We start from the raw sequence: 143,842 nt of genomic DNA on the forward strand, positions 1-143,842 counted from the left end.
CAGTGGGGGGAACTGGGGGAAACTTTGTGTTTGGATCATCAAAGATACACTTCCCCAGAAACTGTACATACTTCTCAGGGGAAAGCAGAAGTCATGCTTGTTTAAAAAAAAAAAAAAACAAAAACACGTACAACTCTCAACCACCACCAAGGGCAACAGTGCATCGCTAAAGTGGCAGGTAAGGAAAATACAGGTGCCAGCATCCATTTAAAGCTTTTATTAAAAAAGACCCAGAATTCACAAGTCTACAAGGAAAAATAAACCAACTTGCATCAACCATTCTCAGAGCTGAGTGTGTTTGGTTCTCAAAGGGAGCACAGAAAGCACCAATAAAAGTCATCACAGGTCAGCGTACTACTCCTCTTCAGCAGTAAGCTTGGCATAGTTCACAACTGGCTACTTTATCTTCCTAGATTGTTCTTGAGAATACAGAACTGTTAACCAAAATAGCCCTGGCTCAGTCTTTCAGAAAGATGATCTTAGTCTTTCAGGAAAATGAAAGAAATCTCCACTGAAAAGTATCTTTAAAATAAAACCTGAAGACCATGAGTTCCAGAAGGTCAGCTTCAATTAGCGTAGGCAAAAAATTATTGCAGGTTTAATGTAACATTTTTATTATAACAAATTACTTTCGCTGCAGTCAAGCAATTCATCAAAGGTTCTGAAGCATTTTGTGGCACACAAGGACTCCCTGAAGTCAGCCAAGGAAAGCTCACTCACCCCCGTGCACCTTATCCTCTACCTGTATAGCAGCTGTACCTAATGCTCCAGAAAGCCAGAGATGCTCTTGCCTTTTAAATTAAAATTAGCTCAGTTTAGGAATAGTTTGTCCAACTATGTAAGTGAGCCGTTATCATTAATACAAACAAGAAAAACGCACTCTGCAGGAGTTGCTAGTAACTAGCTATTCAAGCAACAAGCCCTCCACTGAAATTACAGGAAAGCTTTAGTTCCATTACGAAGCTGAGCAACATTTTTCCACTGAATGCCAAACTTGAGTTCTTGCATTTAACTCTTTTCATCACTTCCAGTCACAGCCTCTTAAAAACACATCAGTTTTCACATTAATCAGGACTTACATGAGGTTTATTGCTAAGCCTCTGACCTGGTGTTAAATTCCACGGCTAGCGCTTTTTGAACTGTAAGACTGAAACTGTACAGTTTGGTTTCCTCTGAAATATTTGCTTGGACCAAAATAAAAGGGTAGTCTTTCCTTACATTTTTCCATAAGAAAAACAAAACAGACCACTTCCAATGTGGTAACCAAGTTGTCCAACTTGGGAGGCTAAATAACCCATACCTACACCAAGGCTCATTTCACAGCAATTTGATTACTAAAAGCAAGCTTTCACATTTCAGACATCATTGTGTAGTGAGAAGAGATCAAGTCTTAGCTATTGACTCAAGCTACTCACTGAGTATTTTAGACAGGAATGTGTAGTACGTAGCTCATGGGTTCAAACAAACAGCCAGATGGTTCTTCATCACTATCTGTGTTATTTACCAACGGTGCGGAGGGGGAGCTTAAGCCAAGTATTTTAAAAAGACGAGCTATGCTTGCAGAAAAGCAAGGTGCATCATTCTGCTTTTGCGGTGGTAGTTGTCAGTATTGAAAACAAAGTTTTGTGTACCAGGAACTTCAATGTATTTCTGCTTTTGCAAGTGGGGCAAGATGCTATTTCAACATGCTTCTGTGTGCCATTGTCGATAAATAGGAAGAGTAATTATCTGGTAGCTGCAAAAAAAATAAAATTAAGAAATCATGCATCACAATAAGCCTGCTCCTCAACTTATTTGGTCCACCAGCCATTGATTCGTTTTCTTCATTAGATTTTTAATTACCGTTGGTGAGACTTCATTTCTGAGAACAAGCATACATTTAGCATTTTAATCAGAGGTTGATTTGCTTGCTATTTGAAACAATAAGCCAAGTTCTTCAAATAAACATCTAATTGTTCTACTCTTCATTATTAAAACCCCTACTTTGTTACTAATACCTGAGCGCCTAGTTTGGAGAGGTATTTATTCCTTAAACTAAAGTCATCGGCTTTTGGCCGTAATTTAGCCAAGTCATCTTCATTTTGACGTCTGAGTCTCTCTTGTTCTTCCGCTCTGGAAAAGAAAATTGGTTTAAGATATTCACACTGAGGAGTGCAAACCCAAGCAACTTTATCTTGTCTATGCAGTTCTATTTTCAATAACTAGAAAAAGCTTGTAGTGTTTATAGATGAATACTGGATATCGGATTAAAAAAGATTAAGAGATACATATGGATTACTCTGATTCAGTGTAAAGAAAGAGAGAGGCTGTTTTCTGCAGTTTCCTTTTATTTAGATTGCAAGGCTTCAGCAGAAAGAGAAACCTTTTTGGTTTTCACAGATTACAACACGCTCAGTGAGTTTTTGTAACAATTTTTACTACCTCTTTATTAAACAAGCTTTCACTCCTTAAAATAAAAGATTACAATACAAAAAGAATCAATTGTCAAAAATGCAAATAAAAGACTGCTCAGCAGTCTTCAGAATTAATAGCAGTCTCCTACAAAAGGTCCAATATTTGACCAGAGCATAGGTGCTCACTTTCCACATAAGTCTTAAGAGAAACAGGACGGAACAGAATTCTAAATACACTTAGCTTAAGACAGCGGTTTGCATTAAGACAGTGACAAAGGCAGTAACAGTGACCCGTTTCCACGCTCTGTAAGGCAATGAGCCTTATTACAGAACATAAAATGCCATTACATTAAGAAATCTCCACCCCCACCAAAGTGGTAGTGCTGCACATAGAAGACACTTCATACTAGTCTTAAGATAAAGATGAACATGTTTCCTTGGGTTGCAGAGTACCCTCTCCAATGACAGAGCTTAAACACAGTGTAAAACGCTGTAAACCCATTCTGTTCAAATTAAGAGGTGATTTGGCAGTAGTTAAAACTCGTTACAAAGCATAAAATTTGCCATTTACTGTAAAATCCCCAGCACATTAGTTTCTTTTCCAAAGAACTACTGTCCAGTGCTGACCACCAAACTAAACAACACTATAATTCTTCAAGTTGACATGATGCTGATCAAATGCTCCCCACTTCTGGATGATATTTGCTATTCAAATTTCTTTTCTGCAAAAAACATTGTAATAAAAATTACTGACAATATTGTTTTAAGTCACTATATCCCACAGCATACACTAATACAAAGCCATCTTTCACAGTAAGTATGGGAGTGTTACACACATCCCACATGGGCCAAGGAGATTGAAAAGCAGCTATGTTTGGACACAGAATTCCTTTGCTTCTGAGTACAAGGGGTGGGGGTTTTGTCATTGCATTTGTATTACAAACTGGCTGTGACCTTTTGGCTCAAGGATGATACTCATCACAACTAAGCTAGCATGCTCACCAGGTCTGGTGAGGTTTTCATTTCCTTGAGCTTTCCTCAAGACTGATGTGTAAAAAGCCCACAAATTAGGACAAGAATCAAAACCACGTTAAACCCCACAAGTCACCTGGCTAGACCTTGTTGACATGTGGTTTGGTATTTTTTTTCTAGACTAACTTAAGTATCATCATACGGACAGTTACACAGTCCAGTTTTAGAGAAGTCCACAAAGTCCATTTATAAGAGATGCCTTGTTAGCTAAGTATTTATCTGGAATTAACTTATATATAAGCTGGAGATGTATAATATCTGGAGGTGAAATGTAGTTACCTATTAAAAGTAAAGAATTCCAAAAACAATACAGTCAAATGAACGTCAAGGTCTGAAGAGACTCGCTGAGCTGAATTAGGTCAGAACAGAAAGCATTTCGAAAGAGAAATTCTGTGTTCTTCACATACAAGCAGCTTGAATTCTACAGATGTTGTCTTGAAAGCTGTGACATCGCTGCATATTGACTCTCTTCACAGGACAAATGTTAAACCACGACTAGAATCATGAAACGCATGTACCATGCACTCTCCAACAGTTCTCAGTCACAATCTCACCAAAACAAATTAAGATTGGAGGAGCAGAACCTCAGATTTCTTAGACTTGTTCTACCCTTAAGCAAATTAAACATTTGCTTTAAATATATTTTTAAAAAAAATCAACAAATTAACCATTCCCACTGACATTACATTCTCCAAGGCACATGTGTTTAATCCTCACAGCACTAATTAGAACTAGGAAAAGGTAACACAGTTTTTGGGTGCTGAGACACTACTAAAAGAAGCATCTTCAACAAGGTCATCAGGACAAACTAAGCTGCCCAAACTCAGTCTGATGGACAGACTTTACATTACGTCTACTTAAAAAAAAGCAATTTTTCTGGACAGTTAAGTAGATAATGGAGAAGCTGGAGTGGAAGGGTCTCTTGTTTTGCCCTTAAGGTGACATCTGTTAATGGACTTTGCCATATAATGCTTTTTCTCTCCTCTTCCCCCAATACAAGGCAATTATTTTGAAAGTTTTAAGACCAACCCAGTGCTTGCACAGCATTACATATCCATCCAGAGCTTTTCCCCTCACTTAGCATTCTCAGACAGCAAACAAAAAAGCGAGTAAACTTTCTACTGTGCAGAGGGGATAAATCCAGCGCCCTAGAACACAGGGGATATTCCAACAGCAGGTGACCGATTCCTTCATGTTTGCTCAAACAACACTTACAAAGCAAGAGTACCTGATTCCAGCTGTTAGGGCTATGCACAGCAACGGACCCTTAACATATCACCAATGTTTTCTCAAGACCAAGGAAGAGGATTTTTTTAAGTTACTATTCTGAAGAGTGCCACTGTCCTTATTTTCTGCACAGAGGAAAGCAGGACATTCAAGTCTCCCACAGAATTAAATTTGCTTAATTGGATGAACTGTCAAAAATTGCTTATTTCAACAATTTTTGCCCTAAGCCCACCTGAAGTGCTCCATTTCCTTTTAAAGGAAGTGGATTCCACTTTATTGAAATACCCCTGCCTCATTTTCTTTCTAAAAATGGAAACTTTTCACTGTAATCAGTAACATTTATGACACAGATCTGACCACAAACAGTTTGACATTAGAGCTGCAATTTAGACTCAAGCCACAGTTTTCAGAGACAAGTTGAATTAAGACTTCTCAATAAGGTAGCAAGAGGAGCAAGCAGAAACCAAAGGGGAAGTGACTGGAGTGTAGTTTCTTCTGAAGAGAGATCTAGCTTTTAATGACACTTAAAAGAAATTGGTCCATGCATTACCTGACATTAAACCCAGGTAATGTTTGCTGCTGACTGAGTCAGATATGCACCATATAAACAAAGCACATTTTTAAATAAGCGATATAACTTTTTTTTTTTTTAAACACACTTCAGTTCCACTCAGCTGGAAGGCCACTGAAATAAAGAAAAATAGCAGGGAACAGTGCCAGGAAAGGACACCTGGTTAATTGCTACTTCCTCTAATTATTCATTCACAGGAGGCAGGAATATGAAATCCTACTCCTAACTGGTAAGAAAAGAAAATAACATTCAATACAAATGGCAGACCTATAAAAGAGACTGACTTCAGACAGTAATCTACTTAATTACTTCAGGTTAAACATTCATAAGGACACTGTTCTTTATTGTTCTTTATACTTACTCAGTTGCCGCTACTTTTTGCAGTTTTTCCCTTTGCTTTGCAGACCAGTTGAGATCACCACCTGCAATGAAAGTAATATACACTGTGAAACTTTTAAAACTGGTCTTTTCGTATTATATCTTTGATATCACACCTCACTACAGAAGTTCTCAGAGCACTCGACGAAAGACATCTGTGGAGTAATTTTACAAATGTAGAAACTGAGGTAAAGAGAAAGAGCAACGTGTTCATATTCATCCAAGCAAGCAAAATCAGGACCCAAACTAAGCTCTCAAGCCTGACCCAGTTTGCTGCTGAAGTGTCTTTACAACTCACTATAATGCTCCATAAAACTGAAGTAAGTGGAAGCAACTTTGAAAGAAACAAATGAATATCCCTTCCAGATCTTTCAGTAGTTACTGTTTCGAAAAACAGTTGAGAGAAAGAACACCGCTATTTGAAGAAAAGTCTACAAAATTAATTTTTTATATTTGCAGATATACATAAAGTTTGATACGCAGTTCAGAAAAAGCTGCGGAATATCCTACACATTTGTTCAAGTCAGCTGAAGGGACAGGTGCCACTGCCCTGCTGATGAGATTTAACATCACAGCAAGGTTCAGGGAATTACACGCTACAGCATCTATGAAGATGTTACAAGGCCAGGCCTCATCAAGAGATGCTCCTGGTTCCAAAGCCAGGAGCTATAGCACCTGACACAGGACTGTACACCACCACCTGTAAACAGTTCCAGCTTGATAACTTCAAGAATTATGATAAAAACAAGTATCAAGAGAAGCTGGAAACACTTACTTACCTGTGAGATGATTCACAAAATACAGCATGACTACAGCTATTAGTGACACTAAAAAAAAAAAAACCAGTTTTACCTGACAATAAATTATTTACAACAATGACAGAAGAACAGCTTTAACATACAACCAAGCAACAACTAAGATTTTCCATGATAGTTGTAATGGATGAGGAGATTTTTGCCAGCAGCATCTCAATGACTTTTGAAAATTCCACTATGGTCCTAAGTAGCATCGTAACTCAGAAAAGGTTATTTTAGTTTTAGTTATGTTAATAACTGCCCTCAAACATAGAGTATCATTCACCTACCTTTCTACTTACTCTTGATTTTTTCCAAGCACTTAAGCTACTTACAGTAAATCACTTCAAGAAAACCACAAAACACTTCACTGGGTTTGAGCTACTTTTTACTTTGTCCCGATGGCATAGTAAGAAAGAAGTTATTACTGTTTTACAGGAAATATTAAAAAGCCTAATACAGCATCCTGAATGTACTGAATCCATTTTCAATGTTTTTACTACTTACAGCAAACACAAGCACTGAAGAAGACTTCGAGAAACAAGTATCCTCTTGTGTCCAGGATCATCCCAGCTGCTATAGCAATAACTGCCAGACCGAGATTCTGGATAGACTGCATACTAACACATAAACAAAGGATTACCACTGTGTAGAAACTTATTGTTAAAGAAAACATCATTAGTGGCACTGAACAAACAATGAGATTAACTTCTCCCCATCTGTTATGACATATGACAGTCACAACTCCACATTTTTGCAGAAATTTCTGTGCATCTACCACAACCGTGTGCTCTACCACACACACAGACATCCTGAAACTACACGAGACGTCCTGCTAGACTGAACTGGGAGGAATGAGTAACCATTAACATGTTAGAACTGCTTGATATTCAGTGGTTCAACAGCATCAGGACATGGTCACTGTAGAGCGGCACAGACAGATTTAAGTACTTACAAGCCATAAGCAGTTCCCAGCTGGTGTTCTGGAACAACAAAGGCCACCATGGGCCACAGGGCACAGGCAAGCAATGAGTAGGCCACTCCTAGCAAACACTGGCAAAATAAATAAGAACAAGTAAACAGATGTCAGGCGAGATGCATTTTTGCCATAAAGTTCTAATAAATGAACATATTGGTTTTCCTCCTCTCCCAAAAGAGAAAAAAAAGAGCTAAAGTAACACTTTTTTGCAATATCGTTCTAAATAAATATGCACATTTAGAAGGAGAGAGAACTTTTTCCAGGAGTGACCCACAAACTAAACCCTATCTAATCAGCATTACGTAAAGAGCCTGACTTGAACACCCAGAGGAAAAGATCAATGCTGCAGCTCACAGAAAAATATGTGAAAAACAAGGACCCTATTTTTAAACCCTGATACGCTGGTGAGAACCGTATTTAAGCCTGTAAACCTTAGTTCAAAAGCAATTTCTCAGGGCATCTGCCCTAGGAAGGGGAAATCAGTAATGAAGATTTTTTTTGAGGTTTACCACTATCCAATACAGCACATTAGAGACAGTTTAAGCAATAGTAATAAGCTTCAGAACTGAAACTGTTCGTTTTGCTTAAGTATTTATGCATTCTTTGCGTTTTCACCATCTTTAGTTTTAAACTCAGTTTCACATAGTATACCCTTCTTGAAGTCAGGGATATCAAAATACATTTTGAGGGCTACCTAAACAGTCAGAAGACAGTAGCAACTTATGCAGACTAATTCAGCATCAACTCCACTTCCCATTTCATCATATTTAGCTGTAAGTCTCAGAGAATTAGTTACCATTGCTATCCAGGGGTTCCAGAAGGTAAAAGCCAACATAATATGAGAAGCAAGTGTAGTTATTACAGCACATAAAACCCAGATGATATTCTTTCCAAGTTTATCCACCAGGAGTCCAAAGACTGGGGACATGGGTGCTGATATGATATACACAATACTACAAAAGAATAAAAATAAGAGAACTGAACACTATCTAGCCATGGACAGCTTTAGGTGTTACACAAGTGTCTCCACCACATTCCCTTGTTACCTGTGAGGCCATAAGAAAAAACACACAAAAGAAGCCCCAAACAACAGACTCCAGAACTCAAAATTCCAGAGGGCCTGAGGACATGAAAACACTCAACGTCCAAGGAAATAGTGACATACTCGGAGCTCCTGGAATCATACACCAACAAGTGTTGTGGTGGTGGTGGTTTTTATTTGTTTGCTTTTTTGCCACATCACAAACTCGTCTTCAAACTAGGAAAATTTAGTTCATTTAGTGCTGCTATTAAACTGTTTCTGTCACTCTGAAGGGAGTCACCAAACACCAAAATAATACCCTTCACAAAGAGCCTTTTCTTTCCAATTCCTCAACGTGGACATCCAAGACATTATTTAAACAAATACCCACACCTCCCAATTATTCCTTGGGCCATGTGAAATCTGTCTGTCCACTTAAATGCAAGTCACCACCTGCAACAGTAGATCTCCAACTTCCTCCCACATGGTGAGAGCCCAAAGATACATACACCCCCTAGAACACAGCAGTAGCACATTTACTTGTTAAATCAACCACAATATACCTGTTAATTGCACTTGCTTCTTGAGATGAGAATTTGAATTTCTCAATAAAGAAAACCCTAAAGAAAAAAAACAGATTGAGAAAAATGCACACTTGTATGACATGAAAGAAAAATTAAGCTAGACAAAGTAAAGACAACAACCTAGTTTACAGGAAACTTAAATAAAGCTATACAGCTTTGGCATAAACGCCCCATCACAGATCCTCATTTATAATACATTTAGGGGCTTATTATCAGACTCTACAAATTTTTGTCTAAGGAGTATTCAAATTACACTTTGGGGAAAACATCCAAAGTACATAACCAACACGTTAAGCCAATAATAGACATTAGCAATGAGCACACTGTAAGAAACCAAAGTGAGAATTTTTAGAATACATGCACGAGCAAAAAATAGGCATCTACACTGCTAGCTGTAAGGCCTCTCCAAGTCATCTCAGACTTTTCCATCTCACTCAACATAAAACATGCACTGAGCTCAAGAGATCTGTTTATAATTTCAAGAACATTCAAAACCCATTTGACTGAGCTATTAGATCTAGTCATGTGGTTCAAAAGGGAAACAGACATATGAATGCTTCAAGTTTCAACTTGATAGATATCAAAGTCAGCACAGTAAGAGAACTTCAGTCCGAAGTTGTAAGTACGTTTAAGCCCCCACCTCGCACTCAGTCAATAGCTTATGAACACGGGAGGAATTCTACGCGACAGCTGTCCACAGCTTTCCACACCAAAACTCATGCCATGCTTTAAACCTTCACCAAGTTTTAATCAGGAAATGGAGCATGCATTACGCTTTTGAGTTCTGACAACTCAGTCTACGCCAAGCACTGGTATTTCCCACAAAGCTCAGCAGATAAGGAAGCTGTAAGAGTTGTTTTTATTTGTATCACAAGTATAGCGAACAATGCCACAGAAGAAATGACAAACCACAGCACAGACTTGCTGGGAGACCAGTGCTTCTGTAGCCATCTGGGATTCTTAATTATTAGCCTGCACCTCTCCCTTTGTAAGCAGCTAGTTAAAACCCTAACCAAATTCAAGGGGAATAGCTACATAAGTGAGAGACACTTACTTTCCAAGACCAATGAAAGGAAAAACCGCTGCATAGTAACAGACACAGATTACAAATATAAGCCACAAGGACAAAGAGAAGTCCTTCACATCAGTCAGCTTAATCACTTCACCTGGAGTGGGGCAAGAGACAATATTGTTTCAGTCAGTATAAGTACATCTGAAATTCATCCACACTGAATAAACATGAAGGTGATCACAAGTCACTACCAAAGCACAAATTCCTGCCGCTGTCTACTCCTTGTTTAAAGTTTACACGCTGAGAGTCAGTTAAGAATATACAAGTGCTAAATCAACAGTGCCAAAGTCAAGAACAAATTGTCTCTCCCACATTAAGCTGGATGTACAAGTTCTCTAAAGCCTCTGAAAGTCTTATGCAGCAGAATTAAATACAAACCACGTTTTCAAGGAAATGTTTAATCAACTAGAAAAATTCACGTCTGAAGCCTCATATTATATGCTCTTACTCAGATGTCAAATTTAGTTTGTTTTTAATTGGTCTAAATTCTCCCACACAGAAAACTCAAAACACCACGGACTGATGGAGAAGAGCTGCATGTTTTTGCACACGAATTAAAGGAAATAAGACCAATTCCAACAAAACAAAGTACCAGTGGCAATGGCACAGATCAAATTGGTGTGAACTGGGAGGACCTCCACATGCTTTATAAATAAAGCATATGACAGCACATCTGCCTGTAAACCGGTGTTTAAAACTGTGAAACTTCCTGATACAGAAAATGAACTAAAAATTATGATTAAAGCTATAACTGTGAAAAAGATGTTAAGCAGCAGCCACTGAATTACCTAAAATGCAAGCCTGCACAGCGCACAGAGTAACTGGGAGGGTCTGCTCCAGAAGGAAAGAATGGAGGCCAAGGCAGGTTCAGCTGCACCCCCCACACCACTCACCCGTTTTCCCTTGCTCTTTACAAAGGAGCTTCTCTGCTCTCTTGTCCAGATAAGCAAGGATTAATGCGCAGGTCAGTGAAAAGAGACATGTTACGCCACCTGCGAGAAGGCAATGCGACATGTTTAGTTGTTGACTTAAGTAGTAATTTGGCTTTTAAGCACAACTAGTGTAGTGTACCTTTACAATCTAATAAAAACTACGTTTAACACCAGATTGTCTTATGTATAAGACTCAATAGCTGTACAGCTCAAAGAATAATATGTAAATACTGAAGCCTGCCACATGAGAGGCATCTGCCTTGAACTGGAGTACAAACATGTAGCTACATTTATTTTATTTAAAACATTATCACCACTCCCACTCAGAACAACCAAGCTCCTCATCTGTACCTTGTAAAACCAGAAACAAAGCCTGGGCCTTATTACCAACACCAGGGCCTTAATACCCATGGCCCTGAAGGAAAGGAACACAGATCCAAAGGTAGTTGAAATTTATCTTTTACACATCAGACAGCTACAGACAAGGTTTGTCATGATACCCTTCAGAAAATTTTTCAAGTCTGTCCTTCACTGAAAGCATGTTAAATGTTCCATCTCCATAAGATACAAACTTGAATTTGGCAACCAGAAAAATCATGCAGCATTTTATCAGATGCAGTAACTGTACACTCTGCATAAGAATATTAGCCATCGACACAAACAGGATTTGAATTGCTCTTCCTAGACTCAAATATATTTGTCCTACTTACAAGTGAGTAAGAAATCATTAACACGTATGCATGCTGTTCAAATTCAGAAGCCTAAAATAGCAGGCAACATCAATTCAAAATATTACTGACCTATCATGAGAGTTAACCCAAGAGTACTGGGACCAGTATACCCCAGAAGATCTCGAACTCTAGAGTATATCCATCCCATGATATTCATGTTCACTGTGCTCCCCTAGGCAGAACAGACTCATGTGAAGAATAACGTATTTCATAATTATATGAATTCAAAAGGAACATTAGGCAGACTGCTTATTGAACAGTGTTTAAAACAAACAGGCAAAATGCTACACAGGGAACATAAACCACCAGCAACAATGAGAAAATTATTCCCTGCTGGTTTGGTCAGTGTTTGTAACAAATTAATCATTGGAACAATAATACACCCTCACAAACTGAAATTTTATACAACTCTAACAGTGTTTCAGCGGAGACATTAGAAGTGCCATCAAATCCACATCATACACTGCGCTAGCTCATAAACTGAGTTGAATTTAATACGACATGTTAAAGCAAACAGGATTCCCACCTGACAGGCACCAGGAAGAAGTACATTTTTTCTTTCCCCTTCTGCCCCTAGAGAAGGGATCCATGGCTGCAATCCCAAGGCTACTGAACTACAGTTCAGCTGAGATGAGGCAACTGCTAATTAGCAACAGCCTCAACATCAACCCAGACCCAGCTGATTCTCTTTTACTGAGGTAAATACCTGCAGTGGTTTAAGATACCACAGGCTGCTGAAGAGGACCCCTAAAAGGAGAGGCATTTCTCTACTCTCTTCATTCACAGCCTGGTGTATTAGTGTAAACCCACCTCTAGCAGCAGTTTCAGTGATTGTATCAAACCGAAACAGCACAGCTGAGATGCAGTCACACAGTTCCTATCAGAACCAGGAACAGGGACAAAAACATCTTACAACAGCAGATAAAGATAGGAGTTCTTAAAGTAGCCATCCCAACTCATTTATCAGAGCCTGCACAAGCTACACTCAGTTAAGCCAACATTTTATGATATGCCAAGAATCAATTAGTCTGATGAAAGGCAGCACTGCGACTGTCCCACCCAGTAATCTACACTAATAACACCACCAGGCTTCTTTAGAAGTTTGACAGGTGATAAGAAATCTTATTAACCCATTTTCTTGTGTATCCTTTGTCTGCTTACCCCAAACTTCTAACATTTTAAATTTAAATTTTGTATCCATTTTTAACTAAAATTCCCTAGGGAGCATTAGAAATGTTGTTTTCCACCCGTCTCGCTGCCAAGACAACCTGCAGACCTTTAAGTGTATCAATTAAAGCTATACAGTTTTACACTTACAATTCTGGCCATGCTCAGTTGTAATCCAAACACAAGATTTAGCTCCTTGCCTTTAAACCAACTGACTGCATATGTGTTTTGTGCCACCGCTAAGGACTCTCCGCCTATTCTAAAAAAGAAGGCAGGCACAAAAGAAAACACGTTAATTGCAACACGCAAAGCAACAAGGAAGCAGTCCATCAGTTGCTGGCCATACCAAGATGACAGTGTTTCAGAGAAATTTATCTGTGTACAGGTAGACCTAACGCATATATGCAAGGCAACAGAAGTCTTAAAGACAATTCAAAAGAGAATTGCAGTGTCTTAACAATAATTAAGAGTACAAGGTGTTTTAAGTAGTGTAGGAACGATTATAATTGCCTTTCGTCATTTACAGAAATTAAATCAAGGGGCAGCAGCTTCCCATTTCTCTTCTGCATTAAAGAACCAAGTGGTACAGATCCTAACCTAAATGAAACCAAAAGCAGGCATCTCACCTGGAATCAGAATTTAATGGCGTCATCTGCCCACCCCCCAATACAGTTTGTCAGATTTTCTAACATTTTTATGCTGTGGCACATTCACACCTTGGAGATATTTCTTCTGACATTTGCTCTAATTTTTTGCCACTGTAGAAGCCCTGCTGTATTTATTGTTGCTAAGAATTCTTTTTACTCAGGAAAGCAAGAATTAAGAGAAAAAGAGAACTAACACAGTTCTATCAGCTTACTGCATGTCTTTATTTGGGTAGTTTCATAATTTCTGAATTCAATGACCTGCAAAGTCCTATTTTTTGTTTTCTAAGTTAGACTGGGAATGCAACTGAAGATCTTCCATGCCTCAACTTTACAGATGCTTCAAAATCCAACAATTTTGTCTCTGTGTGTAAATATGGTAGCAGTTGTCCAGGACACAGAAAGATGGTCCTTACCTCAGAGAGCACATAATATACTCTTATAGACCTACCCAAATATGAACCTGCCCATGTCCATCAGCCAGAAAGCATTAAGTAGCGCTCCCAAAGCAAAAATTACCTGCCAAATAAACATTTAAGGAAAAATTGTAATTTTATATTTAAAGTATGGAACAAACTAGAACTATCTCAAAACAGAAACAAAAATGCTCTTCCCAGACCTGCAGAAATAATTCACACCCACTTCCTACTCCTAGCTTTTTGCCTTTGCTCCCTCTGCCTTATTCATCATCCTGCTGGCTACACAATATCCAACCTGGCCCGCCCCAAAATCAGACTCAGAAACACCTCCAGAGGCTCAAGTCATGCTTCACCTTTATCATCATACCCTACCCAAATACACCTACACAGTAGTTTCACATCAAACAGATAAAACATTTGGTTCCTTCACATTCTTATTTCACTCATCCTTTCAGGTCCTCAGTTCCCAGTTACCCCACCTGTTCCCAATTACCCTAATAAAATTCATCGTTCTCCCATTTCAGTTCTCTTCACCTGTCTACTCCCATCTGAAATATACACTACTACATGAGAAGCTCTTTGGGCTTTTTTCCCCACCCCCAATAGAGAAGCTTCAGACACGTATCATCCTTCACCCTCTCATTTGCACTTACCTGCCCAACACAAACAAAGATACTAAATATTACAGTGCCCAACCTGTAAGACAAATAAAATCACTTAATGTGTAGCTAGCCTCTTTTTTTCCCTACAAAACACTGCGTTAGACCTACAGCAAGGAAACAAGGGGAGGTTGATATGCAATAAAAGATCTCAGTAATAAATGCTACAGTTTGACAACTTCCTTAAGAAAAAGGTAGTACAGACTGGCATTTGTGAAGCCACTTATTGAAGCCATAAAGGGAAGGAAGCCCATTTATACCAGTGGAAATTCCTAGATCATGTGGAAAAAAAAATTTGAAAAAGCTTATTATAATTTGGAAAAACTTTATACTATAAAGCCTATACTTCACAGGCTCTTTAGGTCTACCATCCGTCGGACACGAGTGATACTAACATCACACTTACCGTATTCCAAATACTCGGTCTATCAGAAAACCTCCAAAGAAGCAAAGAACCACATTGGGCCAGGAATACCAGGCATAGAGTGCCATGAACTGAGCTGTGTTCACCTTCATATCCTACATAAAGAAGGGGGGAATTACAAGAAGTAATTACTCCTAAGGTAATTAGGGAGACACAGAGGAAGCATCCAAGTAGAACTACTTGGAAGCAAGTGCCCTTCCTGACCCGGCCACCGCCCGCACCTCCCCAGCCTCCGTAACCCCCTTCCCGCCCCAGGCAGCTACTCACCCGCTGAACCTGCGTTTGGAGAGCCGCCGGGTTGTCGTAGCAGAAGTAGCTGCCTGCAAGGAGAAGGGGACGCCTCAGAGCACTGCGCCCGGCCCGGCCCGGCCCGGCCCCCCACCACTGCCGCCCAAGACCCCGCACCCCCGCTCGCCGCCGCCACCACCCACCGAAGCCCAGGAAGCACATGAGCGCGAGGACCAGGAGGCGGTGCGGCAAGCGCCGCGGATCGCAGACGGCGGGCAGGGCACGGGAGGGCCCCGGAGAACCGCCGCCGCCGCCATCATCGGCGCCGGCGGAGCCCAACAGCGCCCGCTCCTCCTCCGCCATCGCTACCGCCGTCACGTGAGCAATCGTCACGTGATCTCCCCGCGCGTCACGTGAGCGGGTGCGGGCCCGGCCCACAATGCGCCGCGGCTGGTTGCTATGGCAGCGGGGCGCGCGGGCTGCCCGGCTGCCATGGCTGTGGGCCCTGCACCCCCTCAAACCTGCCAGGTCTGTGAGCGACGAGGAGGTCACTGAAATGAGAGGTGTAAAATCCCGAGCGTCGGATCCTAATGATGATGCTGATACAATCAGCACCTAAGGAGGCTTCTGAGTTAAAACGGGAACGTAACAGTGGCAAAAAAGCCCCTTAAAATCCCTCTGAAACGTGACCCCTAAACTGACCGCAGGGTATGGGGAGGGCATTAGCTACATCAGGCGTGCCCAGCACCGCAGCAGTGACAAAACTGCGTGGTGGGCACACGGCTGGCAGGGCGTTGTTTCAGGGTTGAGCACCTGTAGCCTCCTTTTCTATTCCAAGGGATTTCAAAGGCAGGCCTGCCGTGGTCAAATGGAGAGCGAGCTCCAGGGAGGAAGGGTGTCTCTCTTGCCTCCGATTGATTTAAAACATAAAACCCGAGAGGTACATTTGTTTTTCCTGCAGCCGGGTTTGCCCAGTCCACGAGCTCTCTGCCTGGAGCTGGAGGTGCCAAGGAGCAACCGCAGCAAGCGCTTCGGCCCTGGCGGCTCCCTGCCTCCTCCACGGCTTCGCCAGCCTTTCTCCTCACGTGGCTAGGCTTCATTTTTTCAGTTTAGTATTTTGCTTGAGCCATTCAAGAAGAATAAACCTCTCGAAAGCAATAGCAAGCTAAAAAAAAGCTTGAAGTGTAGACTGCACTAAGCCCTACAGTAAGCGTGCAGGGAAATGCAAAAGCTTGTAAAATGCTCCATTATCCTCCTTTTGATATTAAAGTCATTTTGCTTGAGCTGTTTGGTCCAAAAAGGTCTTCCCATATGAGACAAACACTTGAAAAAGCTACTTATTCACTGTAAAAAGGTCCAGCCTTCCATCAGATTTCATCTTCTTACACCAATGATGACCTGAATCCTGTGTACACGTCATCAAGTGACAGATGGTGCTTTTTTATTAAAATATGTTCTTAATGAGAGCAGAAATACTTGTTATTTAAGCCAAAGGATTTATTTACCTTTTCAGGATGATAGAAAGACAAGCATTGAGTTTTACCTGACATGCTGTGAACAAAGAGGTCCACTTTGCAGCTACCCTGTCATCACTTTGGTCAGTAACCATTCAAGAAAATCACAATAAGTTTTCAAAACACGCTGGTATCACGTGCTTGTAGCGCATCTGCTGCAAACTACTAATGGGCATAAAATGATTGCTTTTTGCTCAATATGTGCCTTTTAACAGATCTGTCAAAAGAGAGCTATGTTATGAAATTATGGTGTCACATTTTCAACTGCCCTAAACTAGTCTAGATTCCTTGAAATCAGAGCAGCTCTTTCCCTTTACGATAGTTGCTCTTAAAAACATGGTCTTGAACTGCAAATCTTCGTTGCAAAAGCACCCGTGCAATAAACTGGAGGGTTTCCTTGCCGCTTGAGGGAGCTCAAAGGTAATGCGTGGCTATGCAGATCACCTTGAGTTTCATAGAGGGCATAATTAAAGGGATATAGTTTATATACATAGATAAAAGGGATAACTTTGGAGAGCAGAGTGAAAGCCTGTGTACGGGAAGAAATGTAGTCTTTTTCCTAGCTAACTAGTCCAATTATTCCAGAAGACCATTGTCATGCCACCCAGTACTTTTCTAGATCTCTCTGATCCACAGAAAATGGGTTTTGTTCATGCATACACTCTAGTTTCCTCCAGGACACAAATATGCCTGTTGCAAAAGGCCAGAGTCCTCAAACTACCCTCCCACCATCATTCTCAGAAAGGAAATGCTGAGAAACCTCAGGAGACAGCTGGATCCATCGTCGGTGAGGGCAAAGGGAGGCCCAGCCGCTCAGATCATGAAGTGCAGAGCCAGAGTCAAGAGAACTGACTTCTCAATGGGTCACAGCTGCTTCCCGAAGACCCTCCTGCTCCATTTCGAGCATAATCTTAACCACAGGAATTCCTGAGACATTATATTGTGGGTCAAGGAAAATAAACCTTACGAACAAGAAATGAACTGCACAGCCTACTCCATAAAATGATAGGTACCAGTCCCAGGCTGCTGTACCCAGCAAAGTTGAACTTAAGAAGTCTGTAGAGTGCCAGAATATTATCAACAAAAAGATATTGCCCTTTTCCCTGTAACTATTTTTAAATGTTGGTTCAGAAGGCACAGGTAAATATAGAGAAGTGGTAGTTGAAGCTGAAAGAGAGGTAACCGGCACACACTCAAAGGTGACATTTTAATGCTTTCATCATTGTCTTGAGCAGTAGTACTTGTATTTTGTCCCTTAAACTACAATACCCTCATATCAATTTCAAATCAAGCTAATGTGTAACACATATGGGCAGTGACACGATGCCAGCACTTTGACAAAGGGATCCCGTAGAAAGTGTCTCGTGTAACTTTTGATCAATTTTATCAGTGAGGATATTTAAAGAAAGACCTAGTAAAACAGATTTTATCTCCTAAGTCTCAGAAAGGCTTTCTAGCCCCATAATCAAAGTAACAGGCAAAACCACATAGCAAGTAAACATATTGAACGGCAATTTGTGATTTAGGATGATAATATTATGGCCAGATTCAGCTGCGTATGCCAATGGACAGGATGGAAGTGAACAGCTTTCAGAGGTTCTGGAGATAGTCTCACCAAAGTTCTTGTTTGGTTGACTTCAGTTAATCAATTAACTAGCACAAAAAATCCTGCAGTCTTTCAAGCTGACTTGTGGATCAGGATTTCATCCTGGCTACTTTTGCTGCAGTGCTTTGCATGCTAAAGATGAAAAAAATGCACTCTGCAAAAGTATTTTTGAGAGCTTCTGACAACTGTGGCAGATTGTCTCTGCCAAGTACGATGACAAAGGATTCCTGGAAAAATAAATACTCAGCAAAGAATATCATCTTGACTCTTTGCAAACTTAGCGGTAGGATTTTAAGCACTGGTTTCCCATCTTCTTGTCCCATTTTAGTTTATGTAAATCTCTGTAGCATTACAGTCCAAGTCTTCCTTACCGTAAGAAATTCAGTGTGCCACTGTTGCATCAATATGTAACAAACAGAAAAAGACCGCGTCTCCTTCCTCTTCCTGGAAAAACAGTGAGACAAGGCTAGGTCAGCACATATGACCTCAAAGGTTGAATACTGTTTAGTAATCTCTTTCTAATTTTATTATTTAAACTAAACAATCCCGGATTTGTCTTTTTATTTAAGTCATTACCCAAAATGAGCTGTGTTATCCTGAAAACTTCAAGTTCATGATTTCATAATGAGTCTTGCTTTTTCTTGTCTTCTCTTCTGCCTGCTCCTGGGAAACCAGAGATCTATCTGAATTAACTTAGTCTATGATTTCCTAAGAAATAACTGCATGAGTGTTAACGTCCCGCTCTGCCAGTGAAGCCTTGTCATTCATTCCTAAAAATATCAATTACGTTATTGCCACTCTCCCACACTCTATTACTATCATATGAAAATATGCAAAGATGGAAGGATTCAGCTATTTAAGCTATTTTAAAAGCTACCTAAATAATTTTAAAATTATTGCTTTATGTTACTCTTAAGCCTGTTCCAGTGGGCATAATTAATTCAATATCGAAATAGTAAATGTAATGGTGGGAGGATTCTTCGCGGTGGGAGGATTCTTCGTGTGGAGCATGGCCGTGGCAGGTTCCAGTACAACAAAGGGTTTCTGTGATTTCATTCATCCTTGAGGGTGTTTTCATAAACCTGAAACACATGCAATCTTACTATATTTATTTTCAAAGATGCCAGTGGGTTTTTCATGTTATTTTCATGGCTGTGTGTTTAAATATTTCGTATTAAACAAGACTGGATTTATACTTTATCTTGTTCTGTATAACATAGGACTCTTTATAGTAGAGTAAGAAATTGCAGTCATGGATCCAGAATATTTAACAGGAGAAAAAGAATATTTTGCCATTTGCTATTTCAAAATATTTGCCCTGCCACCCCTTTCTTCCCAGCGACTTCCGTCTTCACCTTGGATATGACCTTGCTGTGCCTGAAGCTTAATGGCTGTAATGTGCAGTGTGAGTTAAGTCTAAGATGATTCTTAAATGCCTTGCAGGTGAGTGTTTATGTCACAAATAAATACAGTAGATTGCTCTTAAACTCATACTTTAGAATGTTTATTACAGATGCAATTTCTGTCTTAACATAAATCAAAGTACTTAAAGTGCCATATGATACCAAATGTTTAGTTTAACAGCATAAAATTGAGCAAAAACTGTATACAGTACTTTATAGGTGCTATAAAATTCTTGTGCTTGTGGCCTTACCTTTTTGCATTGCCCAGATCAATCAAGTCCACTGAACACTCTGGGTAGTAAATACTCACGTGAAACAACGATTAGCTTTCAGAGTTTAGTTCTTCTAAGTTATTACTGTCTTCAGTGAAGATGCTTCAAAATATGACAAAATTGCAGAGAAGCAGAAACCGCATTTAACATGATTAAATTTACTTCACCGTCATTAGACTATTATCCGTTCTCTGAAAGAAAAATCTTGTGCTTTGCCTCCAACATGCATTAGCAACCTGTTAGGAAAGATCTGTCATACACAGGCATGCAAACATTTTTTTAATCACTTCATGTGGTAAGGAATGTGTTATTATAAAGCTGCCCGTGTCCTGTACTCTTCCTGTCTCACTCAAATACTACTGGACTTACATACAATCTCCTTAAGACATGTCTGATTTCTGTAAACAGCTGAAAAAGGCTGAGGAAGCATTTTTGCACCATAAATCTGTCTGAGTCCAAAGATCTTGGCCTAAGGAACCTCCTGAGGTTCGAAAGGACACTCTGCCAAAGCAAACACCTCCTCCCCTCTCAGCTGAGTCAGACAACAGGCCACAGCACTGAGCATTGCGGGTTTATTGCTCCTCTTCTAAGTACGCTCATCAAGAAAGATTCCTCTTTGTATTTCCCAAAATTACTTAAAGCCCCTCGCGATTCTCTAAGACAAGTGGTACCAGGCTGCATCTCTAACAGCCAAACCCGGTCAGGTAATGTGTAAAAAAAATACCTGCAGTGAGAGCGTAAGAGCATCATTAATGCTGTGTAGCTTCGCAGCCGAGCCAGTACTTTCAGGAGGCTTTTTTTTAGTATTGCTACCTGGGTACTTTGACCTAGCAGGATGTCTAAAAAAGAATCAGAGTGGACTGCTAAAATACCTGCTAATTAACTTTATTTAACTTCCTGTGAACAGGCTATCGTTTGAAATAATGTGACACAGGAGACCTCTAAATCTTCATGTGCCGTTTCCTTTTTGGACCGCTTTGCTTTAGCTGGCCGCTTTCGAGCCCTGGGGACCTGTTTGCTCATGTTGCTGACACCGGCCCTTCATAACGCGGTGGGTGCTCGGTGCCTGTGCTTCCACGGGCGTTAACGTACCAACGCAGACTGAAGCGAGGGGCACTGGCCGCGGGGCTGTCTCACTGCCTGAGCCCCAGGGGCAGGCAGAAACACAGGCAGATGCTGCTGCTCGGCTTCCAGGGAGGACACATGGGCCAAAGCCTTACGGAGTGGAGTAACTCTAAGTGTGGTGGCCACAGCGCACATATGTAATGACTTCTCCCTATAAAAGGCCTCTGGATTTATCACCTTTCCTCAGAAATCACCATTTCTGCCTAGTTTGTCTGCTGTTTTTCATGGGCTTATCTGCGCGGGGGTGATTTTGAAGCCGGCCCATTTCCCAGTTGCTGGGTCTGGTTGCTTTAGTGCGTTGCTCTCAGAGGTCACTTCCCGCTTTCTCTGTGCGTCCCGGCGGAGACAGGAGTGAGCAGAGCTGTGTCATTTCAAGCACGCTGCAGGAGAGCACTGCACGTGTACTCCGGAGCTTAACTCAGCTCTCTCATCTTGTTGATTTCCTAAGTGTAACCTAGGGAAGTTCAAAGTGTTTTTCACTTTGGAAACAGCTATTATGTCTAACAGGCCTTCTAAGGAAAAAAAAAGTTTAACAGAGGCTGCTTAGCGTACACGTATGAGTCTAGAGCCAAATCATAAAGTGTCCGAAATGACCAAAGCATTTACTGGATACTCCGTCAGTGAAAATATGCATTCTCATAACATTTAAACATTTTTAAAAGTCTACTGTTTCTTTCAGTGGGACGGACATGAAGTATTTTATAACTAAGCCCAGCAACTTCGGAAGGAAGCTTTGATTTTGAATAAAAAGCTCCAGCAGTTGGTGCGACATGCCACCACCGCTCGCGGGCCCGGCGGCCCTGGGAATGAAGGAAGTTCACACCCTTGACAAGGGCTTTGTTTCCCTCCGGCTGGCTGAAGACCAAGTGAAAGCGGTGCAAAGGCGCTCTTTGTCACCAGGGCTAGACTTTTCATTCTTCTGAAATGAAAGCATATAGAACCACAGAAACGGATGGGAGAAAGAAACTATTTCCCACTGACTCCATTGCAGGCCTCGCAGTATGCCCCTGATAGCCCTGTAAATATATACTGTGCATAGTTCACCGCACAGATATCATTCTGTTCTTAAATTAATGTACATTACTACCACCCAGTAATTTGGCTAGCAAGCTGTCATACATTCTCAGTATCCAACAAGAACCTCTCCTTTCTAACTGCAGCATAAAGCCTCATGGTGTCCCCACCTAGCTCTGTATTTATCTCCCTCAGTTTCTTGTATTCCAAAAGCAGATCTCCTGTCAAACTCCTTTTTCTCTCCCCCCCAAGGCTGAGTATTTTATGCCCATCGAGCAGTTCCTCATCAAGCATTTCCTCTGCCCTCAAGTTACTGAACTTTTCTGGAGAGATTCCAAGACAAGGGTAAGATGGGTTGTTTTTCTTTCCTCCTCTCTCTAGGCTGCAGCCCAGAGTTGAGCAGAACTTTCCAAGCAAACAGCTTTATTCAGCGGCACCGTCGTTCCCTGAACTTTGTGATTAATTCCTTTGCTGATACACCTGATCACTCCTTTCATTGCAATTGAATCCTCTCACCCTTGTGCAATTCGCTTCTCCGCATCTCTCCTAGGCCCCAGATCTGAGGAACTACTTTCCACTTTTGACCCGTAAGCGTGTTTGTTTGAAACGTCTCTTCCACTGTGCAACCTTCTACTTGAGGTCCTGTTTATCTAGGTACAACCTGCCGCAGAGTACGAGCTCTTTCCTGCCAACACCCTGATAACTATTGCCCCACGTTACACACACCCTTATCCAGCAGTTGTTATTCCAGGAGACACCCTGCCATCAATTTTTAGTTTCCTGATTTATGGTCACTTCCCCTTTGCTCCATTGCTCCAGCATTTACATGAATTCTTATTCTAGCTGCAACACTTCTAGCAGGTGGCACAGCATAAGTAGATATTTTATCCACTGCAGGAATTCTCAAAATTCACTGATCTTGCAAGCTTGTCCACAAGGAGCAGCAAATAATCAAGACAAGAGTGATGTAGTTTCAACTATTAGCTTCTTAAAAAAAAAAAAAAAAATATTCTATACCTGTAGTTGACACAGTTATGTTAAATATTCTTCCTGGATTGAGACCTTTCAAAGTAAAACCAAGAAATGTAAAATCAGTATCACTGCAATAATTCTGAGTGGTCTCCGCATATCCAGCTTTATCTCTGAGAGTGTGAGGCTTTGTGCTGTTTCATGACCCCAAGAATGTGATACCATGGGAAAAAAATCACAAAAAGCTCTCATTTAGAAGAAAAACAGAGGGGAAAAAAAAAGAAAAAAAAATGCATAATTCTTTCCTCATTGGCAAAGAATTGGAAACTAACAGTTTATCTACCTGGAGGGGGAGGAAAAAATTTCCTAAACTGATAATCAAAAATAAAATGAGGACAAGGTATTCTGCCTAAGCATTTGTTAAAGTAAGGGGCTGGAGAGGCAGGTGAAATGCACAGTTTTCTTTTTTACTTTCCTTCAAAGAGTGAATGAAAAATTATTCCACACAGCAAGCAAATAACTTGTAATATAATCCAGAAAATATATTGTTTCCTTTAGAAGCATCTTGCTCAAGACTTGATTTCACATTGTAATCACCTGAGATTACAATTCTTTGCATTTTTATATCTCGGAGTTCACCACCTTGTGGTTTGGAAGTACAAACAACTTCATAAATATTATTCACAGCATTAGAAAAAAAATCAAGTAGATTCATGTTCTTCCACATAAATGACAAGTGAATAAATACAAGTTATATGGGTGACTAACTGAAATATTACACTAACGTTTCCTGGCACTATAGGCCTATCACGATTGCTGTATACGGCGGTAATCAATACTGAGTAAATCCGTGTTGAAGTTAACGTTATCCGTAGGCCAGAGTTTCAGTGAAAGGTCATTCCAGCTTTGCTAGCGTGGAAAATTTTAACTTATGTTAAGACACTTTGTTTCTAATGAAACCTACAGGACTCACCTTCTTCCTACAACACAGGGACACGTGGAGAGGATGACTTAGTGGCATGCATCCTTTCATTGTACATACTCTATGCTTTGTATATATAGCATATGGTGTTAAGTGTATGTCTATAGCTTTTGTGTGAAATGTGTACATTGCATATATTTCTGTCTGACGTTTTTAAATACTCTTGTTCTATATTGGAGACATGAGTTCATTTGCGTGAGTGCCTGGAGAAGCAAATGCCGTAGCCCCAAGGGTCCTGTACACCAGCTGGTGGAAAGACGCAGTCCTTCCCTCCCTCCCGCATGGCCAGAGCTGGGGAACTGCCCAGGACCCAGAGCCAGGGAACTGCCCAGGCACCATCCAGGGTTGGGGCTGAGCAGAGAGGGCACGCGTTCCTGACCCCGCTGCCAAGCAAGGTGTCCTTCCTTGACTCATGCAGGTAGGAAAAATCATGGTCTGCATGTCACCAGTTTGCAACCTGAGTCAGACCTACCCACAGCACAGCACATTGGTTCCTGGGCTCTGGGTGGTTCCTTTCAGAAAGGAGAAAAAGAAAAAGTCTTCTTTGAAAATAACCTTATTTGAGCATAAGCAAATGGGTGAAGCAAAAGCTCCGAGATGGTTCTTAATGGAAATTATGCTTGGCTCATATAGCCTTTCACTTACAACTTATTTTATTTCTATATTAAATTCTTCCATTTAGGTAAATCCTAAATTACATACACTTCTTAACACCAGCGGTAGGGCAACACAACAAGAAACCGATCCCAGTGACATGGGAAGGCTGCAACCTTACCTTTCCCTGCTTCCGTCAGGAACAAAATTCCCAATAATGTTAATATTTAAATTACCATAACTGGACATATAAACCATGATCTCACTTGGGTGAGTAAGGCAAATCTCACTACACTGAACTGGCTTTGGACATCTCCTGTGGACTCTGGTTTGATTACACACCGTTCAGATGTGCAGATACCCCTCTGAGCTGTAACAAGCTGTTTGCTTTTTTTAAACAGAGCCCAAGACTCTGAAGAGAACGCTAACCTTCAGAGAAGAGCTCACACCATGCAGTCGCCTGTATGGGAAACTTCTGAGCACTCCTCTTTGTCTCTTGAACATCCCCGGTGTTCCCCATCCGCCTAGGAGGGATGGCTTGGAAAGAGCTTGTACTGGCTCTGTCTGTCCCCAGCTGCTGGAATTGCTTCCGTCTCAGGTGCTCCATGTGTAAATGACTGCATGCTCCATGAGTAACAGCTTCAGCTTCCTTTCCTGCCCTGCCCATGTACTCTGCACCCCACACAGAGCTTGGGTGAACGCCAGCTCTCTGTTCAGAGAGTTCCCTTGCACATCCAATGCTTTGCTCACACAGATCTAGCCCAGGGTCTGCATGTTTTAGAAGAAATTGAAGAGAAAAAAATATGAAGTTTTCTTGTTCTCTCTTATCTGGAAAGCAAATGCAAAATTTTTTCCAGAAACTTGAGCAGTCAGTTCATGTGACATATCTGCAATGAGATCTGCAACCACAAAGCATTCAAATAAAATACAACAAGGCAGTGAACTGCTGTGGCACTTTTATTTCAAATATCTAACATCTAACAACAAATGCCAAGCATACTGCTTTGTAAAATTATAGGGAATGTAAAATGGAAAGAGAAAACTGAACTCAGGAAAGGGAACAGATAAAAATCTTGCTTTTGAGAGTGACACCAAGTAATAACATCCCATCCTGGCCCCCGCACAAGATCTGGAGTGTTTGCTTCCCTTGGCAAACTGTATACTATCACACTTCTTCCAGCTTATAGTTACGCTCTGAACAATAAGTGCTTTGGGGCAGACTTAGGCTCCGAGATCTCCAATTAAATGCCCTGCTATCCAATTTACATAGAACCCGCTGGTGAACAAGAACTGGCTCTTAATTTCTTTGGGGAATGCGTCCCTCGGAGTCTTTCCAAGCACTGGTAATGACTGTGTTATTTTGGATGGCTTTTCTGTGCTGCATGGGAGTGTTTACATCACTACAAAAGGAGAAGAAACAAACGATTAGTGCTTTTATAACTTCTTAAAATCTGATTATTCCAGGGAATTAGTGAGTCAGTAGATTCACTAGAGGTGAGATGGGTGGAACAAGGCACTCTCACCTCTAAACCCTGCTCTGGTAGATGCTGTGGAGGGGGGGTGGCACCAGCAAGCACAAAGCATCCGTGCTTCCTTCTCCTCTTGCAGCCAAGCTGCAGACACAGGGCTATCCTCACAAAGGAGCCAGGGGTTTTTTAAAGCAGGAAAATTTTGCAGTGGCATTTTTAATGTCATTAAATGTCATAAAAAGTGGTGTTGTCTTTGGTCATTCCTCAGCCTACAGTAACGTGTATATAATTCCCAAAGGTTACATTTTGATCCAGTAATTTAGTCCTGGATCCTGAAAGGCACCTCAGTGTGACTGAGGATCTAGACCTGTATGTCTGAACAAGATTTAGATGTTGTAGTGTTTAGACTTATATGATGTAGTGAACAAATGTCACAACTATTCACACTGAGCAAACACATAGCTTTGATAATCAGGTGTTCAAAATCTGCACCACTTAGGAGTCAAAAATCTCATTTTCCAAAGTAAGTTCACATGTACCAAAGTCACACTGAAAACTGATCAGAATTCCTCATCCTTGTATAAATTTTTGCTTACAATCTACATTTTCAAGTTTTCTCTTCCTTTAAAGGCTGCCTGTCACTATGCCCAGCTCTGTTTTTCTTGCTGAGCATTGATTAAATTCTTCTCGGTATATTAGTATGCTTGAACAGATCTGTCATGGTTATTAAAGATATCACACCTACCAAAATATTTTGACTGACAAAGCAAAAAAACATTTCCAGCACCCCGAGAACCCTACCTGCTGTACACCTTGTGAAGAATTGGCCCAAAATAAAACTACGTTGGTGGTTATTACCACTACCAGATTGGTAATTTGGTAATTATTAGGAAGCGCATCAGCCCAGGCAGAGCTGTGGCATCAAAAATCCCCAGGGTGAGAGGTGGGATGGAACGCTGATCCCTGGGCAGTGGTGATGCTTAGACAAGATGTGCACGATACACAGCGCTTCTGTACAGCCTGGACACAGGTGAAGTGAGCGTTACTTACTTGCTGCTGAAAATTACTTTGCCCCACAGGAAAAGAAAGCAAAGACAGGAACCCTGCACCCGTTGTAACCATAACCCTACAAGGAGGAGTCTGCAAAAGAGGCTTTAAGTATACAGCTTAGCAGAAAGCACAGCCTCCTGGTTTAGGCTTCCATGCTCTCCAGACTTTGCTTTTTTCATGAATGCAAATAAGAGCAAAATGAAACACCTCAATATAAGCTTTCCCTCAAGCGCAACTCTTTATATGGATCTTCCATAAAGGCCCCTCTTGCCTCCATCCCTAGCTGTCCCAACATCATTTCAGCTTCTAGTCCAGTTTTTCCTGGTCCTGGCTCCCATTTTACTGCACTTTCTGCTCAACATGCAAGAACAAAGGTTTTTATAACTTTCTTATACTGACACCTGAAAGAGCAATGCAGTTCTCAGCACATTCCCAGCCTTTATTCCCTGGGAATATTTCCCACAGCCAGCCTCACATCCCGTGTCCTCCATAGGAAAAGTGATTTTCCTACAAAAGTGAAGGGCTGGGATTTTCAGGGAGATAATGTCACAGACGGTACGCCCAGGAGATAACATTTCAATAGCCAGCCCTGGCCCCGGCACGGCCATGGAAGGTGTCCAGCGCCGGCATGTAGCCCAGCAACCTGCCCCAAACAGCAAGTGCTTCCAGGAAATGGAAAAGAAACAGCGATTTTAAACAACCCTTTCACAGGTCCCACGGGACTGGGAAGAACTGGTGGATGAATCACTCCTCACAACATGTCTTCAAGGAAGTCAGAAAAATAAACAAGCTCCATATGTCATAATTGGCTCCCTGGGGGCCGAGGGAGACCCTTTGCTGAAGCCGACAACCATGTTTCAGCCCACACCCGTACCACCCCGATCTTGATGTAAGCAGCAACTGGCTGAGTCAGAGTGTGGGCCAGGGGGTCTGTAAGAAAAGAAACAGCGTCTGTCAGTAAACGGTCTTGCTGACGCAGCATGATGTGTTGAATCTGTAAGAATACCTTTGTGCTGTTGCAATGCTTTTCTCATTTCTGTGTGCACCAGGTACTCGGCAAATAGATTTAGCAACCAGGCATTGTTAAACTAAGATACGCTCCTCCTTCAAGATTTATTTTGTATGCTTACTATTAGTATCTGCCACAGCAGTCCTGCAGTTTCTTTGAGTTAGCAATAAATGTTGGCCCTGAAGTGACAATTTGCTGTTGATGCTGCTGTCTTAGGATATGCCTTAGAGCCCAACAATGACTCATCAAAAGTGCAGCTCCCAAACAGGAACTCGCTTCTAGGGCTTGTTCGATGCTCCTGTGCTCCTACCTGAGGGGCTGCTGGTTGTTCCCATCACCTCTCAGCTAAGGGATAAGCAAGAAAAAACAGAGGCAAAACTGAGAAGTTTATGTCTGCAATTCCTTCTCTGATCAACGACTGCAAAGCTGCTTCAGACCCCGGACGCACGCTGGCTTCATGAACAGGTCGTCTTTGTTGTGGTCTGAGAAAAGTCTACCGCAGCCTACTTCAGAAAAATGGAAAAATATCCAACATCTTTTTCAATTCTTTGTTTTTATTTAATTAGACAGATTGATCAGGGAAACTGGAATTGCTTAAAGTGTCAGCAAGACTGTCCAGAACAAGACTGTCCTAAACTCATGTTCCCTCTTCGCTGGCAGATGGAAACACAGCAAAAATAACTGAAGAGAAAAAAAAATCATTTTCCTAACACATCACAGAACTAGTGGAAAGTGCCATATGCTAATATTCAAGATGGAATATAAATATCTCAATAGGTTAAATCGTACCTTTGCTTTCATATCTAAAATTTTGTTCCCTTCTCAAGCTCGCTGATGACCCTGTGATTGAAAGCAAGCTTTTAGAAAAGGACATTGTCACACTAAATCCTCACAGTGCAAACCTCATGAACAAAACAGAGAGGAATTGTGTTGGCAGGTATAATTATACAGTGTCCAAAAAAGAATGTAAATAGATATAGCTACCTTCAGACTTGACGATTAATATCTGCAGTATCTGATATATACACATATATATGTCTATGAATGTGCACAAACACACATATGTGACCAAGATCAGGTGCTATATCATAAGGTTTCTATAACTTTTACCCTGACAAAACCATGGCTTTTCCTGTGATAAACAATAAACTTTATTCTTAGGAGAGTCAGTCAGTGAGAGGTGGCTACATGACTTCCCAATTCCATTCCCGTCCCACTGTCTGTGATTTTTAGTGTTGATCTTCCACCATCTCATATTTTGTTAATGTAACAGTAGATTTCTGTTACCTTCTCTAGCTCATTTAAAAATCCCTTTAATTTCAGTGATGTCATGTCATGATCCGGTCTCCTACTTTCAGGTACCTTCATTATTTGTATGAAAAAATGTTTTCTACCACACTTACCATGAGCAGTTAGGTAATTCCTGCCAAAAATCTGTTTGAGTTAAGAGCAGGTGCTTGTGACTCTTTCACTGGGATTGCCAGGCATTTCCTCTTTGGATCAATAGGCTGCCTTCATAAATGAAATATTAACATCAAAACCCCCTTCCATTGTAAGTGTCTTGTTAAGAAACAAGTTTTCATGCCTACAGCAAATTTACTCTGCTCCTTCTAAAATGCTGCATTCACTACAAATGTGCAAAGCTGCTTATTAGAAACCAGAAGGCTAGAAAAAATAATTCATTAAAAATAAATACCTAAATCATATCAGCTGCATAATCTCAGCAAAAACTAATCTATTCCTATAGATTTTGCTTCTCTTTATAATTGCAAGTTTGCATACAGAAAAATATTTTTGTCTTCACCAGAAGTTGGTGAGGGTGCCTAGTTTGTAACATCACTTGTGAAAACCAGCTAGAGGCATTTCCTTCTTCTACCTTTGTACACATCATGTTTCTTTGTGCCTTTTTATTCCTAATTCCTCAGCTACGGTAAAACACGTGCAGATTCGAGAATTCGCCCTGCCGCTACAACCAGCCCCCGGGGCAGTGCCGGTGTCCACAACGAGGCATTTGCGCAACTGAGACTTGACTTTTTTAACAAGGTCACGCTTCCCCAATTTAATACTACAAACCCATATAATTACACTGGGTTCCACCTAGAAGGCTGAATGAAAGCTCTGCACGAGTAACGTGCACGAGGTTAAATCTGTAGTCTTCGTCGGACAAATGTTCAGGGTGCAAAATGGGGACTGCATGTATGCCCATGAGGCAACGTGGGTTAAAGGTACCATCCTCCCTGTTTTACTCTCTCCAGTGACGTATTACTGGGCAAAATGACGTTGCTCTTCCAAGCACTTTATAAAATCCCCTGCCTTCTCCCCTCTGTCCATGAACGCATTTTGCCTTGCCTGTGCTTTATCTGTGCAAACTTGCAATTGCAGTCTGCGCCGGGCCAAGCACTGGCTGCTGAGAATCCTCAGCTACTACGGAAGTACTTTATTTTTCTCCATCTCTGTCTGCAGTTTGTGCATTATGGCAAAGTCATAACAGTTAAAAACACACATTTAACCTTCTAAAGAAACCCTCTAGAATATGGCATAGCAGAATATACGGAAACAAGAGCAGTAAAAGAACTTGTATTCAGCGTCTGGATTTAAATCATGGCTGTGCTACATCAAGTGACTTTGGAAAATACTGTCACTTTAACTCAGGTCAGTACAAAAGTCCAGTTATTAAAATTGATTTATTATTGTATAGAAGCCAATATATAGCAGACTTCTTGAACATAATCTCCTGTTTCCCAAAAATGTGAAGAGGAAAAATCCAAGGTGTATACAATCAGCAATGTTTTTATTCAAAGGGAGCATTAATAGTACTTAACCAAGCATTTATTAGAAATTAAACTGGAAGATACTCCTGAGAGAAATCTGCTGTTAAAAATTAGCGTGTCCCTGTCATAACCAGCAACTTAGGCATGCATTAAAAAAGTTTATCTTAGTCGTGGTGTGATGAGATTTCATTGTACCCTTAAAATGTTACCACTAGAATATATATGTTTTTAATATTGACAACAGTTACCTTATTGAAGAGACTCACGGAACCAGAGGCCAGTAGCGCAGTGGTGGGGTCAAGCCATAGGTTTTGCCAGGGAAAGGAAAAGGACTCAGTGGCAATGAGGGGTCATCAACATTTCCCATTATTGTGCTTTAAATACACTCAGCACTCGCTCCCCTGCTATTGTTTTTCACATTCACCTTTGGAAGCAAGGCCAGCCAGGACTGTTTCAAAAAAGTCAAACCAAAATGTCAATATAGGTTTGAGCGATCTGCATGGAAAACTGCAATAATCATCATGTCTTACACAGCAAAAAAGTAAAAGTTCTCCCCCTTTTTCTTTTACACAATAATTTCCCTTAAATCTTCTAGGTTTGTTTGGACAAGACCAAGGACGGAATACCACCCTCAATGAAAAATGCTTTCAAAAGGAAAGGGTGGATGCGATCAGGGATTCAGGAAGGAAATCTTAAACGCAATATTCAGAGCAATACTTCAGTGATGTGTGTTACACCTCTGTCTATATTTTTTTTCTTTTTTTTTTTGCTTTGTATACATGTGGCAATATGTTTTGTTCATGAATGTATTACAGATCTGAAGCCCAGTCCTACCTAATAGAAGATTATAGCATCAGGCTTTTAAACTGGCAGCAAATCATTTCAGCTGAGATGTTGATACAAATACCTCAGCACATTATAATAACAACACATAATAACAATGGTATCAGGAAGAATAAAATTCCACAATTGTGAATGCATTTTTTCTTTTAAAAAATGAACATACTTTTGCATTGTAACCCACACCCCACATCTCATGCTAACATTCATTCAGCACAGACACTCTGACATTAAAAAGCAACTCCCCCGTAAGAGGAAAATGGCATAGATTTTTGTTCGATGAATCGCACACAACTTCTGATCAGAACTTGCCCTATCGCAGGCTTTTGTTGTGAATGTATTAGTGTCAGCAGGAGAACCAGAGATCTGCCGGCAGAAAATGTCAAATTTGCATCTCTAACATATAAAATATTAATCTGGTTTCTGCCATAAACTGCATTTTCTTAAAGACTTGGGAGGGTATCAAACCCGAATCCCTGACATTTCAGTTTGATTTACTGAAACAGCAGAATAATTTCCCAGATGACATTGTATTCCCTGTCAGAAGAAGCTTAGCTAATGAGTTAGACGCGTTTTGCTGGTGATAACAAACACAGTGCTAGAAAAGCTGGTCACCAGGTGAAAAACAATGTGTTCTATGAATTGCAGGAGAAACCCGCTGGCTGCTCAATGCCGTTATGTCTAGATCTAGAGATGCAAAAAAACCCAAAAATCCCCAAAACCAGGTCTGTGGTTTGTGCTGGAGCCGGGCATAAACATCTCCTGATCTATACTAATATAGCAATCATTTCCAGGGAAACTGATTTGATATCACATTCCCCATCAGTAAAATATCAGTAACAATCCATAAAATGCTTAGGGCTTGACCTACCAATCTGCTGATGTGTAAAATTAGAGACCAGGGTGTACATTTAAAAAAAAAAAATCTGATAAAAAATTGTTTTCCCAGACCAGAACTACTGCTTAGACTATACATGCCATTAAACATTTCCCATTTTCCATTTGCTCTGTTTCTCATAGAAACTCGTAATATAAAGGAAAAACACTAAACATCAATGCCTATTTCAGCAGTTTTGACCAAACGCATAAAACCTGTTTTTACAACGGCACGTAGTGAGGGGTGACCGCACAAGTTCACTCCCTGTTCCAGCATGATGCAGTTGTGCAGCATTCTGCGCATGGCAGTTTGCCAGGTTACACAAGTTCACTTAAAATTAACGGCGATGAAGGTTGAAGAACTTTCTCCTTTTAGTCTCTCCCACTGGAATTAATGTCGCTGAAAATTACCGTTTAGTGCTCCTCTGCTATTCTTCACAAATTGTTTTTTTCCTTGAGCGTTAAGCGGCTGAAAGTCTTTTAGTTGGTCTTATTACAGGATCAAAGCCGCCACTGAGATCATAGCTTTCAGTTGTCACTTGGATTTTTTTCAGTATAAACAGTGTTTCAGTGACTATAACGCTCATGAAAAGTACCACATGTACCGCGCTGAAGTGTGCGCTTTGTAAACGGTGTTACTTCTCCATATTTTCTTTAATCCTTAAACCTAACAGAGAGGTTTTCATTTGACTCCATCATCATCCTGCTGATTGAGCCCAAGTACACAATGTGGAGAAATAAACACAATAGCTCTTATACGTATACGTGAGGAAACGAGTATGTATTTGTCAAAACAGTATGACTAATCAAGAAAAAAAGACAATTTTCTCAGACGTTCTGGGAACAAGATGCAGAAAAGAACAAAGGAGGAATTATTCCTAATCAGAACTGAGAAAATGAGATTATCGTGAGATGGAACAATGATAAGAAAACTGACATTGACAATGAGAGACATGCTGAGAAAGCAAACCATTCATTAGTACGTAAAGGAGATCATATATACATGAATTACTTAAAGAACTGGAGACGATTGCTCTAGTGATTTTATTCCATATTCATCTAATGCTCAGAGTAAAAATATAGTTCCAGTTTATTTTTTAAGTCACATAAGTATTATCTACAATAACCAAATATGAACCTCGCAATGAAAAAAAAAACATAATATGGATTTTGATTTGTTGTGTGAGATGGTTTTAGAAGCTCCTGAAGAGTAACCTGCCTTTATTGCTACCAAGGTGGCCAATCTGCTTCAGGACTGTATCTGGTGTTACAGAAGAGTAAAATTAGCCACCTGCAAATTGTCATCACACCATTTTATAGGTGTGAGTTGAAAATTGGGTAATATATCTACTAACATAAATACAGATTACAGTATTTAACTCTGAGCAAATCTTAAAAAAAGTAAGTACAAAATTCAGTATGTGAAGATAAAATTCCACACATAAATCAGTTCATCTCTGAAACATCTCCCTGCGACAAAACTTCTTCTTAGCAGAGAATTAACAATAAATTCTACCGATTTTCCAGCCTAAATAACATCCCTAGCTAATCAAGGGAACTCTTCAACGAGGAATATTTTTGTGTGTGTGTTTCGTCTTTTGTCTGAGAGATGTCAGAAACTATGAAAAAAAACCCAAAACTTAGGATCACCTGTTAGGTCTGTCTGCCCAGAACGGTCTGTTCAGGAGTGACAGCACAGGACTGTCCCCGGCTGTGCTTCTACCAGTATTCTGCCCGTTTTGGCTTTCGGTTGTACGAGCCAGGGACCTTACACCTTGGCACCCATGGCTCCTGGGGAGAGCAGGCCCCTGGAAATGGTGGCTGCAAAGGACGGAGAGAACAGCGGTCACAAAAGAGAGGACAAATGGGAGGATACAGTGAGCAAGATGTGGAAAATGTGTTTCCTCTCAATTGTTACTGCTGCTGGAGCTTTTCAAACACGTCACCTTGCAAGAAAGATGGTTTGGGATACAATGTTGTGGAATTCAGTGTAAGAATTCACTCATTTGTCCCCACCTTATTTAAAACACTAACTGAGCCGTCATTCTCTTATTGTGCAAATATTTAATGCCTTGTTTAAACATTGTGCAATTGAACACTTCAAAAATTATTGTTCTGTTGCAATAGTTATTTAACCATGACATACATTGAATCTTTATAAAACCAGTGTCAGAAAAAGCCAGTATTTCAAGGGGATTTTTATTGCTATCAGCTATAAGTAAATGTTAGCTTCAAACAAATTAAAATAGTTGGTGTGTGGGGCGAGGGGTCGTGACTTAGCATCCCTCTGGATCTGCTGGGAGGAATTTAATATGAACAGTGCATTAGAGGCTTCCTTTCAGACCCTATCTTTTGGAGACCTGGAGCACTGCCCAAACATCTCTGGAGAGGCAGTATGGCTGCAAGAGCTGTACAAAGGCTGGCAAGACCCTAACCAAACATCACAGCTCTGCCCAACCTTCCAGCTGAGCTCCTCTGTGACAGCCATCAGTAGTACAAAATACTCAAATAGGTGTGTATTCCTATCAGCATTTCATCTCTAAATGGCTGCTCTAATTTCTATTTATTTTTAAACGGGCCTGAGCATGTGTCCAGGATTACAGTTTTACAAGGCAGAATTGTGATTTCAGTTTATTAACAGGCATTATTTATTGCTTGTGTTTATTCTTGGCTCTGTATGATTGTATCGCACTGGGCATGTAAGGGACTTGTTTGCTGGGGCCAGTCTATAAACTAAGATTTCTCTGTTCCATACCTGTTCCGTAATCAAAAGAAAATTATCCAAATAGGTTAACAAAATGTTCTGTGTCTCCTTTTAATCTTAGAATAACAGTGATAAAAATCTGCAATGATTTACTCCCCCTGGTTGTAATACATGGCCTTTCGCTTTTCTTGGGTTTAGGTCATTTCATATATATTCCAATTTCCTAGCAAGATATCATTTCTGATTCCATTATTTATTTCTTAAATTTAGCCATCTGCTACGAGCCCATCTCTTTTCTCAAGCCCGCCAACCCCCAAACAAAGTCCATCCCAAGAAATACCCTCCAAACCTTTCACGCTGACCCATCGAGTGCTCACTTTTCTGCCAGACTCCAGAGGTGCTGGCACCGCAACATGTGTGGCGTCAGTATTGCACCCTTGATAAAGGTTAAGAAGCTAAAAAATAGCTGTAAATGCAGTAAATCTTAGCTTTGTGACTATTCCCCAAGGCAGATGACTTTAAATGTGGTCCTATTATGAAATACACCCTCGAGAAAACCCAAAAAAATCGGTGTAGTGTATTGCATTAGTCAGCTGAAACGGTTAAAGATGTGGTGGAGTGACACACAGTTTCAAGCTGAATTCCCCAGGTACATACGATACCACCATTAAAGAGAGTATCCAAACTGCACGTGCTTTGTGTTACCAGAATTGATGCTAGCACATTTACACTGCGACCGCTGTTCATATTTGGGGAAGTACAATAAAAGAGGATACTGTAAATGCTCATGTGCTTGAGAATTTCTGTGCTTCTCTGTTTCACTAGGTTCACAAAGGTTTTTCTGCACTTACATGTGTCACACTGTAAAAGGAATTGACTTGATACTCTAAAGCCACAGTAGATTGAAAGAAATGCCGCGTGGCTTCAAACACCTTAGGGAGAGAGAGTACAATGGGAGATTAAAGGTGATTTACACCATCAAACATCGCTTCTGAACTGGAGGAGCCTCCAAGCAACAAGACCAGAAGTCCTGATGGATAGTTCACTGGAAAGGTTTGCCAACAGCACAGGGGCGGTTAAAAGAGAACTCTGAAGCTTGCTCGCGACCGTTTCACTTTTATGGGATGTTGGCATGTGCTTTAAAAGCAATATAAAAATATACGAAATAATGGAAACAGATGGCATCAATCAATTTGCAGGTTTTTGGCCAGAAGGGCTTACTAGACCTTCTTGACTGACATAGGTGTCGCAGTCCCTTACACATCAAGTGGTATTCTTGTACTGACCCAAGTAACTTGCATTTAAATGATGGCTTTCAAGTCCTTTCACTGTTCTGCATTTCCTGGCTCTAACAATTCTGGTCAAAATCAATCCCATAAGTTTAACAGGAGACCAAGTCAAAGGCCTTGAAGGTAATTCATGTCACAGGGAGGTTTATTGGCTTCAACTGCTTTCTCTTTTCTTGTTTATTTTTCTATTAGTTCCCTACAGAACTACACAGCAAACTTCCCCATAGGCCAAATGACACGTATTATCCATAGGTTTTTAGAAAACTTGTCTGTTGTACACTCACTCAAAGTATAGGTGAATTCTTTTTGGCTTTAATGTAGCCTGCCCTTTTGTAAAAATGCAATGTATCATAGATTTTGAGCACTAACACCTGTGGGAAACACAGCCTGTGTTGAGTGACATATATAAAATCCATGAGGAAAATTCTGTGACCTGGGTGTGCAAGAATGGCATATGTTGCTGCTGCCACTGAACACATACGTTTGTCTTTTAAAAGAAAAATCTTATCCATAACCAGAAAGATTTAAAAATAGTCGGAAGCCTTCAGAAGCAAATTTCCCTGAAAAAAAATGAGCCATGCTAAAAACAACACGCATATTTTTATGCCTATGTGTAACCACAGGCAAGGTCAGCCCAGCAATGCATTAGAAGATCACTTATTCCAAGCTTGATTTATCCAGCAAAAAATTTGGAGACTAATTACACAGAAAATAAGCTCTTGTGATTAATAATTGGGAATAAAATCAAGCCATAATTATTGACGGAGGGGAAAAAAAAGCCATAAACAATTCACTTAAAATCAAGTAACAGAGCTTGTTTTTAACTACAGCAAGATGCTGAAGTTAGAACTGGAAAAGTTGCAAAACAAAATAAACTGAAGTTTGTCCAAATTCATTGTATTATATTACAGTCATCTGTTAGTGATTAGAAGCCAGTGAGGTCTGTTGTAAAATGGTTACAAAGGATATAGAAATAGTCTTCAAATATGAAACAAATTAGGAATAACTGGCCTCTAAACAAGCATTTGATGTATGAAAGAAGATGGTAAGAAAATGAAAACCTCAGAACGCTTTTTAGACCAGCTGCCTGAAACAACCCTCATTTCCATTTCTAAAGGGTCCAAGTCAGATGTGACCATAAGCATGATGCAAACCACCGCACAATGCTAATGTTGGGAAATTTGCCATAATGTACAGTTTGTTAAAGAAGAACAGAGAAAGGAAGCATAAGAGAGGCTTATTAACATGTAACTTACACCACCACCGTCATCTTTGAGTCTGGACCAAGTTAACTGGGATGAGAGGTAAATAGATATTACAGACGGACAAAACCTACATGCACCGCATTCTAGCTAACTAGAATATATATGTCACTTCAAGTTAGATCACTCACTCTGGTTCCTTTTGTTCAGATGTTATATGCTACAGAGCTTCGTTTTTACTGTCACCAAAAAGCCTGAAGCAAATAAGCAGAGCCTAGCTTGAGGCCTGGTTGTTAGATGATGCACTTTCAGCTTTTAAGGGCCGCATAAAATCCGGGCTTAAAACAAATAAGTTTTCTAAATGTTGTGGAAGGAGCAGATGCCTGGTTTTGTACATATTTAGGAACATCCCCCCAGCCCTGACCTGGACTCGTTCAGCAGCTGAACTTTTATTTTCCCACCTCAAAATGCTTTGTAAATTCAGAGTCATATTTGATCAACAGCAAATTATAGCAATATAATTTCTACAGCAATTTAGGAAATTGCCATGGAAATTCCTCCTGTCCCTGCTTTCTGATACAGGTAGTCTGTCCTTGTCATACTGACCCTCGGGTCTCGGTTACTCACAGCCTCTTTGTTGCACTCGGGAGGAAGGAAACAACCATATCACTGGCAGTGATGCTGACCGAGAAAGCAGGAAAAGGAGGAGAACCTAAGAGGGAAAAGGAAGTACATAGGAAGTCATGGATGGGTCAGACCCTCATGGCTCAGTACTGAGACATCAGGGTTTTGCAGGCTTTGCCAGCACGAGTGACAAAGAGCTAGATATACAAGCTCTCACCTCTCTGAACTCCCACAAAATCTAAGACATCAAACCCCTGAGCATGAAACCTCTGTGCAGGGTGGTTTTAACTTCTTCCCTTGACGAGGGACAGCTGCAGCACATGAGTGTGGTAATCTCGTGAGCTGGAGAAGCTATTGCCCCTCGCATCCTCGCCTTCTCCCTCCCCACCCTCTGCCACGCGTCCTGCACCAAAGCTTTTCTCACCAGATCCCTGCTTCACCTCGCTGCTTGCCCTTCCATGGCCTGTGCTTCCTCCGCTCCCACGATGTCCCCAGCTGCTCGTCCTACCTCCAGAGCGCTGCTGTCAGAAACGAAGTGCATGAAGCGAACTGGTAGCATCAGGAAACAATTGGCGCTGCTCCAACCCCTCCAGTGTTAGCTAAGGAGAATCACGCTTTGTATTTCATTTTAAAAGTAACATCGGAGCTGTCGTCGCCGTGAGGATGAATGAGAAAAGACTGGATCTTGGTTTCTTCCAGCTAAACAGAAAATATTGGAGACAAACATGGCAAGTGTCCCAATAAGGAAAAAATTAGCCTGATCCCTCTGCAAAATTTTATAAACACTTGCCCCAAAAAATATATGAAAAATGCCATTACCCTCTAATAAGCAGCTGTGTGAGTCCAGATACGATGTTAAGTAAAGAAGTGCATTGTAAAACTGGGAGAGATGTCAATTAATCAAAAACTAACCTTTCTATATGCGATATAACTCAGACGCAGAGAAGTTTGGCCCCTAAACCAGATAAAAGAAACTTAATTTGCTGCGTAAGTTATTGACAGTGTCAATTAAGACTGAAGGCAAAAACTCCAAACTGCATAGCTGCAGACTTTCTCTTGGATGCTGAACTTACTGAAATTGCCTGAATTTACTAAAACTTTACCGTCTTCTAGTACAATTGGTATCAGAGAACAAACTTTTTTTTTTCCTAATACAAGTCCTGGAGGAAACTGCCACACACGTTACGCAGACTCTCGGGGGATGAAAAGAGAAAGCTAAATAATGACAAAGAAGGAGATGGGAAAAGAAGGCGTTTGTACTTCTGTCTGGAACTTATCGTAGCGTATTACAGAAAAAAAACCATCAGGCTAGGGTAGGACTACAGGCGCTGTCAAAGGATACTGAGCTAGATGAGCTCTTGGCCCGACCCGATACAGCTGTCTTTGTCTAACATTTTCACCCAAAACACAGCCCATTTCTCTTGAGGTACTTGAGAACTTGTTACAAAGAACTTGTAACAACGGATTTGTTAACAAGACACAAAAAGGAATCAAGAAAGCTGCAGAAGGGACAAAACAGAAATGGCACAGGGTTTCTGGGAAGGTAAGAAGAAAGGAAGGAACCACGTTTGCATCTGCTACCCCAGCAGAAGGAAAGAAAAGAGCATGCGAGAGAATGTGAAGATACAAACTATTATTTATTGAAAGTATTTCAGGAAGGAAAATCATAATCACCAACAAAGTCAGGGCAATTAAATGAGTTGGGTGGCACAGAAAATGGTGTAATAAAGAATGTTATTATGCCTTTACTGTAATAATTCTCTCCCTCAATTAGGAAAGCCTCAAAAATACTGGATTTCAAGTTCTATGAAAAAGTGTTACAGTAATAAAGGCAACTTAATGCTCCATGAGAGGCAGTCTGAGTCTTTAACCAGTCCAGATTCACTTCCTTGGTGTCCCAGCCCAGAAGCATGCCCCAATACACATGCAAAAGCATAAAAAATAGATTCCCAGCTGTGCATACTAATACCCATCTGCTCGAATGGTAATGGAGTAGGTCATTAAAAAAACAGCATTTTTAACCCAGGAAGTATTGCAGTCTTTTACGTTATACCACATTCAGTCTCTCCGAACGTGACGCTTCCAGGAGTAGCCAGGCAGCAAGCCCACTTGCGTCCGAAAAACCATCTGAAGGGAATCTGGCTGCCGGGCTGCTGTCTCAGTTCATTTTCCTCACGCTACAAGAGATAGGACCATACCAGTTCCAGAAAATTCACTTGGTGAGATTTATTGCAGGGAGGAATGCTTCCTTCTGCTTCTTGGGCATAATTTTTGGAATATTTCAGCTGTGTCTCAGGGAAAGTTTGTCTCTCTCTAAGCGAGCCTGTTTAGTTCTGGGAAGCGTTGAGTTGCCGTGACGCTGAGAGGGAGATAAATGGTTTTTTCCACATAATTACCTGTATTTGTTCTGATACACCTTACTATGATGGCACATCTGTCTCAGAGCGGCGGTCTCCCACCTCACACAGGCACCCCTCATGGCTGAGGGGGCCGGGGCTGTCTGAGGGGGGCCGGGGGGCCTGAGGCTCCCCTCAGACAACCCCCGTTCCCCCTCAAGCCCCCCGGCCGGGCTGAAGCAGGTGGGAGGGATGAGGGGAAGGGGAGTAGCCGAAGAGACCGGAGTTTCCCCGAGCGCTTCCCGGCACTGACAGCGGGCGGAGGGAGGGCGGGAGGCAGCGGGCCGGGCCCCCCGCTATTAGTACCGGCCCTCGGCGGAGCCCGCCTCAGTGCGGAGCCGCCCCGGTCACCCGCCGTCCCTCAGCAGCATGCAGGGGCTCAGCGCCGCGCCGTCCGCCGCCTTCCTCCTCCTCCTCCTCCTCCGCCTCAGCGCGCCGCTGCTGCCGGCGGCCGCGGCGCGGGGCGCCGAGCGGGAGCTGGACCCCAGCAGCCGCCTGGCCGCGGGGGCGGCGCGGGTGGCACTGCACTACCTCAACTTCCAGGCGGCGTCCCCCGGCGCGCTGCAGGCGCTGGGGCAGGTCCGCAAGGCCACCGTGAAGGTAGGGGGAAGCCGGCGGGGCAGGGCGCGGCGGGAATCGGGGTGGCTGCGGCTCCGGAGGAGCGCGGGGCGGGCGGGGGGGCTCCCCGGGCGGGCAGGCGCCGTCTTTAAAGTGACGCTGGGGAAAGCACAATTAGCAATAATTATTATAATGAAAGAGTGGGGCAGTGGCGCGGAGCCGAGCCGGCCTGAGGTAGCGCGGCCCCGCGCTGGGCAGCGGGCGCCTTCCCGCCTCCCTCAGGGCGCCGCTGTCCCGCCGCCCCTTCCCTCAGGGCGCTCGGGGCAGCCGGGTCCCCTCAGAGGGGAGTGAGGGTCCACCTCGAAAGGTCACTAACTTATTCATGACTTAAAGAGCCCCCAAATCGAAGCCCATTGTGCCCCATATGGTGGTTGAGGTTGCTCCCAGTGCCCTGTCCTGGAATCAGAAGCAGCATAGCACAGATGAGGGAAAGAGGAAACCGAGGCACGCGGCGGGCGCATGATGGAAAGAAAACAGCTTGGTAAGGAAACATCTTCAGCAGACCCGCTTCTGGAGCGACCATCTACTTTGTGTGAGCAGGGACAGAAAGGACTTGGCTTTCTATCTCTGGAGACCAAGAGCTTCAACTAAAGGCAATGCAGTTCTCATCAGAAAACATGCCTTTTTCTTCCAAAAAACATGTCAAACCGAGGTGACAGAAAGGGGTGGGCATCCTAGATAGGAGCAGCTACAGGGACAGAGCTTTCACTTAACGGAGAGCTTGTCAGGGATGCTCAAGGCGGTGCCCAGGACACGCCTGGTGTACCCACACCCTGCCTGCCTAGGTTCCACAGCCCGCCCCGACTGCCAGGGCCCCCGCCGCTGCCCGCAAGCACCTGCCACTCAGCCTTCTCTTCCTTTGGCCACAGGTTTGGCTGTTTTCTGGGTTTTGGGTTTGGTTTTTTTTACAGCTTACTCTGTTTCTGAAAGTAAGAGAACGGGCAAAAACTTCCGGGGAACATTTGTCCAAGGCGGTGGATCCTGGAAGGAAACCACTACCTTCCTGGAGAGCTGAGGAGGGTCTAAGCTATTGCAGTGGATGGGATTTAAAACCAGCCCTCTCATCTAGTCTTTCTCTCCAGGCTAGTGCTGGGCAGCTCCTTAAAGTTGGTTGTTTTGGATTCCCAGTCTGAAGTGCCAAATGCAGCACTGGATTCCACTGGATCCTTTTCATGGCCCCGGTATCTGAAAAGGAGATCTTACAACATTTGTCCTTCAGCATCTGCACGGCTTGTTCAACTCAGGCCATCGCTCCTAAAACTGAGAATAAGATGGTGTAGTGTAAAAATCTTCCCTTTCAAGAAAGAAGTTCCAAGCCGGCCTAAAGCACTTAGGACGTACTATTGCGGTCCTTACGACATTGAACTTGAGCTTCAATCTTTCACATAAATCCCAGTTGACAGTGGTTCCAAAACTATTTGAAGCCTGAGTTGCACACAATATTTAACAGACCAGAATAATTTCCAATTAAATTTGACAAAACACAAATTACTGCATAACAATTCAGAATTTGTGTATTACTTCGTATAACGCAAGGCTGAAAGACAGCATTAGTTGTGCTACCTGTCCGGGAATGCAAACACAATGTCCTGCTATAGATTTATCTGAGACCATACCCTTTAGGTAACTGTTATCATCATTCGCAAACATGTCATTAAACATAGAGCTTAATAGGTGCTGAGCCTGGACATGCTAGTGTGACATTTCATTCTTCTTATGAAGTTGCTGCAGACACCTATGACAGGAATTTACTGATGTTTGATACTTCTCTTGAAATGTACAAGTGCTCCTTCTATATTTACTGGGCACTTTACTGAGTAGTGTGCATATGTATATATTTACATATACAAATGCTTGTGCCCCTTTTAAGCACACCAGCATGGCCTCTGGGAGCAGCATGTGCTGCTGGAAGCAGTGCACTTCTCTAGTAGAGATGTATCAGAAGTAAGGGGTTGGTGCAGATCCTGTTTCCAACCCCAGCATAACTGAATACTTGCAAGGTAGTTTTGGTTGTGGGGAGGGCAAGGGACTTTTTCCACCCACTGTCAGCCACCTACCTTTTAATATAGGAAAGAAAAAAATGGGTTCATTATAGAGAAGTGAAATGCCTCATTATTTCCTCACAGTACTGATGCTGTAGGAGTTTGCTGTAACCCCTTTCTGCAGTTTATTTCCCTTTTTCTTTGCACACTCTGTGAAAACAAGAGTAGAAATGTACTAGACATGGTCACTTCCTTCTTTCCTGTCCTCCACTGTAAAAAAATGAAAAGAATTTCCTGGAAGGAATGTGCTATATTATGTGAATGCAAGAGACAGAAATGTTGGGGTTTGGGGGGTTTTGTTTGGTTGGTTGGGTTTTGTTCTTTTAATTTTTTTTATGAAGGCTAGTTGCCTATTGGTTAGTGTATTACTGGATCTATTAAAAATAGGATACTTTTATCAGGGAATTTAATCATGAGCACTGTATTTTAAAACTAACATCACTAGCCAGTGAAATTGTGGTAATTAGAAACAGGACTGGAGACAGTCACCAGTATGGTAACTCTGTTAGATGTGAAGGATTTTTCAAGTTCAGGTAAAATGAGACTTCAGTGCTTTTCTCTCCTAGCAACAAATAGTAGAGATATGCCAAACATACAATAATTCCTTCCTTACCATTGGCTGCACTTTTCTTTTTGTTGTCCCTTCTCATTGATGTGGGGTTTTCTTAAGTATCTCCTAGGAAACAGCAGCATGCATCTCATGGAATTGTTGACAGCTGCACTTTAAAATGCATTTTTGAGAAGAGAAGCATTAGTGTGTGGCAGCTGAAGAGCCTAGAATTCAAGAGAGAAACTTTCAAAACACTGAAGTAGCAGTCTTCCATACTGAGCTGTCCTGGGAATCATAACTGAGCAGTAGGAAGGTGAACCAGGAGGTGAAGTCTAAAGGTAAAGCTAGGTAATCTCTTGGCTAAACGGCAACATTTGCTTCAATTGGACTACAAAATACAATTTTACAGATGGAGATTTCTCTTCACAAGCTCATCATGACACAGAACAGAGCAATATCAGGACTATGGTCCTAATATTAGAAGTCAGTTAAAAGATTTCTACTTATTTCCAACAGTCAGGACCCAGTGTTAGGGTGAGAAAGGTAGATTCAGTGGCAGGGTAGGTAAATTGTCTAGGGCAAGCTAGCTGCAGAGAGGTAGAGAAAATAGCCACCTCTGCTGGCTTTTCCCTCCTGCCTGGGGCAGCCTGAGCACGTACCTGGCTGCTTGTGGATCAGACATCTCCAGAAGCCACGGGCCACCCAAGCTGGCTTGCAGGGACCGTGGCAGGGCTTCGAGGTGGGAATCCCCCGAGGCAAGACCCCAAAGGACACGTCTCTCGCTCCTCTCTCAGCAGTGCTGGCTTCTCCATGCTTAGTGATCAGGTCAGCCCTCTGATCCAGCGACCCAAAACTGGTGCCAGGGAAGAAATGCTGGTGGGGAAACACGCAGGAGAAGAGATAGAAACCTGCGGCAAGGGGCGAGAGAGGGATGACCCTTTTCCGTGCCAGTGGGGAGACAGAGCAGTGTGAACCAACTGCAAAACCGCCTCCTTTGGGACCTGGAATGAAACCGCTCTTAAATTGCCATTCTGGCCTTTACAGTACTAAAAATCTGTCATAACGGTTGCAATAATTTTGAGCCCAGAAGTAAAACAATCCCGTGACCCAGATATTCAGTGGAAAAATGAATTACTCACTTGTTTTCTTCTCTTTTGGACACTTTTATCTTTGGCTGCTTTCAGCCAGCCATCATTGTGTGATGTCAAATATTCCTGAGCTCTGATTTAACTCGTATTATGTGATGGTTTACACTGATGCATTTTGGGATAATAGTGGAAAATAATAGTGGAAATAGAAGTGATGGTTTTCTTCAAGACTAGAAATACTTTTGTAAAAGTTAAAATTATTTCATGCCACATGTACCTTCTCCCTCTCCCTGGTAAGATCAAAGAAGCTCTCTGGTATGCATACCCAGATTGAATATGTATTTTAGCTGTGTAGCGCCCCTTGAAAGCTTTCTAGGTGAGTAGTGCTGCTATGGTAGAGTTGTTGCAAATGAAAAGAGAATCTCTTTTTAAAAACCATATAAGCACAGAATTACGTATTCTTTTTAAAGACAATATTTACCAGGTCATTAGTCATGAAGCTTCTTTATATCCTTCTATTGAGAAGAATCAGAGGCTGAATAATTAGTTAATAAAAAGTTTCAATTGATTTTGTTTTCTTCATTAGTGCTTGATATCAAGCAAATGCGATGAAACTGCTGAGATATTTTGTCAGAATCTGATTACTATTCTCAAAGTTATCACAGCTGTAAAAACAATTTTTTCTTTAGCAGACAGAACAGGTGACACCAATGCAAGAACAAATAATATTGGAAGAATAGTTGAACGTATTTTAAGTGACCAAATACGCTGGACAGAAAAGATCCGGCTTAACTATAAAAGAGCTTCTGTTACAGACTTTGAGACCCTGATGTTGTAACTGGGAGTGCACAGCAGGCTGCTGTACTGTGCCCCTTGAGGAAAATGTTGAGCAGGAAACACCATCCGCTATCATCCGTTACATCAGAGCTAAGCTTCTCCTGCTTCAGAAGTGTTGTAGTCCCACCGACTCTATTTCAGATTCTCTCATCTGTGGTAGTGATGACAAGAAAAGGAATAAGCCTAGGTCACTGTGCTTAAAAAACACCCATACTTGATCAAATGAAGAATGTTAGAAACAACAGCGGTAACACCTCTTGGGTAGCTTTACAATAATTAGAAACTTAGACTTAACTGCAGTGATTATCGTGAGAGATTAGACCTTTCAGTGCCACAAATTACTGATTCTTTTGTAAACCTGCATTTCAGAAAGCTAGTTTTTACCATTTTGCTATGCCAAGAGTGTCTGCTCATGTCAGTCTACGTCATTTTGAGGACACTGTAGCCAATGCACAAAACGGGGGCAGGAGAGAAGGGGAAAACGAGGAGGCAGAGAAGAGATTATAAAAGTCTGAGCTCATCCTCTCTCCATTCCCTTCATGGTGTCAGCTGGGTCCAGCTCCAGACGTGCCTCGTTGATGAAATCCCCTCTTGAAGCTCTACAAAGTAGAGCAAGTGACTAAACCAACTGCCCTCTTTATCTGCAGTGTGTAAATCCGTGTATGTACTAAAGGCAGGTGCTGGGCTGATGGCCTTGCCCTGGGAATGGAACTTTGCTAACACCATGCTATTAACGGCTTCCTGGAAGAAAGTATGAGGGGAACACAAAGGCCCAAGTTTAGATAAATAAAACACGTGCACATTTGCTTTGGGTTCTAATCTTCACAATTGTGCAAACAGGCAAAATTCCCCTCCTGTTTATTTGGTTTTTAAAATACAATACTCTTCAGATAAGACTAGCAAATCAGTGCTGTTGCTGGAATACAGCAATTTGACTTAAATGTACACTTTAAAATGCAGCTTGCATGCTCCAGTAAAATGCATTTTCTTCACGCTACTTCACACATGCCGCACAAAGGAAAACCTATGTAACAATATATCCTACGCCAGCAGCAAATGGAAGCAAGAAAAGGTTTGTAAGAAGGGAGAATGCCTCTTACTAAACCAGGTAATATACACAAAAGAAACAAACTTTCAGACACAGAAGTGACTTGGCTTGTATTTCGGAAAGCTCCTCTAATAAATCACAGTATAGCATACAAAAAGACTTATTTTCTTTCATTTATTTCTGGCTGATTTAATCAAAGGAAAGGCTTGGAAATGTAGCAAACAGTTGAACAACACTTAATGTCATTTTACAAAGAATTACATTTACAAAGAATAAATAGAAAGTTTTCCACACTATTTGTTACTCAGACTCCCCACTCAAAAATAAATATAGAAATTTCAAAAGTGAATATATAAGCGGGAGGAAAATATGAGACTGACTAATGAAGTAAAGAGCAGATAATGCAAACACTTTTTATTAGGCTCTGCTCTTATGCTATTAAATGAGACATTGATCCTCCTTCAGGGTAATTAATATTTTTCATGGCCAACATTAAAAGCTAGTTTCTGTTTCAGCATGCTTGGGGCCAGGCTGTGATATCCCACACCAAAAATAAAATTTCTTAACTGAACCATTTCCATCAGCAACAGGAAAAAGAACCATCAAAACAAACCGAAGAAACCCCAAATCCAAGGAAATGACGTATTTCAAAGGTGTACATTTCTAAGGCTTTTCTGATGTTTTGTGCTACAAGAGGTGCTACTGGCTGCTTCCCATCAGCAAGGAGTATGCTTTTATTTTTCCTTAACAAGTGGAATCTTGGATAGTTGATTGGGTAACTTAATGACTGGTATTTTCAGGGCAAAAGAGAGCAGACAGATCAGAATCCTGCTCTGACATGCTGTGTAGCGAAATTTGTCTCTTTCCAGTCACAATAGAAAAAAAAACTAGAAAATTTAGCATCCCTAAGATTAAATTAGCCTGTGTAATTCCTGTTCAGCTGTGAATCAGTCAGCAAGATTTGATTCATTTATATATATTCAAGGGCACTCTGATAGCCGGTGAAAAAATACCTCCTTGGAAGCTGAACACTGATTTGTAATTTTATTATTTTTAAAGTTACTTAGTATCAATCTGTCCTGTGAAGGACTTCGAGCTGCATTTTTCTTCTTGCCTATCTCTGTGAGGAAAGGCTTTAAAACATCCCTTAACATAAAGGTTATTTATTGTTGTTGTAGTTAAGACCCTTTGTGTTTGCTGCTAGGATCATCTCAATGTTCCATCATCAGGATTGATTTCCTGATGCAACAAGGCCATGAGGTAGCCATGGTGCCCTCGTTTTCCCTCCTCAGCGCTGACAGCCACACCTCAGCCAGTTACAGGACGTAAGGCTATAGTTACACTGATGGCTGAATCCTTCTCTCTTCCAGAGCATCCCAGACTCTGGTCACAAGTATTATCTGCAGTTCACTACCGAAGACTACAAAAGCAGGGTGAGTTTATGGTTCTCCATGTTTCCGCTGTCAGCATTGGTTAAATGAACATCAACATCTCCAAAACAGGGTACATTTAATTGCTGTCATAAATGGATCTTTCAAAATGGCAAGACTTACCTTTATGCTTCTATCTGCCTGTCCCGCACGGGGCACGGTTTACTCTTAGCATCGCCCAAGTATCTCATCTAACCAGTTCTCTGCCTCCACCAGGGTCCACGTGGTCAGAGCACCGTAGCTACCCACTTTGCTCAGTGCCTGAAGAGATTGTCTCGTTTGAGTCACATCAGGCAACCAATCGCCTCAGTGAAACTTTGGTCCAAACTCAGTGTCACAGTACGGTCCTCATTATCTGACTGTGGCTCCTGCTGTGTCCACACACCAAAATGAGAATCAAGAGTTGACAGTTGTGTGTTCTTTTTAACTATAACACCCTCTCTCCATTCATTCTGTCAGACAGTTGTCATTAGCAATTTTACTGTAAGCATCTGCTTTTCCATTACGCACACATTTTACGAAATTCAAATTATTTTCAGAATTTAATATGAAGCATGAGATTATTTTGGTTTCAAGGCTGAAGTATCATACAATGAAAGTCCCTGTTATCAATTAATGTTATTTCTTGAGAACTCTCAAACATATTTCCAGGACGATTTAGTGCATTTCTGCCACACTTTAATTAAAAAATTCTGTTAAATCACTTTACCCTTGTGGTTTTAACCTATTTACTTCTCTGGAAAAAAATTTATATCCTTCTAAAGCCTTTTTTGACTGCTGTACAGCTTCATACAAAGCATCTCATGAAGCCATATATGTACTCCACATGTATACCTCACATGTTAATACCAAGAGCTTTTTTTGAAGAATGTGTTGCTGGTAAATAAAATCTTCATTAAAGATAACACTTTTAAATTCTACTTTTACAGGAAAATGCCGGGAGCTGCCTTGCTACAGTGTTGTATCCAAAGACAAAGTCTCCGCCCGTTGTCAATATCAAGTGCATTCATACCAAAGACCAGAAGCAAATCCAAGAAGAGGACAACAGACTTTACCAAAAAATTAGGCATCAAACCAAACCAATAATTGGAAACAATATTCCAGGTATACTCCTCCAAGTAATCAATTGTATTTCATTTTCTCTCAAAGAGTCTGGGCACTTTTAAGAACATAAGCAAATGTACCTGCATTTTAAAAAGCAGACACATATATTTACAGTAGCACCCTAAAACCATAGAGCTAACTATCAAAACAATTCCACCTTGCCAGCAGTTCTTGGGGAGAAAAAAACCCTGCTGCATTTTAGCAATAACAGTAGTCAACACAGGTGTTGAAGGTGTTTTGGATTTTAAAACAAGCCTATGCAATTTTATATTCAAGTAAACACAAAACGTCCTGAAGTAATAACAACTGCCTCAACCCACACACCTTCCCAGCTGCGGGTGGATGTTCACAAGGGATGACTAACAGAATTTTTCCATCCTGGAAACAGGGTGCCCTGGTCCCTCTTTTCCTCCCGGCTAGGTAAGGACCTCCATTGTCGTGGATATTGGGTTTCTCACCTCCCTGTGAGGACCCTGCGAATAGCGTCTCCTGGCAATTTCAGTTCCATCACGCTTTCACACTTTTATTGTGACTGCAGGTTTAGTATCGTTCTCCTCCCTGTTCAAGACTGTAACACGTCTGAGGGAAGAGTCACTTCCCAGGAATAGTGCTACACCAGGCAAAAGTGTTCTGCTGTTTACCCTTTTTCTGCTGAACAGCCAGAATTAATTATTTTTACATTGCTCTCTTTCTCCCTTGCAGACAGCTATGGCAATATTGAACCTGCCCTGGAGCCAGTGTGGGCTCTGGCTGTTGCTGGCAGCAGTTACATCATGTGGGAAAAGTCAACGGAGAGCTTGGGTTACTTCATGGCACAAGTCAAGTCTGTGAAGCAGTGGGTAAGTGAAGTGGAAATTACACGTCTGCGTTACAGGAGCTAACAGAGTCTACCAAGCAGCAGAGAATAAAACAACCATCAACAGCTCACGCTCTCTGTAACGGGTGTGATTCTCCCGAAATCCCCGTGTCTTCTCCATACAAGTATCTCTACCTCTCGACAAGTATTTTGTCCAGGTTTTGGTCAAAAAATTTTACTAATTTGGACAAAGTTTGTTTTTCCTTGTTTGCACGAGTGGATCTGTTGGCTTCTGCAGGTTTAATCAAGAGATTTGAACATATGGTCCTGCAGTTCATCAGCCCCATTCTAAGTCGCTCCTAGTACTCTTTGCCCTCCTAGCCAAGCTCAAAGGTAGCATCAGTCTAGTACCTGACATACACTCTCTGGGGAACCAATCTTATACCTGCAGCATATAGAATAGGAGTTCCCAAAGCTTTGTTTCCCTCAGTCATCTGTGATCGGTTTTTACTCCCCATTTACTCAGAATGAGATTTCTCTGAAGGAGAAATTAATAGTCGGGTAAGATTCTCAAATTTATTTGAGGGTTAAACTCAATTAATGAGTGTCTGAGTCAGCCTAGTTTCATGTCAGAGAACAGTCAGACTGCAGAGCCATGCTGCAGTTAGCGCCTTCGAAGCTTTTATGCAGGCAGTGCTCCTAATTCCCCATCTTTCCACATACAAAACCTGTCTTGCTCCAGCCAAAGACCCACAGCCATCTCGAGCCCTGTTCATCTCGCTCCCTAAGTAAGCTAAATGCAGCCAAGTAAATCAGAGTAGACTCTAAACTTCAACAATATAACTTGGGTTCTTGATCATTTTTTTTCTCTTTGATACATGCCCAGGTAAGGAAAGATGACTTTATTGAGTTTGACTACACTGTCCTACTCCATGAAATTCCAACACAGGTAAGAAAGCATATGCATGTAATACCTCCTTTCATCAACAGAGGAACAGTATAAAGATCATAAAAGAAGTGTATTTTTAAAATTTTTAAATCTGTTCTCCAGGAAATTATTTCCTGTCACATGCGCCTCACTTGGCTTCCTGGTCACCCTCTGAAAGTGAAATACTTCTGTGCTTCAGAGAATCAGGGGCTCGAAGATGGATCTGGAATGGAATCAGGATCAGCTGCTGGGATTTTACATGAAAGGGGAGCAAATTTTTAAAAAAGATCATCAGCTTTATGTATGTGTATTAAATGAGAAAATCCTTGGGTTAAGAGACCTGGAGTTGTGACAATTTGTCTATACAAGTCGAACAGTGAATTTGAATGCTTTCACTAGTCTGTTTTGTTCTGGAATTAATTCCTATAGTTTCTTAAGCTGCAAGACTCATGTTCTAGTTCTACCTAAAAACTTTGCTACTACATATATACACACACAAGCTGATTTTATGTCACAAACTTACTGTTACTTAGAGTAACACAGTTTGTAAACAAAGTTAATATATTTGGATGAAAATCTTGAGAAAAGTGTTAATCTGTCACTAAGAAATATTTGTCTACTAATTTTTTTTTCCTTTTTTTTGGGATAGACACATGCTGATTTTTAACTTACATCTCCAATAAAACAAATACCGTTACGCAGGGTCAAGGTTGGGTTTTCTTTCACGATGCTGCTGTTGGACCCCAGCTTTCCATCTTCTCCCAGCGTCTGGCCTTTTTTAAAAGGATGCAGATGAGCGTAGGCAGCGAAATGTCTCCCTGCAAGGCCCTACGGATGCCGGTAACCAGAATCTGCACGGCCCTAGTCCCGCTGACGCACTGCCGTTCCCTGCAGTGTGAGATTACATAAAAATAAGTTTCTTCTCTCGTATTTGCCAAGGCAACTCAGAAAATATTGATGTAAGGAAAACATGTTTTGTCGTCTCCCCGCATCTGTCACCAGTCCAGAACACTGCAAGGCAGCGTCTGTCAGCCGGAAATGGAGGACGTTGTCTATTTACAGTACAACACAGTTGTTGCTATTTTACCTTGAACGAAACCAGACAGAACTGCAAAGACAGGAAGGCTCTGTACAGATGAGTTTCCACATTTGGGTTTGGTGGGGAACAGCCTGCTGCCAGAATTCCCCGTCAAACAGCTCTTATATTAATGACTGCCATGTCTTGTACCCGTCCTAAACACAACAAAGTCCTACTGCAAGAACATGGTTTTGTCCTTTCACACCCAATTCTCCATTTCGGTTTGCAGCAGACCCATTGTCCCGCCCTTGTTCTCCGAGATTGTGCCACACTGTCTCAAGTTTGGCATTTTTTCCTCACCATTAGCAAGATTCCTGCCAGCTTAAATGAACTCCTTATCAATAAGTACACCTTCCTTAGGAAAACAGGCGATGGGCTCTGCCCTCTGGGGTGGCTATGTTCTTTGTAACTTGTGGTATATCGCGCTATCATTGATCTATAATCGGTAATGATGATTAAGGTATTCAACATGAAAGCCCCCACTGGGGGATATTTAGGCTGGGTGATCTGTTATCCCCCCAAATTCAGGCATTTCACACAAGTGTATTCGAGTCTGATATACTTTTACTGACTGAAGCTTTTTATATCAGCACGTAATAGGCATTACAATAAATTCAGTGAAGCAGCATTTCACATACTCTTGGTGTTTTCTTTTGGGCTGGAAAAACATTTCTCATCATCAGAAGCATGAAATCAGAGCTTATAATGGCAACACTTCTTAAAGAAATTGGTGATGAAAATATTTTTTAGAATTCAAACAAGAAAATAGCATGGATTTTGCATTTTGGAGCTCTACTCGAGCAGTGCACTTAACCACAAGCTTAGTTTCCTCACCTTGTTTTTGCCACTGCTCTCCAGACCTAGACAGAGGATCAGGCACTTCCAACTGGCCAGATCAGTGGGACTTTGACTACTAATAAGCAGCACAAACTTACATTGGTTAAGAAACTGCACAACAGTAACTTCTGGACAAGTAGCAAACCTGTTGGAATTCAAAGGCAGAATTTCCACCAGCTTCTTCAGGGCCAAGATTTCAGTCAGCGGATCAGAACCTAAAATCACGCAGTTTTTACTCAGGCAAAACTCTTGGTTACATTAACATAGGCATTATCCGAGTCAAGGCTCAGACGGGTTCACAGTGAATTCTTTACGCTAAAAAAACCACGTGCAGAGCCTATCTGTGAGAGGTTGTATGTACAAGAGAAGAGGAATAGTTCTCTTCCACCTTTGCTGCTAGGAAGAGGTCAACTAAGTCAGATATACCACGAGCACTATCTAAAATCTGATGAAAGAAGAAAAAACCCACCACGCACAAGGACACAAAAAGCAGGGCGCCCCAAAATTAGGCTCTTGCTAGTGCTTCTGTCCTTCTGCTGTCCCCCACTATCCACGAGCCTTCCCCCAGCCACAGATCTTCTCCCTCGCACTGAAGTTCGGCAGACGCGGCTGTGCCCCAGCTCTCCCCGCCCGAGGTCGTGCCCTCGTCGGCTGCCCTAGATTGGTGGAGAACCAGCACACACCTGGCAGAACCTATTAGCCAGGGACTCACATCACCTCTGGCCTCTAATAAGCATAATACAAAAGCTGTAAATAGAAATAAAATAATAACCACCCCATTTATTTCTTGCATTCAGACAGCTTTTATAAGACATCTTTGAATTTTGGTAAATGTGCTCTATTTGCTTGTTTAAGAAAACCTCCAAATGTCAGAGAACCTGCAGGGCTTTTCTTGAAACAAGTTCCAGCTGAGCATTTTCACAAAAATAAAGCTCCAAATGTAAGGGAACCAAGAAGGGTTTGGCCCAAAGCAACACCACGCTCACATACAACATTATGCCTGTGTTCAGTTAGCATTTGCATGCCCCTGACAAACTTTTGACACTGTACTTTTTTCAAGGTTAAAATAAGTAATTTTCACAGTCTTTCTGTGAAGGCTGAGGAGAAGCCCGGCCATTGCAGTTCTGTCTGCGTCTGGTAAACATCAGCCACAGTCCTGTGCCAGGAATGTAGCTGGTTTCGAACTGGAACTTCACTCTCTGTTTACTGGAAGTCTGCAAAAATGCTGTTAAGCTGAGTAGGTCAGGAAGAGAGAGCACGCAAAGAAAATCCAGCATGGATCTTCTGGTAGTAATTAAAAGAAAGTATCAATGATAATACCTTCTCTTTCTCACCTAACTGTAACATCCTTGTTTTAGCTCTCCTCCATGAGTGAGCAAGATCTATTCAACTGATTCCCAAGCTGAGCATCATCAGCAACATGCCCTCTTGATTGTAAGATTCTGGGAAAAGGAATCTTTTGTTTGGTTTTCTAACAAAGAGCCAAGAAAGCAAGCCCATAAAACAAATCCATGTTGTTCATAGTTTTGGAGAGAGTTAACTTCGACGTATATTCTTAGCAACTCTTTTCAAATGCCTTGTACCATCAGCGATAAGCAGACATGTTGATAAGCAAGTTGCACTGAGGGACAACTTTGCCCAGTTCGTTAGGACTTTGGAGGCTCCTTGCGTTGTTTCTGAAGGACAAGGAGGGAACACTGGCGTTCGTTCTCTGGACTGTACACTTGCAATGCGCCGCAGGAGCTAAAGGATCTGCGCGTGGGGCACCTGTGTCAAAACTGCTCAGCGCTGGATGACGATTCACCCCCGCGCCTGTCCAGCGGTTAATAGATTAGTCTCCTAAACTGAAGTTTTTAAACTTTCAAAATCAGAGAAGCAGTAACCAGCCTAATTACAAAATTATGATGTATCAAGTAAAAAAATAAAATTATTTTAATACAAATGGATTAAGACAAATTTCAAGACAAATTATCACCAGTGTTATAACATTTATGTATTTTGTTAATGAGTAGCATTTACATGTGAACAATTCTGTTGTAATCTCCTCGTGGCTTCCGAGAATACCAAAAGGAAGGGTATTATGATGAAATCACAAGCCCAAGTCCCACTGCAGCCTACGCTTATCCAGTCAGCCTTCGTCGCTTCTATCACTTGGGCAACCGAGCTTTTAGAGACGACCGAAAAACCGTCCAATGTACTCAAGAGGAAAAAAGTCAGCTCTTGGCTTTGCCCTTTTTTGCAGGAAGTCGCCCTGTTGCTTCAAGGTATTTGTTAATGATTTCTTCTTGCGTGCTGGGCGAACACGGTTGATATTTACAGTATTCCATTGTATATTCACCCTTTCCCTGTAGAGTTAGAAAAAGAACAGTCCAAGTGAGGATGCTAAGTGTGTAATCCTATTTAGCAGTAGGCCACACCCTAATCTGTGCAATAACATGCAATAATCATTTACGATGAAGTGCACCAACACTGTGTACTGAGGCACACAGACATCAGATGCAAAGACATACAAACAGTATCTGAACATTGTGTCTTCGACACAAGACTGCCGGTGGTTCCCATCTCCGGTATCAGCGTGACAGCCGCGCTTCGAAACTGGAAGTGATGGCGGTATTAACAAACAACCCATTCAAGCGCTCACACAATGCCGGCACTCGCACATCACGGGATGCGGAACAGCACATTTTATGTAACGCACAACACCTACAGGCATGTACTACCCGTTCAGTAACTACAGGCATATATATTATTAAAAAAGGGCATCTTAATAACGTGAGCACTGCCGTCAAAAATCTCTTCTACTTGCAGATGTTTGTAACTTAAGCAGTATGCCTCAACTCTTCCAAGCCTGTGAATTTAATACCATCAGTGATACCTATCACTTCGTGTTATTTGCAAATTTGAACCTCTTCCCTCCTCAAAGTATGAAAGAACGTTTTGGCCAGAAATGACACAGCTAATGATAGCTATATTAATTAAAAAGCAGTTAGAGTAACAGTAAAAACTCTAAGGTTATTCTCCTATTCTGCACTTGTTTTGATTTTTATCGCTTTTACTGCTGCATATACTGTGTACGTGATGATGCAAATCAGCACACTTGATTTACAGAAATAAGCATGTTCTAGCAAGAAGTACCAAGAGTGCTTACCTCTGTGCAAGACCTCAGCTCAGTGGCATATCCAAACATATCATTCAGTGGCACCTAAAATCCAAGCATACTATTTTTGTAAAAACAAGATACTTTTCCATCAACTTTGGGTTATCATTCAATTGATCTCAATTACGATAAAAAGAGTCAGTAAAATCTGGTGCTCTTTGTAAACAGTACTGATCTAATTATCTACCTTTGTCAAGTACCTCTTATTTCAACTGATTTATATTCACGTGTTTTCAGCAGGGAACTCCCAAAATCTCAGAGTTTGAATGCACCAGATTATCCCAAATCCAGTGATCTGCATCACCAGGCAAGAGATCATAACGTTTGAAATATCTCAAGACTGCAGCTCTAGCCTCAACTTACGAAGCAGAAGTGACACAGCATGTGGTTTGTCACTAGCTAAGGCTTTGCTGAGACGATTTGCCCGACCAGCACTGTTAGATGTACACTTCTATATGACCCGACATGAGAACACATATGTTTTTAGAAGGGACATAAAAGAAGGGATGTTGAAGACAAGTCGTTTGCATTTATCTGCAATTCCTACAGTTAACGCAGGTAACAGCTGAAGGAAGACAGCTGACAAAAAGATCTTCCCCCTGAGCTCCGTGCACCTGTGTTGCTGCACAGGTTCCTTTCGCTCTGAGGTAGCGCCGCCAGCCCGTCTCGAGAAACCCAAGTTCTCTTCCTTTCTCTGCCACCGTGTGATTTTAGGTTAGTAAGTCGGCTTCTCTGGAGCAAGGCAGATTTATAAAAGTTCACCAGTTCGGCGCAATACGAGTTGGAAATTAATGTTATGCTTAGCCACTGAAAAACTAACGTTATGCTTAGCCACCGAAAAACCTGGCTACAAGTTTACACGTATTAGTCAGTAAGTAAACCAGTAATGGAGTCAAAAGGCAAGGCAGGAAAAGGTCAGGAACCAGGGAACAACACAAACCTCAGCATAGAGAGTGAAGTAGCCCTCGGTGCCGTCTTGTCCTGTGATCACTCCGTGACGGCGATTAATTCCAGCTATCACGGCTCCTTGGAATTCGGTGGGTGCCATCACCTCCACTGCCATAATGGGTTCAAGTATACGCACAGCGGCGTTTTCCATAGCTGGAGAAAAACACTTAACTAAATAATCAAACATCAAAGAACCAGCCCGCTATAATTCAAATACCCCTATGCATAGCAAAGAAGTGTTTTATGGTTAATGCTAAGTGTTTCTTAGATCAGTGGGGGAAAACAATAATCAAGTATGTGGAATTCCAGCTCCCCTGCCTCTTATTCCCGACACCAGGAAGCACACAGTTCGATAAAATGTTCTCTTCATACCTGTGTAAGGATGAAGGTGCTTCTTTACTCTAGGAAAAAGAGATTTCTTTCCTACAACTGAAAGAATTATTGTGCCTCCCTCAAAATTTCTATAAACTCTTGCATATATTCTGCTCGACACAACCAGCCCAACTTTGAATGTATACATGGAAACACCAGGCAACAAACGAACCTATAGAAAGGAGGTCGTTAAATTTAGCTCCAACAGTAAAGAAGCCAGCAGGCCTATGCATTCAAACGACTACCTTTATACCTTGCTTTAGGGCTCCTTCTCCTGCTCTGATGAAAGCGAATTCATTAGAGTCCACCATGTGATGTGCACCATCATCCAGGACGAACCGGACTCCGGATATCCTGTGCCCTGACGCTAGACCTTTTTCACATGCTTCCCGGAATCCCTGTCAAATAACACCTCAAAGTTAGTAGTTGGTAGACCAAAATGAAGCTTAAAAAAAGAGGAGCATTAACATCAGCCTATCAAAGACAGTAAACTTCAAAACCAAACCAACAAAAAAAAAAACCTCACCCTAAAACCTTTCAGAGTTTTTAACAGCAGTCCCCTATCTACCCAAGGGACCTCCTCGCTTCATAAGATGATGGAAGAACGTAACAGTGGGGAAAACTCATTCCCAAGCATTTGAAAACTGTACTGTCATTCTTTGGCATCTCAGTTTGATACTGATAGTTTTTAAAAACAGAAATCATGTAACAAGCTAAGGACAAGGAAAAGAAATGTACTCAGGATTTTGCTTTGTTAAGGGACCGTATGATCAAAAACCGAAAGAATGCTCCATGTGGAAAGAACCACTCTAACCACTTGACTGACGAACAAGATTCTTTTAAGACTGCATGCTTTTTCCAGGATTTGGCAAAAATCTTTTACGTCTTGCATCATGGAATAACAAAGGACTTATTTTAGGTTGATCCATTATTATAGGAATTCAACAATCATGGTAGGTACTACTTAAAGTACTACAGTTAGAGAGACACAGACAGAGAGGAAGCCCACAGAAGAGATGAAAAAGAAAGAATATTTGGTAATTCATGCAGGAAATCTAGCTTAATTACAGTTTCCTACATAACTGACCTCACAGAAGTCACAAAAAAAGTTCCATATTTCGGGGTTAGAGATGAGAATTCTGTGGCCACAATCAAACGCAGAAGAGGGCCATTAAAAGCAGATTCAACAGAAGGAGGCTTGTTTGACTGTGAGAAAGGGGAGCCTGCCTTCTGCACTGCCGCACTGCTTGGAAATAGAGCAAGCACACGCCACCAAAGAAAACACACAGCAGCTTCTAAATTAAGTGGAAAACCTGGGAACGTAAGACATGAAGCAAAGCCACACAAATTTTATTCTGCTTCCACTGAAGTAATGGGAAAAGCTTCCTTGCCGGTGGCAAGGCAGTCACAGTGAACGTGGACAGCATAGGAGGAAAACAAGAATCAGTATTTCTTGTATCACACACATACAAAACGCTTCGTACCTTTTCAACAGCTGGCACGTATTGTTTTGGAATATTTGTGCCAACAGTTCTGTCTTCAAACTCTAATTTTGTGTAGTCCTCTGGATCCAGGGGCTCAAGAACGCCTATAACTTTGCCATACTGGCCTGCTCCGCCCGTCTGTTTCTTGTGTGTATATTCAAACCTAAGAACACACAAATCCCCCCACAATACCAGGTTACTCATTACACAAACCATGCTCTAACCACAGTTTTCTGCATTGTGCTTTATTCCATTTGGCTACGTGTAACCAAAATGGCTAAATGCCACGACAGCGGCTGAAACAACAGCTGAGCATATTTAATGCCCGAAGAGGGAGCGCCACGGTTCTTCATCTTGCAGGCGGGAAGCCGAGAGACTGTGACGAGTTAAATCTCTCCAAAAAAGACTGCAAAACCAAGCTGCTTCTACGTGTGGCAAGCAACGCTAATAAAGCCTGCTTACCTTTAGGCTTGTGCTTTTTGATGACGGAATAACAAGATTTTTTTGTTGTTTCTGCACGTACCTATGTTTTCCACCCACAAAGTGCTTCGATGCTAAGTGCAGACACTGAACAAGGGATAATCAGCGGGAAAACTTGGGAGTACGAACCGTTAAATACTTTTTAAGTGGAACTGGAGGGATCCGAGCTCTCTCCGAAACATCCGCCCCCCATCCCACCCGGCTGGGGGGGATACCCGGAGCCCCGGCGGTGGGACACCCCCCGCATGTCGCAGCTCGTCCCCGCTGCCCCCTCGCCCGGGCCGCTCCGGGCGGGACGGGACGGGACGGGACGGGACGGGGCCGCCCCGCTCCGCCCCGGCCGCTTCCTGCGGGAGGAGGAAGCGGCTCCCCGCCGCCATGGAGCTGCCGCCGAGCCACTACCCCGCCGCCCGGGCGGCGGCGCTGGCCGCCGGCTACGCCTGCTACCGCCGGGGGGGCCCCGGGCGCGGGCTGGCGCTGCGGGCCGTCCGCCGCGCCGGCGGGCAGGTGAGGGCCGGGGGGGCCGGGGGGCCGCGGCCGCCGGGCAGGAGCACGAGTAGGGCTGCTCCCCGGTTCTCTGCTTCCTGAACGGCGGGCGGGGGCTTGGCTCCGCTCCGTGGGGGACAAAACGGGCCGGCTGCCGGGAGGGCAAGGCCGCCTCCAACGGGCAGCGGAGCGGCACGGCCGAGGAACCGGCCTTTTCCCGGTCCGCCTCTTTGCCGGGATCTGCCGTCTCACGGCTCAAACACCGGCTCCGCTGGCCCATCAACACCGGCGAGGCGCGCCGGCACGGCCTCGCTGGGGAAGTGCCCGCTGGACTTAACGTAAGGAACCCATGACGACTCTTACCTCGGTATTTAACCAAGCAGCACGTTATTGCTCATTATCGTCCCGGGAGCCCAAATACGGCCTTAAGTAGTATACAAGACTGGGAAGGGACGAGGAGGTACTAATCAGACGCTGCACCAGGTGCATATTAAATGAGCGACCTTAAGACAGCAGGAAGAAATAAAAGAATATCCTAGCTCGGCATGGGCCCTGCAGAGAACAGCACTGCTGCAGCGTGTGTCACCAGCACTAGAATCTTTTCCACAAAGCAAAGTACTTCAGCATTTTACAAAATAAATGTTCTTAATGTTTTCCTTATTTAGGATATCGACGGTGTTGGGCGCAAGTACCATCTGGAACTGGTGTTAGAAGAAGTCCGTGACAAAGTGAGTTCAGATTTATTTAATAAATACATTCTGTGGGCAGAAGTTGGCACTACTGACATGTAATAAAATGCCATTGCTTTATGCTGCTGATCCTAGCTGAGGCCAGCGGACACACCAGTTAATAAAACTTGGCACTGGGTTTCAGATTTTTCTATATTGCAAATCGGGGCGGGGGGGGGAAGGCTTAACTTTATCAAAAGGGAACCCCTGTTTTCTACACCATAAAAGCCCCAAACATCTGGTACCTACCACTATGACACAAGAAAATGCTTGAGGGATGAGAAGGACATTTCAGTGTCATTCAGATTGAAGCGATTCAAACCCATTACTCCACCTGAACAGCACAAGTGACATTCCGCACCACAAACATTGCCCTTTCTATCACTGCAGAAAGAAAACTGCCCTTATGGTATAGTCACAGAAACACTATGAATTTAACCTTGTCTTAAATAATCTCAAATCTCTATGGGCCAGACCCAGAGAAAATGGCAACTACATAAAGAAAAAAACCCATTTTATAAGTTCAAATTACCAATATTATACATGTATTTAATCAAATATTAATCCACCTAATTAACTCTGTAACAGGACAGTACTGTTAACTGCACTGCTGAGGTTCTTTATCATCTGGGCAACAAAAACATTGCTCCAGATGTGCAATTCACAATTGAAGGAGAACTTAAGAACACAGACGAAGCAGATAACATATTCTACAATCGAATCAAGAGCCTGGAAAAAGAGCTCGTGGCAGAAAACATACCAGGTACAAAGAAGGGGTCTGGGCGAGAAGGAAGTTTTTGAGACAGTGTCCTCCTCCATGGCCAGAAGCAAACCTGGACTCAACTGGTGGTGGTCCGCAATCCATACGGGAGCCCCTACTATAGCAGCCAAGACCGAGGGGGATCAGGCCGTTAGCCCAACTCTGAACAAAGGCTGCTTTGCTTTCTCCTACGCGGGGTGGTGCGTCAGTCACGACACGACTAAATTTATTCATCACTTCTGAAATCCAGAACCAAGAGGTGATTTGCATGCGACTGTTCTTGAAAACCACCTGCTACCGTCACCTCTCCCTTTACCAGCGGCCTGCTCGCTGTTTGTGGCTGTCCTTGGCATAGTACATCAGACACCCCGACTGCAGTACTAGGGTCTGCGCTTACTTTAGAGCAACCCCTGCCTTGAAGACCTTATAGAATATACATTAAAGAAGTGGGAGGAAAACACAGTGGTGATCTAACAGCTCTTCCAATATTATATGGAAGGTCTGTGACACAGCAAGAAACTGTGACAAGCAAGTGACTTCAGCACCAAACCCTACTATTAGGTGATAAGGTTCTGTTAATGGCTGCAACTGCGTGTATCTTGCTTAATGTGTATTATTTATTTTGCTTGCCAGACAGCCACGGCAACGTGTCCCCAGAAATGGAGCCCATCCGCCTGCTAGCGTGGGCTGCCTCTGGCTACGTGATATGGCAGAACTCAACTGAAAACACTAAGTTCCAACTTGCCCAAATTAAACATGTGAAGCAAGTGGTAAGTTACCATCAATGCCCTGCAAGAAAAAATAGCATTTAAGAGCTAAGCAGTGTGGCATGTACTAGGGTGCAGCTGAAGCAAAGTTCTTAAGCAAGAAACCTCAATTGTGTCTGAACAACTTGGCCCGGTTCGTTTTTAAGCTAGTGTTTGGTTTTTGTTCCACCTACACCTTTCCTCTAGCAAATCATGAGTGCTTGAGTGTTTATTTAGATCACTCCTTCTCTTCATAAATTTTGCTTATAGGAGCTGCTTGGCAAGAGCAGCATTCCACACTTACTTAGTTAAGAAAATTGACTCTTCCACTTGGAGGTCATCACGTTGATTACGGTTTTATATTACGTTCCTGCCTTTCATCTGTAGTGTAAGCCCAGTTGACGGTATGCTTGAATCTGCATAACATGCATTGGAATATTGTCCTTTATCTCGTGATCTACACCACGATCTAGCAATCAGTCACAGTAAAACCGCTTGACATCTCTGCAACAGCCACGCCAAGACAAACGGCAATGGGCTGCACCTCAAATTCAATAAAACACAATCTACGTTGCTTTTGTTTGCGGTATTGCGGTCTCCAGCCATTTGCTAGTTCACCTCAAAATGCTAATCAAGAAAGAAAATATTGATCTAATTCCACTCTCATTATTAGCTTTTTTACTTTGTCCTTCCCAAACTTACTTTACTAATTTTTAATTGGGGGGGGGGGGGGGGAAGGGGGGGCGGGGAGAAAACCTAACATTAATTTTTAGTTGATCTCTTAGACTTACCTTAGCATGATGAGCATCAATTAAGTTTACAATAAGAAAATTGAATTCGGGAAGATTTGTCACAAGACAGAAAGGGAACAGAATACTTCAGGACAAAATATTTTCTATTTTTGCTTTTTTCTGAGTGGATACAAGTGATGTGCTTATCTCAAGCAGAGCTGGATCTGCCTAAGCTAAGGAATAAAAATGACTGGCAAATCTCATATAGCTATTCAAATTAATTAATTGAGTCATTAGCTGCCACTGTCGACAGGCCTTGCAGACTTCTTGCCTGGAACAGGCTTAACTGATAAAGCAACTTGCTTTCAGAAAAGTTATTATTAGGGCAAAGTTTTTTGTTTTGTTTTTAAATTAACAGAATTCTATAGATTCTCCCAGTTCTTCTCTGCTCTATTTGGAGAATAAGTGAATTTGTGAGTTAAGAATAACTCCTAAAGGGATGGTCAACTTTAAATTCAAGGAAATTTAGTACAGAAGCTAGGATAAAGAAGCAGGACTTCGTATTTAGAAACCCCAATATAACAGGAGTCTTCAGAACAGACCTTCAGAGCCCAAATGCTTTGCTGCTCAGGACAGCCAGTGGATTCCCATGAAGTTCTGGGCATGAAGGAAAGGCAGAAACTCATTCTGGGAGCACGATTTGTTAACGTTTTGCTCCCTCTGATGGCTATCTTAAAGCAATTCACAGATGCTGCAGGGCTTTGCACAAGCAAGGTTTTAAAACCTTCCTTAACAAACCAGATGGATTTAAGGATAAGGCAGACAGAAACTAAACCAGACGTCATTTCTCTTTAGTAATTTTGTTTCTTTTCTTTTCCCTGAAGAACATATACATAAAGGGCATGTTCCAAAGGCCAGTGTATATTCTGTCGCTCACACAATCACTGATAACTTTTTATCCACTGTAAGGCCCCTGGGGTGTGTTTCAAGTCTTATCCTATTGACAATTTTATTTAGGATCATTTGGGTTAAACTAACACCTTGTAGAATCAGGTGTTTCCTTCCCAAATGAGTTCCTGAAGTTAAGATATATCTAGCTTCTTTAAGGGAGGAATTAGCACAGTTTTAAGTTACACATTCAGTCTGTCAAATGCAATTTTGGAGTTCACAGAAATACAAAACAGTATCTCTTTGTTTTGTTATAGTGACTGAGCTCTGTCTGCTTTATTTGTTGACACAAGCTGCCAGTTTCATCTGAAATACATCAGAGAGTTTTTATGCTAACCAGAGAGAACTGACTCGCTACTTTTAAGGTGGGGGGAAGCCCCAAATTCAGCCCTTTTCACCTTGTCTTTCCAGAAAAGAAGTGACGAATATCTTGAATTTGACTACAGGGTTCTACTTCACGAAATGGTGTCCCAGGTAAAGTCTTTATTTCTAAAAAGCCTTTGTTTGTTTGTTTGTTTTAAGACTCCCAACTGTGTAACCTCCAACTCAGACATGCAGATGGTGAGGCGGTCACAGATCTGATGCCTGCAGGTCAGTTAGCAAACAGGGTGAGGTTTGAAGAACCATCACTAACTGTCTCGGTGTTACCAGCTTCTGCCCCTATACAGGCAGGAGACAACAGGTCTCCAACTTGTGTCAGCAGACTAATTTTCAGCTGTTTCTAGGCCTTCTTGGGAACGGCAGAGGTTCAATATACTGGTCATTCACAGCTCTCTCCTCTTGGGAGATACTGTTGCCAAACTGGCCAGGGATAAAGGGAAGAAGCAGCTGCCAGCATCCTGGACTGCGTAAGTGCATTCCAGCTGGAGCTGCAGAGTGCTTCTATGCTAGAGGACAGCAGTGGTGGACCAATACACAGAGGCATCGTCTACTCCCATAGCTCTCAGAAGAAAGCAGCAGAAACTTTGGTTCCCAGAACAGTATTTACATTGTGTGCTATTCTCCGTCCTAATTTTGCAATCTGAGCAAGTGTTTTCCTAAGAAAAACGCAGGAAACTTGAAAGAGTTCTCAATTGTGCAACATCCTGTAATAAATCATCCACTGATTAACAATCGGAGATCTCACTCCCACTTCTAGCTCCACTGCTTTCGACCCCACTGCACTCTCAGTTAAGTTGGGGCATCTATAGTGGGTTTAGTTCCTAAGTTTTCTCTGAAGAAAAATTCCTGAGAAGTAGTAGCTAACTAATTACAGCACAAGTTCGTCATTGTGCTCTGTTTGGTGAAGGGCACATGTCCCAAAATACCAACAGCACTAACAGTAAGAGGGGTAATCCAACACAGACACGCTTGAGCTGCAAAGCTTGCCTATATGAGAGGTAAATGCAGTTGCAGCAGCATGGAGCACAACGCAGGCTGGAAAAAGCTTGCAGCAGAGCTTCAAATACTCGGACAGCTCAGCAGGACTGCGTGTTACAGTGCTCACCCCGCACTGTTACTGGTGCTTGATCAACCTACCTGCCATCAGCCCAGGTATGGCTGTATTACAGCAGGCAATCCCCGTTCAGTATTGTTCAAAGAAAACACCTTCTCACTTTCTACAGTTTTATTTTCTACCCACAGGAGATCATTCCCTGGCAAATGACGGTTCTCTGGCACCCACAGCACGGTGTTCAAGTAACACAGGACAGCCGTCAGCCAAAACATGCACTGGAGTAACGGACCACCTGATACTGCAATGGAAGAAGCTCAAATGCTACAATAAGCGTTTGAAGGGAGGGCGGATGAGTTGATGAGCATGGATATGCAGTCAAAGTACAAAGAAAAAAGTCCCTCCTCAATTAAACTTTCCCTGTACATTGTGCATTTGATCTGATAATCCAAAAGGCACCTTCTCTGCTATGTAATCAAATTCTGCATCAAAATAAATTTAAAAACCCTCTGTTGCCAGAAAGAATACTTACGGCACAGGTGCAGAGATGTTCTCCCTAAAGGCAACTTTTGGCTTTCCCATGGTGCAAGGGCAGCCATATTCTCTTTCCATTCGCTGCAGAAAAGAAAAAAGCAGAACGAAATACAGAGTTGTTCCATTGGAACAATACATTGAAAATTATTTTATTTACAGGTCTTTCTGAAATGAGAAACTTAATCAGGGTTAACCAGTTTTTTGGTTTGGGGTTGGATTGATTTTGGGGGTCTTGGGGGGGGGGGTTTGTTGTTTTTTTAAGTGTTACAAATTATCCACTGTCATTCTGCAGTCATTCTTGTTTAGGGACTATGGCTTTAGATACAGGAAAAGGGAACAGCATTAATTATTTTACGGAAGTTTAAGTTTTCCAAGACAAAACTACCTTTCCTTCATTCTGTCAACATTTCAGATCCATCTATTGTGTTAGACTGAAATAAAGTATAGAAGGCATCTTGAAAGAAACAAATAAATCACTGTAAGTAACTATTTCCTCCTGCTTGCATCATTTCTTGTTATGGAATGATACATTTAAAAAACACAGAAACAGAGTATTTCTCGCTCCTGTAGGAAATGGCTAACGGTAAAATTCATTATAAGCAAAGGCTGCTAAAGCAAAGTGTAGTGCTTAATACAACATTTTTATGGATTTGAACCAAAAACTAAAAGTGTTCCACGCAGAAGTTTCATTTAAATAGATTACAAGCCTTCAAGATAGAACCACTGGACAGAAAGAATCTTCAGAAGTTGACTAAGAAGTTAAGCTCTTCCCTAAGCAGCTAGTACTGTTCACGGTAACGACACCGTGCTTTCTGCTAGGAAGATCTCGAAATAGTTGTCACATGATAACCCTGGTTTACACTAAAGCAAGTGGAGTTGCACACCTTCAAACATCCTGTAGGCACCCAATTACAAAACCAGGCCTAAAGGCTGGCATCAGTTAGCCTGTCTGCAGATCGATTTTGGTCTCGGCCAGAAAGGAAGGAGAATTCTTGGTTGGGAAAACAGTCAAAAGCAGAGTCCATGGAATCTGCTTTCCACATTACCTGGGCATAGATTTCCAAGTGCAGTTCCCCCATTCCAGAAACAATGGTCTCTTTGCTCTCATCATCAAAATGGATTCTAAAAGTGGGATCTTCCCTTGTGAAGCGATTCAGGCCTTTTGAAAATTTATCAAAGTCATTCTGAAAAACAATTACACACACAAGAAAACATTAACTCAACATCCAGAAGTCACACAACAAAAGGGCCTCAAATTTTCCTATCAACTGCTTAGCCCTTCTACTCTCATGAGGTTATTCTCTGAAACACAGCCGTACATTTATAACTGTATTTATCCCTCCAGTTACTTCAAGTCTACGTTTACCCAGGTCAAAGACATGCATCTTTCCTTATGGCTAAGTGATACTATCTAACGCAGTCACATGCTGAGTTATCTGAATGGTATCTTCTCAAGTACTCTGGATAGAACATTTTAAAACACTGCTCATTTTAGTCTGTGGTTCCATATTTAACTGCTAACCTGCATGAAATTATAAAAGCAGCAGAGGAACAGTAACTCAGTCAGAAAAAGGTTGATTCATAGGCTCCTACCTTGTTGGAAGGCTTCATAGCTACTGAAATGACAGGATCCGGGATGTGAATTGATTCCTGCAATGGCCATAAAGGAAGAGACCATACAATCGAGTTCCACTACACCTGGTGATTTCATTTCTCCATAACAGTTTGGTCACAAGAACTCAGGTTTACAACCAGGGATGACTGTTTTACTTATCTAGCTTGCATCTAATATCATAGCGTAACAAAATTATTAACTCTCCTGCGGATTACTCCAAGGCTGTAACGTAATGCACGCCGTACTGCCAGCCACAGTATTTCCTAGATGCGAGTTGATCTCTGGATTTCACACTAGTTAGAAGACTCTGGTTCCTATCAGGTTTTGTACATGTATATATAAATAAAACTGATGTATTCAAATACATATACAAATACATAGCTTAATACTTTTGGGTAACAGCATCCACTTCGAACAGCCCAGAACAGTTTGCTAACACTGAAGTAATATATTTGATGCCAAGCGTAGTAAACAAGTGCGTATCTCTCTTGCACATACCATACTTCTATATATTCAGGCTCCTTGAGGTATAACAAATAATCACAAAAAATATTTGCGGTTGCATACATATCAAAAAATACTTAAACTGAACAGATTATTAAAAACTTTTACAACAAAATCCTGGTGAATTCCAATGCATGAGGCATACAGGTGAAAAGGTGTACTCACCATGGAAATGTCAGTACTAGTTTTATCAGTGAACGTATCCCCACTGGCACAATCAATTCCAAACAACGCACATATGTCTCCTGCATAAACTTCATTTACATCCTTAGGAAAGGAAAGTTTACTATTTAGATAACACTGAAAGATACATTACAAACTACATCAAGTTTTAAACAGAGATATAAATACTGCGTTTAGAAGCTTGAGGTTAAGCACCTTTGAAAAGTGCGGCTTTGATAAAATGCTCTGTAAATCTTCTATCTTTTTATTCAAACCACAAAAAGGAGACCTCAGCTTGGATGCTAACTTATTCTAGTTTAAGGATGTGAAGCAAGCAACATACTATCTTTTAGGCAATCCTGACCCAGCTATAGAGTTCAGGAATTTTGAACAGGAAAGGGTAGGATTTGCAGCAGTTTGAGAATCAATTTTTAGTTTAAGAACTGTATTCAGTGATCACATGGAAGAAAACTTTTTTGTCTGGTTTACCAATCCTATTTCCTCTCTCCCAGAAGTATGGAATATGGAGATAATACCACAGCTGGCTTTCTTTAACTATGACCTCAAAGTCATTTTATAGTGCTTCTTGGGCAAAGATTCTTCCACTTCAGTGAAAATAACATACTAGAGATCGTTCCAGTTTCTTGTAGAGCTCTAAGTGCTACAGGGATGTATGAATTAACAACAAAAGCAGAAATCTGACATATCACATTGTTCAGAGATAGTTGAAAAGCGAGAAGTTTATTGAGTAAGAGTGGCTCAAAAAGCAATCTCTGTGGATTGTACCTCTCACACTCACCTCCATGTTGTCTGAATGCATACGGACAAGTCTTTGTACGCGCACTCTCTTCCCAGTCCTGGTGTTATAGATATAATCAGATTTTTTCAGCATCCCCTGATAAACTCGAATATAAGTTAACTGCCCAAAACGGCCAGCCTGGAATCAAAATTCATTAAAAATCAGATATAAACCTTCTGGGAGTCAAGACCACTACTACTCAAAGTATGATCTGCACTGACTGACTAAATGTTTCTGGTTTGAATTTAAACACTAGACATGTAAATGAAACTTTTTTTAAGGTAATCTCAGCTTTCACTTGGCTCTGGAATGGAACTTGGCATCTCCTGGCAATTTTCTTTACTTCTATTTTACCAGTCCTAAACCTTCCCAACAGAGGCATACGTTAACTAGCCATTTGGCCAACCACTTTCCAGATGAAAATCTGAACTGCTACTCTCTAGGTAGCAAACAACTTGTAAAAAAAGTACAAGTTTTTGTACTTGTACAAAAAGTACACAGTACTTTTTCCTCTCCAACTCTCTCGTGTTCCATTGTTTTCAACTTCAAACAAACCCCAGGATTTTTCTCTGAAAGTATTTGATACAAGCAAATAAACCCCCCAGGTTTTAACTAAGAAAATCATGAAGAATTTGAGGCACATAGCCCATTTTAAAGCTTCCAAATTTGGCAATGTTTGATACATTTGTGGATTTTATGGTTGAAACCAGTTTTTTTAAAATAAGTTAAATTTAATTTAAACAAACTGATTTTAGAATTTGTTCCACGTAAGTTTTGGTAGTATCATCTGTTTGGACTCACTCTGTTTTCTACTCAAATCACAATGAATCTGTACACCTTCTTTCCTCCTTCAGGGTTAACACAATGTGAGTACAACTTTTGAAGTCCCTCTGCAGCAGTCAGATATTGGTAGCATGGGAAACTTGCAAGCAATTCAATAAAGTCAGCTAGGTAATGTTCTGGGTACCTATTCTCCAGCAACTTTTAGTTTAGCTTTACCATATACACAGTGACCAAGCAAAAAAGCCATCACATGCACAAACAGATACACTGAAAATAATAAGCTTTAAATATGTGCTTTTCCCCAAAAACGAAAGGCACTTCCCAGGCATCAGTGATGAGCCCCCAATAGCTCAGTGCAAGTAGGACTTGCCTACACCAACGATGCTTGCAGGAAACGCCCTGCTTCTCTACTGGTTTTGCAGCATTAGAAAGGAAAACAGTAACAGCTTACCTCCAGTTTAAAAGCGAGGCCTATAAAAGGTTGGGAATCGTCTCGAGCAGAGTTCAATAGGAACTTGGTTTTGTCCTCAGAATCCCTTAAGAACAAGGATGGAGAGGGAGTTTACGTTATGAATCAAACATGACAGGCTCCTCTACGCATGAGCCCAACCTTAGAAAGTCCCAAGGGCCTTCTGCTGCACAGGTTTATAACTGAGACTTAAAGATGCTCACATATGTAGCTCCCATATGCTCAGAAACTATCTCAGAGAAACTGCAGCAGATCCCAAAAGGAAGTCGAAACTATGACAAGTACCACTAGTCCTTCATCTCATCCAACTATTTTGCCATGAAAGCAATTAGTCGTACACTCAGACACAACTCAGGAGCAAATCCAGTTTTAAAGTGAAGAAAGAGACGCTGCAGTAACTATTCTGACAATCCTCATGAGCCACATGAGAAGTTCTAGTCTATCCTAGTAGGCAGACCTTAGAGGCAGCGAGAGGCACAGCAGCAGCGAGGACTCAAAGGAGTCAGGTAACCGCTGGGAGAAAAAGTCATAAACTGTATTTATTAGCGTCATTTCTGTTTAGTTATGATTATATTTTCTGAACAACTCAAACACATTAAAAAGACCTGATGGCCGCCCCAAGCCATGACTGGAACGTTAAGGGCTATTTACTGGCTCTAATGTTGGGTTTCATGCTTCTTAATTGTGAAGGCAGATCTACTTCAACAAACATGTCCAAAGGATAAAACATTTTTAAAACATTTCAGATGTGCTCCCTCCTCTACTGTAGGCATGATTTTAAGGGCTGCCATTATTTGCTAAAGAACTATCTCATCAGATAATAATTATTGAAATTTAACATTTAACGTGTGTTAAAAATACCGGTATAACCGGTAACTCTCAAATGAGAGGTGAGCTTTCTTTGTTTTGGAAGTCTGTGCAAAATTATGATGGCATTATTTAATACAAATGGTAAATGAGCGTGTATTTTGTTAGTAATGTTTCCTGCTACATATTATACTGCTTTGAAACCTGATTCCAAGACCACTGTGTATGCTCGTGAATATACTTACCCCTGGTTAAGAATAGCATAGTTCTCAACCTCTGAAGGATTGGGGAGGTATTCCAGGACGGCATCCAGCAATGGCTGCACTCCTTTGTTCTTTAAAGCGCTTCCCACAAGTACTGGGGTAAAGGACTTCTTCAGCGTTGCTCTTCTGATTGCAAGCTGAAAAATATCCGTGCGTTACTCTCCTCCTGTGACAACGTCAGGAGTCTGATGCAGTACTAACCAAGTAGCAGTCTAGATTCTCTTGCTCTCTTTGCTAGTATTCTCTACTCCTGGAGTAAAGCAGCCGCTCCCACACAGTCTCTTGTACAACCCCCTACACAAGAGCTTCCCATAAAACTTGCTCACCAGAATTCTAGACAAGTGCGAGATTTTTTTTCCCCTCATCTTAAATTCAACTTAAAAAAGAAAACGCCTAAGATAAATATAATGATAACCCCAAAATACTCAGAAACAAAGCTTCTTGATTCTCTGCTGGTAAAGGCTGGATTCTTCATTTCTGTTTTGGATGCCTCATTCCCCCTATTTAGTTACATTGGGAAACAATACACATTTACATTTGTGAAAGTAAGACGAGATGTTTCAATATATTTCAACTATGGAAAACTCTTCTGAAAGAGGAAGTTAGGTAGGGAAGGGATATTTGGGTAAGCACCATGCTCAATGAATCATCATTTTTTGATGAAGAATGTTTTAAAAGCCCAACAGAAGAACCTATTCGCATTCATCTACAGACCTGCTGAAGTTGCACCGTCTTGGGAATTTTTCCAGGACGTCCTTGCAAACTGAGCAAGATAAACTGTACAGTAACCTCATGCTTATTCAGTGCCTTTCACCCAAGCATCACACAACGTTGCAAAATATAACTGAGCACCAACAGCTTCCACAACAGCGATTGTAGCCATCTCCCATAAAGGTGGACAGAAGCTATTTGCCCCACTCCCCGCCCTGCAATTAATTACTGAAGGCAAGATTACCGCCTTGGTCTCGCCTCTCCCTGCCACCAGAGGATGCCATCTCCCTACGCTTACTGAGGCCCTCACTCCAACCCAAAGCAGCTCCTGTCTGCTTTGATAAGCTAAAAGAAATTAATTCTCCTTGATAGAGCCGGATAGTTAACCGCATCATCTAATCTGGGAGTTATTTAGAGTAGCCAAAACAGACAGTTAAGCTGTCTTCATAATTAACAGCGAGAACAGTGGTTCCTTAAATTTGTTGATGTAATGACTTTGCAAAAATAATACAAGGGAAGAAAATCCTACATCAGCAATCCTGCTCACCTAGCCCGTGTCTGTTCCCATATACTAGAGTGCTGGAAATGCAGCCGTGCTGATGCCCAGTGTTTTTACTCAGCCACGTGTTTTCAAATGAAGCAACATGACTGCAATTCATCCTCATCAACAATTACCTTGGGAAAAAAAGTAATTTTATTTTCACATAAAGATTATTGTCACTGATTGCCCCACTGAGTACCTGGGGCACATCAGTTCCTTGAGTGTAGCATTATGGAGAGCAGCAAATTACGTGATGTTTAAGCAGCTGATCTTCAGCAAACATCATATGCTATGACTGTGGCATCCAGGAGTGATACTTAGCATCATTTCCACAAAAAGATATTTTCAGTGGAAACTTGGCTGCTGGCCACTGAAAGAAAATCCATCTTCAGGGACATATTAGTACAAATTAACCTGCATCTGCAATACTATAGCCATTAGAGCTGTAATTAATTGGCTTTCAGAAGTGGGAAGCAGAGACATGCTGAATAGACAAATTTATCTTGGTAACAGATTTCCCTACCAGCAGGAGCTATCAAAACCAGCTTCCTGCTAAAAAAATCTCTCACCTCTTACAGCTATGCAGTATATTCACATCAGTACCACTCCCTCTGCCAGGTGACGGACAGATCCTTACAGGTCTCCAAAACTGCTATTACGTTTCTGTTTTTATCAAACCAAGAAGGGCTGCTTTGCAACAGGAATAGCTCAGGCTTCATAAAATAATAGTTAATTACTTGAATAATTAAATGCCTGGTTATCAATAAGAGATACATTTGTTTGGTACTTTCAAAAAAAACCTTTGTGCTTTTGTCTCAAGCCAAGTTGGGATATTCAGATTCCTGTATATTCTTCCTAGAGATATTAATCACCAGTAAATCACCCATACAGCCAAAGCAATTTTAAAAAAAACACCTCTAAACCCAAGGTCTGTAGCAAAGTTAAAAGCAATCAAAATTCAGGGGTCAGCAAGACTCAAATAAATAAACCTTAAGGGGCCTTGCAACATGCATCAGCTTTGAGGGACTGCCAGTCCTCTATATCGCAACAGATAGAGTGGGCAACTTCCAGGAAATCAAGCACTGCAAACCCTAACAGGGAAAGGACCACTGCACAGAGGCAACCAGGCACTGCTAGCAAGCCAAATACTTAGAAGAGGACTTAAATATCAAAGCTCTGTTTAAAGCAGCAACCTCAGCCATCATGTCTGACTTGAACTCATCTGGCCTAGCAGGCTGCACTGGCAGAAAGAGCTCCTGCTTGTAACAGTTACGTTTCACTTCAGCCTCTCTTCTTCAGCGACCAACTGAAGCACCCAGCTGCCTGCAAAGTAAAGCAAAAGGAGGTGGTAGCAAGTGCCATGTCAGGCAGGCTCCAGGCCAATGCCGTAAAACACCACTGCTCAAAGACAAGCTGTTCTAGCTCCAACAGCAGCTCTCTTCGAAACAGCAGACTGCCTGCAAGGCTTCTCCCACTGCAACAGGCGCTTCAGACTGCACTTTTTTATTTAACTGCATTAAGCAATTGGTTTCCTGTAGCAGCTTCAATGTTTGACTAATTAATAGCTATTAACAGCAAGCACTAGAAGATGACTGCTCAAGTTAACCTCCAACACTAGCAAGAGGTGGTGGCAAACAGCAAGCTGCATCACACAAATCCTTGCACCGAGCGTGCATTAAGGGCAAAAACCAACCGTGTTGAGATCAGGCCTGCAAACCATACAGCCCTCCGTGTGGTTCCCTTACAAAACACAAAAGCCCAGCTGACTGCTGCATGTCATCAGCTATGCGTTGTCATCTTGAGTTACGCACTTACCCCGTGGGGCTGTGTGGTAAACGCAAACGAGCTTAGCCCTTCTTCTCTATGGGTAAGATCACCTTTACGCTCACGGCACAGCAGAAGCAGGTCCACGTGCGGCACAGGCTCTATTATGCTCACGCCAGGATAGCCAAGCTTTTGCACCTGCCCTGACTAAAGCCAGTACAACAGTGACTAAAGCTAATACCACAGTAACTCAGGAGGCATCATTAGTCAACTACGATCCTTAAAGAAGGGACTGCCATCCCACGTAACAATCCACTATGGTATGCGTAGCTTGCTAAGTCTAATATAAAACAGCCTAAAAGAAGGAATACAGGTTAGTCTGCTGTCCAGCCTCCACGGAGGTGCACAAGCGGATCTCATCCTGGAGTGAACAGTGGCAGGACTTGCATAAAGACTGTACAACCGCAGCTGATCTTCCTAGGCCTCCCTACCACCTTTTATTATGTGGACATGAGCTTGAAGAAACAGTGATGCTGAACTGTCACGAGAACAAATAATTTTCAGTCTACGGCCATCTGATTACTTCTGTGAGCATCCCTTTATGTTGCCATGTTTGCCATTTATTTTATTAAATACTTCAGATATCAAGTCATGTATCAATTTTCTCCCTTTTTCAAGAAATGCAATTCTCTCTTTTTTTTTTTTTTTTTAAAAACTGTATTTTGACCTGGATTCTTTTCCTCTGGAGTCTTCAAGTAAAGTCATTGCAATTCCCTTCTAGTGTACTGCTCTTTTCACTTCGGATGTAATAGGTGCAAACACAAAACAAGGCAGGACTTCCTAGGCACAAAGACGACTTACAGTGTCTCAACAACTGACTTGCTGTGGGACATGAAGCAAGTCATAGGCATCAAGCTGTAACACGGCAAGGCAACAAAATGACAAAAATGACTAGATATACTTTTGAGCCATTTGCTGGTCCCTAAAGGGCACACACAGGCTCAGAATTTCCAATGCAAATGAAAAAACAAATTTGGAACAGGCCCTCAACAGGGAGTGAAGTGGGAGTCCACCTGTGGGAGGTGACACATACCAGAGAAGTCAAGCAAACAACGTTTCTTCAAGACTTCAAGAAATTTTTTACTGGGGGAGAGGAGGATAGGGACACAAAAGACTGAGATAACAGCGCTACAGGAAGAACCACCACAATAAAGTTACCTTTAACTCAGCAGCTGTAGGAATCTTTTCTTCCAAAAACAGCTCCCCAAGTTGATCATCCGAGTTAGCCACACATTCAATCAACTCCCGACGTCTCTCCGCAGCCTCAGCTCTAAACTCAGCTGGAATTTCATCATACCGAAGAGTCTGGCTACACATACATAAATAACGTAACCACTCTGAAGGAATACCACATGAATCAACCTTTCAATCGCTAATCATTGTGATGACCGGCCTGACCAAGAAGAATTCACTGTTGACATGGATACTGAAAGAAAAATCACCTAAGAATATCAACATGTTATCTTTAACGCTTTAGTGGAGGAGAGTTTCCTCCCACTCATGGCAGAAGTTTGCAAGGATGCAGGATAACCTGTTCAACAACCTCAACCCGCATCTTACCTTCATCCTAGTAAGCTCATGCCAAACATACGCTATCAGTTCCCGTTATGAAGCAAGTCTCCTATTTCTCAGGGTGGCAAGTGTGGCTACCACCCCTTCACACTCCTGCAGTTAGCAAACAATTCATGCTGCAGCTACCCATTGCCAAACCTGACCTGGCAGAATCATTTTGCTGTAACTTGGAGAGCCGAAGGGTGATACCTCAGCCCTCGCACAAGCCACATGCCTAACTTTCCAAATAGCAGGCTTTTTCATCTCTGAAGAGAAACTATAAGTAGTTTCTCATACAAAGACTAGCTCCAGCTAAGAAATATGTAAGTTTCAAAACTTACCCAAGCGCACCATCAAAATATATAGCTCTTTCTTCAATAAGATCTATAATTCCTTTAAAGTTTCCCTCCAGCCCAATTGGAATCTGAACAAAAGCTGCATTGTGTTTTAACTTGGATCTGAAAAAGTGAGCAAATACAAATTAGTTCAAGAAAAATGTCATTTCTGTGTGTGCTCCAGATGGTCTTTGAACATCCCATTCCTACAAAACCACTATCTTCTGTTGTTTGGACAGTCCCAAAAATCTACCAGTGCTGATGAAAAATCAGTTGCATTTTAACCGGAGTGACTGCCAGCCCTCCATATCCCAACAGATACAGCGAGCAACTCCCATCGGAAAGAAGGCAGTGCAAACTGGTTTCAGATTAATTACTTGATTATGGGAGTTGCTTCTCCCGTAATGCATATTAATGCATGTATCTCACAGATGAAATTAGGCACAGAGAGCCTGCAGGTAGGGAGCAAGCAGGACTTCTGGTATCCGAACTAGAAACCGTCCAATCCTACATCATTGCCCTGCTGTAAGCTGCAGCACGTTTGCTACCAGGATCTAGGAAAAATGAAAAGGCTGTTTTCAAAGTGGCTCCAAATATAGTTCCATCAATAAAATAAATATCAAAACCCCAGCTCTCGGTCACTGCAAGCCTGGGCTGACACAAACACTTGTTTTTCTTGAGAAAATGGAGACTTCTTACAGGTCAGATTAAGATACTTGTTATAGGTACAGACCCCACAAGAGAACCCTTTCCAATATTCTTAGTATTAACCTGCTACGTGAATAGATCAGAATTATTTCACAAATAATTTTAGATGGTAAATACCTCAATTGTTGTACTGCTCTGGCTGGACTAGAGCCCAATCGGTCCAGTTTATTGATGAATGTTAAAAATGGCACGCTGTAACGTTTCATTTGCCTGTTCACAGTTATTGTCTGGCACTGAACTCCTCCAACAGCACAGAGAACCAGAATAGCTCCATCAAGAACTCTCAAAGATCTCTCCACTTCAATTGTGAAGTCCACGTGTCCTGAGTAACAAAAAAACCTCCATTATTCCTACGTGATAAAAGGTAATGAGAAATTGCTTTCTCATACATGCAGAAAAGAGCAACAGCCAACAGAATCAGTCTCCAGCTATACAGAAAGAGTCACAATAGCTCAACCTGAGCGACTAACGAACACCCCATGCTCTTCGTATACACGAAGCAACAGCGATCTTAACGTGTTCAGAACTGTTGTTACCTGGTGTGTCTATGATGTTGATGTTGGTGTCTTTCCACATGGTGTATGTTGCTGCAGATTGAATTGTGATTCCACGCTGTCGCTCTAGCTCCATTGAATCCATGACAGCTCCAACTCCATCCTTACCTTTCACCTTAGGAAAAAGAAAAAAAAGGAAAAAAAAAAAAAAGAAAATTAAAACATTTAGTCCAAGGGAGTTTACTAAGAATTTTGCATGTGCAGGACTGATGCTTTATATACTGAGCATCATCCTTCACGCACTGAAGAAAAGCAGATGTGGAAGAACTGCTTAGAATTCTTAAACTACAAACAAGTTTGATTTTTGTTGCAGCTGCATCTGCAGCTTTAATGTATTTTGCTCTCCTGAGGATCATTCCTGAAAACGGCTATCAGAAATCTGTGGGAAAATATACTTCACTGTGAATTTAACAAGCTAACATACCTGAAGCTAAAAATTACATCCCTATGTTCTCTGTTTCTCACTGTCATCTTTGACTACATCAAAGGAAACATTTATCTTCCACTGTATGTTTACCAAGGAGATGGTAAGGGAGAAGTAAGTCTTGAAATAAGATCTGAAGCGTTCTGAAAGAGGGAGAATGCTGCGGCAAAGGAGGGATTACTTTCTATCCCTTGGCCCTCCACTTATTTTTAAAGGGGTGTCGGGGAAACCAGATTTTTAGGACTCCTCCAGCTTGGCCAGAAGAGCCTGACTGGGCCCACCAAGTGTAGCTCCCTCACCCCATGCACTACACCGTGAGGACAAACAAGTCACAGCAATGTCGCAATGGCACCCAGCACGCTCAGCCCACGCAGAGCGGCTCTGCTCTGGAGTCCGCTGAAAACTGACCTCGTGCATTTGCGCTATCCTGCCCGTATAGAAGAGGATTCGCTCCGTTAACGTCGTCTTCCCCGAGTCGATGTGGGCCGAGATCCCAATGTTGCGGATCCTCTCATTGGGAAGGACTCCTGAAGAACAGTGCCTGCAGGAGTTCAGGAGATACTGAAAGGCAAGAGAGGACGGCCGATTCAGTTAGCAGCAGGTTGAACGCAGCTCACTGCGCCGACAAATAAACTTCCAGTCAAACTTATTTTCTATGGCAAACGGGTCATTTAAAGCAAAACACTCTTTCCAGGCACCCGCAGGGTCACCTCAAAGCTCCACGCTGCACTCGGAGGAAGCAGGCAACCCCTCCGCGCTGAGTCCGGCTTTGCCAGTCCCGCCCTTCAAACCCCGCCGTCATGTTCCCGCTCTGCCTCCCCTTCATCTGACCGAGCCGCTGCACGCTCTCCTGGGCTGATGCGGTGCTTCCGGGCGGGCCTGTCCCCTCCCTGCCACCGCCCCCTTCTCCCCAGCTCCCCCGCCTCCCGCACGGCTTTACCTCCCTCCTCTGCCGCCGCCTCGGTAACGGGGGAGGCCGACACGGCCCCGGGGCGGGCAGGTCCGCACCGCCCGCCTGGGCACCCTACGGGAAACCGACATCTTGCGTCCGGCCTCCCCGCGGTCACTTCGTCCCCACGCCCGCGGGCGGGCTCGGCCCTCGCAGGCTTCGCCGGGCCCCGAGCGGCCGCGCCCCCGGGTCTCCTTCACAGGGCGCCCGGGCTGGCCCGCCCTGCGGAAGCCACCACCCCTCACGAAATGGCCGCGGCCGGTACCTGCTGCTGCTGCTGCTGCTGCTGCAGGCGGCTCGGCACCAGGCCGGCGCGCAGCACCCGCAGCATGGCGCCCTCCTGCTGCCGCCGCCGAGGTCAGCCCGCCGCCGCTTCCGGGGCGCCGCGCATGCGGAGAGGGGGCGCCCCGCCCGCGGTCAGCGCGTCGTGCCGGAGCGCTCCCGGGCGGCTGAAACACCGCCTTCTGTGGGGGGCTTTGGCATCTGAGGGCGAGACCCTCAAAGAAATACCGGACCATGTTAGAGAAAATAGGGCGGGGAGGAGTTCTTGGGACTGAGCTTAGTTAGTGACCTTACACAGCGATGAGGATTTGTGCTGCTGAAGCTGACCCGTGACAACGGCATCCTGGCCTGTGTCAGAAGTGGTGTGGGCAGCAGGAGTAGGGAGGGGATCGTGCCCCTGTACTCGGCGCTGGTGAGGCCGCACCTCGAACGCTGTGTTCAGTGTTGGGCCCCTCACTACAAGAAGGACATTGAGGTGCTGGAGCGTGTCCAGAGAAGGGCGACGGAGCTGGTGAGGGGTCTGGAGCACAAGTCTGCTGAGGAGCGGCTGAGGGAGCTGGGGGTGTTCAGTCTGGAGAGGAGGAGGCTGAGGGGAGACCTCATCGCTCTCTACAACTGCCTGAAAGGGGGTTGTGGGGAGGGGGGTGTTGGTCTCTTCTCCCAAGTGACAAGTGACAGGACAAGAGGAAATGGCCTCAAGTTGCGCCAGGGGAGGTTCAGGCTGGATATTGGGAAAAATGTCTTTCCTGAGAGAGCGGTGAAGCACTGGCAGAGGCTGCCCAGGGAGGTGGTGGAGTCACCATCGCTGGAGGTGTTCAAGGACCGTGTGGACGTGGCACTGCGGGACATGGTTTAGTGGGTATGGGGGTGTTAGTTGATGGTTGGACTTGATGATCTTACAGGACTTTTCCAACCTTAGTGATTCTGTGATTGAATCACCAGAGCAATACTGTAACCGCAGAGTAGGATTAGCCAATTGTATAGAAAAAAAAAGCAACACAGAGGCAGGCTGCAGTGTCAAGTACAGAGCTGGGCTCCACGTGGAAAGAGCCTGACACAGGGAAATACCATCTGACGTTACATAAGAGGATGCTGCGTGGAGCACAGGACCGATCTGTAACAGCAAGAAAGCTTCAGTTAAGTCAGCATTACAGCTATGCAAAGAGGAGGTGAATGGGATGTGGGTACTCTGTGCGACATCCCTCAGTACACACCACAATAAAAGATGAAATAAAGTCTCGCATTTGCTATCAAGAGCACACACAGGATAACTGTTAGAATAGATGGCAGGCTAAGGTTCAGGCCATGGCTCAAGGAAGCTCGAGCGTGTACCTATATCCTCAAATATTTAAAAAAAAAAAAAAAAAAAAGAAATGCCACGTTCTTAGGATGAGCCCAGGAACAGTTTGTCTGTCAGACCAGAGAAGACTCCCAGAGCAGTTCTGAAGCAGGGGAAGGGCCTGGCTGTCGCCATACTCGAGTCCCACCCCCATCCGCTTCCTTCCAGCCCACTTTTTTTTGTTAAATGGCACATTTTCCTTCTGGAAAGCAAGGCGCATACTTTCCCTCATTGCTATTGGTGTAACACATAAGAATGGTTCAAAGCAGCCTAAAATAAATAATGCACAAGTCATGTTGTGGTCTAGAGTAAACCAAATGATAACCATAAATAATAAATAACTTTATTAAAGAATTACAGTTTCAGATGTTTCTACGTAGAATAATTTCTTTAGAACATTGTTTTGCATAAAGCAATGTGTAACAAATATTAGCCTCTTTATTTTCCACTTTAATTTTAAACCCAAGTATGTACTTGTTTTATTGATTACATGTGTATCATAGTTTTTTTATCTCAGTAAAGCATGGACAAAAATGTAAGTTGCCAGATGAATACTATTTTCTGTTAAATAGCAGTGGCTCTCAAATCAAAGATGTATTCTGAAGTTACAACACGAAAAACTCTTTTGCTGTTTATTACTGGGAAATTTAAGTGATATACCTGGAAAATGCCTCCACAGCCTTATAAGCTCAATGACATTAACTCAAAATCAATGTTGCTTTCAGTGTATGGAGGATCAGCCCCTAGAGTTGTACTCCTACTTTTTAAAGGAGAGCGAAAGCATCTGTTCGATTCAGGGTTCTGGCAGACATCCTCTGGCAAGCGCGACTGCAGTACCACACCGTTTCAGCCTGTCCTTCTGTCAGGGGTTGCCGCCCCCTTACCACCCACTTACCTTGGCTGCTCGCAGAATGGTTCCAGAGCATAAATTTATTGCCACTAGTATTTGCTCTAGTAATAGGAAGACACCATTGCATTAAACAAGCAAATAAACAATTGTCTTTCCCTTCTCCGAGTTCAACAAAAGTACTTTTGATTATTTTTGCACATTAATAAACATAGAATTAAATAATCTGGAGAATCTGCAGAAAGATATGATTTAAAGGCCATTTCCGTTTTGGCCAAACAAATACTAAATCTTAACTTACTAAACCTATTTTCTTTTATCATATAAACAGTGCTTTTTTTAAGGCTACACTATAATGTTTTAGCCTTGAAATATATGCTATAGTGCTAATGCTGTAACATTATAGTCTACAGATATCATTTACGCTACAACACGGGGATCAATTCTGCGTAACAAAACAGCATACAAACTTAACACTTTAATACCGAGACCTTTCCGGTTCTCAGTCACGCAGCTGGCTTTCCTCTAGAACATCAGACTCTTTAACCAAACAGTAACAACAATGTCAAGGCAGATCAAGCATTAGATTTAGGATCATTCTATATCCACTAAAACAGGACACACAAGAACACAAAGACATCTCATCTCAGCTGAGGGAGGAAATGGTTTCCTGTACACAGGGCTCTCAGCTTTTTAGAACAGAAGTGGTGTAATCACTCATTATCCAGTTAAATGACTGCCTACTCAACCAATTTCTCCCACATATTTTTCTGATTAATAACTAATAGTTACAGCTGAGTTTCTTAGAACACAGTGGTATTATTACAGAATAATTAAAGCTACTACTACAGAGAATCTTCAAGAATGAAAAATAATGGGCCACCTCCAAAGGAAACATGCCAAGGATGAGAAATACGGAACTGACAATCTAGGCACAGAAAATAAGAGATGCAAGCACAGCTTATGAATGTAAGAATGCTGACAAACTAAAATTTACTTGAAGTATTTGTCATTTCAGTGTTCCTCACTTTTCTTCATGTTAAATCAAGGTGAATCTGGGCATTCTATACCAATTTACAATATGATTTTAAAGATTATCTATAGAGATCTATGTATTGTCTGTAGTGTATTCAAATTGCTGTATCACCTAGAAGATCAATATTATTTCAGCCACACAAAATAAAAAGAGAATTTACTTTCTGTGCAAGTTAGAGTGTGGGAAAAAGTAGTTTCGTTACGAGGTTTAACAAAAAGTCTGCAACTGGTGCAGTTGTAGCAGAAAAATCTTGCTAATCGAAGCTTTTTTGTTTTTTTAAACAGAATTAGTGATAATCATTAAAGTGCTTTTAAGTGGAAAGTTGTTGGGTTTTTAATTTACTGAGACTAGATGGTTTAACCAAGGATCTGAAGTTTTAAAGAACATTCAGTTGTCAGAAGATTGGCGTAGCAAGGCACGCTAATACTTAGTAAAACAAAAAATAGAAATTGGTCATATATACGTGTATACTTATATAAGCAATGCAGCACCATTATCTTCTCTGAAGAAACTCCATTCAAATGGAGAATGGAAGCAATTTATTTTTTGCTGCTTTTGATGGGGACATGTGTTCCTTTCACATTGAGATTCTCCAAAGAAACTCTGGGCTCCCTGGAACCCGCAACTGCAAGTCGTTTCTCTCTGAAACAAACAACAACAAAAATCACAACCACCATATGATGTGGGGGAATATACATTTTGTTAATTGCTTATGTGGAAGAAGAGTTATTTTAGTTGTAAAACAGGTTTGACTCTCCCTCCAAAACTACTTCCACTGAAACTATGCCAGTAGGAGGGGAAAAAAAAAATCCCCGAAGCATAGATAGCAGTCTGTGCAGGGGGAGCTCCTGCGTTTACAGATAAACGTCCTCATTCCTACACAGACCTCCTGATTTTAGGATTAGAAGAGGTCTCACTTGAAATCTAACCCTGAAGAGAGAGGGGTATGTCTGTCTCCAACTATATAGAAGTTGCCTTTACTTTCACCCAAGAGAACAGATCAACCTAGCCCTCAATGAGGATTATACCTTAATGCAACTAATCCAGTTTAATGACTGCAGGGGCAGCTACAACATTGTATATAGTTGAACTAAGAGCACGGGCATACTTCCCTGGAAAAAACACTCACCATTTTAGCCTATCAATTAAGTAATTTTCAAAGTCAAAAATACTAAATTTCTTCAAAATTTAGTCAACAAAAATACTGCCTTAAGCTGTTTATTGGGGCATCATGAGAAAAGGAGGAAAAAGCCATGCTCTTTCTCCTCAGATTGCCAGTAAGCATTGTTTGTTCATGACCAGATTGCTTCACAATTGAATTTTCATTCTGCTGCTAGTATTTTCTTATTCTGGTAGGAAACTATTTTTACCTTCTTAATCCATCTTCCTTGGGTATGTGATGAATACTTTTGTATTTTGGAGCTTCTAAATTGCATCTAGTTCTAGATGGCTTGAACTTCATAATCTCTTTCTGCCACTCTTCATCAAAGGTCTGGGCCTCAGCTGAAAAACAGTTGAAGTTTACTTTTATTTTTTAATAAATGCAAGCAAGAGAGGAAAAGACATGTCATGAATATCAGGTTTTTTGAACAGAGTTTTTTTAAACTTGTGGTCCATGACTCTCTACATGGCCTGCAAACTACTTCTAGGGGATCTGTAAAAAACAGCTGAAAGCTTACTGCCCATAGGCTTATGTTTGGAAGATAAAAAAACCTGAAAGTCACTGTGTTGTAAAAGTATATGCACATTTTAACCATAAAATATCATTACAAGTACTTTCAAATATGAGCAGCTATTTACAAGCAAACAGTACCGACTGCATTATAACACAATATTTTCAAGTCTAACTGGTTACTTTAGCTTAGCTTGTCCAAATTTGTATTGACTAAGGAAACTTGATTTGCAGACTTAGCACTTTCTGAAAAACAGTCCCTTTTAAGATGTCTCAAGCTGGAACTTCAAAATTGGTATGTGAAACAACAGTGTAAAGCCCATTAGAGAGCTGCATAAAAAGACATACCCTCATCCAGGTTGATGAATTCTTGATTCATTTCTTCATCACCAGTCTTGCTGTTCTTTGATTTTTTAATGACATGGGCACGATCATGAATATGATGACCAATAGCCATTTTTTCCAGTCCACTTTCAGAATCCTTAAGTGCTTTTCTTGTCTCCTTAACCTGCACAAAAAAGGGAAATAAGTGCCCTTCCAATCAAAAACAGAAGTTAAAATAATTTTTTTTCAAAAAATCAATTTTTCTTCCCCAAAGTTTTTATATCTTTCTTTTGAAAAAGTTAGGTTTTACAGGCTTTTCCAATTGTCTCATTTACTGTGTTGGCTGACAAAGCACAGATCAAGTTTATTTTCTTTCTGCCAACAGACAGGAAGATTAAACAAGAACACCTAAAGCTTCTTAAGTAACATACATACTGGTTATTAATTGTTGGGGGAAAAAAAAGCCGAGTCTAAATATACTACACACAGACAAGTCTTCAACATTCTCCTTGGCAACAGAACGAGTAACAGCCGATGCCAATATTCTCAGCATGAAAGGACAACTAATTACTAGGTTGTCATGTTGACCGGCTTGAAACCCAGGCAACCGCTTATCACTGTGTTCATAGGTATATTATTAGAACCTTTTTGATAACTGAGTGTCTGCTTGAGCTTGAACATATCCCACAGCCAATCATGCTCAACGGCCTCAACTGCTCACATATAGTCTTTCATGAACCTTGCTTCAGGGTTCAAATTCAAATTCAAATTTCTTAGCAGAATTAGACGCAACAGCTGCAAGGAAGTCAATGAAAGGGCATCTTCATCCGAAGCGTTACATAAGCATTTAAAAGCGCTTGAGTAAAGGGGATGATCTGAAGCCACAGTTTGTGTAAATAGACTGCCTCTTCCTACCTTATATTTTAGACAGAATTTTATATGTACAAGAAGAGAATTAATTATAGCAAAGAGAACGACATTGGAGACTGCCTTGAAGAATCAGCTGTTCTGGCACTCAATTTTTGCAGTCTTTGTTAGGCTTACAGAGTTTATTTAGATGTATACTTAGAAGCATACAGATTAGAAGGAAGAAAACATCACTTTAGCTTAAGAAGCCTTTAATATAGAGCAATATTTAAACATATATTTTTCTAAATTATAAGAGAAACTGTCTCCAGTAAAAAGAACCTGAAGGAAACTGTGGTTTGGTATAGATGAACTTAGATTCCCATAATTACATACCACCTTTTTGCTGCATCTCAGGACTACTTACACCTCCTGGAGCTGTGCGTGTCTGAGCTGAAGCTTGGAAAACTTTTGGTGGTTCATCCCCTATTCTGGAGTAGGTCATCACAGAGGAAGAGCTGAATGTGTGCGCATCTGGATGGATGGACAGGTCATCCTACAAGCAACATAGACTTCTTTATTAATAAAAGTTAAAACTTGTGGGTGATAGGGATGTCTTACATTCTGAGACTATCTTATCATTATGAAAAAGAACACCCCTCTGAAAAATTAACCCTCAGTGCTGACACCATATATACAGCCTGTTGCAAAGAGATCCTGGCATTTGATATGCCCTCACTCTTGTCCTAGCCTTGTCTGGCCACAGGTCTCCCCATGCCAGGAAACACAACAACAAATAAAAAGCATGCGCAGAACTAAGCAACTGCTCGAACGTTTACCCTGGCATAGTTTAGTTTAGTAGTGAAGATACAACCTGTGACATCGGTCTTGCCACGTACAGTATATAATAAGGTGTGTAAAGAGTTCAGGTGAAATCAGACTTCAGCAACAATGGTTACAAGCCAGTTTACAAGGTCAGTAAAACACAGTAAATAGCAACACTTAATAGATAACAGTGTTATCATCAAAGACTGAAGAAAGATGCAGCACTGAAAATAAAATCAGAGGAAAGTCTATATGCGTGGTGGCATTTAAGTGTTTGCAGTTTTGTTGTTTTTAAGTGTCCGGTAACACTTCAAACTGCTCCTTCACTTAAGGTGTCAGCTCTGGCAACAGCCAGAGACCAGACAACTTACAGCAGTTCTAACACCTAGAGAATCAAGCATGTATTTGAAGTACTGTTGTTCGCAAATAATCAGTGACAGCATAGACAACTATAAACACTGGGGAAAAATAAAAAAATTCTTACTCTCTGCTTGAGACTAGTAACCTTTCTCTTGGCAGGACTTTCTGAGTAATATTTTAAACAACAGTCATTCTCCAATACAGTTACTTTTAGAACAAATCTTTAAGAACTTACAAATTTTCTTTGCATTTCCAGCATACTATTTCTCATATTTGACATCATCCTGTCCATTGCAAAGAAAGGTTCCCCAAAATCTGCATCCTGCTAAAAGAAAAGACATGAAAATTAAAACAAAGTCTTCTGACTCTTCAAGTTCTGAGGCTGGTTTTTTTACATGCATTTTTTCATGCAAATCAGACCATAAAAAAATGTTTTCACAGACTGCAATTCATAGACATAGACAAGCCAAAATGCATCTTTTCAAATGATAAAATTGAAAGCTAGCATGGGGAGCTTGATTGTTAAGCTGGGGATACTGGAAAGACAGAAGTGAAACATTTGACACTCAAATGTCAAAGTAAGCTCATACTGTGGCCAATTTACAAGAACTATTTTCATATACCTTCTAACCTAACGAGCTTCTGCTGTAAGTACCACCATATGACCCTCCATGCCTTATAATCTATTAAAGATCAAATTACCTCTATTATGCAAATCCCTTAATGCATATGGAATCACACTGAAAATGCATCCCAGCAGACATAGCTGTTCCTTTGCAGAAGGAGGGTACATTACTCACAAAAGGGCAGTATGGAAAAATATGAGAACCATAACTTGGTATTTTAATGGCAGCGTAATTACTTGATGCTATAGATGTATTCAACAAAACATTCATTCGTTATTTTTACATGAAAGCAGAAGATCCAGTTTTGCACAAAGGATAGATACCAAGACAGGTTTACAGGCACAGAATTTTATTAATAGGATCTGCAGCTGATACCATATACTGACCATATTGATGGAAGCTACCTTTGCAAGAAAACAAAGCAAAAAATAGAGCGACAGGGAGACAGAAAGCAGGGAAAGGGTGAACTCTCCTAAGTGACCACCTAGGAAGACAGCACTGCTGTCCCCAATGAGCATCCTCCCCTGAGCACCTCTCCAGTGCAGCAAGTGGTGATGATAAAGATGATTTTTGACATGCCTTCCCTCTCCTACTATGAACTTTTCCTTAGGAGCTGTTCAAACTGCCTACTGGGCTGCCTGGTTTCCGACATGAGCTGCTCTTAACTAGCGTAGTCCAACCAGAGCTAACACCAAACACTGGTGGTTGGGGAGCTTCTAGATACAGGCACGCCTAGCTGCTTCCCAGGCCAGCCGCTGTGCCACCACCACGCTCCGGTCCACGGGCACAAGGCCATGAGAAAAGGCAGGGAAAACAGCTCCCAGGGGCTCTGCTAAATCCAGCAGCTTTGGCAAGAGGCAGGCTGACGGGTTGCACTTAGCAGCCCCTTGCACTACTATGGTGCTACGAAACACCAGGATGTAGTTACAATAGCAAACACCCCATGTTCCTCCAACTACTGGAAACATATAGAATTACATTTAAATAAATTCACTTAAATAGCTATGTATGTAAAAGTTTAAAAATAAAATCTGCAGTTTAAGCACAAAACTAAGTAAAATTCACATATAGAAAATCTTCAGTTTGTTTCTTGAGTAGCAAGAAATCGGAATCCTTAGGGGCTATCAAAACCTCTGGGCAATAATTATAGACAATTTAGGGCATCAAAAAATTGCAAGTGCCAGTAACTCCAGAAAAATGCCTTCTACTGTTAGAAATCTGGACATTGATCGATGACATTACATAGTAAACAGCTGTACCTATGGAATTACATGCCATAGATTGGGGCAGGGGGAGTAAAACCATAGCCCATGCAGTTAATAGCAAAAGAACTTTGCTTAGCTAATATACTTTTTGCATACAGCAAGTTGCCCATTTGTGCCTCTGGAAGATATAATTAAACAACTAATACCTTTAGATCTGAAAATTCAAAGACCCATGATTATTTTTACCTGCTCTGCAAGTGAGAGCAACTCTCTAAGCTCCTGGTTTTCAATCTGAGGACTCTTTAAAGCCTTCCAAAGGAAGGCAAAAGCTCCATGAGGGTTGTAACAATAAACTTGTTTTTCCTCAGGTACTTTTACAAATCTTTTACAAGATATTCCAGACGCCCAACAAACTGCAGCTGAAAACCATTCCAAGCCCAGTTCCAGAGGAAATTCTGTCTCCAGTTGCTGGCCCATCTTAGCTGTGACCAGTGCCACAGGTCTTGTCGGTATCACAGACACAAACACACTCCAAGCCACTAGTGTCCGTCTACAGGCAGCACTCAAAAGTTTGGAGTCTCTCTCCAGGGATTATTTCATTCATATCCATCAGAGATCAAGCACCAACAGATACATCACCAAGTAGAAAAGCCAGCTGCTAAGCAGTAACTTTCCCAATCTCGATATCAGCATATTTAGTCTACCGCAGCATTTTTGTTTAACAAGGGGGAAAAAAAAAATAATGTATTTCTTGAATTATATCATCCCATATATCTAAACACCAACAAAAGCCGTTTGCAAGCACACTGAGACTAGCCTTTGTCCATGCTTTAGTTATGCAGACAGTATGCACATACTAGCAAGAGCTACAAGGATTATTACTCCTGGGATACTAACCACTCTACCAAAGCCTGCAAAGGGCATGAGAGAGCAGCTCGTTGCCTGGAAGAAAAAGGACCAGCGTCTTTTAGTTGTTGTACCTATTATCAGACACAGCAGAAGTAACTTTCATATACAGCACTTTCATAATGCACTTTTATATACAGCAGGTGATATTAAACATTTCCGATCAAATAAAAACAGTCACTCAACAGGACGTTGGTAGTTTATAGTGTGCTACAACAATATAATATGAAGTAGTTGCTGCATATACAGAAGTAATATATTTATACTAATGATATTGGAAAGCGATAGCTGTCACCACATTTAATAAGTCATATTCATATGTATGTACTAGCTTTAAGTGCTTCTACAAGTTGAGAAACATTTGTATACCATAGCAACCTTTGTACTACAATTATTTAAAACGTGGCACAGTGCTTCAGACATCACCCACTTCTCTGAAAACACTTCATTCTACTCATGCAACAGAACCCCATCACTGGAAGTTGATTAAGATCAGCAAATCAATAGTCCCTTTAATGTAAATTTATGTAATTAAATTTCAGAAGGCTGGCATACAATTTTAGAGCTTAAAAAATTAAGTGATGCAGCTGACCTGTTCACAAGCACTCTTTATGTATTACAAGAGATTAACGTAAATATAAGAGACATTTCTCTAGAATATCTGTACACCCCTTGTGATAAACAAAATAAAGTCTAACTTGTCAGCAGTTTCAAAGGTCATTGCCAAGAAGTTTAGGTAAATCTATCATCATATACAGAACCACAAGACGACAAATCCCCCATGAGCAAATTATATTCTTCTGCAGTTGTATAAATAGATGTAGCTATAAACACTGGCAAGTACAGTTCCTGTTTGACCAACTGATATTGAATATCCCTATATGACAGAGCAATGAGATGCTGGAAAACACATTGATGTTTCCAGGAAAGTAAGGCTGAAGAGTTATATAAAAGCCTACCTAAAGAAAGACTGGTTAGACAGAAGCACCAAAACACTTTATAATAACTCTTAAGTACAAAAGGAAGGAGTCATCCAATTCTTGAATACCTTTATGAACTCTTTCAGGTTGCAGTTCTGTCTAATATGTAGTGACAGAAAAGAATATATCAAGTTGCTAGTCATAAAAACTTCATAAATTCTTTATTTTAGAATACATACTGAAAGCTGTTAAATAGTTGCCTAATATACATGGCAATCAGACACCAAACAAAACCGAATGACAGTATCTCTTAAGACGTTTTACCCCTTTCCTCCTCCTTCCAAAAGACTAAAAAAACTGAAACTGCAAACCTGCCTGAGGAAGGAAAAGCATTTTCACATTTGAATGCTATATTGATGCACATTGAGGTGTTGCAACAAATTCCATCCCTTGTAACGCTGTTTTAGGCATGCTATAGTTTACTTAAACATAGAATTACAGTATTAGTAATCAGTATGGGTAACTTTAACAAAGTGTATTTTACATGGCAGTACAGATATCTTCTCCTACATAAAAATCTAATTATTTTAAGTGTTTGAATCATTTCTGGAGTGAAACCAGTAAAAGCAGTTTGCGACTACAACGGGCCTCAAATAATCAGTGGTGAGTCGTCTGTAACATCTGACAAATCTTAGGTGAAACACAAGGAACATTAAAAAGATACTGGAAAGATTTTAGCAGGTGTGGAATTCCTTTGTGCTTATCAAAATAGCATAGCGCTCTTGCACCTCTAACTCCTTTCGGTAACCACAAATAAAGGCTTTCTACACCTCACATTTATCCCTCACTGCCAAGAACAAGGGACACAAACCCCTAAGCTATTAGGGCAAGGTTTGAGATATTCTTTTTCTAAAGGAAAAAGAAGTCTGATCTGTTTTTATGCATCTACTGAACCAAGGCCTAAGAATCTGCTTCAGTAGAGAAAAGATCATGCCCTAATTAGATACAGCAACATCTATATTTGAAACTAAATGGCAATGTATGAGCACAGAGGAAAGAATCTGACAGTTACCCTTTTGACTTGTAGGTGACAGTCGTGTTTCAGTTATGTTTATTAAGCTCTAACTATCTAGGTTTGAACAACCACCACCAAAAATCTGGCTGAGTTCCACAAGCCCTTGTAATCCATTTTGTCTTCCAACTTTTTTTTTTTAAAACCAAGTGTGATTCATTAAAGTAAAAGATCATCCAGCTGCAAAAATATTTAGCCTGGTGGAGGGAAAGGAACGAACTTCAAACGTACATATGGCTATTAGATAAGGTTTAGCTACAGAAGCATAAGATACTATTGTCCTGCACGCCCAGAGGGTTGAAAAGATACTTTATATAAAACATAGATCATTGCCAACTTCTCAGTTTCAGGTGGTAATTTACAGACATACTAGGTTTCTTACCAATTTCCCTGATCATTAATTCTTTCAGTCTTATATCTAGAGGAAACATTAAGAATTAGACCAAATACAGAATGTGAAGCCTTTATTCACAGTTGCAAAGTTGAAACAGGGTTTAAAATATCTGTGTAGATACTATTTAGGTGACTGAAACACAGGTTTGGCTTAAATCAAACTAACATAAATAGCTAGACACAAGATAACTAAAGTGCAGAGTGAAGGCATAAACATATCGAGGCACCTTTTTAAGTCAAGTTAGTATAAAAAAGAAATAAGTGTTCAGAGAAGGCTCTGTCATTGGACATTTTTAATGCCTTTTGTAACAGAAACAAACATATAATACATAATATTTATTAAACCAAACATTTGACAAATGTTTAGTTTGTTTCCTTAAATTTTGCATATTCGATGTTCAGTAACATACAAATTCGTTATCAGTCCTAACAGAAACAAGTTTGTCCATGTTAAGTAATAAACGCTTAAACAGTAGGCCATTAAGGAACCAAGAGAGATATTATTCACATTTTACTCAGCGATGAAACAATCTGACCAAGGTTGCAATAGCTGAACCAGGCCTCTGTTTCCACTGGACCAAATTTAACAGAAATGGAAATGTGAAGCCAACTACATTACCAGTAAATGTAAATTCCATGTTGCAATCCTTAGAGATTAAGAAAATACTTACTCTGCGATTTCCTCTTAGAGCAACCTGAGAGTCCTGGCGCGCTCTTCGATCTACTGTTCTCTCCCCACCATCTGTTATACTGAGAAATGGATCCTGTCCAAAAGGATCAGAAAAGCTTCTCATCATCTGCCGCATATATTCATGGTGTGCAGCAAAAGGATCGCTGAAAAAGAGATATTTTGCATAGAAAGTCATCGGGTTTTATGCCAAGCTACATAAAATGGCTCTGAAATTTTTAAAACTCAATTTTTTAAATAATTCCACATGGTTCTTTATTCAAATTCTTTATTTTAATAGGACCCAACTGGGCAATCTCCTGTTCCTCACAAACTCTCACTTCTTTCACTTTTCTTCCCATCTTGCAGGTTGGTTGGGTGTTTCATTGCTCTCCTGTGCTCTTGGGTGTTTGTATTGCTTTCTCTTTCCTCATCTTTTCCAAAAATATTCCACCCTTTGCAGCCATCTTTCACTCCAGCCTATGTTTACTCTCTGCCAGGAACTATAAAACTGACCTATATTTTATTTATCACTACTTCTACCTCCAACCCCTGATATTAAAAGAAATTTTTTTTCCCCCTCTTTTTTTTTTCCTCACTTCCATCTTCCAAAGCTTAACACAGTACTACTCATGGAACTCATCGTGTCCCACTAGATTTCCACCACCACCACCCCCCCTCAAATTTAATTTGCTGGCAGCTCCCATTCTACTTTTCATCCTCCTTGACCCACATGCTCAAAGATGTATACCATCCTCTAAATTCAAGCCAGCTCCATGTCCTTTACTTTAGTCACCCACTATTGCATCTCTGCCTTCCCTTTCCTCCCCTGCCACAAATCGTGTTCTCACATCCCTTTTCTCTGCTTAGGAAGAAAGATTCTCACTGGCTTTTTGCTTTCCTGATAGTTTTCCCCTTCTTCTCTCCTCTTGCTAGACACTCGACTTCTGATTCCAAAAACCTACAGAACCCCACCAGTAATTCCGAAGCTTGGCTTGCAGGTAAAACACTGCTGAAGTAGCTCTCCATCATTACTCAATTCTTTGCATTCTCTGATTTGGCCAAGAACTAAAGATTTCAAACTGAGGCTGAAAGAAGAGCAAAATAAATTGTGCTTCTGACAAAATCATATGATCAGTACTGTTGCCTGTGGTCCAAGGGTACAAATTATTACTTCATACAAAAAACGTGCTTCTTTTCTTCTCTTCATCTCCAGTCTAATTTTCCCCTTCGTTATTCCGCCGAAAGCCACTTTATTAATGTTAACAGTCATTTCTCAGGTATGTTTATGTAGAATTAATAGCGTCTCATCTTCCTTCCTATCAATTTCCTGGCACTCCCCAGACACCTCACGCCCTCATTCTCTCCAGAACACTGCAACCTTTCCCGTCACATCTTGTGCCTCCATGAGGAAAAGCTTCAGTTTGTTCCTCCAACTTCAACACCCAGTCATCTCTTGAAAGTCTCCTAAACAGCTTTTCTATTCTCCCCACCCCTTATCTCCAGTCCCATGAAAACTAGTTTCCACATCATGTGGCCACTTTGATCTCATTGCTTTGTACTGTCTCTTCTCCTGCTAAAGTTGCATTTATTTTTTTTCTTTTTAAGGTTACAAACATAACACTGGATTAATTTTCAGACAAGATTTTTTAAACACAACATACTTAACTCACTCCAGTGCAAATGGACCTTTACAGTTCAGGAGCAGTTTTACCGTTGTCATTAAGCAGACCCTAATCTACCCCACTCACGTGACTGCCAGCTTTAACTTCAGTCCTAACGCGATAAGCAGCTCGCACACAGCAAGTGTCCCCTCACTTTTCACAGGATGAAGAACAGATGGAAAAAGTCACTGCACAAGCCAAGATGAGGAAGCACACAAGCACTACCACATGCCTCCATCAAATCTATTTTGACACCACAAACTTCAGATAGGTTTGGTTATCAAAACACAAATAAATATGAACTGTATTCCAACAGTAACTTACACACAAGATTTCTTCCCATTCCCTTCCAGTTCAAAAGAAGTAGGACATGCACAAAGTAAGTTACCTACAACACATCATAAGCAAAGAAAGGCTCCAAAGATTTAATGTAGATAAGAAAAATTGGTTTAATTCAGTGTGCATAACATGCTGTAATACATCTCACAGGACATAAAATAATGCTTCATACCTTGTGAAATTGTCCTTTTTACCTTATCTCAATTTCTCTGGCAACTTCTCTTGGCCATTCACACTCTACTACATCTATTTGATACACTCATACCTGCATCTGAAACTGTGGGGTTTTGTTGTTTTTTTAAAAGAAATGAAAGGTGTATGAAACAATTTAGAAATACAGCTTCTTACTATCAGAGACAGGGAAGTAAGAGCTATACTGTGGAGTGACAGATTTAGGAACAAAAGTGAAGTCTCCCAATTCCCTAAGGACATTTTAGGGAGCCATTCATAAAAAGATCTAGTGTTGTCAAACCTTGAAAGAAATGCTACAATTGTGTTGTCAAGCCTTGAAAGAAACGCTACAATTTCGGCAGGGCAAAAATGGTGGAAAGTCAACAGGAATTAAACCTACCACCTTGATGGCTGAAACTCAAACCGTAACTACAAAAGGAGTGTGTCACCCTTACAAAAAGAATAAAAAAAAATATATATATTTGACAAGTCAAAGTCTCTCCAGTAGAGGATGCAAGTTCTTAAGTTCTTTGCTCAAATCACAGATTTTGTAGGATGACAACAGGTGGCAAGCACCCTAGTTTAATTACCATTGATCACATCTGACTCAAAATCTGACCTTTTTTAGGCAGGGGGGAAAGATACTTTTGATGAGACAGACATGATTTCTGCACACTTTGCACTATTATACCATAAAAGCGATAGGGAAGAAGAACAGGGGTTCTGTAAGGGTTTTGCACACAGAATTTGTGCCCTTCTCATGTTAAGCACCGTAAGTTATTTTCAAAATTAAGTCCTGAATGTAGACAAACGATTTGTACATTTCTTGTTCCACTATTCTGCAGTAACAAATTTTTGTCTAATAAGTAGTTAATCTGACCACCTGACATTCAGGTGTTTGCAGGGATCAGTAAAGGGAACAAAAACATTCAGTCTCTGAGGCTGTTGCAGTCTCAAACAAGTATGTCTACCGTATGGAGAAAGAGACATGAAAAAGGCTGACGCTGCTAACACATATGCAAGGGAGGGTTTTCACTAAGATGCATCTCACTTGGGAAGTTCTTGTATGATTCAGGCTTAAGCTCCAAAGTTTAAGGCTCTGTGTTGCAGCTGAAACCTTTTACAGTGTTACAGTAAAAGTGCAATGTTACTCCTTACTTCAGTGTATGTTTCTGGTCAGTTGAAAAATCAGTGTCCTGGAACAATAAATGCAGTTTATTATTTTTGAAAACTGTACTTCATATCAGAGACACTTTTTTTAATTAAGAAGTTATGTAAGCCTGAAGTTGCGAAACCACACTGGAGATAACACCTGGAACAATAAAACAAAAGCTGAGCATTGGTAAGTTAAAAACCGAGGCCAAATGCAGTTGGCCTCGAGGAGACACAGCTTCTGCGCCTGTCCAAGCCATTAGGGATGAAACTCAGCTGGGCCAGGGCAGCACCCTGGCTGACAGAGTGGTGCTTCCCCAGGACAGCTGCTCACAGATGGAGACATTGCTTTTAACCCAGGCACTATTTCCAGTTCAGCAGTCAAAATCCCTCCTTGTGAGGCAACAGAAGCTTATTATTACACTATTTTGGAAGTTAATCTTATCTTAAGTAATAAGCTCATTTCCTTAACTATATGCAAAACAGATTTACAAGGACAGCGCCAAGAAAATGAATCTCAATATTAATCTCTCTCTCATCTCTTTCACACACCCTCCCTTCCTCTATCTTCTGTGATCTTTTTTTCCTCCAATTTTAAATTGCATCAGTGGCTATAATAAAAAATGGATAAATAAAATTAATAACTAAGAGAAGAGCAACTGATATTTCAAAAGCACGCTACAAATTACTACAAACAAGAATTTCCATGATTATTTAAATTTCATGCAGAGGATTTGCATCATGAAGTTTTCTGCCCAGTGTATCCTGCATATACCTCTGAGTTGTTATACTTGTGCGCACGTTCCGAGAAACCAAGCGTACTAATCCATCTCGCACAGCTTCAGAAGCTGTCCCACGGCTAGGAACACGCTTTTGCAGCTAAGCAGTAGGTTCTCCTTTAAGAGGTACAAACTCAACCTCAGCTAGAATATCCTGTAACTAAGAGATACAGTCAACAAACCCACATCACAAGGCCTGATTTGTTACCCTTCCTCGTCGACTCACCAGCATTACCCCTTATCTTTGCCTGTAATTAAGCTCCGTGTAGTAAGTACCACATGTTTAGAAAAACTAAAATCATTCGGGGTCCTCTGAGTTCTCTGATCCCATTCTCACCTGCTACAGATTTCTGACAAAAGACACAAATTGGGGCCAGAGTAGATACTTCAGCTGTTTTAGCCATCCCAGCACTCCAGAGGAGCGTTTCCACGACACGCTAGTGGATTTAGGTTCCAGGGGCAAAGATTCCCACGAGAAATAAACTGATTTCAGAGTGGAGTACATAGACATGCTCTACCCCAAGCACTACCATTGTGCTCAGGGTATAGAAACCTAAAAAACCGCATTTGCTGAGCTAAAGCATCAACATCCACTCAGGAAATCAGTACAAGGCAACAGAAGGTTTGCCTTTACTGATCTCAACACGCACACCTTTGCAAAGTTTTAATGGAAGAACACCTGGTGTTTAGCGTGTGCAGTGACAACTGGGACTCGGAAACAGTCTGCAGCAAAAAAAAAAAAAAAAAAAAAATCCAGAAAAGCTAGAACATCCAGCACCTGCCCACTTTTAAAGAAACTGAAGGAAAAACAAAATCGAGAAACTCAAACCAATGGAAGTGAAGATTTCTCCTCAGCAGATGTCACTATGAAATTACGATTAAGCTCCTCACTGCGCTATGAGCCAGTGGAAACTACAAGCACTACAGAAGAGGGGAGTAAGAGACAATCACTGGCAACAACTTAACCCCTACAGAGTTTCAAAGGACACTCCGCCCGTTCGGTTCGGGTAACCAGAGCAGCGCGGCCGCCGACCACAGCGGCGGTTCACCCCGCACAGCCACGCGTCCTCCAGGGCGACAAGAAGCTCGAGGCGCTCCTTCAAGCGGCGGCCGGGGAGCGCGGCGGCCTCCCCGCCACCTCAGACCCGCCACCTCAGACCCGCCCCGGCCGACCCCTCGTAGCCCCCTCCCCAGCGCTGCGGCCCCAGGGGCCGCCGCCCGCCAGCCCGACCCGGCGCCCCGGGGCACAGGAGGGCCCCGGCCGGGCCCCTCACCGGAAGAAGGGGTCCTCCTCGAAGCAGCGCCCCAGGCCCCCGAACATGGCTGCGGCTCCCCGCCGGTGTGAGCGCCGACGGCCCCGCCGGCCCCTCACGGCGGCGCCCGCTGCCCCACGTGACACCTCCCGACGCCGCCACTGGCCGCCGCGGCCGTGACGAGCCGAGCGGGGCGGGGCTCGGCGGGGACGGCCGTTGCCGCGGCAACCGGCGCCGCCGCGCGGCCCCGCTCCAGAAGGTTCGGGCCGGGGCCCAGCGCAGGGCCCGCGGGGAGCGGGGAGCAGCCCCACGCGTGGAGCCCCACGCTGCCTCTCGGGCTGCCTCTCCCGAAGCCCCGTTTTGCCCGGTGAGGCCGCGGTTTTGCCCGGCCCGGCTGGGGGGGGTGCGGGCCCCGGCGGGGAGCAGGCCCGGCCTGCAGCCCAGCTCCTGTCAGGCGTCTGCGGGTGGGTGCTGTCGGCGCGGCTCAGGCCGCTGCCCCGTCCTTGGCCATTTTAAAAACAATTGTGTTTTTTCCAGTAGATGGCAGTAAAATAAAGGCACCGTTGGTGCCAGGCGGGCTGCGGCCCCTTCCCCCGCGGCTGAAACCAGGCGGTTGCCTGAGCGGGAGCCTTTGGAGGAGCAGCGGCACCTCGGTGGAAAGGCTCGGCGGCCTGCGCTGGGAGCAGCCACAAGGAGCTGTTCCAGCAAAATACAGCAATGGAGGAAAACTGAGGCGGGGGTGGAGGAAGGATATTTGACCGCAGTTGCTGCTCTGGCTGCGGGTGGCCATCGCAGCCGCTTGTGGATCAGGATTGCCTTTCACTCCGCGCCGGCTAAGCGCTCGCAAGGCATATCCGATTTCTGAGGCTTCACGGTAGTTGCCTTCTGGCCAGCAGTTCATTCTGTATTGCTTAACTGTACCGGCTTTGGGAGTGAGACTGGTTAGGATCACCGGTTAGACAGAAAGGGAAAAAGAGCTCTTTGTCTTCTTGGCAGGAAGAAGCTGTCCCACGGCCGGCTGTAAAGGAGAAACCCCTCAGCAAACCCTGTCGCTGGGCATGGTCATCAAAGGAAGGTTTCAGTAAAAGAATGGAGCAAATACATGGGGAGTATTATCTAGGTTTCCTGAAGAGCGGAGTGGTTGTGAACACGTAGGGGGTCATATAAGAACTGTGGTTATATATGAACTTAATTCTGAAGGAGGACAGTTTGAAAGAGCCAGAGGTATAGGAATCTCACCTTCATTCTTCATACAATGGGAAATTGTGGAGAAAAACGTTTGTGTGTTTGGAAAAATTCTCCTGGTCTAGGTGGCAAAGTTTCTCGGAGCTGTGAGCCTGGGGATTGTTTCCTCTCTTGCATCTCCTGTTGCGAGGCAGGTGAAGGCTCTTCCCTCCTCTCCTCACATGTCTTTCCAAATCCCAGTTTTTAGGGGAAAGATAGAAAATGTGCCCTGGATAACCAGGTGGGAAAAGAGAGCATCGGAGTATTTATATGGCAGTCATGAAAGCAGATCCTTCGTTCCACTAAGATCCATCACGCTAGAGAAGCAGCTCTGCTGGAATTTGGCCCAAAGTGGAAAACCGACATAAAAGATGAATGAACTGAGCCTGCAATATTTTTGAAAAATATCTGTAATCGGGTGAGCATTGATTTTGCTGTCTACTGATGTAGACTTCTCTTTAGATCCTAGCAAGTGGTGATATTGCAGCCTTTTAAGATGCACTCCAAGTTTGAGCAGTTGTTACCGTGAAAATGTTTATAGTGACTGACTGGTGGGCAGGGAAGTGTGACAGAAAAAGGGTTACCCATTGATTGTCCAGGTGAAGTCTGTGAACTGTTTGTACATTTCTGATGAAAGATTAGCAAATAAAACAAATCAGGCGGTAGTCATGGAAGTGAACTCTGCCGCTTTGGGGCTTTTTATAACGAAATCTTGTGCCTGTTATGATGTTATCAAAGAACTTTTTTACTGCTCAGCGACAGAATTCAAGCTTTGTCTCAAACCACACACAGAAATATTACAAACGTTATAGTAATATCATCCTTTGCACTCTAGTTAGTCTTTCAATCCAGAGATTTTAAAGATCTCTAAAACTCCTCTGAAGCTAGAGTGTATTCATACTAGAAATGTAATATGCAGTAGCTTTACCATAGTGATTAGGTCATATACAGTGCTCATTTACTAATTACTTGTCATTATATTTTGATTAATAGACATGCCCTGGATCAGTTTGGTTTTTGCTATTGTAGCAGTTCATTAATAGCCATGACATGGTGTGCTAGAATGTTCACTTATTGCTTGCTACAAACCGACAAGGTGAGTTTTCTTTAACATAATTAGCGCGCTGAATACAAAATCCTGCAACTTCTTATCCTCCTGCGTCTTTATCTTCTCAAAACGTTTGTTTCGGTCTGGTTAACTTGTTTGCGGTCTTCTACCAAAACCTAACTAGATATTTTTTTTGTACAGTATTTATTTACAGTTTCCAAATACAGATACAAAACACACTACGTGTGCGGTTAGTGCAGCGGAGCCTTTGTATGAATTCAGCCTCGTAAAAAGAAACCCATTACCTCTTCTGTACAACGATGAAACAGAAATGTGGAGCCTTCCACCAGCTGTTCAGAGTCCATCAGATCAGCTACAGTCTGCTATTTAATTTTATGCAGACTCTGACTCCAAAAGATGAAATTTCTTTCCAAGTCAGAGCAGATCCAGAGCTGGCTTACTGTGCAGATAACTAAGCAATATGAGTTCTAGTTACTGTGAATTTTTCGGCTGCTAGTGGGAAGATGGGCCCCGTTAGAAGTGAGCTCATTATGAGAGGCTCACTAACACGATAAAGTCAGTACTCTATTTGCACAGAGTGATATCTCTAATTGCTCAGGCCTTCTTATGGTTTGTGTCTGCTTGAGTTAGGTTTCTTTTGTGTAGATAAAAAGACTTCTGTAAGAAGTCACCTCGGTGCTACAGCACTGTCAGTCTGGAGGGCATCTCCAATGAGATTAATGATGTCTGCCTTAATATAAGAAAACTTTGCATAAATGAGATTATGGTTTCTGCTGAAACCTGCCAACTCTTATTCATTTGCAGTAAATATTATCTTTAATTAAAAGTTTTAAGGTATCTTGTTCCTGAACTAATGAGATCTACAGTGATTTCCCTTAGGAATTAATTTACCTTCTTAATTCTTATTCATTTTGGTGATACGACTATTTAAATCTGATTCAGACTTCAGAGCTTTGTTGAACATATTCGTCTAGAACAAAAGGTCATTTTGCCATATTGACGTTTTGTTGGTATTTATAATTCTCTGTTCTCTCTCGATTCCAAAGATATATGTTTAGGTTCCTGCCCAAACATTTTCTACTAAAACTTCTGTTCATCTTAACTCTTCATGCTGAGTGGCTCTTTTCCACAGCTATTTCACTTTGGCTTTTGTTTTCTGTTCCACCCAGAGTACAAATCAATTATAGCGAGGCTGAAAAAAGATCCTGATTGTGATCAACTTATTTAGAATAGCAGAGCTATGTAAAATACACCAAAAGATGTAGAAAATGTGGTGCAATTGCTGAGAAATACAGGAATATTTCTGACTTTATATCTGGGTAGTCATCAGCTATGATTTCTCTACAAGGATTATTTTTAATCATTAGGGATGCTTAACACTTGGAGGTGAAAATTGCATTCCTGCATATATGTTTAAATAGGCAAAGCGCCAGCTAGCAACTGGTTTGTGAGAATGAGAGCCAGAACCCATTTTAAGATTGTACACCAAAGGACAATATTGGTGGCTAGATTTTAAAATACGCAATTATTATAACTCAATTTCAAGGTTCCCTTGTTTTAAAAATAAATACATATAAAAAATTAAAAGTAACATTAAAAAGAGCTATCCTGTTTGCATACACAAAGAAGACACCAAGGAAAAAATAAAGAATAAGTACTCCTTAGTTCGTTATCAGGAGACTTTTTTGTTGAAATCTAATCTCGATCATGAGATATCCTCTCAGTCTCTTCACTGGTGCTCGAAGATGCCGGGTCTGACATTGATGAAATGTCAGATGGTTTAAAAGTGGGGTAATTACCCTAATGAAGTAAATGGAGGAAGACAGAAGTAAAACTATCTCTCAGTGTTGACCAGAGGTTTTTCTGTTCTTGTCTCTGATGAAATATAGAATACCTCTTCAGAAGTATATTGTCAGCGTTAAGAAGATAAGTTGAACCATATTTTATGTGAGGTGCAAACCGGGGAGGTTAATTCCTGCTTTTTATAGGAAGAGAATTTTGTCTTGTTACTGTTACTCCAAAATTTTCTGGTTTCCCACCCAAGAATTTGAGATGGAAAACATTTCTGTGTTCACTCCAAGACTCTTTATGTTCTGTATATAGTGAGGAAGTATCCTTTAAGGTCCTGTTCTGTCTTTGAAATTGATTTTTAAAAAATTGACTACTGTACATAAACTGCAGTAGAAGCTCACGGCTGCAGGAGACTCCTAGCCCTGTACTTGCCCCACCGGTGGATAAGAAACATGTTTTGTGGCATAAGCAGAGCGTGCGCTGGGACTAGCTATATATAGAATTGTCACCCACTCCCACAAGTTGTTGATAACCTTCCATTTATAACTTACTTGCAGACCAACTTCCTCCCATCACACACAAATTAGAGGGCTATCAATAATGTATGAACTAATAAATAATGCTTGCGTGCCGTTGTCAGGGCAACTAATATCATTTAGACTGCAAGAGAGATCCTCATGTTGTGTCGAGTGTATTTGAAGTCCTCCGTATCTGTAAGGCTTCAGCGCAGGATGAGATTTTTTTGCGTGTTTCTTTGAGGCAGCTGAAAGAACTGGTAAAGTATATTCTGTTAGATTCACAGAAACGTGAGAGATCTGCTCCCTTTTAAAAAGCAGTATTTTATTTCATTTACTTTTTTAATAACTGTTTACAAAATACCAATATAAGCAATGTAGAAATTGCCAGACTGGATTACCTGTAAGTCCGTGCGGTGTCCAGTGTCTTATTTACAAGTCACACAGGCTAGATGTTTCGTAAGAAACTACTAGAAAGTGCGCAAGAGCTGCGTGCGACACAGCCCTTGGCCTGTCGCATCATTGTAATACAAACTCGTTTCCAAGACCTGCAGGATAAGCTTTGGTTTCTTTTTAAAAGTATTTGGATGTTACTTTTCAAATCATCTATACAAGCAATAAATCCATCTGAGAGTTTCTAAGTTTTTGGCTTTAATTACATCTTGTAGCAATGAATTCCTGAGTTTATCTTTCCATCAAGTGAAACAGCATTTCTTTTTTAATCAGCCCTAATTTTGTGACCTTTCCCTCTATCTGCTGTTCTTGTTTTTGTTTAGCAGAGTGAAAACTGAGAAATAGAAGGATTCTCATTCTTAAAAAAACCATAACAAAAGCGCCCCCCAAAAAACCAGTCAAGACCTGGCCCCAGTGGGAGCATTTATCATTGATTCCAGGATTTGATCCAATAATAATATTTGTTTAAATGGGCTCCGTTGCCATCATGTACAGTAGCTATTGATTTATAAAAACTTTGGCAGCACATATTAAAGTATTAGGGAGCAGAGGGAGTTTTGTTCCTGACTCTCTTCAGTGATTCGCAGCTATCTCATTTTGCCATTCCCAATGGCCAAACGACCAAAAAATGCATGTTGAAGATGCTGAACTTGAACAGTCTTCCGTGAGATGACGTATTTATTTCTTAAATCCTAGCAACTCCTCTTCTCTTTGGCACTGGCAGGGAGAGAAAGAATTCGTACTCTAGTCTCAGCACCATGGCAGTTTTCTGATGATGGGGGCAAAGCCACCTGGCACTCGCTTTGATGCTTCCTTCAGCAGTGCAGCTGGCTAAAGCAATACGTGCGGGAGATGGCAGACTCCTCTACACACCCGTGCACCAAGAGAGGAGACCCTCTTCTACCGGGCTGCGTGTTGGGGGCATTTCTCTTACAACCAGAGATGGTAACAAACTGCTGGCACAGGGAGTAAATGCAGCAAATGTATTCCCGGGGCAAAATCTTTTATCAGGTTAACGGTGAAGATTGCCAAAATCGAGCTCAGAATTTGGCCACAGCCTCAAGCTGTAAAATCAGACAAAGAAAAATGCAAAATGTGTAGCAACACACGCCCAGGGCTATAAATCAGCTAGGCAGCAAGAGCTGCTTGATTTACCCGCTGCTGGCAAGAGCCAATTTCCACAGGAAACTAAGAAACAAAGCTTTCCTGCTTCAGGTGGTTTGCACCAGGTGAAGCAAAACTTCTTCACTGTTTTTGTGACCACAGTTCGGACAGTAATTGGACTAATTCGAAAGGTCTTGCCTGCCTTAGGCTGTTTGTCTCTAGAACTAAAAATGAATCCTGCTAGTTGAGCAGACATTAAATTAGTCCTGTAGAAAACAAGTATATTAAATGCACAAGTTACCACAACATCAGGTTTATACAGCTCAGAATATGACCAGTTTCACAGGTAAGGCAAGAATTAATTGTCAGTTTTAATTATCAAGAATTGTTTTCACTGTTCACCTAAAGAAAAAAATCTCAGCTCTTGTTACACAATTACTTTTTAATTACATTTGTTGCAGCCCCTAACTTCCAAAAGCGTAGGAAAATGTTTAGCTCTGTTACCTAACTATTGAGAACCAGCAGAGTATATTAAAAACAGGTCCTTTTCCTGAACTAGTTTGGAAAAAAAATGGTAACAGAGCACTCGGGGGCTCTGACCAGTTCTGCGCTGCGCATTTCCATGTACTGCCGAGCAATGTCAGAAGCAAGGTTGAAGGTAATTTGAGAGGACTCAGACAATCAGTGCTCAATCCCCAGTCAGTTCTGTAAGGATCAGCAGTTACTATTTAAATTTAAAATGTATTGGCATAAATGAGGTATCCTTACTTCTTACAGTTAAGTTCTTTTACAGCTAGGCTTAAAGATGCAGTGCAATTTCCAGAGGCTTAAGCGTGGTTTTAGTGGAAGTGGCCTTTTGACAGTGTTGTTACAAAGCTGATTACATTCCATCCGTCGGCCCAGTGCCGAGTCTTTTGCAAAGGCAGTTTGTTATAAATTGTTCGTAAATGTCAGATAAAAGCATCGTTCTACTGCAAGCAACTGGAGGTAGATGTGTAATAACATTTACATTAATATTTTATTTAAATAGATATTCAATACACATAGTTGCTCAGCTCTGTAACTTGTACGAATGCTAAAATAAGATGACAATAACTTACCAACAAAAAAGTCTGCAATTCACTGAAAAGGTATCCAAAAACGCAATTTGACATTTTTACAAATGTTAGCTGTATTTGGTTTCCATTAATAACAATTCATGAGATTTGTTTATGCCTTCCTTTCAGAACTGTAACATGGAAATCCAGCCGCGGCCCCCAGCAGATGTGGAGACCTGCAGCGTCCCGAGGAAGGTGCCCGTCCCTCCCGCCGGCCCCGGCCGGCCAGCTCCAGAAGCCGGCTGTGCTGGTGAGCGAGGGGCAGCATGGCCCTAGGCAGCTGCTTTTGCTGACGAGGGAGGGGAAGAGTCCACCTTTCCTTCCTATAAACTCCCCCAGGGACTGCACCGTGTGGGCAGTAAATATTTGGAGCTTACCTTTTCCAAGCGGTATTTTTTATTTGAAAAGATGTGGATTGTAAGGCAACAGAAAACGACGAGACAAACTGCTCTGTCTTGTTACCCTAACTCCAGCTCTGTTTAGGAAGTAAAAAGGCGAATTCAGACCACGTGCATCTCGTTTCTATGGCCTTTCCAGACAGCCACTGATGTTCGGTGTGACAACTGCTCTGGGACGGCAGAGACATCTAGTGGGAACGAGATTTTTACCGTGGCAGCTCAGCGGAGACGACACCTTTTAAACTACAGCCTTTTCGAAATAGTGCGTTCAAAAATGATGCCCAAGGGCCAAAAGGCTTCTCATATCATTACTATCCCTGCAACCATGCAGCCCCAGTCTATATTATATTTCTGAAGAAGGAAAACGGTAGCCAAGTAGCAATTTTCATTTTCACCTGGATTTAAATCATGCCATAACCAGTTCCAGCTCACGAGGCGCACACCTCGATACGGGGGAGCCCAGCTGGAAGCGAAGCACAGCTCAGCGCTGGTGTTAGCACTGAGCTCCCTCCTCCCCTCTCCGGGCTGAGCTTCAACTCCTGCTTCCTTCCAGAAAGAGTAGACGTGTCGTGTCACATCTCACCCCAGAGTGGCAATTCCAGAGTGACTCAGTGTCTAAGTCTTGCTCCCCAGCGTCACATAATCCAACCCAGCCACTGCTACTCTTTTTCCCTAGGTCTTGGCAAAAGCGGGAGACAAGGAGGGGCGGGAACAGTCAGGAAAAAAGAAATTAGGCAATGCTGCACTAAGGCAAAATTACAAATGGTGAAGAATTTAAATTCTGGAGTAATAATACTTCTAGCATTACTTTTTATTACTGCTGCAAGCTGAAGAGTCGCTGCAGCCCTGTGCCATATGTGGATTAAGTCATGGGTTCAAGCTGCTCTCTCCTGAAACAGGTTTCTAGAGTTCAAGGATCTCCACTAAAAATAACTTGCTTCTTGTAACTTGACAAATGGAAAACTGTAATCATCGAGAAGGTTGGTTTTGGGTTACTGATGGAAAAATCGTCTTTGGGATCATCCAGTCCTGCTCGTATCAGAGCAACTGAAGCAGAAGTAGCAACATTTGATTTCCTGGCTGGCAGCGTTTTCTTAGATACCAGTATTTTAGTAGCAAAAATCTTTCTAAAACGTTGTAACAATAATCATAATTTAAAAACTAAACACAGCTCCTTTTCAAGCAATTATCATAATAAAAAATAGTTGTGGAGATGCTGGATGACTCAAGAAATCAGAAAGGGCTAGTGAACATTTTACCTAAAAGTTATCAAATCAAAATCAGCCTGGTTTGATTTTAATTGATGGTGGCTGTTCAGCAGGCTAAGTGAAATGAGTTTGCTAATGTAATTTCTAGGGGTAGAGGTCTTTGCTGACTACCAGAACTCTGAATGGCTCAAGTTACAGCATTATCTTTTCACTCCTACACACCATTCCTCTGAGTCGGATTTAAGGTAGTTTGGCATTAGGAGGAACTTTGTGTTAGACCTGATTCTATCAGAGACACCCCGTCATGAGTCTTGAATGACAAAACCAAGTCTCTACAGACTGCAAAACACAGCTAAAAGTCCTGTGGTTTAGTTGGATAACTAACAAACAGCTGTTTCTTTCCCTTTCTTCATCAGGAATCCATTCCCTTTCACCAGGAGCATGGAGCAAAGTGGAAAATGTAACAAAAAAATAAACTTTCCATAGGCAAGAGTCCTACATGCTAAATGTGAGAACATCAGAAGGCCTTAGAAGCAAAGGAACTAAGAAAGTAGGATTGCTGTCAAAAGGTGTCACTCTTTTCTGGATCAGGAGCAGCGTGGGTTGAGAGTCAGCAGTGCATTTTCCCAGGTTAATGGTGATTGCTTTGTACACATTGATAAGGGTTTCATGTCTGTGTTATGACACAGTTAATTAAATTTCTATCATCTGGCTGATTAGGTAACACATGCTATCTTTTCCTCAAGCAAAAAGGCCCCACACATGGAACTGGCAGCGTGCATAGATATTTGGCTACCACCCATTTATAACGTGTCCAAATCTCGTAAAATAATTTTAAGCAGTAAGTTCGTCAAAATTCTCTTTAGTCGTGCAAAGCTGGTTACAGAGTGAAGTTTATTTGTGATGTTGCTGCCGCCTTCTGTATTTCGTTTCTGATACTCAAATATCTGCCTACCTTTGACAGGAAAATGAGTAATTTATCACAGGATGTTATTGAAGTAAAAGAAAAATAAGGAAATAGTTTACACAATTTGAATCAGGAGAGCTGCAGTCTAAACATTTACACTTACAATCCTACGGACTGGCCTTATACAACCTTTATTTTACTCTACAGGAGCAAACGCAGTGGAACAGCATCTATTTTTGCTGAAGGTTTAAGCTGTGGAGCCGGCGACGGCAGGTTCTCAGCGAGGCAGGGCACTGATCCAGCACCCCTTCGACAGGGCTGGCCTTCGGAAAGCACTGAGCCTCCCTGCAAAGGGATCTTGCAGAAGGCCACTCGCATCTCGCTGATCAGCGTTTTGAATATTCAGCTTAGCCGTACCCAACGAGGGATCCACGGTGAGATTAAAACTCACTTGCAAGACACAACATCTGGCATTGCTAAGGTCGCTCCACGTGAGCTCTCGCCTCCAGGACACACCCTTGAGCATCACTGACTCGCTTTAGGCATCTTTAGAAATCTGTCTTGCATGAACTTGCAGGTTTGTAACAACAAGGATAGTAAGTTTTCTAATTTGTAACAGATGGGATCTAGGTAGAAACTCCATCCTGACAATTTCTTCATCTCCCAACACCAGTAACTTCATAAACTTCAAGTATGCATAATGAAAAGTAGGAATTGAGACAGGGTGACAGAATACAGGGCCTAAACCAGAAAAAACCCTCTTAAATGAACTGTCTCCACACAGACAGACACCGGGGCAAGAAACAAGTTATGTATTTCATGAAAACTACAGCGTTCTGAGTAATTATTTATTGGTTATTCTGATCACTAATCTGCGACTGGAACTATAAAAATCAATTTATAATGATTTACTCTGTGTTTCAAATTATGTTTGGCATATTTCAGTACATATTTCTATTCAGTTCAGATATTATCTAAACGCTCTTTTCGTTTTCTTCCCACATCTTGCTCACAATTCTCCTCCAGCGTGGACTTGCTGGAAAAATGTAGTTATTGATTGATAAGTGATAGTAGGTACACCCCACTATTACCACTAAGTCTTATTTACTTATAACAGACCCATTTGGAGAATTTTTTAATATCCTATAGGGTTGCAAATTACATAAAAGGAATCATTTTGCATCCAATAAAAATACCAAAATAATCCAACATAATGTGTGAAAAAGAGGAATTTACACCTGTACCTTACATGGAGATCAAATAGTTTTTATTTACTATGAAAGAAACACAGAAGGAGATTAGAAGATAGAACAATGACAAATATTTACCATTTGAAACTGCTGAAACAAAACAAGGGAAACAATTTTTTTCTCCGCTTTCTGTTGCAGACAAGGTAGTCTTGAAACACAGAGAGCCATTTTAATGCAGGGCCAAGTAAAACCAACACTGCTCATAAAGAAAAAGTACAAATGTGTTAGAAAGCAAATTTAATACATGTTCCTTTTACATCAGTAATCTAAAAAAAACAAGACAACCAACATTTCCAGAGTCGTCCTCCTTTTTTTTTCCACCACAGATCTGAGAACAAGGAAAAGTAACACTACATGAATTTCTTCATTCACAGGGGAAAGCTGATGCAGGTAATTTCCAACGAGGTATGTCCAGAGGCAGGGGGCTTATTTTAGTCTTCTACTTCTTTAATAGCTTTCTCACGGCTTTGCTAGATACCTCAGAAGAAATGCTTTTGTATTTTATTTGGTTCACCTCTCTGGCATTTAGTCGGATGATGGACAGACCTTTTTTTGTAAGTATACTTTTGTAAGTATGTCTGAAGGGGACTAATCTTTCATTATTTTAAAGTCACACCTGGACAAACGGAAGCTTCAGAGACTGAAAATAGTCATTCTATACAGAAATAGGTATGCCATTAGTCTTGTTCGACAAAGGTCTGTACCATTACACACAGTAATATTTATATTATTTCCCATTTAGAGTTCACAGAAAGCTGTCTTTTCCAGATTATCGAACATTTTAATGTGCTTAAAATTGCTCAGAAAATAATATTTATTGAAACCTGCTGAAAACTTGACAGATTTGTTTAAAAGGATAACATAACTTTTCCCTGACATCTACTCCCAGATGCTAACAGTAGTGGGTAGATGTTCAAGGAAATGTAAAACATTTCTTTCCTCTCGAGCCCGCCAGAAGTGAGGAACCGGGCTAAGGCTGGAGCAGACGGGTGAACGCCTCAATTTAGAAGAGCCCTTCAGCAAGGAGACCGTCCACAGATGTTCGGGATTCAAAAGCTGCTCCCGTGATGCAGCACGGAAGGAAGAAGAGAGAACAGCGGTATCATTTGCCCTGAATCCTCCTCCAGCTGCAGAAGATGTAATGGCCCAGGGTGGTATCGCGTGTACTCCTGCTGTCTGAGCGCTGGTAAATCTGAACTTTGACAGTCTTATTTTTTCATTTATCTTTAAACTGCTACATGGTGATATATATTTTTTTGATTGGGAGATATAAAATTACGTCTCCTTGAGCTGTCAGGTTTTTTGCACCCCAGAGGAATTCAGTACAAAAAAAGAAAATTACACTGCTCTGATAGCCTTCCCATCCACAGCAGGTAGCTTGGCAATACAAGTCACCCAGCAATGAGTTCGGGAGAAAAACGGAGGCTAGAACATTCTTGTTTATTCAGATGAAATATTTATTCTCTGTACAACTCCCACTGAGTATTAAAATCCCCTCAAAAGAGAAAAATAAAACAATTTAATGGTAGGATTTCTTAGCATTCATGGAGAACCGGTATGTGATGGTCACGGCAGTTTGCTCAGGCCACTGGACTGCCCATCAGCCTTTCTTGCCGAAGAGCAATCAGCCTCTGAAACCACTTCTCTTCTGCTTCTGCCTTCTCGATAAACAGCTGAGAGACAAGGGGGAGAGGACGAAAAGGAGCCACAACCGGTTAACCACCTCTTTATTTGTAACAATCTGTTGAAATACCTATCGACTGTTTCAGTGCCCAAAGAAAAAGCCCAGCTGCATAGGGCTGTTAAAATACAAAAGTGATTTAAATACCTCAGTAAAGGTAGAAACCTTAATAATTGGAAAGCCAAGCCATTCCAATTTCAGTCTCCTCCTGAAACAGCAAGTTCGTCATATTGTACAGGTCTTGATCTTTGGTAGCTATGTTCGTTAGACAGAACTCGCATTAGTTTATTTACTGCAAGTCATTTTTAACTTGCTAATTCTTAAAAAATCTCTACTGTAAGTATTCCTATTTCCAATTACAAGTTCTCACAAAGGAACTTGCATAAGTTTAGCCACAATGATTTAAAATTATCTTAAGTTTGTCCTGTATTTAAAGCTTTACGATTTGGCAAGGTGAGCAAGTTCTGACTCTTCCACCACATTTCCCACTACATGAACCAAAAGCAATTTTTCCTGAATTTTTATCGAACAGGAATTTTTATATGAACAGGATCTTAAATTCCCCTGCATTAAATTAGTGTGCTACTTTGTTATAAAATTTGATTGTAACTCTAAAAGTGCATCGCTGGTGAACAACTTCTTTTGTAATTATTCTCTGTTGGATGATGCAAGGAGGGTGATCCTTTTTGAGCCAATGAGTGGCCCATTAGTTAATGGTCTTCAGACCACACACTACTTGGTGAGCAGCGCAGCAAAATGGTTGTTAGGTCATGTCAACCTGCTCTCATTCAATGGGCTGTCTTGTTCTAAAGAGACAGTAAATATTGACACACTTACATTTGGATGTGCTAAAGAATTATCATCTTGGTATTTGATGGCAGTAGGGATATTGGCAGGTGGTGGTTCTTTTTCAGGAGCAGATGCATCAACAGTTCCCGCTCCGGTAGTTACAGGTTCGTACTGCAGTTCAGTAGGCTCTGTTGACTAAAAAGAAAGAAACGCATCTGAGTATTTTATCCTCAAACTCCCAAATGTGGCAGTATCTTAACTGAGCGTTCAGCTTTCTTCTCATTGCAACATGTGTCCATGAAAGGATCCTCATGCTTTGAAGAATACCTCTCAGTGTGCTTAGCAGGAACACACTGGACATGGACCAACGTCCACACTAAACACATGAAGTGAAAAAAAAGGTATTGCCAAAGGCAATGAGAGAGCTTGTAGGACCGCAGCACTGGCATTTGGGATCACTTTCTGAAGAAGCCACACGAACTTCTTGGAGACTTCTGAAAAGGCAAGAAAATGCATGTTCTGGGGGAAACGAGCAGTGATAATTCAAAACGCTTCGCTGTCGGACGGAAAAACTGAACAAGCCTTTGCTTGCAGACTTCCAAAGGCAAAAGCATCCGAGTTCTCTAGAAGACTTGGAAGCCAAAATGCAGGTAAAATTCTGAAACCTGGATGTCTCATGTTAGGTTTTTGGAAAGCTGTCTGAAGACAATGCCCTTTTGTTTCAGGGAGTAAATGTGGTCTTAAAGTGGGGCTTCAGTTAAGCAGAATTAAAAATACTGATCTCTACCTTTAATTACAATGTAAATGTCTGATTACTTTTGGATTTTAGTCCTTCTGCTTTTCCTAAAAAAAAATCTTCATGGTTTTATGTGATTTTAAAAGAATTTTTAAAAATCAGAGTCACTCTGCATAGGTAGAATATACCGTCAAAAGAGGTGATTTCATTGACGTTCTTACACATTTAAATGTATTGTTCCTTGAACTCCACACCAAGAACACAGGGTAGTCACTGGTGGGATTTAGGATTGTCAACATTGATGCTCTTTCATCAACAGAAACTGTATTAATAGCGCAGCTTCCACCTGACTTTGAAAGGATTATGCACCAAGAAAGGATATTGAAAACTTACCTTTTTGACTTCTTTACTTGATCTGAATGTCTGTGGAACAAAGGAGTCACTTTCAATAGCTTCAATTTCTTTTACTCGTTTCACTTGCTCTACTAGGGTGGCTTGGTCTACAAAGAGAAGGTGTAGTGTCAGTGTAGATTAGTGTAAGCCTATGATAAATGCTGTGTCTAAGCAATGCCTTGAATATATTTTACAACAGTACATACCAGAAAAAAAAACTTGTAATGCAGCCCAAAATACTCTGTTACAAAGAAAAACTCTCTCCTTTAGTAAAAATAACAACAGCGAGTTGGCTATTATTGTTCAATGCATTATATCATTCAAGATGCTAACTTAAGAATTTGCTAGAGAAGTCCTCGCACGGTAACTGCTAGATTTATGGCATGAGGATTTCCCGGAGAAGTTAAAGATTCGGGGAGAGTGCGGACAACTCGGTGGAGTACCATCTGCATGGAGCAGTAAAACTACTTCTGCTTGTATGGAGGTGAATTTGGCTTCAGCGGCGGATGCCCAGAGAGATGTGCCATCATGTGTGTTCTCTTCATGACAAGCTGTGTGATTAGTTTGGCATTAAGGGTTACATCGTTAGGTGAATTTGACAAAAAAAATCTTAGAATCTGGTAATAAAATATTCCCGACATGCACAATAAATATGGTGTGCTCATACAATTCATAGGTGACAAAATTGCAGCTGTTTAACCAAATGAGCAAAATTTATTGTACTGTGAGGTCTTACAGTGCACATATATTTCACAAGCTACTTTTGAATCCCAGGTTGAAATTTTATTTTGACGAAGCGAACGTAGCTCCCAGTGACATTATGGAGAAGAAGAGCCGCTCCTGCCAACCTTGGTACGAGCTACACTAAACACGTAATTGGCGTGCTGTCAGGTAGGCTTTGCTGCTTTTTTCACTGCTCAACCAGACAATCTTCTGGATGGATTTAGACTGGTAGGAAGCTAAGAGCATTCATAATGTGTAATCGGGCCCCTCACTCCAAGAAGGACATTGAGGTGCTGGAGCGTGTCCAGAGAAGGGCGACGGAGCTGGTGAGGGGTCTGGAGCACAAGTCTGATGAGGAGCGGCTGAGGGAGCTGGGGGTGTTCAGTCTGGAGAAGAGGAGGCTGAGGGGAGACCTTATCGCTCTCTACAACTGCCTGAAAGGGGGTTGTGGGGAGGTGGGTGTTGGTCTCTTCTCCCAAGTGACAAGCGACAGGACAAGAGGAAACGGCCTCAAGTTGCTCCAGGGGAGGTTCAGGCTGGATATTAGGAAAAATGTCTTTCCTGAGAGAGTGGTGAAGCACTGGCAGAGGCTGCCCAGGGAGGTGGTGGAGTCACCATCCCTGGAGGTGTTTGAGGACCGTGTGGACGTGGCACTGCGGGACATGGTTTAGTGGGCATGGTGGGGTTGGGGTGGTGGTTGGACTTGATGATCTGACAGGTCTTTTCCAACCTTAGTGATTCTGTGATATACTTCTTTTTAAAAATCAGACTACTGATGGATGACAGTGAAGTTTCATATTACAGCTATGTTGATCTAAGTTGCCAAAGGGATGTTCCGACTTCTCTCTCCCCCCGCCTCCTGTGTGGTCTGGCGTCACTCCCTTCGCCAAAAGCTAAGTGATTAAACCAGCTCGCTTGTAAGGTGAAAGCTCCTACTTGTGCCACAGCCCACCAAAACAGGACATTGTCTCTGAAACTCAGACTTAACACGTGGCAGCAACACCATGCGCAGGCTGACACGGTACAAACTCTCTTCTAATTCAAATTTGTTTTTAAAAGGTTTTGTACGGGTAGGCTTGATGTCAGAGCGGGTGTATCTGCACCAGCCAGAGGCCAGCTACCTGCTAACACTGTCAGTATAAACTCTTTTTCTTGATGGCTTGAGAGAAAGCGCAGCCGCGTCTGCCCGTGCCTCTGCAGGTCAGTTCTGCGTGGCTGTGTGACCTGGGACTGAGGAGGCGAGCTTGTGAGTCACAGAGTCATCGTCTCGAGCAACAAAGTAAAAAGGAGATTGCCAAAACAATGAGGAAAAAGCAACTTAGGATAACCGTGAAGTGTGGTCGAAAATTTCACGAATACAGAAGAATACTTGAAACACTATATAAACCACAAATTCAAATAAAAGAGCAACTGTGACTGTATATTTGTAGTATATAGATATGTATGTATAAAGGGTTAAATTTCTTGTTCTAAAGAAACCAAAGTATATTTAAAATCAGGAAAAGTGCTTGCAGACCAAAAGAACTTGCAGAATTAGTCAGAAATTCAGAGGTACCGAATTCTTTCTCTAAATCCCAATTCACACAGATGCACACATACACTGCAAAATACTTTCTCTTTTGCACACAACAAAAATAAATGTAACTTACATCCTTCTGCAGTGACTAACCACTGAACGCTCATTTGAGTCTATTAATGAGTAGTAAGTGGAGCGTCAGATGAGCAAAGAAAATAAGAGCAGCTCAGAAATATTTCTGGGATGGAGATGCCCACACTAAATTAAAAACCTCATTTTTTATCAACAGGTTGTACCGCAAAACTGGTTTATTTTCAGTCCTGGGTAGTATGGCTTGTTCATTACAGTACATCTGAGACAAAAGTACTTGCTTTACTGTCTGTCTCATTTTCTGGTTCTTCAGATTCACAGCTCAGTTAATCTTCCTTACCTCCTCCTACGTCTACCTGCAGCGACAAGCAAATCTTGAATTCATTCTGTTAACGGCGTGCTTTTGTTTACAATTTTAACCAATTTCTCTCCATCTTATTTACTTATGAAAACCGTTTGCTTTATACGTAGTACATTGGGGCCAGCCTGGAATGGTGGAGGCACTGTATCAGAGAGTAGTGGACAGTTTTTGCTGTGAGCAGCGTTCACAAAACAGGTTAAGGCAGACAAAAGATAGGAAGAGATGTAACTTTCAAGCAGCAAGCAAGAACCTGCCCTGTTGCTTAAAAATTATTTGGGAATATTGTTTAGTCTATATGGATATGATGAACAGAAACATCAGGAACATGCTAACTGTTCCTGCAGATGCACAGAAGGTCGAACACGCCGACGGCCGAGTCTGGATAACGGCTTACGGCACTCTGACCGCTTCAGGCAGTGAACTCCTTCCTGAGGTTTTACCACCTCCACTGAAGCCAAGCCCGAGGTTTGCACCACGGCGGGAAGCACGCGGGGAGCGCTACGCTGAAACCTCCCGGGGGAAGAAGGCTGGCTGGATCGCAGAGATGGAGGGTGTCCTCAGCTGGAGCGAGGGCGATGACCGGGGGGGTCGTGGGCTGGTTCCTCGCACGGCCAGCCGCGCGCCCCTGGAAGGGTTTTGTGGAAGCCCCGGTAAAGCTCCACCTTTGGCAAGGCTTAGGACAAGAGCTGTGCGACAGCAAAGTGCACGAGTACATCTTTAAGCCTGATCTTTTGAATTCAGAAGGAAAAAATGACTCACTTGCAAGTAAGCTTGTGTTTAAAAGTCCCGTAGCCTTGCTGCTAACGTCTTCTTTTTAAAAAAAGATTCCTGAGGATCCCGTAGGAAGTATAAAACCAAATCTACTCATGCCCTGCTAGGGAGAGGGAATCATAGTTCACCAGGCTCTCGGGTACATCTGGTCTGAGGGTAAACAAAGGAACGGTAAGTGTGCCTGGCAGTCACAGCGTTAAAACCAGGTATCAGAGAAAGGCAGGTGAACGTCGATTTAAAATCAGTGGCTCGACTCTTATTTCACAAAACCTTCGGTCAGTTCCCAGCCTGTTACAGTATCTTACATGAATCTTACACAAACCTATGGGAATGACAAATTATATTATATTAAGGGGGCAAAAATCACTAAATGTTTAGAATTACATCAGTGACATTAACTTGGGGAAAATGGACTGGAGGAAGCATAACCCATTAGCGTATGATTTTTTTGACAAACACATTATTGGTAGATAAAACGATTTCCATATGTTGTTTGTCAGATGTCAGTAGAAGGGATATGTATTTCATAGTAAAATCAAAAATAATGGAGTCAGAAAGCTAAGAGGCTACAGACAAAAAGAAAATCAATACTAACTCCTTGCACAGCAAGTCTTTTGACCGTGTTACAGTGAAAAAACCAAACTAAATCTTGTATCAGGGCTTCTTGAGGCCGTTTTTTATAAAAAGGTGATTCCAGCAGCAGTCGCAATCACCATTCCTGTCACCCGCTCCTTCCCGCTGACGCTCAGCCGTGGCAGGGCCGCGCAGCAGCGGGGTGGGGGACCCCCGCGGGGAGCCGGGGGTGCCGGGGCGCGGGGGGGCGGCGGGGGCAGCCTCCAATTGATTCTCTGAGGAGAACATTTAGTTAACGTGATTTTAGAGCAATCTAAGGATTTTTGCCCCAGTTACCCCAGGCGCGGAGGATTTAACTGGGTACGCTGTCCTTCAGAGACGATTCTGTATTTTACACTTTCCATCAAATATATATCTATAAATAAATACACACACACATCTTTTAGAGCTGCTATCTTCATATTGAATTAGTCTCTATTAGCAATAATTTGAAATGCCACTTCAGAAATAAAATGCCTACCTCAGCTAGATCAATCCTTTAGATGCCACCCAAAAATTTCACACACACACCAGTTAGAAACGGCAGAGTCGGAAAAAAGAAAAAGTAACTTGCCTGCAAGCTCTGCGTAAAATATTCCCATTCCTCTGCTTAATTTTAAGGACAAAACTGCTGATGAATCCTGCTAAGAATTTAACAAGCACTGAAACAGAAGCATTACATGACTAATAATATCTTGTGATTAAACTCTTTTAAATCAAATAAAAATCTATTTTAAATATTTCCTGTATAATCTTTAGGTGTAAACTTGTAATGCTTACTGGATTCATTGCTAATCTATAATCCTGACCATCAAAATGAACCCATGCCTTTACCAAAAGTTTTCTTTCAAGCAGGTCTAACTTAAGAATCAAAGCCATGACATGATAAACCTAAAATAGTCCTCAGAATATATGTTTCTTCATATTTTGCTAATTATATTTAAAGGGATATAGCTGGTTAATTTAACTGACCCATTTAAAACACAATACATTTTAAGTAATATGCTTTGAAATACTTGCAGAAATAAGTTGCTATTTTTTCTGCTCTTTTGTTTATGAGTGGAGGATTAAAAGAAGAAAACACAAATAGATCCCAGACTAAACAGACCAACTGAAGAGGAAAACATTTTCCCCTTCATCCCATTTTACTTAGGGTTAGCTGAGGTGACGGTGTATAGTTTTTATAGAACTGTAGATACACGAGCGCAGGGATAGAGCAACAACGGCATTATAGAACTGTAAGGGTTTCCAGCACAACTGTGCTTTTTCATAAGCACGCTGCTTTTTATTTACTTTCTATTTTTACTTAAGCTGTGCAAACTGCCATGTTCGAAGAAAAACGAAGTTTTCATCTAGGCAATTTGCAGCGGAAGAGACAAAAATCTACGTGGCTTTGAGACATGTTGTCTTCTACAGAGCATTGCACTGCAGTATTTCTGTTAAACAAAATGAAAGCCCTAGGAGGAGGAGGGAAAATCCAGCAGGATGGGTGGGATTCGCTTCATTTTTGTCACCTCTAGACTTTACAAAACTTGGAGCTCTGGTTTTTAGGGGTTTTTCCCCCCCCTTCAATCTTTTCTCGGCGCAGGAGACAATTAGCAATGGCTAACGAGGGTTGGCCCCCGACACAGGCGCACACACGGAGCCTGCGGGTATTTGCAGCGCGTGACCTCAAGCCCCAACACCGTTCCCAGCGTCCGAGCGCCGACGTCCGAGGATGCCCGGGGTCAGCGGCCGCGCTGGGTGGAGAACCTGGCTGTGCCCCCAACAGCCACCGCCGGGCTGGCGACCTCAAAGGCGAGACCTCCCGCAGCAGCCGGCCCGCTACGACCGTCTTACAGAAAACGGGAGCAAATCAGCCAAGCGATGAAGCTTTTGTGTTAACGCAACGGCCCCCCCTCACCCCAAGTCCCTTATTAAGGGACCCTCACGAAGCCGGGTGAAGCCCTGGGAGGCGGATGAAGGCTTTCCCAGGCGGGAGCCTCGCAGCCCGGCGAGCAGCCCGGCCTCCGCGGGGCCAGCCGTTAGAGGGAGGCACCGCCACGCACAACGCCGGCCGCGTCCCGCCTTTGTCTGCGGCGCCGGGAAAATCGCCGATGAGGAGCCCCGAAGACGCTGCGAGCCGAACGTCCCTGCCGGGGCGCCCACCGCCGCGCAGCCGAAGGGGAATTCGGGATTAGTTTCAAAGCTTCCTCTTCCCTCTACCAACTTTAAGTCATGACAAAAACTGCTTGATGCCGCTAACATTTCCAGATCCCCCCAGTTGCGTCAAAGCGCCGTTTCAACACTTGGCCACACTATTTCCTAGCTGTTGAGATTTCCAGAGAAAGAACTTTTTCCAGACAAAGTCGCAGAAACAATAAAACGTTCTCGAAAACGAGCAACTGTGGCCAGAGAAAGTTTTTTATTGTTAATTTGTATTCTTCAAACTTAATTGTAAGTACTCTGGTACTACAATTAAAATCTATTAAAATAGTGTGTTGTAAGTACTCTAATACTTACACGAGAGTGCTAGAGGGAGTACCAGAGCACTTCCAATTTGCTATTTTAATACATTATAATTATAACCTAGCTTTCACAGTATTTTAAAACAAGTCTGGACACTAATACCTTTTTCCTGAAAAAGAATGGAAAAATTGGCTGTAAAACCAAACAGAAGACACGGTGGTACGCTTTAGCAATTGAGTACTGAATTGAAGAACATTTAATTTAAGCAATTCAAGAACGTTTGGGCTTCTGCTCCAGCCATGCGCTTCATCTGCAAGCAGGTTACCTCCACTGTTACGCTTTTCATACTCGTGCTAGTTCCTACATGCACTCACATTTTGAGGCCTTTTAGGGGTTTTTTGAAAATATTCTGGGAAAAAGTCGAAATCAGTTAATAAAGTGGTAGGAAACAGCCCTAATACGCTTAAAATTGCTGGGTGTTTTCCTTCTCTTAACGGCGGGAGCAAGAGAAACCGTGGCTGGGGACGACCGGGCGCAGGCTGGGGGGCCGGTGCGCCGGCCGCCCCCCGCCCCCCCGAACCGCAGGCCAGCAGCCCGCCGGGAGAGCCGGCGCAGGGCGCACCGCACTTGTCACTGTGGCTCATATCAGAGATACGCCGCTCTTTTTTCTCAGCGCACAAAAGCAAGATATGTAATTCAATGCTCAATTTACCCTTGTCTCGTAGGAGATTTTTCCCCGCTAATTGATAGAAATTAAGCCATTAATCAAGCCACTAGCCATCATTCAAACCAGAGAAGATGAATACAAACTTTCATCATAACCACCTTCCCCATTTTAGTGTTCATTAGCATTAATTTTTAATGCAATTATGCTATTCTTTTACGCTGAGCTCATAAATTACTGCTCTTTTGTTGCTCGCTGGCCTTGTAAAATCCAAGGTAATGCTCTGTGCTCTGATCTTAAAGGCAATTACTGGGTTCTTCTATCTTTTATATATCTCTATTCCAAATAAACTCTATATTGTATGTACAAACTCACGAGTGCATATATTACATATACGTATAATATATAACAACTTGTCTATGTTAAACGTATACGTGTACCTATTACACGCATTCAGATAAATAAAAGTATTGCTGCATCTCGCCGCACCCCGCTATAGACAGTGATCTAACTCTTGAGAAACAACAGAACCAAAGTCCTTCCACAGTAAAACGTTATTGTATGGATGGATGTACAGAAAAAAATCGCTGTATTATAGACGAGGGTGGAAATAGGATTAGCTGAACCTGGGCTGCGGATGAGGCACGCTGCGAGACGTGCAGGACAGCAGGGCTGAAACTCTGCAGGTGTTCAGGCTTTTGCATGGACCTTTCTGCGTTTACACTTCAATAAGCGATGCTGAAAGTGAAGACGGGCGATTGCACGCGCCCGGTGATTTCTTTTTCTTTTGCATCTTACAGCGTGTGGTATCATCCGCAGAGTCTTTCCGAGATCCGGTGTTTCACGCGTGTGTTTTAACAGTTGCGCAGTATCACACACCGACGCGCGGTGCCACTGTGCTGCTCGGTAACAGTAACTTCCGTGCTTTTATGCCGGTCCATATATTGATTCTCAGTAACACATCAGGGGAAATGCACAGGAGCTACAACCACCTCTGGTTGCCCTCAAACACTGAATACAATTTAAGTGGCTAAAGGAAAAATTAAATGTAGATTAGCAAGTTGTTGTTTAATTATTCTTCTGGTTCTTTCCTGGGCCAGGCCTTTAGCTGGTACATGAACTAATGCCACTCACACCAGCTAAACATCTGTCTAGCACCAATAAAATATGATACATGCATTTAAAATCCCATTTCATCGAGGTCTTAGCCAGCATAAACAAGACAATTCTCAGTTAAGTCTCATCCCATAGATTCACTCTGGTCTCTCAGATAAATACCCATTTGACATGCGGTAAGTACACACGCAGTGTTGGCACGGCCACCCAGATCAACAAAACCCCATCTTTTAACAGAAAATAAAAGACTCCACGCAAGGGATTGTGGTTTAAGCAAATGGATACAACCTTTGTTAAATTTACCCGAAGGAACAGACTCCCCCGGCTTCACAGGCTCCTTAACTCATCCCTTTTTTTTTGGTGAAGGCGGACGCGGGCTCCACCCCGAGATGCTCTAATGTGCTTCTTCACGATGCAGGCGGCCAAGCACTGAACAGTCTCGGTGCTGGCACAAATGCTGCCCGAAACAGCGTGGGCAGCAAAACGCAGATAATCCCGTAGTACCTTCAATGTGATGCTCTTTGTACTTTCTCACTCCAAGGCAGGTAGCACAGAGGTACGGGCATGAATATGGCTGCGGCTGTCATATGTAAACCGCAGCTGGCCGAAAAAATGAATGTATTTTGCCATTTAGACTCTCTCCCTTATCCGCAGTCCGCCTCCGACGGGGCTTGTAACACTACAAATCCTGAAACAGTTTTCAGAGACTCATTTCTTTAAAAAAATCAACGCACAAAGCAAACCCGCCCCACCCCAAAGGAAGGCAGCACGGCGGGCTGTTTCCAGAACAGGAACCCTGCCACGCAGGCCCGCTACCTTGGCCTACAATGATACCCCAAACCCAAATGTTTTTCTAGCCAAAAACATTCCTGATTTTCCTCCCAACTTTGGTCGAAAAAAAATTTGAGATACCAAAAATACATTAGCCAAAGTTTTTGAGAGGTCTTGCAGAGCCCACTTGCAAAAGATTATTTTAAAGCCGTATCGATGACCCTGTTAGGCCATTGCTTCAGACTTCTTTTTTATATATAAAGATTATACGTTGCCCTGGTAACAATACTTTTAGTGAAGATTGCCTAACCCATCCTGCTTTAAGATCCTGCTTTGAGTTGCTTGCAAGTTTTTCAGACCTGAAATCACAGACTCACTCAGGTTGGAAAAGACCTGTCAGACCATCAGGTCCAACCACCACCCCAACCCCCCCATGCCCACTAAACCATGTCCCGCAGTGCCACGTCCACACGGTCCTTGAACACCTCCAGTGATGGTGACTCCACCACCTCCCTGGGCAGCCTCTGCCAGTGCTTCACCACTCTCTCAGGAAAGACATTTTTCCTAATATCCAGCCTGAACCTCCCCTGGAGCAACTTGAGGCCGTTTCCTCTTGTCCTGTCACTTGTCACTTGGGAGAAGAGACCAACACCCACCTCCCCACAACCCCCTTTCAGGCAGTTGTAGAGAGCGATGAGGTCTCCCCTCAGCCTCCTCCTCTCCAGACTGAACACCCCCAGCTCCCTCAGCCGCTCCTCAGCAGACCTGTGCTCCAGACCCCTCACCAGCTCCGTCACCCTTCTCTGGACACACTCCAGCACCTCAATGTCCTTCTTGGAGTGAGGGGCCCAAAACTGAACACAGCATTCGATGATTTGGGTTAAAGTCTTCTGTGCTTGTATCTGCCCCACGCTTAATGTTTTGCAGAAGATTTCAGTCCAGCTGGTTTATGAAGACACAGTGAAACGGTATTGATTTGCCTGTTATTGGCAAACTGGACTTCTAAAGAGTCAGTTACTGCTTTTGCCCTCCTACTCAAACTCCACCTTCATTTAGTCAAACCATAATATTTGGAAATGATCCTGTTTGCTCCTGCGTTACCAAGATTTCTTATTTTTCCTCCCTAAAAGACTGAAGATAGACTTAATATACACAACGTTGCATGGTTTGTTATGTCCAAGACCTATTTACAAGCTTAAAAACCCCAGACTTTATTTTAAATGCTGCTGCTGGTCCAGATGATGGTGAAGAAAGACAGAATCACAGACTCACAGACTGACAGGGGTTGGAAGGGACCTCTGGAGATCATCTGGTCCAACCACAGCAGGGTCACCTACAGCAGTTGCACAGGAATGCGTCCTGGCGAGTTTTGATTATCTCCAGAGAAGGAGACTCCACAACCCCTCCGGGCAGCTGGTTCCAGTGCTCTGCCACCCTCAAAGGAAAGAGGTTCCTCCTCATGTTGAGATGGAACTTTCTATGACCAAGTTTGTGCCCGTTACCTCTCGTCCTGTCACTGGGCACCACTGAAAAAAGACTGGCCCCATCCTCCTGGCACCCACCCCTGAAGTATTGATAAGCATTGACAAGATCCTCCTCAGCCTTCTCTTCTCCAGACCAAAAAGCCCCAAGTCCCTCAGCCTTTCCTCATAAGGAAGACGTTCCAGTCCCCTAATCACCTCCGTAGCCCTTTGCTGTCCCCTCTCCAGCAGCTCCCTGTCCTCTTTGAACCGGGGAGCCCAAAACTCCAGATGCGCCTCAGCAGGGCAGAGTGGAGGGGGAGGATAACCTCCCTCGCCCTGCTCGCCACACTCTTCTCGATGCACCCCAGGGTGCCGTGGGCCTTCTTGGCCCCGAGGGCACATTGCTGGCTCATGGCCATCCTGTTGTCCCCCGGGACTCCCAGGTCCCTTTCCACAGAGCTGCTCTCCGGCAGGTCAGCCCCTCACCTGTACTGATGCACGGGGTTATTCCGCCCCGGGTGCGGTACCCTGCACTCGCCTTTGCAGAGTTTCATGAGACGGTTTAACAGAGCCAGGCGTGCGTTTCTCCGGAGCTCTCCGCAGCTCCTGAAGCGGGGCTGAAACCACACCAAGTGGGAGTGAAAAAGTCGGGAGGGAACAGGCGTGTTGCACCAACGGGAAAACACACAGCAAAGGAGAGTGGGGTGGAGGGAGAGCTGGTAACGTTAATTGCAGTTAATGTGCCCTGAAGAGCTGCAGCCGCTACCAGACTCTTCCTCCCTCTCACGGGGAGAATGGCAGCCTGGCCATTAACCACCCTGCCCGTTTTCTGGGGGAAATACAGGCGTCTGCCCAGGCTGACGACGGAACAAATCACGCATGGCAACTGAAGTAAAAGGGAGCCGGCGTTGGGTACACAAAATGCAAAATTAAGTATGCTGAAAACAATATTCTGCTTTTAAAGTTCTCCAAAGTTGAAACCCTGTTATACGTCTGTCTCTGCTCTCTTCTTAAAACCCCAGAATTCATAATACACACTCACCTCACTGGGCTGTTGTGAGGATAAAAACATTAATGTTCATGACACGGTCAGGTCCTGTAGCGATGAGCTCCCAGAACAGCCCATGAAGAAATTCATAATGCTGCTTTTAAGACGAGGTTTGAATAGCTACAGTCAAAAAAAGTATAGATCTGCATATTGAATAACAAGAATAGGAAATAATTAATAGTTCCTATTAACTGAAGACTGTCCAAAATGAAGCAACACTGACGGAGGCAGAGAACCTGCGGAAAATTGGCAATTATGCACTTAGAAGTCATAATGATTCTGTTTTTTTCCTTAATTTCCAAGTGTTTGATCCGCTTTAATGCCAAGGTGTGGTTTTGGTGTGTGCGTGCAGGAACGGACATAGTCACTGATGGTTGGTCTTGATGATCTTACAGGTCTTTTCCAACCTTAATGATTCTGTGATTCTGTGATTTGCACGCACACATGCAAATGCGCTTTCTTCCAGACACAGCTCGGAGTAGGGCCACAGAGATAACGCACGGGCTCAAAGCTCTCCGCTAACGAGTACATGGCTAAACGAGATGCCAAAATAAAAAAAGAGTAAGAAGGGATTTCACATTTGGTTAGCCTTGCTTTTTAGTCTTTAAGATTATTTCTCTGCTCCAAACCTCTAATTTTGCTAATCACATTCACCCACTTTGAGGACGGAGCCTTCCCAGGACACAATCAATCTTTTTTTCCTTCGTGTCCTTCCTTTTTACACGGCAGACAACGTTACCGAGTCAGTAGAACCCCCCATACCTCCAGCCCAGGTAGTGACGTAGGGCCCGTTTACCCCACGTGCACCACTCGTTATCCCTAAGCTATATTTAAGTGTAACTGGAGACGCACGGGGAGAGATGCTGGCTAGCTGGGATGGGCTGGATGCAAATCAAAGCCTAAACAAAAAAAAAGGAAAAAACCTCCTTTCTTACAGTTGGAGTTGGAGGACACAATTATAATAAATTCCTGCTCTGGGGAATATGTGTAGCGAAGTCATTTTCCCCGTGTCCCAGTGCATGGAGCCCCTGAAGGCCCCCTTCCCGATGGAAAAAGGCCTTGGTACTGATCGAGACGGGGTAGAGCGTCCCTCCCGCTTTCTGTTGCTGTTGGCACGAGTACTTTAAGCCAGGCTCAGTCCAAGAAAACCTAAAACCTAAGTGGCTGACTGTACTATTCCATTTTTTGATTTGTTTTTAATGAGCGTGAATCTTCAAAGGGAGGGCGTGCGGTGGGTTATTTCGGCCCGGGGTCTCACCCGCGGCCGGTCCCCACCCCGCCGTGGCCGGGGAAGCCCCGGCACTGGCCACCTACCCAACTCCTGCAGCTCTGGAGCTTGGGACAGGACTAAACGTCAGACCTAGGGATGAGGCTCAGCCTGTTGCCTCTTTGCGCAGGGCTCATCACGGCTGTGCAATCAACCCGGCTCCTCAGGCCATGCCCCGCACTCTGGTTAGGGTTTCTCTGCCCCTCGCTGTATGGTTTTGTTTGCGTCTGTTGGCTTCTTTCGTTTTTTACACATTTCTCACATTTCAAAAATCGTGTTCCATTCATCCTCACTCTTGTAGAATTTATTTTCCCCGTGTATTAAATATATTTTTGTTTAAATCGAGAAAGAAACTGATGATTTGGAGACCAATAGAAAGTGGTATTTCATTGCTGGCAGGAGCCTACGCGTGATGTGGTTTCACTGTCAAAATGCAGATCTGGGAATTTTGCCATGTTAAATTCTAGGAACACAGGCCCAGGACTGGGGTAATATCTTAACGCTTCAATGTGAAGGAAAGAAAACATAACTCAATTAAAATACATACTTTGGGGATTTTTCTGACACTCTATATACTTGGGAAAGCTGCCACCTACCCTGACCTTTCTGTTATAATTATGTATGTCATCTTAAATATCATTAATTTAGTCTGTATTTCACTCATCCTACATGTTTACCGAATGTCTGGATTTTTTCTTTGACTTTAATAACCGATCTTTTTCCAGGGAAGAAAAATACTTAAATAAAATGAATGACACAACTTTCTTGCAATTACTTTGGAGAACAGCAATACAGACTTAAAAATAATAACTAGCAAATAGATGCTCGATGCTTTGAAAGCACGTACTTCTTTGAAATTCAGCGTGATGACTTACACATGAACTTAGAGGACAGGCGCATGTTGCTGTGGGATTGTAGTCGAAATCCAAAAGATGAGGCTCTTCCAACTGCAAATAATTAATTCATTGAAAATCCATAGAGGCATTTCTCATTTACATTAAGCAATGTAGTCAATTACTCCTCGAAGTGTACATTTTAACATAAAATCAGACTACGGGTATGGTATCCTTACCAATATCTTCGACTCTTCTTGCTTTCATGATGTTTAATTATGAAGTGTGCTCCTTGTAACTAAATGACTAAAATAGCCAATGATCTTTAATGACGCACAACTTTTAAGAAGTATCCCTTTAACACAGGGATAATTTTTCCACCGTGATTTTTCGGAAAGCCTCACGAACATCAGGAGAGAGGACCCCACAGCAAGCACGGGACCGGGGCAGGAACCGCTCGGACCCCTTTCCATTGCGCTGTATCGACGCAGAAAGAGAACGAAAGCAGCCCTTCGTATGCTAACGATTAGTCCTTCGGCATAGCTCAGTAAGCACAGGAGAGGTTATATAGTATGCACATATTTCAGTTAAAATAGTCATTAATTTTTTTTTTAATGGAGTAATGAGCAGGTGGAGTGCTCATCCAGAGGTGCCAGGCTGCTGGGGCAGGGCGAGCCACGAACGATGCGGCGAACGGCTCTAGGAAATCTTCATCGCTGCTGGAAGCCAGAAAGCTGAGTCTTTACCTACAAAACCCATTTCTACAAACCACTGTCAGTCCTGTAGTTAGTTTGAGGTATTACCTTCTCTAGAGTCATGTATTTTGTAGCCACCTCAAAAAAATTTCTTCAACTACGTTTAATTAATTACTTTACAAAGAGTTTTAACTAAAAATGTAAATACTGTGTGCTTTTCCTGAGAAAAAGAAAGAAAATATATGTATCCTCTGACACGTACGTAAGCCTGAAATCTCAGAGGCGCACCTTTATTGCTGCACAATAAGAAACCCAAGAAAGCACAACCATGCACTTGGAGAATGAGAAGCGAATGGTTGGAATATTTCAGGAAAGCGAAGAATGGGCTCTGCTTTCCTCGGCTTCGGGTCATGTTGTGAAGTGGGTGCTCTCCCCCCGGCCGGGAGCCGTGACGTAAATTGATTTCTTTACTTGCTTCTAAAGGAATGGGAGCACCACTCCCACCAGTTTGTAGGTTCTCAGTTTGCACCACAGACACAACCAATACGGCTAAGAGCTTTAGGGACTTTTCATTGCTGCTAGAAGCCAGAAAGCAGAGCTTTTACCTAAAAAAATGTATACATAAACCACTGTAAATCACACCAGGACTTGCCATGGGACAGCATGTCACGAGTTCGCTGAGTCTCTGCTATCACCAGCAGAGCTGTCCCCCACGCCTCTGACTCTACAAGAGACCCCAGAAGAGGGTTATTTTGTGTCTAGAGCCACTGTGGAAGCTCAGGTCAACTATAAACACACCAAAACATTATGAAACCCTTTCCAGCGGTGACGGCGTAATAGTTTTTGACTGAATTGATTGTTCCCTGACAATACGCGACTCGGCCTTGCAAATGCATCAACTCTGTAATGAGGAGCTATTAAGTCTATTGATTTTCTGATTTCAATTGATAGCTAACAGGCCAAAGCTACACATCAATATTTGCGTAACTAATACCCAAGAGCTAACAATTTTGACAAATGAAAACCTCAATAGACCAAACAGTGCAAATTAATGGAAATTTAAAGACCAAACCTCACAATTTAAGTGAAATATTTAATGAATGGATAAATATGCCTTATATTTCTGGAGAATTCTGGGTTTTATATGGGGGAAATAAGTAAATATATAGAAACTCCCAGAAGGATGCTCTTATCTTGGTACCTAAACCAGGGAATTCTGCAACACAGAGCAGCAAACTCAAGATGTCATCTCCTAAAAATAGACTGTTTCAAAACGAATAACTGAAAATTGGATACTTTTGAATAATTTGCTAAATCAGACAAAATACATGCATATTGCAATGCTACAAACACATCTCCAGGTCACACATCTCTGTATATAGTTATTATCACAACTGGAAACCAACACCTCACAATCCCCCCGCCCTTGAGCTTTCTTCTGGTTTTGGGGTTTTGGTGGTTTTTTTTCTTTTAAATAAAGTTGGAATACCAAAGAAGAAGCAGTAGAAATATACTTATAGCTTCCTCCTAAGCAGGATACATTTTCTTTTTTTTTTTTCTTTTTCTTTTTAATGGACAATATGAATGCCTAAGGTAGAGGAGGAGATGATGATTACACCGGTAATGCGTGCGGTGTCCGCCCGTCCAGCCCCGCTCTTTCAGAGCAGCTCTTTACCCATGAGCAAACTGGAAGACTTCTCTCTCCCTTCCATTTTCTTTGGACAAAATAAATCCATCGACGGTTGTCCACAACCCCTGTTTTGTAGATCTGTCACCATTCTCCTCGTGCTCCATCTTTGCAGCCTGGGATTATTCAAGGGGCTTATGAGAGGACTGGAAATCAGATCTTTTTACTTCCCAAGACGAGAACTTTCCAAGATGTCCCTGTTGCTGCCCGCCCGGGCAGTTTCCCCTGCTCCTCCTTTCATACACCGCTGCTTATTTTCCCTTTTAGAAGCAGCTTTTCAATACGTAGCTATAAATTTTTTTAAAAAATGATTGAAGTCAGATAACTAATTACGTGATTGCTTTACAATCCCATTACCTTAACTGATGCTTGTCTCAGACTTATCCTTTAGCACAAATAAAGGTCGTAAAGACGACAGTAAAATACACAACATTAATGAAGTACAGAAGCCATTTTTGTTTTTCATCTGTCTTAAATTTTGAAGACAATTTCAAGACTTTTAATTTGTAAAAAAGTCATAAATTGCCCTGTGAGAGAGACCATAAGTTTATCTGCATTTTCACTTTTAGAATAGAAGTCGTTAAAAACTGAATATTTGATGGTCTCCTGCAATTGGCTTGTATGAGCGTGCCCCACCTCAAACACCTTTTCAAAGACAGCGATGAAATGGAACTAAGGTGCCAATTTTTCATCTAAAAATATGTCTTAGAAAGGATTTGAAATCAAGTATTTTTTGACACGGTGCTGATGAAATGCACTGACTTACGGTACATACGGTGGAAAGGAAAATAACTTTCTATTTGTTAGTTGAAGTCGTAGCTTTGAACCAGCACTATCTACTTACGGAGGGAGAACCTGCTGAGCGCTTTACCTGCTTGGATATCTTGACAGATGTAAAACTTTACTTATACCTGATGTATTTCCTAAAATAAAATTACTCAAACACCAGTTTCAAAATTATTTTAACATTTACGCACATCTTGTTGATGTTCACAGAATCACCGAATCACTAAGGTTGGAAAAGACCTGTCAGATCATCAAGTCCAATCATCAACCAAAGAAACCCCACTGTGCCCATTAAACCATGTCCCACAGTGCCACGTCCACACGTTCCTTGTTGTATCTCTCCTTAAAGGATCCCATGCATTCATGTGCTTCATTCCAGGAGAAAATTTACCTGAGTTTTTCCCTTCATAAAAAGCGTAAGAAAAGAGACAAATGCTGTATTTTAATATAGAGGCAAAGCAAGACGCTTCCACAGGTGATATAAGGCAGGCTATAATTTTTAATCTACTTTTCCTTCAATTTCCTTACAACTTCCCTGTAACAGAATCACAGAATCACAGAATCACTAAGGTTGGAAAAGACCTGTAAGATCATCAAGTCCAACCATCAACCAAAAAAAAAACCCCCCCATGCCCATTAAGTCATGTCCCACAGTGCCACGTCCACACGGTCCTTGAACACCTCCAGGGAGGGTGACTCCACCACCTCCCTGGGCAGTTTATTCCAGTGTGTCACCATCCGCAAGCTTTGCGCATTGCTCCCTCTTCCATGGCTTTTCAGCTAATGCGTGAACTAAAGCCAAATTTCAGACTATTCCTATGCAAATGGAGGATTAAACCAAACCACTCTCCTTGCCAGGTGAAGTACGCGTGCTCCTAACACTGAACAAGAGCAGCAAGCCTTCAAGCAGCACCCGTTCACTCCACAAAGCGCAGCTGGCTCCAAGCAAATACAGGCAAGACCGACGTGTAGGAGCCGTGCGTGTGTGACACGACCAATATCTGCCTTTCCGCCTTTTCCTAGCATCAGACGGCAAACGTCTGAATTAATCAGCTCCCACACTTTTTGTTACGAGGCCACAGTGTTAGTTGAAATCCTATCGTCTCAGGAACTGTCAGTTTAAAGAACAGCTTGCTAAACTTCAGCGTTTACCCAAATTACGACGTGTTTTAAGCTGCCTGCGCCCAGTTTCATCCCCAGGAACCCTATTTCCAGAGACGCTGGCTCCTATGGATCAGAAACCCCGTCCCTGCAGGTCCGTGCACCGACAGAGGCAAGCAATTTGGGAAACACGATCCCAGCCCCGCATTCACCATGCAACGCTGGTGAACACCAAAATATACCACATTTACGATAAAAAATTCATGGTTTCTTGCCATTTTCTTTGCCATTTCTGTAATCACTGAGGATAAACTTTTTAAATCGAGAGAGAGATTTGCAGATTGAACATCTTGCTAATGGTCAGATCACTTCATATTAATTTAAATAAGTCTAATAAAAGGAAATGTTTATTTTTTTTTTTAAGTTTTCCTCAAAAACTTAGTTCTGCAGAGTGCAAGTCTGCATTAAAAATGTTATCTGGAAGAGCCCGTCTTCTGCATGCATGAATCACAGCAAGCATTCAGGAAGCCCTTACAGTCAAAGGCTATTTCAGATCAACACAACCCTATTTTCTGCTCATGACATTTCCATTCTGGCTCACATTTTTTACATAAAGCCAGACAGCAAGTGGGTAAAAGGCATCCAAGACATTTTGAGGACAGATTGGCCATCTCGCGAAGGAACTGCGGTGCATAATGTTTCCTAGCCGGGGACCTTTCCTGATCAACGGAGCCCTGTATTAGCACACTTCTCATTTTTACACCACCTAAACTGGAAAACAGCATTTCATGGCTTGTGTAGGTTTCCTGCCAAGCGGCCGCTCCATCTATTGTATTTGCTTTATTCCCTTTAGAACTTCATCTTCAAAACCGTTATTTTACACCGACAACCTGCAGCTGGAAATCCAGTCAACAAAATTTGAAAAGCACAATACAAATGGCAACCTTAGAAAAGCACGCAAACACCGAGGCGCACAGGCACAGGCTTTCTCCAGCAAACACGTAATTTTGGCAACATGTAGTATTTTAAGATCAGTTTTCTCTTCCCCACTTATTCCCCCCTCCAAGAAACCCCAGTCCTTGCAAGAATTTGAAGCTCATGATAAACCGGTCAGGTTCCAACGCTGATTTCATTGCATTAGATTGACGCACACCACCCCTAATAATCTTTGTCTAATTAAATCACAGTGGCAACATTCCTAATGGCTCCAAATTTTGCTTGATCGCGAATAATCAGGCTTGTTGAGCCCTTCGGCAGACGGAGATGCCACTTGAGGTGCCCTGGGGTGGACATGGTCCTTTCCCGTCCCACTGCCCCCGGGGCAGAGCTTGGGGAAGTTCACGGGCATCCTCGCCCCACGGGCACCCTACCCCACAGGCACCTTACCCCACGGGCACCCCCACCCCATGGGCATCCCCACCCCATGGGCACCCCGACCCCATGGGCACCCCCACCCCATGGGCATCCCCACCCCATGGGCACCCCCACCCCACGGGCACCCCCACCCCATGGGCATCCCCACCCCATGGGCACCCCGACCCCATGGGCACCCCCACCCCATGGGCATCCCCACCCCATGGGCACCCCGACCCCATGGGCACCCCCACCCCACGGGCACCCCCACCCCACGGGCACCCCGCCAGCCCAGCCTACCCGCCTCAGCAAGAATTGACTGAAATGTTCTTATATGCAAAATCAATCGGTCCCAGGTTTTTTCCTAAAGACCTCCTACTGTTCTTTTTACAGTTGATGCTTAAAGTATTTTAAAAAACTACAAATATTGCTTTTTAGGAGTTTTAGGGCAGCTGGCCCAGGGCTGCCGGCTGACCTGGCGTTAGGCTGCGCATTTAACACGTCTTTATGTTGCCATAGCCAAAGGGGATATAATTTCCCCTGTCTTTGACTTACCAGATCATTGATGATTTGAAACTTTATTAACGTCAACTTTGGATTTAAACGCTGTCACTCAACGTATATGATGTCCTTCACGTAAAACCCAAGCCTGACTTCACCGGTGGGACTTGGCTCTGTCATTTTAAATGCCTGAACTGAAACCTCAGCTCTGCTAGAGGCGTCCGTAGGCAATTTCCCTCTTTATTTACTCCCTGTTTATGCCCCTTGTATTTTTTCAATGCTTCAGGTTACACATTAGCTCAGAGCAGCATTACATTAGCAGTACAAAGTTTTTTTCTCTGTCTAAATAATTTCTTTCTACACAAACTGAAGAACGTTGGTATTTTCAAGTCCTTTTACAGCACAGCCTCTGTGCTTACTGACAAAGTACCTTACAGAAACATCCTGCCCCGACACAGCGGTGTAAACGTTGTGTGCCCAGTACAGCAACTGGAATCGGACGTTACGGAGGTGATTAACATTTCAATTCCTTTTAACTCAGTATACAGAAAAAAATACAAACTGTAACATCGTGTGACCAGTGTTAGAAAAACACACATGAAAAAAATTAACACTGGTGATGACAAGAACAATGTGCTGTCTCACCACATTAACGGTTCCCAACCCAAAATTATACAAGAAAACATATTTTTTAAGAGCACGAGCATTTTCTTTCCCTTCCTTGCCAAATTTTGCCAATAAAGCAACACGCTGTTGCAACAGACCTTCCTAGCTACTCTTTTGGGAACTTGGTTGCTGCTATGAAAACATAAACACATTTTTTTAAGTCAAGCGCTCATTAAGACCCAGCTGAATCGGGGCTTCCAAATCCGAGCTACCCCGGCCACATGGACACGCTCAAATGGAGGTGGAAAGTGTCCCTGACTCCTGCAATCTCCCCAGTTACTGGAGCATCCCACTCACCACGGCCAACGGCTGCTGGGAGGCACGGAGTCCCCTGCCTCTGGCATAGGGGAAAAACATAGAGTCATAGAACGGTTTGGGTTGGAAGGGGCCTTAAAGATGACCTAGCTCCAACCCCCTGCCATGGACAGGGACACCTTCCACTAGACCAGGTTGCTCAAAGCCCCGTCCAACCTGACCTTGGACACCTCCAGGGTTGGGGCATCCACAGCTTCTCTGGGCAACCTGTTCCAGTGCCTCACCACCCTCATGGGGAAGAATTTCTTCCTAATATCTAACCTAAATGTACCCTCTTTCAGCTTAAAGCCATTACCCCTCGTCCTGTCACTACCTGCCCTTGTAGAAAGCCCCTCTCCAGCTTTCTTGTAGGCCCCTCCAGGTGCTGGAAGGCGGCTGTAGGGTCTCCCCGGAGCCTCCTCTTCTCCAGGCTGAACAACCCCAACTCTCTCAGCCTGTCTTCACAGGAGAGGTGCTCCAGCCCTCTGACCATCTTCGTGGCCTCCTCTGGACTTGCTCCAACAGGTCCATGTCCTTCTCATGTTGGGGGCCCCGAGCTGGAGGCAGTGCTGCAGGGGGGTCTCACAGGAGGGGAGTAGAGGGGGAGAATCCCCCCCCTCGACCTGCTGGCCACAGAGGTGGGTGGCAGAGGGAGGGAAGGAGCACAGCTCTTCGGCCGGGTTGGGTGAGCCTGGAGCACCAGCAGCACCAGTGAAACCTGGCCGGCATTACAGCCGGCAGCAAATCCCCAGGGATCGACCCACAGCAGGACTGGGCGCCCGGACGGGGGGCTCTCCAGGGAAAGCAAGGAAAGAAGAGAGGGAGGTACGAAATACGAAGGGGCAGAAGATGATGGGCAGGTGAAAAGCAGTCTAAAATTTAAGAAACACATTTAAAAGTGATTATTAATTACAGAAGCTTTAATAAAAAGCCTGGAATTGATTACTTAAACAGCCATTATCTATGGGGGTGTATTGATCCCCCTTCTGATGATCAGCTCTGTTGTGGAAGAATATGGCCACGGAGAGTGGCCAGTAAAGATGCCACATCTCATTCTGCAATTTTCTCCTTCACTTTTTTTGTTATTATTTGGATTCTTTTCCTAATAAGCTGCACTGTGCCACTGCAACTGCGCAAAACTTCACATTTTTATATTATCCTTGATTTGTTTCTGCTTACTTTTAATTATAAAACGTCAATAAAAAGATTAAACACACATAGAAAAAGATCACAGAGTGCACCAGATGCTGAAACATCCTCCAGAGACCGGCAGCGCAACACCAGGTGTTTGTGTCAGACTAATGAAGCAACATTTGCTCACAAGGGACCCAAAGGGTGGAGCTGCAGAGACGTGCACTTCGCCTAAAATCTGCCATTAGGAAGGCAAAACTGGAAAGACTTGAAACGACAATTTTGGTAGGACAGTAAAAAAACCCCCTCACCTATCTACACTAAATATATTATCTACACTAAATAATTTGGAGACTTAACAGACCGAGTTCAGGTCATTGCCATAACAATGAACTTCAATAAAATTTACGGAACATAAACTATGACCTAAGGCAATAACTAATGAACTTAAGGGCATCCTAATATATTTCCGTATCACTGAGTAAAGCACTTTAACTTATTACAGCTACATGGCCTGACCTCATGCAATCAAATCTTTTTGTAGCAGATTCAACCTGTGTTTTTAATATCAATTACATCAAGGCACAGTCTTTTAACTTTTACTAAAGGAAGTGTTAAGTGAAATAGCCGCTTTGTCATGGATAAACTACTGGTTAGATTCTCCATGTGAGAACTCTTGCCCAACAGGTTAAAGATGAGTATAAAACAATACAGCTTACAGTTTGGAATACGTGCAGAATTTATAATTAAGGGAGCTTCTAAAAGTTGAGTCCTCCGGGCTTCCTTGTACCTACTAACTTGTCTTTTGTGCCCCCCTCTCTCTCCAAATCCATGCAGGCTTTACATCCCCAGCCTTCAAAGTACCTGTTTTAGCCGAGGCGCTGGGACGGATTCATCCTGCTCATTAAGCGAGGCGGCGTGGGAGGTAGAGGGGAGCACTCCTTGCAGCTCCGTCTATCTGTGGAGGATCTTTGGTAGGAAATTCTGATCTCAGTTTGTTGCCACTGAGAGTTCAGTAAGCCAGTATGAGCTTAAAGGATAGCACTAATTGCATCACGCTGGTGAAATACCGGGCAGCACACATAGGCAGAAGGCACAGTAGAAGCAAATCCTCTGATGCTTTCAATATCTAATTAAACCGTCTGACTTAGTCAAACAGCATTTTATTCATGCTATTTAGTAAAAAGGGAGTTATCTGAATTTCTTCTTCTTCTGAATTTCTAATACTGCTACTGAGAGAAGCTGAAATGGTAGAACAAGGGACTTCCAAATGAAAAATGTAGCTCCGAGACTATGCAATGTATGGGGTTGATTCAGGACACGGGTCCATACTGGTTTAATGATAACGCTGTAGCCAAACCAAATCCAGACTTTGAGGCACCGAAAATCTGGATTCAAATATTACAACTTGGGCCCATCACATTTATATAAACCACGTTTCATACACTTCCCACCAATTACTTAAACCTTTACCATGTTATTTTCTCTACCATTCCTTCGTGGCAACCCCTTACTGATGCTGTCTCTTCGCAGTTTTGAGTTAAATGGCAGAAGACAGTTGAGAAAACGTTGAGGTTCTTCCCAAACTGATCAAAACGACTCCTTATGTACGTGCAAGTTATTTTTCTTTTGAAAATATTTTAAATGCGATTTACATAGCTATTTGATATGAAATACAAAGACAGGAGAAAAGATAGTTTAAACCCACCGACTGTGTGCACAGATACGCTAATTTAACTCAATCCCTAAAATGCGTTGTTTTAAAAGTCCATTTAGGCTGCGGCGATACATTCTACCAGTTGTGCAAAGCACAGTTTTCCTGCTCTGATTAAAATCCTGTTAATCCACGTGTTCCAAAGCCTGCCCTAAAAGGTTAGGCGCGTGCCCTACCAGGACTGCTGCGAGAACGCTTCGGAGACAGACCCCATCTTCTTCGGACTTGAAGAGTTTAACTTCCTCGCTAGCGCCAGGCTAAACCCGCCACAGAGTTTGTCACTAAAGCAGCGCGTACATCTCAGTGAAACCTGTGAACAGCAGATCAGAGATTTGGCTTATTTCTCTGGTTAAAGGAGAACTGTCTCCCAGCGCTACCAGCTTTAATGCCTCTCTTGTTTGCATTCACTCCTTCCTCCTGCCCACGTGGGCTTCATTTCCAAGCCTATTCAAAATGATGTTTTCCAAGCATGTGCCACATGACTTGTTCATATAAATGGAGCAAATTAAACTGTCTCCACATATATCCTATCACATTTGTAGCCCTGATTTCTCTCCTTAACACGTGGCCAAGACACCGTATTATCTGCCTGCAGAGGTTGACCTCAGGATATTAGATTCTGCCACATAGCTCTCTTGTACTAAACCGAGGGGAAACACTTTATCACCCCTGCCTTTTCAGGAAAAAATCAACTTTAAATTTGCCATGATGAAAAATCAATAAACCAGTAATTGCTTGGCTTATCATTGCGTGGAGGAACAAATTGGGAAGCGAAGCTTAGCGTCCACACAGATTTCGGTGAAACGCACAGAGTTTCAGGATCACTAAGCCAGAAAAGGAAAAGGTCTCAGAGTGATAATTAAATCTACTCATGCTGATTTTCTGCCAAATTTATTTCCCCAGAGTATATAAAAATGTTTCACTGCTTACTGGGTAGGCATAACTAATCAATTCACCACTGGGCCAACACACACGAGAAACAGAAAATGCAAATTCCAGGATAAAGGCATCAGGACAATACCCGCCCCAGCGCGAGCGCCCCCGCCACATCGATTTACCTATTGATTGATTTCAAAAGAACGACCCGTATTTAGTTGCGTGCTGAAAAACTTCTTCGCCTTGTTAGCCGACGCAAGCCTTCCCGCGCGCGCACCCCCGCGGTGGCCAGCACGCTGCCGCGAGCGCCGGCCGCGCAGCGCACCCGGGTTCCTCCTCCCGCCCAAGCGCAGGACATGCGCGTCGTGACAAGGCGTATTTGAAATGGAAAACGTAACAATATTAGCGTGCGTGGGGTACTAAGAGAAACGACCCCAAAATCTCACAGCAACGCAATGCAACGCAACACGTCGGAATTCTCCTCTCGCCGCGCCTCGCGTGCTTTATTTCAACTGTGGCCGTGACCCGTTTCAGCGACTTTGGCTTTGACTTTGGCCTGGAGTGAAAATCAGGTTTGACAGCAAAATCCCCTTAAGATTTTGATGTCATTTTTCAGGCAGTCCCGAATGGAAACGAGTAAACAAAAACAAAGTAGAGAAAGCCCTAATATGAAAATACTCTCGTAAAAGTAGCGCATTTTTTATTAATAGACCTAATTTCATGCAGCAAATTAGCATAGCTCCAATGGAAGTGCAAATGTAATCAAACTGAAAAATTCAAATGAGACGGAGGGAGCCTTTTTCTTTCTTTCTTTGCTTTTTTGTCACCAAAAAAACATTTTGCTGTGTGTCCTTCAACTGGCTATAGGGACTATGGTAATTAAAACATTTAAAACAGCACAAGCCCCCAGTCTCTAATCTGGAGCTCAGGTCAGCTGTCTGTAGATTCTAATTTGTCCTCGATTTGTATTCATGACAGGCAAACGCTGCATATTTAACAGCAAACCAGCAGGAGGGGGCATCGGTGGGCTTGGAGGTCAAATAATTTGATTTCCGAGCAGATTACATGTAACATCCAACATCTAATCTCACACCTGATTTGGCAATAAAATTACAATAAAAGTAATGTTAAGACACCCGCGCTATAGGGTGGGGGGTGAATAACCGGGTTTCGCGGGCTGAGGAACAATCGCTTTATTTGCACAGGCGGTTTTGCTTACCGCGGCAAGGAAGCTCAACTTCAGAGCAAAGGTGATGACGGTGTCGCAGGCGCTTGCTGCCTACGCAGGCTGACAGCGCCGCAATTTCCTTTTGGAGAGTTATATTTAAACCCATAACAAGGTGAATAGTGGAGAATTCAAAATGGTTTTGAAAATTCAAAATTTAGAATTTTTGGAGGGAAAAAAATGTTTGGTTTTTTTTTTAAAAGACCTTTGAGAATGGTCTACAACAATTTATTGATGAATCTACAGATATTTTAGGCAAACGCTCTTGTTTGAAGATGAACAGACAGAATAAGGTTCATTGGGCAACAACTGCCAAAACACAGGACAACTCTTATAACTGGACATTCCTTGCAGGACATATACAATTTCTTAATTAACATTTCAACCCGAAGGGCTTGGGGGAGCAGGCAGGGGATCACTATGAACAATTATGCACATAACAAAACAGTTGTGTGAATTAAAAAAAAAATCAAACTGAATTGATTTTTCACTTTTTTCCTCCCACTTACGCAATAGAAGCTAATCCAGGGAGAATTTAATGATTAAAAATACACAAAATTACAATAGAAAACAAAACCTAAATCAGTCTAAAGTGTGTGAAATAATCGCAACACGTTTTGTACAAAGCATGGGAAAGCTGGGAATAGGAGAAAATAGAAGTGCAGCTCTGTCCACCAGCTCCAAGCAGCTATAGGTAAGCTGGGAATTACAAAAGAGCAAATCAAAGAGGGTTCCAAATTGGCTAGAGAAGCCGTAGGAGGAAGGGAGAACGAAGAGAAATTGCAGAAAGCTCTTTCTGCAAGCAAAAGATGTCAGCGCTACCCAGCAGATGGGAGCTGCACGGCTGAGAGGGGAAAGGGAACACGCTCTAGCACTCGCACGGCAATGAATGCAAGAAGGATAAAAGTCTTGTTTGTAAATATGTGTGGGACATAAAGGCACACAAACCCGGTGTTTTCCATTGTGCAATTTCTCCGGATATCTTGCCGGACTTGGTATGCTTAAACACTTGATGCACAATTTAATAAGACTATTTATTTTCCAGTGAAAATAAAACATTTTAATCTTAATTGGTAGGTAACTCCTCAGACAAACTGATGAATTTTCTTTAACAAGCTTCTCTTCAGGAAACATTTTCTATTCATTTTGGAACAGTATAACACCCTTACAACTTTTTCAAAGACACCACAGGGCTGTTTTGATGGTGCTTATTAATAAATGGAAAAGAAGTTTTCCTCCTGCTTTCGCTGTACGTTACCATTGTTTCCAATTCACTAACCAACCCTTTTTTTTCTTCCCTTCGCCTTTCCGTAGTCGCCCTTTATAATCACCATAGGCAAAGCAATTGCTAGCATATGAGCCGCTCACAATGGGATGGAATGAAAATACACACACACGTATTTTTCAAAACAGGGGCTGCAAATTTGTGCAAGCGGAGACCCATCCCCTCTCCCCGACGAGGCTCCGGGGCCCCGCAGCCCCCAGCCTGTCTCTCCCGTTTCTACAGCACGTCTCCCATCGGGGTTTTAAACGGGGCGGGTGGCCCGGCTGCCCCGGGCGCCCAGCACAGCTGGCCGGCTCCGAAACCCGGGCGCCACGTTGTAGAGGGGGCACATCTGCCGGTTTGGTCCCTTTTTCAGCCGGAACTGCAAGTGCCCCTTTCCCTTCCTTCCCCCCTCGGACTACGCACGGCCGGGCCGTCCCGCCTGTCCACTTGCCTTTTCTTCTTCAGTATCACCCACCCCTTCTCCAGGTAGGATCAACTTTGAGCACAAATTAATTCCTCTTAGCATCCCATAGTCCCAAAGTAAAACAAACAAAATGATTAGCACAGTTTGATTTTGAATGAAATTCATTCCAGCCATGGATTCAAAGAATTTTCCTGAGTTACCTTTTGCAGGTAAGTCCTAAGCTATCATTGCATAGACATCAATGAAATACTTCCCACCACTTGGAAAACGGGTTTAATTTTTCCTTGCTGACAGATGTTATTCCACTAACTCGAAATTTTCAAAATTGCCTTTGAAGCAGTGAGAGCTGAGGGCTTTAAAAATGTTTTTTCTCAAAGAGAGAAAAGCCAACTTGAGGAATTTTAAGCTACAGTTATGGCATTTGAGCAAGTAGGATTGCCAGTTCCAACGAGATTGCAACGCACAGTCAGAGCTGGATGGGGATGTCTGGAACCTGGGAAGGACGCGTTATTTTTCAGCTGTCTCTGTCTCTAGGTGAAGAGCATCAATTCAGCCGTGACGCTGGCCGCACCTGGGTCAGCGGGTGTAATGCAATTCCACCGAGGGAAATCAGTCCCGTATGAAGTCGTGAAGGATACACGAAGCTTTAACTCAGCAGAGCTTGTAACTTAATTTTGAGAGACTTGCTAGCGATCCCCTGACCAGAAACACTAGGCATCTACTAAAACACTGTCCTTCGCGTCATTTCATAAAATACATCTCTACGTGTAGAAAGTGTTATGTTCTGAATACAGCACCGTGGTAATTTGCACACCGTAACAGAGATACGGTTTAGTCTGGGGGCCATTCATGCCACAGGCCTAGGTGACCGTTCCAGCTACTTGCTCCAATCTCAGTGTCAACCCCAGATGAGGCCCCGACGGACGGTTATACGATGGTCTGTCATACCCACTGCCTTTTTGAACCCGTCCTCGGTGGAGTGGGTGAACCATACAGCACAGCAGCACAGCCAGATGACGGAGAAGTGAAGATTTGCTGTGGGTTGACCCCAGGCAGCAGATAAGCTCCCACACAGCTCCCGCTCACTGTCCCCAGCACGACGGGGGACAGAACGGGCAGAGAAAATGAAAAAAATAAAAAAATTTAAAAAAATTGTGGGCTGAGATAAACACAGTTTAATAAGTGAAGGAAAGGGGAAGAAAGAAACCCCAAGCGACACTCATCACCTCCCGCCAGCAGCCTGATGCCTGGCCAGTCTCAGAGCAACGGCCACCTTGGAGGACAAGTAGAACGATTACTTAGGAAGAAGTTAGGAGAAGCAAAAAAGTCTGCAGGAACTGCTACCTCAGCCCTTGCCAAGCACTCCGGCAGAGAAGAGGAGCTCTTCCCATTCGCAGTTCATTTAAATGATCAGAAGGGGAATTAAAAAGATTTCGAGTACCATCTCGCAGACAAGTCAGAAAGAGATCACTTGAACTTTGAGCCATCTGGGGCCATCACAAGACAGAGACGACTTCTCCCGCAAGCACACAACCGCACAGGAACAGAAAAACAGTTTATTAATCGGAGTTCCTAGATTTCTAACTCACTTACTAAGAAGATTGTCATACAATCCTGCTCCACCTACTCCTCCTGGAAAGCTAGCGAAAGACTACGCACAGCAGATGGAAGCTGTATTGCAGAAGAGGGTGAACCAAGTGTATTCCGAGCCCTGAGCTTATGAGCGGCTCTTCGCTATTAAGAAAAGAGGGAATTAACATCAGGGTGCCACTAAATGCTAGGAGAGCAGAGTACTGGGAACATATAGGCATTGTTTTTTTCATTTTGCTAGGCTAGATAATCCCGGGGGTTACAGATTTTTACAGGGTTTTATTTTGGTATCTATAAAATGTATGTTGTGAAGCCTTCCTAGCGCAAGGGCATCTTTTTAAAGACACAGATGGCACTTTGGTGTCTACTCCCTATGGAAAGCCATCACAGATAGATTTCTAAATCAAGTCCCAACCTTATAATATTTATATAAACCCACTCTGCTCACCATATCCACAAGACAAATTGGAGGAAGTGTATTTTATTTTGCAAGTGTCCTGGACACTGTATTAGAGACGCTGCAAAATATTCGAGGAATTGTAACGCTCAGCTGCATCAGGGCAGCACAGCTCTGAAGCACTGTCATTCCAGGCTTGGGACTTCCTTTTTTTTTAAGTCTCCTGGATTCCTGTCCTACAGAGAAAAAGACCTCTTTCATACCCAATTGTCTATTTAAAGAGCTACGCTGAGAGCTTAATACGCTCCTGATGGAGCTTAAGTAAACCCCATAGGCTTCAAAGGCACTGAGCCACCTGCGGCGCGCTGCTAAGCTTGCAGGACAAGCAGTGGGAATAAACGCTCTGCTTCGAAGTTGCGGTTGTCCGTGAACCTGTGTTATCAACTTTTACTTGAGACACTTCTGAAGTGCTCCCAGTTTAGTTTTAATCTCTAAGAACCCCCGCAAGCGTGTGCCCCTCCAGCTCTCCTAAGGCTCTCCTGCGGGCGCTGGTGCAGCGGCGGCATCAGCTTTTGGGGTACGCCTGGATCCATCCCATTTAGATGGGATGCAGGAGCGTCAATGCATCTGTTGTAATAAGTTCTCACAGCGTGTCCCAGATAATATAATTAGAAAATTAACATAAAAGAAAGTGTTTCCTTCAGATGTAACAATTGCCCAATACTCTTTGAAGTGAACAAAAGCTTAGCATCCATTTCACTGTTTTTTAAACATCATTAAACTAAAAGTTTATTAAATGTGAACACCTCCAACCTCTTTCAAACAGAGAAAGAAATGCAATTGATTAGTTCAAATTTCTCAGAGATAATTACATGGTATTTTTCATTTTTGTCAAGCACAGCAGGGGCTTGGGGTACAAGATACTCCGTAAGACCGGAACGTTAGACCTAAAACTGCGCAGGGCCAGCAGCAACAACTTTGTCAGGAACAAAATAAGCCTCTAATTACTGGGAGCTTGGTATGAGCGAAAGCTGGCTGCCAAATTAACCAGTCCTCTGAAGCTGAGCCTAACGGATGGACAGTGGTTAGCACCGAATAAAGCATAATCTCATCACGCCGGTAAAAGCGTGCCAGAACAGGATTAAGCTGAAGAACCAGAGATGGCAACTTCATCCACTGTTGGATGTGTGAATTTGGGGATTTCTGGATTGGGTTTTTTAAGCAGTCAGTACATGCTAGTTGCTTGGGATTTACCTAATAATGCAAAACAAATTTTTTCAACTATTTTTGGGAAAACAACCCAACCAAAACCAAAACCAGATGAAGGGAATCAATCGCATTAATTTTTAATAAAGATTACATTAGAGTTTTGAAATACATCCTTGGCATACTTCACAGTAAGTCCCACAGTTTGGAGCTTATTAAAGACATCTAAATCTAGAAACAAGCAGGGGGTGGGAAATCATGCAAACACGTATAAATCCTGTAGGATAGCAACCAGCTGAATCAGACCTGCACAAGATACTTCACTTTCTCATTCACACATGAGGATTTAAAGAAGCTTGTTTGTATCTGAAGTGCAAATAAGCTTTAAATTGCCTTCAAAAATGATTGAGGCTGGAGTTCCAGCTAAAGAAAAAATGGGTGAGGAAGAAAATTGGAGAAATTGGATTGTAACCAAAGAAACAGCACCTGCAGTCCGTACCTAAGAAGAGATGGCAACATGGAAACAGGCAGGATGTATTTTCCTAATCCAAAAATCTTGCTAACGACCTGCTCCAAAATCAAACATATTTGTGAAAGTTTTCCACAAAATTCAGAGCCTTTAGAGCCCTAAAAGACTGCAAAAGCTCAGACCAAGATATGGAATGGGAATTCAGGGAAAGAAATGCAAGCAGGGACTAGCTGTTTGAGACCGCTTGGTTGTTAAGAAGGGTTCCTGGAAAATACGGGTGTCAAAGCAGGATAAGGAGGAACCTTGTCCCACCCTTGTCCCCCTTGTCCACCAGGAAACTGGTGGGATTCCTAAAGAGA

The 143,842-nt window shown here is 42.4% G+C and overlaps 6 protein-coding genes across 14 annotated transcripts in view; 2 read left to right on the forward strand and 4 right to left on the reverse strand.

The window, feature by feature from the left end:
• Positions 1 to 5,568: 5,568 nt before the first annotated feature.
• On the reverse strand, positions 5,569 to 15,541 carry MFSD1 (major facilitator superfamily domain containing 1). 2 transcript variants are annotated; one of them, XM_059822466.1, is made up of 15 exons: positions 15,459 to 15,541; positions 15,295 to 15,347; positions 15,079 to 15,122; positions 14,598 to 14,640; positions 13,977 to 14,044; positions 13,032 to 13,140; positions 11,784 to 11,886; positions 10,945 to 11,043; positions 10,034 to 10,145; positions 8,959 to 9,015; positions 8,171 to 8,327; positions 7,351 to 7,448; positions 6,903 to 7,015; positions 6,381 to 6,428; positions 5,569 to 5,645 (listed from the first exon to the last, which is right to left on the reverse strand). In XM_059822466.1, exons 1-15 carry the CDS (start codon positions 15,475 to 15,477, stop codon positions 5,581 to 5,583), a joined length of 1,188 nt encoding a protein of 395 aa, XP_059678449.1. In that variant the 5' UTR covers positions 15,478 to 15,541; the 3' UTR covers positions 5,569 to 5,580. The 2 variants fall into 2 exon arrangements, with proteins under 2 accessions (XP_059678449.1, XP_059678450.1); XM_059822467.1 differs by having other exon boundaries at positions 15,010 to 15,122; positions 15,459 to 15,534.
• Positions 15,542 to 41,333: 25,792 nt separating this feature from the next.
• Positions 41,334 to 53,105, forward strand: LOC104250511 (ovocalyxin-32). Its single transcript, XM_059822917.1, has 6 exons — positions 41,334 to 41,564; positions 48,518 to 48,580; positions 49,507 to 49,681; positions 50,384 to 50,520; positions 51,364 to 51,426; positions 51,529 to 53,105. The coding sequence occupies exons 1-6, from the start codon at positions 41,334 to 41,336 to the stop codon at positions 51,685 to 51,687; spliced, it is 828 nt and encodes a 275-aa protein (XP_059678900.1). The 3' UTR covers positions 51,688 to 53,105.
• A 2,089-nt stretch (positions 53,106 to 55,194) lies between these two features.
• On the reverse strand, positions 55,195 to 78,744 carry GFM1 (G elongation factor mitochondrial 1). Its single transcript, XM_059822916.1, has 17 exons — positions 78,585 to 78,744; positions 77,735 to 77,867; positions 77,316 to 77,520; positions 76,497 to 76,613; positions 75,763 to 75,913; positions 71,511 to 71,665; positions 70,441 to 70,525; positions 69,207 to 69,344; positions 68,411 to 68,512; positions 67,720 to 67,776; positions 67,173 to 67,310; positions 66,125 to 66,207; positions 59,282 to 59,444; positions 58,051 to 58,195; positions 57,418 to 57,578; positions 56,469 to 56,522; positions 55,195 to 55,665 (listed from the first exon to the last, which is right to left on the reverse strand). Exons 1-17 carry the CDS (start codon positions 78,591 to 78,593, stop codon positions 55,534 to 55,536), a joined length of 2,028 nt encoding a protein of 675 aa, XP_059678899.1. The 5' UTR covers positions 78,594 to 78,744; the 3' UTR covers positions 55,195 to 55,533.
• On the forward strand, positions 60,140 to 66,118 carry LXN (latexin). The gene is made up of 6 exons (XM_059822918.1): positions 60,140 to 60,268; positions 60,913 to 60,975; positions 61,564 to 61,738; positions 62,369 to 62,505; positions 64,572 to 64,634; positions 65,784 to 66,118. The coding sequence occupies exons 1-6, from the start codon at positions 60,140 to 60,142 to the stop codon at positions 65,877 to 65,879; spliced, it is 663 nt and encodes a 220-aa protein (XP_059678901.1). The 3' UTR covers positions 65,880 to 66,118.
• Positions 78,745 to 81,913: 3,169 nt separating the features above from the next.
• Positions 81,914 to 97,891, reverse strand: MLF1 (myeloid leukemia factor 1). Of its 8 annotated transcripts, none has more exons than XM_059822442.1 (8): positions 97,825 to 97,891; positions 92,450 to 92,612; positions 89,385 to 89,429; positions 86,892 to 86,981; positions 85,899 to 86,027; positions 84,650 to 84,809; positions 84,000 to 84,132; positions 81,914 to 83,271 (listed from the first exon to the last, which is right to left on the reverse strand). In XM_059822442.1, exons 1-8 carry the CDS (start codon positions 97,869 to 97,871, stop codon positions 83,169 to 83,171), a joined length of 870 nt encoding a protein of 289 aa, XP_059678425.1. In that variant the 5' UTR covers positions 97,872 to 97,891; the 3' UTR covers positions 81,914 to 83,168. The 8 variants fall into 8 exon arrangements, with proteins under 8 accessions (XP_059678425.1, XP_059678427.1, XP_059678424.1 ...); XM_059822444.1 differs by lacking the exon at positions 97,825 to 97,891 and adding an exon at positions 96,547 to 96,606; XM_059822441.1 differs by lacking the exon at positions 97,825 to 97,891 and adding an exon at positions 93,627 to 93,860.
• A 12,304-nt stretch (positions 97,892 to 110,195) lies between these two features.
• The window catches only part of RSRC1 (arginine and serine rich coiled-coil 1), a 181,346-nt gene continuing 147,699 nt past the window's right edge, over positions 110,196 to 143,842 (reverse strand). The window contains exons 8-10 of the mRNA XM_059822879.1: positions 112,419 to 112,525; positions 111,338 to 111,484; positions 110,196 to 110,492 (exon numbers count right to left, since the gene is read on the reverse strand). Coding sequence (XP_059678862.1) covers positions 110,400 to 110,492; positions 111,338 to 111,484; positions 112,419 to 112,525 — 347 coding nt within the window. The 3' untranslated portion in view covers positions 110,196 to 110,399. The remainder of the gene's footprint in view (positions 110,493 to 111,337; positions 111,485 to 112,418; positions 112,526 to 143,842) is intronic.

This window comes from Gavia stellata, chromosome 11 (assembly GCF_030936135.1).
Source record: "Gavia stellata isolate bGavSte3 chromosome 11, bGavSte3.hap2, whole genome shotgun sequence".
Taxonomy (NCBI): Eukaryota; Metazoa; Chordata; class Aves; order Gaviiformes; family Gaviidae; genus Gavia; species Gavia stellata.

Coding starts and splice junctions, on each gene's coding strand:
- MFSD1 (XM_059822467.1), bottom strand. Junction 14,045..14,597: donor TCTTTGTTTGTGTTGGGCAG/GTAAGTGCAAAT, acceptor TTTATTTGGCAG/GTAATTTTTGCTTTGGGAGC. Junction 8,328..8,958: donor GAAGCAAGTGCAATTAACAG/GTATATTGTGGT, acceptor ATTCTTTTGTAG/TATTGTGTATATCATATCAG.
- LOC104250511 (XM_059822917.1), top strand. CDS start 41,334: ATGCAGGGGCTCAGCGCCGCGCCGTCCGCCGCCTTCCTCCTCCTCCTC. Junction 48,581..49,506: donor CCGAAGACTACAAAAGCAGG/GTGAGTTTATGG, acceptor CTACTTTTACAG/GAAAATGCCGGGAGCTGCCT. Junction 49,682..50,383: donor AATTGGAAACAATATTCCAG/GTATACTCCTCC, acceptor TCTCCCTTGCAG/ACAGCTATGGCAATATTGAA.
- LXN (XM_059822918.1), top strand. CDS start 60,140: ATGGAGCTGCCGCCGAGCCACTACCCCGCCGCCCGGGCGGCGGCGCTG. Junction 60,976..61,563: donor TAGAAGAAGTCCGTGACAAA/GTGAGTTCAGAT, acceptor ACTCTGTAACAG/GACAGTACTGTTAACTGCAC. Junction 61,739..62,368: donor CGTGGCAGAAAACATACCAG/GTACAAAGAAGG, acceptor TTTGCTTGCCAG/ACAGCCACGGCAACGTGTCC.
- GFM1 (XM_059822916.1), bottom strand. Junction 70,526..71,510: donor TATGCTATTCTTAACCAGGG/GTAAGTATATTC, acceptor CTTGTTCTTAAG/GGATTCTGAGGACAAAACCA. Junction 67,777..68,410: donor CTAGTACTGACATTTCCATG/GTGAGTACACCT, acceptor TGGCCATTGCAG/GAATCAATTCACATCCCGGA.
- MLF1 (XM_059822437.1), bottom strand. CDS start 93,477: ATGATGGAGAGCTACTTCAGCAGTGTTTTACCTGCAAGCCAAGCTTCG. Junction 89,430..92,449: donor CTCTAAGAGGAAATCGCAGA/GTAAGTATTTTC, acceptor TTTTTCTTCCAG/GCAACGAGCTGCTCTCTCAT. Junction 84,810..85,898: donor CACGCACAGCTCCAGGAGGT/GTAAGTAGTCCT, acceptor TTTTTTGTGCAG/GTTAAGGAGACAAGAAAAGC.